Here is a 144,179-nt window from a genome sequence, read left to right on the forward strand (position 1 = left end):
TCAATTTTTACAATTTAAGACTTGGTGTATTGATGGGGCACAAGAACAGGTCTGAAGAAACAGGGCTGCCAATCCTCCAGTTAACATAGATGCAGATCAACTATTAGGAACAGGTCAAAATTGGAGCACTATTAATCAACAAGCAATAATGCAAGATGAGGTCATTGAGCAAGTTAGAGCTATCTGCCTTATGGCCTGGGAGAAAATCCAAGACCCAGGAACTACCTGCCCCTCATTCAATAAAATAAGACAAGGCTCTAAAGAGCCCTACCCTGATTTTGTGGCAAGGCTCCAAGATGCTGCTCAAAAGTCAATTATGGATGAGAATGCCTGTAAGGTCATAGTGGAGTTGATGGCATAAGAAAATGCCAATCCTGAGTGTCACTCAGCCATTAAGCCATTAAAAGAAAAGGTCCCAGCAGGATCAGATGTAATCTCAGAGTACATAAAAGCCTGTGATGGAATTGGAGGAGCTATGCATAAAGCTAAACTTATAGCTCAAGCAATAATGGGAGTTGTTTTAGGAGGACAAGTTAGAACATTTGGGGGGAAATGTTATAATTGTGGTCCAATTGGTCATCTAAAACAGAATTGCCCAGTCTCAAATGAACAAAATATAACAACTCAAGCTACTACAACAAAGAAAGAGCCACCTGGCCTATGCCCAAGATATAAAAAAGGAAAACACTGGCTAATCAACGTTGTAATAAATTTGATAAAAATGGGCAACTGTTGTTGGGAAAGGAGAAGAGGGGCCAACTTCAGGCCCCACAACAAACTGGGGCATTCCCAATTCAGCCCTTTGTTCCTCAGGGTTTTCAGGGACAACACACCCCACTGGGAAGCGACGGTTGTAGTGAGCTGAGATCGTGCCACTGCATTCCATCCTGGGCGACAGAGCAAGGCTCCATCTCAAAAAAAACACAAAAACAAAACAAAAGTTACCGAGTAACCCAGGATTTCTGTTGAATTCTGAGCTAGCCACAACAAGGCAAATTTTCATTTCTTTTCCTATGCGCAGCACTTACTGTAACTTGGACAGTGTATCCATATGGGATGAAGGTTAAAAAACCGGATAAAGAAGGCCAAGAGATCCACTCCCAGAAAAGGGAGAACGATGAAGATAAATCATGATCTCAAAAAAAAAAAAAAAAAAAAATCACATCTCAGTTCAGCAGGTCACAGAGAAGCCAGGATCTTTGAAACGGTAACTTTAGCAAGGGATAGGTCTTACGGACAAATAAAAGGGTCATCTCTAAGACATCCCAAAAGAAACCCACCTCCCCCCATCTGTTACAGTCTCATCCATTCTCAGAGACTAAGATTTTCCTCCTCCTTTGTGTTCTACTTATTCTAAGGGTCCTTTTCCTTTTCTGCTCTGCCCCTTTTATATTTGACTAAGTCTCTCTAATCACACAAAAGTTGTGGGTGACAATTCCATTCTTTACAACTGTCATTCCCTTCAATGACAAAATACTCTTCTCTTTCCAAATCATTCTCTCTCCAAATCAATATAGTTTTTGATTTTCTATGTGTTGGGAAATATTAAATCATGCAAAGCAGCCTCTTCAGCACAACTTTCTGGGATGCTGGAAATGATGACAGAGAGTCCCCATTGTCTCAAAGTTCTGTTCACTCTGCTGTCCAGTTTGGTAGCAGCTATTCACGTACAGCTCTTGAGCAGTGAGGGAACTGAATTTTTAAATTTTGTGTTCAGTTTCTTTAATTCTAAAATTTAAGTAGCCACAAAAATTAGCAGGGAATTTGTAATCTTTTGGAGAGATGAGACCTGGGCATAAAAAACAAAACCAAACCAAACCTGATTTTTGTACTCAGGTGCTTAAGTACCATTAACAGCAGATCCCTCTGCAAAATATAAAGTTCTGAAAGTTTATGGTCCTGGTTTTCAATTAATCCTTCACACTGGTCTAAGGAAACTGAACTGACACAAATGCGTCCCACATCCCACCATTCCAGTACTAGCCCTTTCCCACCAACCACCCCTTATGGGGTTTTTCAGTCACTGCAACACCCCCGATACCAATTCTTTCATCTCTTTTAAAAATTCACAGTACTTCATTTCTTCTACTTCAAAGTACTTGGGCTTCCTTTACTCATTTATTTGACACAATAGAGCAACTGCTGTGTATGTGTTTAGGCTAACATCAGATTTTGCCTGTGCATCACAGCATACATTTAAATAGGATGAGTTTATCAGGCTTTCTCTGCCTTATACATTTTCTCTCAGTGTATGCTTTTCAGCCACATAATGAACTACAAATTTTTGCTCCACCCTTTTTCCACATAGATCTGAGTTCTCTTCCTATGGGTTTTCTGTAACATAAAATAAGACATAATTGATCACGGAAGGCACAACCACATTCACCGCATTCACAAGGTTTCTGTCCTGTGCAAATCCTCTATCATCTCCTGAGGCTGCACATCTGACCACTGGCTGTCCCACAAGGACTATGTTCCTGTTTGCAAGGAGGCCGCTGATGTTTAGTGATGTCTGAGGGGTCACAGAAGACACTTGTGTAGTCACCCCGTTAGCGGAGTTTTTCTCCTGCATGACATCACTGGTGTGTAATATGCTGTGCCTCTCTGCAGGAGGATTTTCCACCTTGACTGCATCTTGTTTCTCCCTCGTGTGTATTCTCTTATGCTTAACCAGGCACGACATATAAGCAAATGCTTTCCCACACTCGTTGCAGCCATAGGGTCTCTCTCCTGTATGAGTCCTTTGATGGACAATGAGCTTTTGCTTTGTGCTAAAGGCTTTCCCACATTCACTACATTCAAAGGGTTTCTCTCCTGTGTGAATTCTTTGATGTTTAATGAGACCTGACTTCTGAGAACAGGATTTTCCACATTCACTGCACACAAAGGGCGTCTTTCCCGTGTGAAATCTCTGATGAGCTATGAGGCAAGTCTTCTGAATGAAGCCTTTTCCACATTCACTGCATATATAAGGTTTCTCACCTGTATGAATTCGCTGGTGTACAATGAGATTTCCTTTCTGGATGAAGCCTTTTCCACATTCACTGCATATATAGGGTTTCTCTCCGGTATGTGTTTTCTGATGTATGTTGAGCCGTGATTTCTTGAGAAAGGCTTTGCCACATTCAGGGCATTCATAAGGTTTTTCTCCCGTATGAGTTCGCTGATGTTCAGTGAGCATGAACTTTCTGGAGAAGGCTTTCTCACACAGACTACATCTGTGGGGTTTCTCTCCTGTATGCATTACCTGGTGATCAGTTAGCCAAGACTTCTTGATGAAGGCTTTCCCACATTCACTGCATACATGATGCTTCTCCAATTTTCGTGTTTTCTGATGCTTGGGATTGATGAATTGGGACTTAGTGCTGATGAGTTTTTGACTTGCAGGGAATTTAATTGCAGTATGAAGTCGTTCATGGTTAGCATGAAGAAAGGAGTCCCCATTTCCAGTAAACTCACAAGAGTTCTTTATTTCATAGCCTTTGCTCTTATTAACTAAAGTTAAATTTGATTTCAAACTTTTTCCATGTAAGTCAAATATATCATGATTTTGCCCTAACAGAAACTGACTTTTGCTGCAATGAACGGTATTTTCAAATGCATCATGTTCATGACATTGTTTCCTTCTGTTCACTAGGGTTTCACTATGCAAGCGCTTCAGCACATGATCATCAACTTTCCAGATTTCTAGAAAGAAAAGAACAAAGATTTCCATCATTTTGATTTGAGGTAAAAGTCTGTTCTGTTTTTTTTTTTTTTTGGTTTTCTTTTGTTTTTTTGTTTTAGATGGAGTTTCACTCTGTTGCCCAGACTGGAGTGCAATGCTGCAATCTCAGCTCACTGCAACTTCCACTTCCCGGGTTCAAGCGACTGTTCTGCCTTAGCCTCCCAAGTAGCTGGGATTACAGGTGCCTGCTACCACACCCAGCTAATTTTTGTAGTTTTAGTACAGACGGGGTTTCACCATGTTGGCCAGGCTGGTCTCAAACTCCTGACCTCACGTGAGCCATTGTACCCGGACAAAGTATTTTTTTTTTTTTTTTGAGTCGGGGAGATGGAGTCTCACTCTGTTGCCCATGCTGGAGTGCAGTGGCACAATTCCGGCTCATGACCAAACTTGTTTTGTTTTGTTTTTTTTGCGGGGGAGATGGAGTCTCACTCTGTCGCCCAGGCTGGAGTGCAGTGGCACAATCCCGGCTCACAGCCTAAGTAGTTTTTTTTTTTTTTGCGGGGGGCAGGGCGGAGATGGAGTCTCACTCTGTTGCCCAGGCTGGAGTGTAGTGCCACAATCCCAGCTCACCGTAACCTTGGAAGCGATTCTCTGCCTCAGCCTTCCATGTGGCTGGGATTATAGGCATGTGCCACCACGCCCAGCTAATTTTGTATATTTAGTAGAGACGGGGTTTCACCATGTTAGCCAAGTTGATCTCAAATTCCCGACCTCAGGTGATCTGCCCGCTTTGGTCTCCCAAAGTGCTGGGATTACAGGTATGAGCTGCTGCACCCGGCCCCAAAGTATTTTTTTTTAATGCCTTGATGTGAGGTGTCTCTTTAGTAATAACAGTATGACCTGAGTGTAAATAAAACTACATGTTTAATGTTCCTTGCACATTGGCAAAAAATAATAGTATAGACAAAGTAAAAGGTGAAAGCAGTTAGCATAAAAACAAGGTTAGATCACTAATAATGAATAAAGACAGATTTGGCTGCATTCTAAATGTGCCTTGCAAAACAAAGACCTTAAAAATACAAGCAATTCACTGTGACCAGCAGACCAGAGGTTGGAGGGCCATTTCATCCAAAAAACAGATCCATCCATTCCACATCCTCTTACTGAATGATCACCATGTACCAGGTATGGTGCTAGTGTTGGGGATAGGCATGAGAATCGTTTGAACCCAGGAGGCGGAGGTTGCTATGAGCCAAGATCACACCATTGCACTCCAGCCTGGGCACACAGTGAGACTCTGTCTCAAAAAATAAATAAATAAATAAATAATAAGTAATTTTTAAGGGAATGAGTCAGGGAAGTAATCATATGTGTGGAACACACCGGGGAGGGTTTAGGAAAGAAGATGGAAATCTCTTTGTGAGCAGGATGGTATTGTATCACAGAGATCACTGAAACGAGAACTTTGACGGGTAACATGGTTTACTGGGACTTAGTGGCATCAGAATATGACGGGGAAAAAAACAAAAGCAAATTATTAAACACAGAAAGGAATCAAATGGAAGTAGGGCAGGAGTTATGACCTGGTTTAAGCTGGCCTTGGGAATGTAGGATGTTTTAAAAAATGACTTTTTTACTTAGAGATTCATCATGACTAGCAGATACCTTTAAAGAAGAGAGCTCTTCGGACAGGTAATGCCTGGATGGCCAAGATTCAGGATGTACAGGAACAAACGAGAATACAAACTTAACAGGGGTTTTCTTGGAGGAAAGATGATTCTAGTTCTTTGCAGTTACTAGGAACTCAGGGGAGAATTGCCATCAAATAAACACAGAACTAAAATCTGTGTTAGGTAACAACCGGGAGATGTCAGTTTGGGACTCTCCTCCAGGGAATGGAAGGCGCTTAACTTACTAGAATGAAGGAAACTTTGAAGAGTGAAGGGCACAGATGAGAAAATGGAAAACGGGGCCTTTGGAGAACCTAAGAATAAGGAAAAAGAGAAGCCAAGGAAGCCAACGCACAGTGAAAGCCCAGTTTACCCTGAGGAAGCCACTGTCACATCCAACACAGCGGAGGTGTTAGGAGGGGAGGTCAGCATTAGTCAAGGGGCATGAAGGGGCGGGAGTTCTAGAAGTTTCCTCTTTGGAGAGAGGCCTGGAAGGTGGAATTTCATAACAAGAGAGGTGGAAGGACATGAAGAAGGGAAATACTTGAAACCCGAGGAAGAAGAAAATTATGCAGGCAAACAAAAAATATGTAGATAAAATAAAGAATCAGATCTCTGAAGAGATAAAGGGATTTTTTTTTAAACTCTAAATTCCTACAAAGAAAAACAGGTCTCACACTGGGAGAGAGATGAGTAGAGGAACTGTTTACATATCCTCAAACCCCCTTCACAGCTGTGTTGCCTTCTCTGACCGACTTAGAATGTGACTTCCACAGCCTTCTGCCTTGTAGGTTCTCTCACCTGAACAGGCTCCACTGTGGATTCCATCTTCTGTTGTCCACGGTGGTTCTCCTTGTTCCAACTTGAAGAATACATCCGGTTTGCTGGCTTGATACCCTGTTCATGGGAAAGGATAGAGGACTTAGACATATCAAATTGGGCTGGCAATGTCAAGAGGAAGAACGCTACACTTCAGGAAACTTGAGTTTCTTAAAATATGGAAAGTTTAGTTTTATATCTGAAACTATGAAAGTTCAGTTTCATATCTGTAACATCAAGGTTTTTCTCTCACAAGAGGGTAGATTACACCATCGTGTGTGGGAGCAAGAGAAGGATCTGAGAATCTAACACTTCAGAGTACTGCAGGCACTCCAAAGAGGTAAGCATCTGAGAAAGGAAGGCCACTGACTGGGCACCCTCTGAGTGACACAGGGCAGCTGTCCTTACCCACTGCCACCAGGTTGCTGTAGTTCTCCAACATCACGTCCCGGTACAGGTCCTTCTGAGCAGGGCCCAGAAGCTGCCACTCCTCCCAGGTGAAGTCCACAGCCACATCCTCCAGTGTTACGGATTCCTGTAATAACAGTCCTGTTTAATAAAGTGATGTCTTTTTGATGATATGGAAGAAATGCTAAAGTTTTTCTGCTCATTTCCACTCTACAGGCTGTGTGTTTATACCAAATAGTTGTTTTTTTAAAAAAAAAAATACATTGTGGAAGAAGTAAAGTCCTAATATAATATTATGTCATTGTATATTCAATTATCCTCCATTCACCCATGTGGGGAAAAGAAAGAGAGATTAGACTGTTACTGTGTCTATGTAGAAAGAAGTAGACATAAGGAACTCCATTTTGTTCTGTACTAAGAGAAATTCTTCTGCCTTGAGATGCTGTCAATCTATAACACTAGCCCCAACCCTGTGCTCGCAGAGACATGTGCTGTGTTGACTCAGAGTTTAATGGATTTAGGGCTGTGCAGGATGTGCTTTGTTAAAAAAGTGCTTGAAGGCAGTATGCTTGGTAAAAGTCATCGCCATTCTCTAATCTCAAGTACCCAGGGACACAATACACTGTGGAAGGCCGCAGGGACCTCTGTCCAGGAAAGCCAGGTATTGTCCAAGGTTTCTCCCCATGTGATAGCCTGAGATATGGTCTCCTGGGAAGGGAAAGACCTGACCGTCCCCCAGCCCAACATCCATAAAGGGTCTGGGCTGAGGAGGATGAGTGAAAGAGGAAGGCCTGTTTGCAATTGAGATAAGAGGAAGGCATCTGTCTTCTGCTCGTTGCTGGGCAATGGAATGTCTTGGTGTAAAACCCAATTGTGTGTTCTATTTACTGAGATAGGAGAAAACTGCCTTAGGGCTGGAGGTGAGACATGCTGGCGACAATGCTGCTCTTTGCTGCACTGAGATGTTTGTGTAAAGTCAAACATAAATCTGGACTACGTGCACATCAAGGCACAGCACCTTTCCTTAAACTTATAAATAAGTTTGACACAGAGATCTTTGCTCACATGTTTTCCTGCTGACCCTCTCCCCACTATTACCCTATTGTCCTGCCACATCCCCATCTCCGAGATGGTAGAGATAGTGATCAACAAATACTGATCAACAAATACTGAGGGAACTTAGAGACCAGGGCCAGGCGCGGGTCCTCTGTATGCTGAGCACCAGTCCCCTGGGCCCACTTTTCTTTCTCTATACTTTGTCTCTGTGTCTTATTTCTTTTCTCAGTCTCTCCTCCCACCTGATGAGAAATGCCCACAGGTGTGGAAGGGCAGGCCACCCCTTCATTCCAATTGGAAGTTTCTATAAAGTGTGGAAGTTAAATCTTGCTAACCTAAAAACAACATATTTACACATTTTATATATGTAAATATATATGAATACATGTACATATATTTGTTTACATAGATGCAGACAAAAGACATATATACAGTCGTCCTTTAGTGTCTGTAGGGTATGGGTTCCAGGACCTCCTGAGGATGCTCAAGTGTCTGATATAAAATGGCACAGTATTGGTCAGGCACAGTAGATCACACCTGTAATCCCAGCACTTTGGGAGGCCAAGGCAGGAGGGTCACCTGAGCCCAGGAGTTCAAGACCAGCCTGGGCAACATGAGACCCCGTCGGTACAAAAAATTTAAAAATTAGCTGGGTGCAGTGGTGAGTGCCTGTGGTCCCAGCTACTTGGGAGGCTGAGGCAGGAGGCTCATTTGAGCCCAGGAGTTAGAGACTACAGTGAGTATGATCATGCTACAGAACTTCAGCCTGAGCAACAGAAAAAGACTCTGTCTCTAATAAAATAAAATAAAATGAAAGAGTACTTGCAGATTTGCATGTGACCCACGCACATCCTCCTACGTACTTTTTTTTTTTTTCAAACAGAGACTCACTCTCTCTCCCAGGCTGGGGTGCAGTGGCATAATCTCAGCTCACTACAACCTCCGCCTCCCGGGAGCAGGCAATTCTTCTGCCTCAGTCTCCCAAGTAGCTGGGACTACAGGCTGTGCCACTACACCTGGCTACTTTTTGTTTTTTGTTTTGAGATGGAGTTTTGCTCCTGTTGCCCAGGTTGGAGTGCAATGGTATGATCTCAGCTCACTGCAACCTCTGCCTCCCAGGTTCAAGCGATTCTCCTGCCTCAGCCTCCCGAGTAGCTAGGATTACAGGCGCCCGCCACCACACCCAGCTAATTTTTTGTATTTTTAGTAGAGACGGGATTTCACTATGTTGGCAAGGCTGGTCTCAAACTCCTGACCTCAGACGATCCACCCACCTCAGCCTCCCAAAGTGCTGGAGTTACAGGAGTGAGCCACCACGCCCAACCCCATATACTTTAAATTATCTTTAGATTACTTATAATATCTAATACAATGTAAATGCTATGTTAACAGTTGTTATACTGTATTGTTTAGGGAATCATGACAAGAAAAAGTCTGTGTGTGCTCAGTTCAGATGCTTTAAAAAATATATATTTTCAATCCTCAGTTGGTTGAATCCATGGATGTGGAAGTCATGGATATGGAGGGCCAACAATATATCACAAATCCAGGCCTCCTATTTTTCTGATGGACTAATTATAAATTGAGGGTTCCCTATGACTTTCTCCTTGACTTTGATAATTTTTCAAGAAGGAGAAAATCAAGTAATGGAGAAACAATATCCAAAGATGTAACACCGAAAATTTTTCAGAACTGATTAAACACTCCAAACTTCAAACTCAAGAAATCCAACAACTAAGAAGTCTACATGTAGACACAACAGATTGAAACTAAATTACACCAGATACAAAGAGGAGACTATAAAAGCATCCAGAGACCAAAGACAAGTTACCTACAAAGGAGACAAAATTTTCTGACAGCTGACTGCTCCAGAGAAATTATTATAGCCAATAAATATCGGAACAATAAGTGTTAAGGTCCTAAGCTCTTGAACAACACAGCCCAACCCTGAAGACCATTTGGGACTCAAAGGCATGGCTGGCAAGGGACCTACAGCCCTGTAATAGTGACAATTAAGACTGCTTATCAATGAATTGTCAATCTCCTGTCTCAGGATGCCTTTAAAGAATACTGCTGGGTGGAAAATTGAGTCACTGAAGACCCAGGGAACAGCAGAAGGTATACTCTACACTCATTTTATTATAGAGGCCAGTGAACACACTTGATAGATGATATAAGTACTTAATCCTGGTTGGTTTACCCATTCTAAATTATTTATGTGAGATATCTATCTATTTGGTAAAAAGTAAAGTGACAGTCCTACCTCAATCCACACTCAAAAATAACTTACTATATGACAGATCTATGGCAGGCAGATGGCTCAATGAACTCCACCCTCCCAGTGTTCACACCTTTATGTAACTCCTACTTGCAGAGAGCCAAAGGCCTGTGGGACGTGACCAACTCAGCATTCCACTGGAGGCTACATGATCAAACAGCAAACTGTTTATCATGAATGCAGGATGTGAGCAAACTCATGATTGCTCCTACAGACAGAAGGTTTTCTGGAGGCAATCACACCCTGGCGCTGAGGTTATCTACTGCAACATCTAGAGAATGCAGTCTTGTGAGTCTACTCTGGACTGAGCAGCTGACCCCTTCTTCCACTGCACCCCACTCAACTATCTCTTTTGCCTAAAAATACGGAGGGCTGTGTAAAGCTCAGAGTCCTTGTCCACTAGAGGCAAGGTACCCCCGACCTCTTCTTCCAAATATACTCTTTTATCTCTTGTCTTTTATTCCTGTGTTTGCCACCCTTTGTTCCGTCCCCCTAGGTCCATGCAGGTTACCAGTGGCGCCCAAACAGGGACAGAATTGGGTGCTCTACACCCTCTCCTTAAGCATGGACTGGCCTAGTGACTTACCTCTATTCAGAAGAATATGGCAAAGGCGTTGGAATCTCACTTCCTTAATTAAGCTATACGTGTTTAAAACAATTATTCAATGATAATTGTTAAAGTACAGTAAGGAAGACTTTATTCAGGGCCATTATGATAGGCATATAGACAAATGTAATGGTATTTTGCAGTGGTAGAGGGTGACTGAACTCAACTCTAAATACAGCAAAAGCAAGTGGGAATTAACAGCCAAGAAGCAGAATGAGGGTCAGTAATAAAAAATTACCAAGAGGGCCAGGTGCAATGGCTTATGCCTGTAATCCCAGCACTTTGGGAGGCCAAGGCAGGAGGATTGCTTGAGCCCAGGAGTTCAAGAGCAGCCTGGGCAACACAATAAGACCCTATCTATATTAAAAAAAAAAAAAAAAAAGAAGAAGAAGAAGAAGAGGAGGAGGAGGAGGAGGAAAAGGAGGAGGAAGGAAGAAGGAAGATGGAGGAGGAAAAGAAGAAAGGAAGAAAGAAAAAAAGCAGAAAAGTAAAAAATAAAAAAAACATAGTCAACGCAACCCTGCCCGCCCCCCCACACACACACACACAAAACATGTTTATGATCTTTTATCATTTTTCAAATTAAATACTCGATTCTCTCCTAACCCCCAATGGTAACAAATGCATTTTTTTTTCAAGTATCACTATAAACTGATGGAATTTTATACAATGAATGTTCTTCCATCATTTGCAATCATTGGTCTTTGGATGCTCAAAGTATAGCATCTGAGGCCAAGGAAGAGTCCCTTCAAGTTGGCTGGTATGTTCTTTGAAATATGATTCTATCATGTAAAAAAAATATATATATCATAATAGATATATATGTTTATGTCTACAGGTAGATTCATATATACTCATGCTTTTGTTAATACATATATAGACATAGATCCACACACAGATACAGTGACAGGAAGTAAATATTACCAACCATTTACAGAAGGGGATTAGGAAGAAAATATACGAAAAGGTAACTTTTTCTTTCTTTCTTTTCTTCAATTTTATTGAACAGAGACAGGGTCTCACTAGATTGCTCAGGCTGGTCTCAAACTCCTGAGACAGCCTGAGATATGGCCTTGTGGGAAGGGAAAGACCTGACCGTCCTTCAGCCCGACACCCGTAAAGGGTCTGTGCTGAGGAGGATGAGTGAAAGAGGAAGGCCTGTTTGCAATTGGGATCAGAGGAAGGCATCTGTCTCCTGCTCGTCCCTGGGAATGGAATGTCTCAGTGTAAAACCCGATCGTACATTCTGTTTACTGAGATAGGAGAAAACCACCTTATGGCTGGCTGGAGATGAGACATGCTGGTGGCAATACTGCTCTTTACTGCACTGAGATGTTTGTATAAAGTCAAACATAAGTCTGGCCTATGTGCACATCAAGGCACAGCACCTTTCCTTAAACTTATTTATGACACAAAAACCTTTGCTCACATGTTTTCCTGCTGACCCTCTCCCCAGCATTACCCTGTAGTCTTGCCACATCCCCCTCATTGAGATAGTAGAGATAGTGATCAATAAATACTGAGGGATCTCAGAGACTATTGCCGGCGTGGGTCCTCCATATGCTGAGTACCGGTTCCCTGGGCCCACTTTTCTTTCTCTATACTTTGTCTCTGTGTCTTATTTCTTTTCTCAGTCTCTCGTCCCACCTGATGAGAAACACCCACAGGTGTGGAGGGGCTGGCCCCCTTCATATTCCATAGTAGTACATAAGGAATCCTTCAAGAAATAGCCACAGGAAACCTGCATCTGCATTTATGAGAAAGCTGCTATTCTGGACACCATCTGCCACATCATCTCTAGGAAGAACCACTGAAGAAATTTCCTGAGACCAAAGTGCCATGAAATAATGGCATCCCCCCGGGAAGTAATCTGTTTTATATTCAAAACCAGGACATACCATGTAAATCATGATTTTCTTGTGATATTGGCTGTCAGAGATATTAGATGCAAGCTGACAGCTAAAATAACCCACAGGATCTTCCAGCCATGCATGATGTCACAAAATTCATAATTCAGTGTTAATGCTATGAACATTATCTTCCTTATCCTACTATTTTGCATGATATTGAGTTTAAAACTAAGCTCATTTATCTCCAGATCCTGCTTTTTGAAATTTATGCTTTTTATATTAGTGAGATAGATGTGTATAGGCTTCTACAAATCTATTATGCAACAAAGGAAAGAATAAAATAAACCAGGCCAGGCGCGGTGGCTCAAGCCTGTAATCCCAGCACTTTGGGAGGCTGAGACAGGCGGATCACGAGGTCAGGAGATCGAGACCATCCTGGCTAACATGGTGAAACCCCGTCTCTACTAAAAATATACAAAAAAAAACTAGGCGGGCGCCTGTAGTCCCAGCTACTCCGGAGGCTGAGGCAGCGTAAACCCGGGAGGCAGAGCTTGCAGTGAGCTGAGATCCAGCCACTGCACTCCAGCCCAGGCGACAGAGCGAGTCTCCATCTCAAAAAAAAAAATAAATTAATTAAATAAAATAAACCATAAGTCAGTTACCTGGGCCTGGATCATTTTCTTCTGTTCTTGGAAAACAGCATTCATCTGGGATGGTCTGTCTTTGTATCTTCTGGACTTCTCTTCAGAAGTCTCAGTCTTCAATCAAGTGTGCCCCTAGAAATGGTGATACCCAAATCCACTTCCTCCCTCTTCGGGTGATGCTTTTTCTCCTGAGGAGTCAGAACCTGTGGGCTGAAGAACAAATTCAATGTAAGTGGTACATTTTCTCTGGGCCCAGATACTGTCACTGCTTCTCGGCACTCATCTTAAAACAATGCCCCCAATATAGTTAACTATACCTTTATTTGGAGCCCTAGAAGATTTTATCCCTCTGGCCAATAATGTCGAGGATGCTTATTGGGGTGGAAGTATGCCTTTCCTCTGTGATGTTTCTGTGAAAGGACTGTGAAGGCATGCAGGAAATGAGACCCACCATAGCAGCACGCCTCAGGAGCTGCTGAACTCTCAGGCAGATTAGTTTTAGAAAAGAGACAGTCAGCAAGGAGAGGAGCTGGTCTGTTTTCATTTAAATCATGTGTGTTCACACACCTCTTCAACAGTCTTTGTACATACACCCTGTGAGGACATGTACTTCAGTTTGAAAGCCAATGCACTGGACAAATCATAAGCATTGGCATAAAAACAGTAGTGACGATATTTTAGGTTTTAAATACATAAATAGCTAAAATACACAATAATTTACTGGATAAATTAGGTGATAAATGAAGTTGACGTGCTCTAAGGTTTCTGTAGAATGGAAAAGTCCTAATTAGCAGAAGAATATGACAAAGGTTGCACACTACATGTAATCTCTAGTGTTACAATTAAAACTAGTAAGTCCAGGCACAGTGGCTCAAGCCTGTAATCTCAGCACTTTGGGATGCCAAGGCGGGCGGATTACCTGACATCAGGAGTTTGAGACCAGCCTGGCCAACATGGTGAAACCCCATCTCTACTAAAAATACAGTCATTCCGGAAGCTGAGGCAGGAGAATCACTTGAACCCGGGAGACGGAGGTTGCATGAGACAAGACCGTGCCATTGCACTCCAGCCAGGGCAAAAAGAACGAAACTCTCTTTCACACACACACAAAAACAACAACAACAACAAAAAAGAAAAAAAACCTAGTAATTGTTTTAAAGTATATAATTTCCAAACCAACAAAAGGGGGAAAAATAATAGTAAGAAAATCATCCAAAAGAAAAGAATCAAAAACAGAGAGCAAAAAGAGCAAATACAATGCATTTAGATAGCTGTTTTAAAATAAAATGTACTAAGAAAATTACATTACATTAAGAATTTATGCTAAGTAAAAACAGAACATGGATTCCAGTTAATTACATTAAATATAAATGCCTCAAAACTGTTAGAATGGATTAAAAATTAAAATCGAATAACATCTGGGTTTTTTATTTTATTTTATTTATTTTTTTTTTTTTTTGAGATAGAGTCTTGCTCTGTTGCCCAGGCTGGAGTGCAATGGTGCGATTTTGGCTCACTGCAACCTCAGCCTCCCGCGTTCAAATGATCAAACAGCAAACTGTTTATCATGAATGCAGGATGTGAGCAATCTCACGACTGCTCCCGCCGACAGAAGGTTTGCTGGAGGCAATCACTCCCTGGCACCAAGGTTATCTACTGCAACATCTGGAGAATGCAGTCTTGCAAACCCTACTCTGGACTCAGCAGCTGACCCCTTCTTCCACCCCACCTTCTCACTATCTCTTCTGCCTAATAAATATGGAGGGCTGTGTAAAGCTCAGGGCCCTTGTCCACTAGAGGCAAGGTGCCCCCTGATCCCTTCTTACAAATATACTCTTTTGTCTTTTGTCTTTATTCCCGCGTTCGTCCCCCTTTGTTCAGTCCACCTACGTCGGAGCAGGTTACAAATGGCAACTCAGAACAGGCACTCCAAGGACACCCAACTAGTGGCATCCAAACATGGGACTTCAAGGATGTGAATGGTTGAAGTTGTCTGCTGGAGCAGGGGAACTGAAATTGACAAGGTGAACGGGGACCCCGGGATGAGTCTGCTGGCAGTGGATATAAGGTCAGTGCCCTAAAGAGGCACTGGGAGCAGTGCTTTAAAGAAGTACTGGAAAATTTTCTGAATCAGGGTAACCAGGGAAAGAATTTGTCTACTGAAGAAAAACATGATGTGCAGTTGCTTAAAGTTCTGTTGAGACAGTCTGGAGCTCAGGTTAATTCGCAGACACTTACTAACCTGCAGAAGCCACAAAAAGTTATTACGCATAACCCATGGTTTCCACAGGGAGGCACTCTTGATGTGGAAAACTGGGACAGAGCAGGAGAAGGATTAAAACAGGTTCAACAAAAAGGTTTTATTTTTTATTATTATTTTTTTTTTTGGAGACGGAGTCTCGCTCTGTCGCCCAGGCTGGAGTGCAGTGGCCGGATCTCAGCTCACTGCAAGCTCCGCCTCCGGGGTCTACGCCATTCTCCTGCCTCAGCCTTCCCGAGTAGCTGGGACTACAGGCGCCCGCCACCTCGCCCGGCTAGTTTTTTTTTTTGTATTTTTTAGTAGAGACGGGGTTTCACCGTGTTAGCCAGGATGGTCTCGATCTCCTGACCTCGTGATCCGCCCGTCTCGGCCTCCCAAAGTGCTGGGATTACAGGCTTGAGCCACCGCGCCCGGCCAACAAAAATGTTTTAAAATTGATTCTTCTGTTTTATCTACTTGGAGTTAGTTCGTACTGTATTTCTGCCATTATCTTATTATTATTCTGCGGGACAGCAGGCTGAATCTAAAAATCTGAAAGAATCTGTTACCCCACCCACAGTTCCAATTGCGCGGTGGCTCAATTGGAACTGTAATCCCATGCATATCTGACATGGAATTTAAATTGGCAAGAAATGTGTGCAGACCAGGCTAAACAGAACCGTGTTGCTGGATACGGAGACATTACAGAGGATATGCTGTTAGGTAATGGCCCTTATTCAGACCTAGAACATCAAATGGCACTCCCAGATGCTGCTTATCAGCAGTGTGCACAGGCTGCTAAACACGCCCGGGCCACAATCCTGAAGAGGGAGTCCCAGCACGATCCTTTTTATATATCATGCAAGGGTCACAGGAACCCTATGCACAATTTCTTGCAAGATTACAAAAGGCAGTGAAGCATTAGATTCCTCGTACTATGGCTGCAGAAATGCTAACCTTAACTTTAGCTTTTGAGAATGCAAACGTGGATTGTAAACGTGCACTGGCACTGGTGAGGGGTACAAAAATCTTGGTAAATTTTCTCAGAGCTTGTCAGGATATAGGAACTCAGTTTCATCGACCTGCAATGTTAGCATAAGCAATGACTAATTTAGCAGTTGACAAATCTAAAAGGAGCCAAGGGTCAAACCCTAAAATGGGAAAATATTATAACTGTGGAAAAACTGGACATTTAAAAAAGGAATGCTGCCAGATCTCAAGACAGAAAGGATATTACAATGCAGTTCACTCCCCAGCAGAAAAAAACACCAGGACTCTGTCCTCACTGTAACAAAGGAAATCACTGGGCTAACTAGTGCTGCTCAAAATTTCATCAGAATGGCACCCCCCCCACCCACCGTCAGCAAACGAGACAGGGGCCTGGACCCGGGCCCTTCAAACAATGAGGGTATTCCCAGTGCAGATCACAACCCCGTTTCAGGGATGCGTTCCTGGAGGCACATTGACTCCCTCAACCCAGGAACACCAGGAAGTGCAGGATTAGATCTACCCACCAGAGAAAGAATCACATTAGTTAGGGGAGACAAACCCATCAAAGTTCCCAATGGTATTTGGTGACCTTTACCAACAGGACACACGGGACTAATTTTAGACAAAAACCGCCTTAACTTGTAAGGCACCACTGTAGTCCCAGGAGCGATTGACTCCGATTACGAAGGAGAAATTCAAGTAGTTTTAATGTCACAAGATCTTTGGGTTTTTGAACCAGGAGAATATATTGCTCAATTATTGCTTATTCCCAGTGAAGTACACCCTTCCCCATGAAAAGAGAAATGAGGACATAAAGGGTTTGGGAGCACAACTACACGGGAAATCTATCTATGCCAACCCATAGCCTCTAATAGACCTACCCATGTAGTACAAATTAAAGGAAAGACATTTTATGGGCTTATGTATACAGGAGCTGATGTGTCAGTAAAATGTATAGGATGGGCACATCAAACATTACACTGCATGTTGAAAAGACAAAAAGGGTGTATAGGATGCCAACTACCACCTCAATCAAAACTATATTTAGCCTTATTTACTTTAAATTTTCTGACTCCTGGTATGGATGGTAAGACTCCAGCAGAAAGACATTGGCAAGTGTTGGAGGAAAACAGGAAAGTTTATCCGAAAGTGTTATGGAAATCCCCAGAAGAAGGACAATGGAAAGGCCCGGTGGATTTACTGACATGGGGAGGAGGGTATGCTTGTGTTTTACAGGAGATGGACAAGCCATGTGGTGCCCTCAAGGTTCGTGTGACCATGGAATGGGAGGCTGAAGGAACCCAGGGTGGCCAACCATGGGCCCGGTCCCTCCTATACGAGCCATGAGTCAGCTGAGCCTGAGTGCAAAGATGGAGAGAAGGCCAACCAGAGTCACAATGACATCAACCCCCATAACCTGGGGACAACTCAAGAAAACCACGCAGGAAGTTAAGAAACTACTGGAGCATCAGGGACAGGCAAAAACCCCTGACTCCACGTTCTTGGCCATGCTAGCCATAATGTCCTGTGCGGTATGTTTTCCCTGTGCACAGGCAAAAACATATTGGGCATATGTTCCCATCCCCCAGTAGTACAGCCTATACTTTGGAGCTCACTCCTCCTGAGATTTATCACGATCAGGGAGAGTCGGCTCCAGGACCCCTCACTCCCCCTGACATAGAACATTTAGACTCTCAGAACAATGTCATTAATTACACCGCTCCACTGGAAGGATTCCCTTTGTGTATCACCACAAAGACATTGCTCAGCCACAGCTGTCTTACAATTCAAGCTCAAACATGGTTGAGTCACTATGGAAAAATCATGTACTTATTAAGTCTTGGTTCTATTAATGTAACTGGTGTGTTAACTGACCATTCCCGGTCTAATCACCCTAACTGTGCTGATTATACAGAATGGATTCCATTCAATAGTTCCTACCCCACTCCGTGGACCCAGCGTCTTGGTCCACTGACTAGTAAACAATCTATGCTAACTGGAGACATTGTGGATTGGGGACCTAAAGGTCAATTAGATGGAAAAGGTGAAAGTCAGAAATCATGGCACAAACTTTGCTGCATTGGTGGCAAGCTTTTAATGCTGCTTCTTTATACAACACCAGGATCCAATCCCAGTCAGCCACTCAGATTGCTTGGCATGGAGCGGGCGTTAGCCCACCTCTTCCTTAGTGGCATTATCTGGGGAGGAAAGGACCAATTCAAGAAACGATATGGAAGGCAGCACTCCCATTTATGAATGGCAACATCTGGATTGGAACACTAATATTAGCAATAGTAAGCGACACAGTCTTAATGTTGCATTTGTAAGGAATATCACCAGTCAATTTACAGTTTGTGTTTTTAATCCTCATGTCTTTTTGGCAGCTAAGAAGCACCAGCTCCAGGTAAACAACACCCAATTTGTCCGGAGCTGCGTGGCCCGGCCATAGCGATTATAACTGACGACTGACGCCTGAGCTCTATACATTTCCACTTTATGCCTCCTCCCTAGATTTACTTTCTTCCCTGTTCTGCTGTCTCATTCGCCAGTACAAAATGGCGCTCTTCCTGGTTCTTCATCACCCATTTTCCCGCGCCCCGGAAAATGATCAACTTACAGCGCAGGCGCCATCGCGCGCCTGGGAAAATTACCAACCGACGGCGCAGGCGCAACATGACGTCCAACCGAAGAAACCGAGACCTACCTGGCCACGCCCACCGCAGGGCCACCATCATCGCCCTGGCCCAACCTCCGCCCCTGCCGGTCTATATAAGGCATTACACTGCCACCAATAAACGAGACTTGATCAGGATACTGTCTTGTCTCCATTTCTCGTGTCTCTTGTCCCCCCGAGTTCCCACTCCCTCTTCTAGGGCCTACATTGACGATCCCGCGGGACGGGACACCAATTGACCTGTAAAGCTTGTCAGTTATGTCACTGCATTAATCATAGCACATTGCAAACATATAGTATCTCTACATTGATGATTTTAGGTCGCATCCCTGGGCTATGGATTCCTGTTCATCTGTCGAAGCCGTGGGCTGCCACACCTGCTTTGCATTTTGTGAGACTTCTTCTAACTCAGCTTACTCATTGTGTCCATAGAGCCTTAGGCATGATAATTTTTGCTACTGTTTCCTTGGTCACACTAATAACTTCTGCTGTGATATCTTCTGTAGCTTTGCATAATTCTATTCAACCAGCTCAGTATGTGGAGAACTGGACATGCACAGCCAACCAAGCGTGGCTACTTCAGAATAAAGTTAACACTGAGTTACAAACTGAAGTGGCAATGTTGAAATCCACGGTTCTGTGGTTAGGGGAACAAGTACAAAGCTTGCAGTTGCAGCAGCAATTGCATCATCATTTTAATCACGCTCATATTTGTGTAACCAACTTAGAATACAACCAAAGTGAGTATCCATGGGACCTCGTGAAAGCCCATTTGCAGGGAGCTTTCACATCCGACCTCACCTTTGATATTGGTGAATTACAAAACAAAATTCTTGATTTAAATAGGCAAACTCAAGAATTTCAGCCTTCTTTAGAAGACTGGACCAAATTCCAGGAAGGCCTGGAGAGCCTCAACCCTCAGACCTATCTAAAGAACCACAGTAACATCTTACATGTAGTTCTTGGAATAATGTTGTTTTGTCTCTGTCTTCTGTTCATAGTCTGTAAAATCGGATGGACTGCCAATCGGAGAATGAGAGCTGCCCAGCCTGGCCTTACATTCTTTCAATTAATACATAAACAGAAAGGGGGCTATGCAGGGAGCCAAAGGCCCCTGGGACGTGACCAACTCAGCATTCCACTGGAGGCTATATGATCAAACAGCAAAGGGTTTTTCATGAATGCAGGATGTGAGCAAACTCACAACTGCTCCTGCAGACTGCTCCCACCGACAGAAGGTTTGCTAGAGGTAATCACTCCCTGGCACCGAGGTTATCTACTGTAACATCTAGAGAATGCAGTCTTGCAAGCCTACTCCGGACTGAGCAGCTGACCCCTTCTTTCACCCCCACCCCCGACCCTTCTCACTATGTCTTTTGCCTAATAAATACGGAGGGCTGTGTAAAGCTCAGGGCCCCTGTCCACTAGAGGCAAGGTGACCCCTGATCCCTTCTTCAAAATATACTCTTTTGTCTCTTGTCTTTATTCCCGCGTTTGCCCCCACTTTGTTCAGTCCCATAGGTCCATGTGGGTTACAGCTCGCCACCACACCTGGCTAATTTTTGTATTTTTAGTAGAGATTGGGTTTCACCATCTCAGTCAGGCTGGCCTTGAACTCCTGACCTCATGATACACCCGCCTTGGCCTCCCCACATGCGGTTATTATAGTTGATATGTCCGAAACAAAATGATATGGGAAGTTTGAGAATAAAAGGTTGGAGACAATATGTCACAGAGAGAGTAACAAAAGATAATCTGTTATAACTATATCTTAGACAAAACTGACCAGAAATCCTAAAAAATTATCAGAAAGAAAGAGAAACAATGCTCACTGAAAAGAGGTGCGATTTGGCTCTTCATTCATAGAAATACTCCACATATATAACAACGGTCTTGAAATGTATACAGCAAAAAATAGAACCAAAAACAAGAAATAGAAAATTCAGACTAAAAGAAGACTTTAACAGACCTCTCCTGACAGAACAAACACACCATCAACAAACAAAATAAAATGTAAAAATGAGAAAGAAATGAAACCTTTTATCTGAGGAATGTGACTCCTTTTAAATTATCAGGTCTAGAGAGGCATTAAAATGTGACAGCAGTCTTTCTGATACGGGTTCCCCTGAAAAAAAAAAAAAAGAAAAGAAAAGAAAAAATTAAAAACTAAAAAAAAAAATGTAATGTGACAACAGTCACATCTCATTTCCCCCTCAAGCTAAATAATTGTCTCTTAAAGCCACTTGTATGTAGGCTCTAGACGAACTCACACCAAGTAGCCATAAAATGCCATTCACTGGAAATGATAACTCATAAAACCCCATAGTTAACAATGTATAGCCAATCACTAATTGATGTTATTTCTGTAAACCAATGAGAATTCTTGCCAAACAACTTTATGTCAGCTCACGGTTTGTTCCCTTTTGCCTTTAAAACCTGCTTGTAACAAAATCCTAACAGAGCACTTACCAAGGCAACCTGAAAGTATTTTCCCAGGCAGCTGTCCTCATTTCAGCTCAAGTAAACCCTTTAAAATTTTATTTTGTGCAGTTTCCTCTTTTAGGTTGACATAAACAATATCATTTAGAAGAACTCGAATATATTTTTAAAATTAGAAATACTGAGATAAATTTTAACAGTTTTAAATAAATTCAAAGATGTACTATAAAGATGGGCTGGAAAACAAAGCATTTTTAAAATGTCAAGTCTCCCAAATCTACAGATTCAACGAAATCACAGTCAAAATCCCAAACTGATAATGAATAGTTTAAATAGCTATAAACTTTTTTTTAAGTTTGAAAAAAAAGTCAGAAGACTTTCCATATGAGTTATGAGGACTTATAAAGATACTTTAATTAGGACAGCACAATATTAGTACAATAATGGACAAATAGGACAAAGGAACAGAATAAAATCCTTATAAGTGGAATTAACCACATATAGAGACTCAATGACAACGACAGCACTACAGGGAAGTGATAAAGGCTGTCTTTTCAATAAATAGAACTGAGGGTGCTGTGGCTGGTGCCTGTAATCCTAGCACTTTGGGAGGCTGAGGTAGGTGTGGGGGAAAGAAACAGAGATCAGACTGTTACTGTGTCTATGTAGAAAGAGGAAGACATAAGAAACTCCATTTTAATCTGTACTAAGAAAAATTCTTCTGCCTTGAGATACTGTTAATCTGTAACCCTAGCCCGAACCCTGAGCTTGCAGAAACATGTGCTGTATTGACTTAAGGTTTAATGGATGTAGGGCTGTGTAGGATGTGCTTTGTTAAAAATGTGTTTGCAGGCAGTATGCTTGGTAAAAGTCATCGCCATTCTCCAGTGTTGAGTACTCAGGGACACAGTGCACTGCGGAAGGCCGCAGGGACCTCTGCCCAAAAAAGCCTGTGTATTGTCCAAGGATTCCCCCAACTGAGACAGCCTGACATATGGCCTTGTGGGAAGGGCAAGACCTGACCGTTCCCCAGCCCAACACCCGTAAAGGGCCTGTGCTGAGGAGGATTAGTAAAAGAGGAAGGCCTCTTTACAGTTAAAATAAGAGAAAGGCATCTGTCTCCTGCTCGTCCCTGGGAATGGGATGTCTCAGTGTAAAATCCTATCATACATTCTATTTACTAAGATAGGACAAAACCACCTTATGACTAAAAGTGAAATATACTGGCAGCACTACTACTCTTTACTACACTAAGATGTTTGTGTAAAGTCAAACATAAATCTGGGCTACGTACACAAGACACAACACCTTTCCTTAAACTTATTTATAACACAGAGTCCTTTACTCACATGTTTTCCTACTGACCCTCTCCCCACCATTACCCTATAGTCCGGCCACATCCCCCTCACAAAGATGGTAAAAATAGTAAGCAATAAATACTAAGAAAACTCAGAGACCAGTGCCAGTGCGGGTCCTCTGTATACTTACTGAACAGAGGACTGGGTCCACTCTTCTTCCTCTATACTTTGTCTGTGTGTCGTATTTCTTTTCTCAGTCTCCACAGGTGTGGAGGGGCAGGTTCCCTTCAGGCAGGTGGATCACTTGAGGCCAGAGTTCGAGACCAGCGTGGCCATCATGGTGAAACCCCAGCTCTACTAAAAATACAAAAAGTAGCCAGGCAAGGTGGCACATGCTGGTAATCCCAGCTACTCGGGAGGCTGTGGCACAAGAATCACTTGAGCCCGGAAGGTGGAGGTTGCAGCTGAGCCAAGATCCTGCCACTACACTCCAGCCTGGGCGACAAGAACAAGACTCTATCAAAAAAAAAAAAAAATCAATAAATGGTACTGGGGATGGGGACAGAAGGTTAAACTACCCCTCACAACATACACAAAAACCATTTAGGATCAACTGTCAATTTCAACAGTAGAAACATATCAATAAAGCTTTAAAGAAGATTAATTTAGGAGAATCTCTCAATGTTATTAAGGTATGGCCAGATATTTTAAACAGGTCACATAAAGCACCCTATAAAGCAAACTCTATTCTGCTAGGGGAACAACCACTTTAGAAAACAGTTTGACACTTATTTTGCCTAAGTTTATACACACCCTATAAAGCAGCAATTTTATTCCGAGGCGTGCATCTAGGTATATACCTCTGCCTCCCCCAAATGAGAGCACATATGAACCAAAGGACATTTACACAAATTTTCATAGATGCATTATTCATAATAATACAAGCTTTAGGCAATACAAATGTAATAAGAGAAAAAAACCTGCTATATTTTACATAATGGAATGTGATAGAAAACCTATTATACTTTTGGCCCAGCCTGCAAGAATGCTTTTTATATTCGAAGCAGACGCCGCATCAATCCTAAGCGCCACCTCCATCCTTTACAAGCAGAGTGATCCATAACTTGACAGTTAGGACACGGTCGTTGATCACCACAGACCCTTAGTCATTGTATTCACACCAAAGGGACGCGGCCCACAGACAGGGGGATCACAGACTCCCACCAGGTATCTCCCAAATGCCTGCACCCCGGCGCTCCCCGGTCTTCCTGCGAAACACTACGTGGTCCAGGATACAACACGTCCTCAGACCTCCCAAACCTTCCACTGAGACAAAACCTGAACTGGGACAAAAAACTTTCAGAAACAAAACCACACACTGACCTCTATCTTCTCCAGATTCACAAGGAGGGCCTCAACGTTACACTTCCGTAAACTGCTTCTACTTCTGGAGTCCTCGCACAGGTTTATGGTCCACCTACGGCGGCCGAGGAGAACCTAAAATGTTAAAAGAGCAAGGACAACCGCATTTACGGCGTTTCCTAGGCTGTAATATGGCCGCGCCCACAGCTGTGGCTCCATGACGGCAGCCATGTTTGAAAATCAGACGTACAGAGGCAATGGCAGGTTTTTGAGCCAGCAGCCAGGGAAGATGAGAAGTCACTGAAATCGCCTCGTTTCCTGGCACTTAAAGTCTTGAGAAAAGGGGCAGATTTTCAGAGACTCAAGCTTTATCAGGCAAATATGGGGCAAGCTAAATTTCCTTTAGCGCTTTGCCATCCACTTTGTTAAATTAATAAAAAAAAAAAAAAGGATTTTGAAAAAGACAAGTAACAGTGCAGCCAGGTGTAGGTATCCCAGAGAATGAATTGGAAATGGAAAAGGTAACACATCAGGTAGAAAGGGAAAAGGCAACACATCAGGTAGGCAGACACCCACGGGAAAGCGTCTGGCAAAAAACAGCTTGCAGGAAGCGGTTTTTGAGAACAGAAAAATAGCAAGTATTCGGGGTGGGGGATGAAGAAAGAAAAAATAATTGTAATTTTCTTGAGGCAGAGTCTTGCTCTGTCCTCAGGCTGGAGTTCAATGGCAAGATCTCGGCTCACTGCAACCTCTGCCTTCCCCGTTCACGCGATTCTCCTGCCTCAGCCTCCCGAGTAGCTGGGACTACAGGCACGCGCCACCACGCCCGCTAATTTTTGTATTTTTAGTAGAGACGGGGTTTCACCATGTTGGCCATGACGGTCTCGATCTCCTGACCTCGTGATCTTCGTGCCTCGGCCTCCCAAAGTGCTGGGATTACAGGCGTAAGCCACCACGCCTGGCCTCGAAAACATAATTATTATTTAAAGAAGAAGAGGAAGAGGAAGAGGAAGAGGAAGAGGAAGAGGAAGAAGAAGAAGAAGAAGAAGAAGAAGAAGAAGAAGAAGAAGAAGAAGAAGAAGAAGAAGAAGAAGAAGAAGAAGAAGAAAGAAGAGGAAGAAGAAAGAAAAGAAGAAAGGAAGAAGAAAGAAGAAAAGAAAGAAGAGATTTCAAGAAGGAGTTATGATGTGAGCCTGGCCATGACAGACTAAAGGAAAAGAGGAAGCACCTGAGTTAAGATTGGGGTTGGGCCTCCTAGGAAGGCCACTTTTAGTAAAGGTGCCAATGGGAAGAGCAGAACCAGAATTGAGAGTATAAAAATACTAAGAGCTTTTTGACAAAAGTGCCAAGACAATTCAATAAGGATAGTCTTTTCAACAAGCGGCACTGGGATAACTGGATATCCACATGCAGAAAAATTAGTTAAGACCCTTAAACCATACACAAAAGTTAACTTAAAATAGATCATTGATCTAAGTGTAAGAGGTAAAAGTATAAAACTTAGAGAAGAAAAAGGGAGATAATCTTCATGGACGTGGGTTAATTCTGAGAGGAGAGTAAAGGATGAGCCATAAAACGAAATAAAATTAATAAAGTGGACTTAATTTTTTTTTTTAAGTTTGTGCTTCTAAACACAACATTGAAGAAAGTGAGGTGGGGCACGGTGGCTCACACCTGTAATTCCAGCACTTTGGGAGGCCGAGGCAGGCGGATCATATGAGGTCAGGAGTTCAAGACCAGCCTGGCCAACATGGCGAAATCCGTCTCTACTGAAAATACAAAAATTACCCGGACGCGGTGGGACGCGCCTGTAATTCCAGCTACTCGGGAGCCTGAGGCAGGAGAATTGCTTGAACCCGGGAGGCGGAGGTTTCAGCGAGCCTAAATCGCGCCACTGCACCCCAGCCTGGGTGACAGAGCAAGTATCCTCGGTAAAGACACCACTTCGTCACCCTGAACCACTCTGATTTTTATGGGTGCAATGAGAAGAGTGGATGCAGGAAGACAAAGTTTTTTAATAGAAACCTTCAGGACAGGCCGGGCGCAGTGGCTCAAGCCTGTAATCCCAGCACTTTGGGAGGCCGAGACGGGCGGATCACGAGGTCAGGAGTTCGAGACCATCCTGGCTAACACAGTGAAACCCCGTCTCTACTAAAAAATACAAAAAAAAAAAAACTAGCCGGGCGAGGTGGCGGGCGCCTGTAGTCCCAGCTACTCGGGAGGCTGAGGCAGGAGAATGGCGTAAAAACCCGGGAGGCAGAGCTTGCAGTGAGCTGAGATCCGGCCACTGCACTCCAGCCTGGGCGACAGAGCGAGACTCCATCTCAAAAAAAAAAAAAAAAAAAAAAGAAAGAAACCTTCAGGACAGATTTGGACTTGAAAGACTGACAGGAAGTGTTTCCAGCATCCAGTTAGTCTCAAAGCAACCACTAACCTTCAACTGCACACCTCAAAGCCTCCAGCCTCATTACATTCTCAAACACAGAAAAGCCCCGTCTTCCCTGAAATAAAATTGCCTTCAAATTCAATTTAAAACTTACTGCAGAGGCACTCCTTTGACACTCCCCCCCAGACCTTTCATTCACGCACTCCTTTTCCTAGCTCGGGCTTCTCTGTGTCTGAGCCCCATATTAAATTGCAAACCTGAGCAAAAAACTGCATTCACTGAGAGACACTTTCCATCCAGTTTTCAATTACTGAGACCCATGAAGAGTGAATATGTAGACCCCAAGTTCTGTCCGTGGGACCCTCAGTCATTAAACTCTTAAAACTAAGCCTTAACCTTCGACCTCCCAAGGGTTCCTTTCTCACACCCATATTCCTCGGTGACTAAACTGAAATAAAACCCCTGAACATGGACATTCGCATGCATTTCCACTTCGTGGTCCCCACAAGCTCCCCATCCGGATTCACACGCTGCATCAGGCTCTCAAGGCTACAGTAGCAGCTACCAAAGGCCGAACACATATCAGAACCTACTTCCGATTCTGGAATTCTGGCGCTGCAACCCCATCCTTCGCCATCTCTAAGAACACCGAGAGGCTGGGAGGCGGGCTTCCGGAGAGGGATATGCGACGTTTCCCAAAGTCCAAGTTCTGGCTTTGAACATTTTATATGAGGTAACATAGGTGTTTTACCTCATAGAGCATATTATGTCATTTCTGATGGGAGTGACCGTAACGGTTGCCACGGCTCAGGGAGGTGGGAAGAAATGCAAATGTCTTTGGGGGACTCCAGTACCCTCCCTTCCTCCTTACAAGAGGCTGTCACGACACTGCGCTAACTGCCTAGGTTTTCAGAGGCCAGAAACTATCTAAGGAGCAAAATGGAAAGATGGCTGCATCCCTGAGCCGTTTGGCAGCAGCACCACGGGAACCACCATCTTACAGAAAGTCCAGGGTCCATAAAACAGAAGAAACTGCAGACAACTGGCTGGATGAGGTTTGTAGAAGCCAAGATGTCACTGGGGCGGCCACAACAAAAACACTGAAGGTTTCAGTCCTGTTCAGGTCTCACTGGATGTGCTGTGAATTTTAGTAGTAAAAGGAAAAAGGAGTTGAAGATGCAAAATGTTCAGGTTCCAACAGCAGCAAAAATAACATATTTGCAAATAAACAGCCAAGAGTCATTAATACTCAGAAAACAAAGCAGTCATTAAAACTAACTCTGAGTCCGCCCTAGTGAAGAATAGTGGACAATAGCTTCAAAGCCAGTATGATAAATATATTAAAAAACATAAATGAAAATATTTCAGACATATTTAAGTGTTTAAAGGAAAATATGGCAATAATTCCATAAAAGAAAATCTCAATAAAGACATTGAAAATAAAGAATCCAATATAAATGTTCGTGCTGAAAAATACAGTAACAATTAAAAATTCACATGACAATATCACCAGCAGATTGCAATGTCAGAAGAAACGTTGAGCAAATTTGAAGAGCAAAAGAAATTATCCACCAGAAAGAAAAGAAGAAAAGTTTTAAATACTTGTAAGACATCAGATGTACCATTTTTTTTAAATAGAGCTGGAGTTTCGCTATTTTGCTGAGGCTGCTCTCAGACTCCTGATTATCAAGCAATCCTCCTGTCTTAGCCTCCCAAAGTGTTAGGATTACAGGCATGAGCCACAACACCCAGGCCAGATAGGAATCAAAAGAAAAAAGTTAACAAAGAATATTTTAAAAGATAATAGCTAAAATTTTAGGATTACAAAGGAACTTCCTGAACCTGGTTAAGAAAAAAAAAGTAAGTAAAAAAGATTCTATAGCTAACATATTTTTAAAGACTGAATATTTCTCCCCTAAAATTGCAAACATGGCCAAAACGTCCACTCTTACTGTATCTATTTAACAGAGTGGAAGCCCTAGCCCGTGAAGAAACGTAAGAAAAGAAAAAGAAAACACTGGAACGCAGAAATATCACTGCCCGTCTTCACAGAAGACATGATTATACAAATATAATCCCAAGGAGTCTACAGAACTAGACAAGTGAGTTTAGCAGTCATAAGGTGAAAAGTCAACACACACTCAAATTTTATTTCTAAAGAATAACAATGAACAATTGGAAGCTAAATTATGAACACAAGAACATTTGTAATAGTTCCAAAAATATGGCCAGAAGCAGTGGCTCACACCTGTAATCTCAGCACTTTAGGAGGCTGAGGTGGGCAGATCACTTGAGCCCAGAGTTCGAGACCAGCCTAGGCAACATGGTGAAACCTCATCTCTAAAAAAAAATACAAAAATTAGCCAGGTGTGTTGGTGCATGCCTGTAGTCGCAGCTACTTGGGAAGATAAGCAGGAGGATCACTTGAACCTGGGAGGCGCAGGTTGCAGTGAACGCAGACTGCACCACTGCACTCCAGCCTGGGCAAGAGAATGAGGCTCTATCACAAAAAAAAAACCACAAAAATAATGGCAGGCCAGGCACGGTGGCTCACGCCTGTAATCCCAGTACTTTGGGAGGCCGAGGCGGGCAGATCACAAGGTCAGGAGATAGAGACCAGCCTGGCTAACACAGTGAAACCCCGTCTCTACCAAAAATACAAAAAAAATTAGCCGGGTGTGGTGGCGGGTGCCTGTAGTCCCAGCTACTTGGGAGACTGAGGCAGGATAATGGCGTGAACCCAGGACGCGGAGCTTGCAGTGAGCCGAGATCGTGCCACTGCACTCCAGCCTGGGCGTCAGAGTGAGACTCCATCTCCAAAAAAAATAAAAAAATTAAAAAATCACTGCAAAAATATGATCCACTTAAATATTTACCAAGACATAAATAATGTATATGCTATAAATTCAGAAACACTGACTTAAAAAAAAAAAAAAGCAAGGAAAGCCTAATTAAGTGGAGAGACATAGTTGAAGATTCAACACAGTAAAGATGGCAAATAAACCAACTTTGATTATACATTTAATGCAATCTCAATAAAACTCCCAAAGGACTTTTTGTGGATATAGACAAGCGTATACTTAAAATTTATACAGAAAAGCAAAGAAACTAGAATAGACAAAACTATTTTGAAAAAGAAAAATAAAGCTGGCAGACTCTACTCCATTTTATGACTAAAATCACAATATGACAATAATCGCTATATGGTATTATTAGTGGAGTGATAGACATGCACATCAACAGAATAGAGTCAAGAAATGGACACAAGAACAGGCAACTGATTTTTACAAATGTTCAAAATCAATTTAATGGAAAGAGGACAGTGTTTTCAATACTGTTGAATCAACTGGGCAACCATAGGCTGAACTTTAACCCTTACCCTGTATACAAAGATCAATTTAAATGGATCATATTGCTAAACATTAAAAGCAAAACTGGCTGGGTGTGGTGGCTCACACCTGTAATCCCAGCACTTTGGGAGGCCGAGGTGGCCAGATCACAAGGTCAGGAGATCGAGATCATCCTGGCCCACATGGTGAAACCCTGTCTCTACTAAAAATACAAAAATTAGCTGGACTTGGTGGCGTGTGCCTGTAATCCCAGCTACTTGGGAGGCTGAGGCAGCAGAATCACTTGAACCCGGAAGACGGAGGTTGCAGCGAGCCAAGATTGCACCACTGCACTCTAGAATGGGGGACAGAGCAAGACTCCATCTCAAAAACAAAAGAATACAAAACAAAAAAAATACAACAGCATCAAGTGGAAGAATGCGGAGCAACTGAACCTCTGTATATATTGCTGGTGTGCAATGAAACACCACTCTGGTTAGTATCTTACAAAGGTAAACATACACTTACCTTATAACACATGAATCACACTTTTCAGTAATTATCCTAGAGAAATGAAAAATTGTGTTCACGCAAAGCCTGTGTGCACAAATGTTCATAGGATTTTTATTTGTAAAAATAAGAAAAACTGGAAACAACCCTAAAGTCCTTCAGTGGGTGAATAAACAAATTGTAGTATATTCATATCATAGATTATTAGTGACCAATAAAAATAAAACAATGCTACACAAAACAATTTGGATGAATTTCAGGTTAATTTGCTTTAGGTCAAATAGCCAATACCAAAAGGGTACATGCTGTATGATTCCATTTTTATAACATGCTACTAATGACAAAACTAAAGATGAAAAGATTTCTGATTGCTAAGGGTTAGGGTTGAGGAGAGGTTGTGACTATAAAAAGGTAGCATGAGGGAGTTTGCACTGATGCAAAATGCTGAATCTCGATTGTGGAGGTGGTGACATGAATCAATATATTTGATAAGATTTCTTAAAGCTACATATAAAAACCAAACAAAAATGCACGCATGTTAAAACTGGTGATTTCCAAATAAATTCTGTAGTTAACAGTATTGTAACAATTTCACTTTCCTGTATTTGGTAATGAACTATGCTTATGTAAGGTGTTATCTTTGGAAGAAGCTGGGTTAAGCGCATTCAAGAATCCTGGGATATTTTGGTAAGATTTTGTGAATCTAAACTTATTTCAAAATAAAATCTTACACATCTTATTTATATTAATTTCATAACACCTGATGTTACTTATAAACTTAAACACATTCAAGTATGTTCAATTACACTTATGAATTGAATATACTGTATCCAGTTTCATTCTGAAGTACTTCAGTTATTCTGAAATAAGACAAACTTAGAACCAAAGAAATGAAGGAGTTAATCATATAACAAAATGAGGCAGGCAAAAAATATTCCTATATTGTATACAATATTACATTTTAATTCATGATTAGAGGAAGTCACAATTTAAAATGTATAAAATCAGTGACAAGGCAACTAGGAATATGGCTCAAGATATCCTGTTCCCAAATGCACATGAGGCTATTATCTTCTAAGGTTATAATTGTGACAGAAAGCTCTCATCCATCATTTTGTCAAGGCTTCTTTCTTGCATTAAGTTCTCTGACATTTTCCTGAAAGTCTTGTACATTGAATGTTTTCATAAGTTATTTTCTGCATTATTTCCTGGCACATGATGAGGCAAAACATTTTATTGAAAACCCTGCCATATTCACTGCCAGAGGAAAGTATTTCTCAAGTGTGAACTCTCTCAATCTATTGAGGTTTTATTTTGGGGCAAAGATTTCCCTATAATTATTACATTTCCACCAATTAGTAGTTTATTCATGATCTATGATCACTTCTGAGGGGGTTTATCCTCCCACCAAAGGCTTTCATAGTCTGCCACATTCATAGGGTTTTTCTCAGTATACAATTTTTAGACATAATGTCCTAAAATATTTTCTCAAATGTTTTGTACTGTTTTCTCTAACACAAAATATGAGGTAATTGATCACTAAACAAACAAACATAGTCTGCATTCACGAAATTACTCTTCTTTGCAGATATCTTGAGGGCCTACACTTGGCAAGAGGCTTTCCCAAAATGACTACCTGTGAATTCTCTTGTGTTTAACAAGGATAGACAAGTGGGCAAAAGCTTTCCCACAATCACTACATCCATAGGGCCTCTCTCCTGTATGTTTTCTTTGATGAACATTGAGCCCTGACTTTGTAGTGAAGGCTTTCTCGCAGTCACTGCATTTGTATGGTTTCTCTCCCGTGTGAATTCTCTGATGTGTAATAAGATCATTTTTGCGCAAAGAGAATTTTCCACATTCAGTGCATGCAAAGGAAGTCTTTCCTGTGTGAAATCGCTGATGTTGTATGAGGCATGTCTTCTTCCTGAAGGTTTTATCACATTCATTGCATTTGTATGGCTTCTCTCCAGTATGAGTTTGCTGATGTATACCAAGAGTACTCTTCATGGTGAAGCCCTTTCCACATTCATTGCATATATAAGGTTTCTCCCCAGTATGAGTTCGCTGATGTGCAATGAGCATGCTTTTGCCAGTTAAGCCTTTGCCACATTCACTGCATACATAGGGTTTCTCTCCTGTATGAGTGCGCCGATGTACATTGAGATGACTCTTCTCAGTGAAGCCTTTTCCACACTCATTGCAAATATAAGGTTTCTCTCCTGTATGAGTTCGTTGATGTCCCATTAGCCGGATCTTTGCTGGAAAGCCTTTTCCACACTCACCACATACATAGGGTTTTTCTCCAGTATGAGTTCGTTGATGCACAATAAGGCGGCTCTTCACAGTGAAACCTTTTCCACAATCATTGCATGTATATGGCTTCTCTGCAGTATGAGTTCGTTGATGTACAATGAGGTCACTCTTCATGGTGAAACCTTTTCGACATTCAGTGCATACATAGGGTTTCTCTCCAGTATGTGTTCGCTGATGTCTGATGAGTGGGCTCTTTAAGGCAAAGCCCTTTCCACACTCATTGCATTTATAAGGTTTCTCTCCAGTATGAGTTCGTTGATGTACCATGAGACAGTGCTTCATTGAAAAGCCTTTTCCACATTCACCACATGTATATAATTTCTTTTCTGTATGAGTTTGCTGATGTGTGATAAGACTGTTCTTCAAGGTGAAGCCTTTGCCACATTTATCGCATATAAAGGGTTTCTCACCAGTATGAGTTCGATGATGTGCAGTAAGACGCCTCTTCTCAATGAAGCCTTTTCCACATTCACTACATATATAAGGTTTTTCTCCTGTATGAGTTTTCTGATGTGTAGTGAGACTGAACTTTGTAGAGAAGGCCTTCCCACATACACTGCATCCATGGGGTTTCTCTCCTGTATGAGTTCGTTGATGATAAATGAGCCGACACTTCTTGATGAAGGCTTTCCCACATTCACTACATGTGTAAGGTTTCTCTCCCATATGAGTTTTCTGATGTATATTGAGCTGTGATTTCTTGAGGAACGTTTTGTCACATTCAGTGCATTCATAATGTTTCAGTCCTGTATGAGTTCTCTGATGGTCCATTAGCCTGGATTTTCTGGAGAAAGCTTTCCCACATATACTGCATACATGAGGTTTTTCTCCAGTGTGAACTCTCTGATGATCAATAAACTGAGACAACTTGAGGAAGGCTTTCCCACATTCACTGCATACATGGGCATTCTCTATGTCATGAGTTCTCTGTTGCTTAACGACCTGGGACTTATTAATAGGTTTTGCAATTGCAGGAAACTTCATTTCAGTATAAAATTGTTTATGGTTAGCATGAAAAAGGGATTTCCCATCTCCATTAAACTCAGCAGAGTTCTTTAGGCCAGAGCTCCTTTTCTGGTTTTCAAAACTTAAATTTGATTTTAAAGGTTTTTCATGTAAGTCAAAGGTATCAGGATCTTGCTTCAGCAGGAGATGACTTTTGTTCTGATTAACACTATTTCCAAACATATTCTGTTCATGGCATTGTTTCACACTCTTCTGGATACTTTGATTTTGCAAGTGATGCTGCAGAGGATCATCAATTTTCCTGATTTCTAGGAAAGAAGAGAACAGTCAATCACTCCATCTTCTTGTTTTGAAATAAACTATTTAAACTATTTTTAAAAACTGCCTTGGTGTGAGGTGACTCTTTAGTGAAAACCCTATTTTATTTATTTGTTTTTTGTGTGTGAGCAATAAAGCTTTTTAATAACCTGGGTGCAGGCATACTGAGTCTGAAACTAGGTGCAAGCTTTCAGGCTGAGGTGGGAGGATCGCTGGAGCCCAGGAGGTCAAGGCTGCAGTGAGCCTGGGTGACAGATGAGACCTTGTTTCCAAAAAAAAAAAAAAAGTATGGAGAAACTCAGTATTCAGTATAGGAGGAATAAGAGAACTTAAGAACCACATAGATGCCAAATAGATGCCAATCATGGGCACAGCATCCAGAGTGGAGAAAATGAGGGAATAATGATTCCCAGAGTGGGAATAATGAAGGAAAATTATTATTTTCCTACTAGGGCAGGAAAATGCAGTAGGCAGAAAAAAGTCATGAGTGCAAAGGTCTCTCTTTCTGGAGAGTCCTGGAAAGTGGAATTTCATAGCAAGAGAGGTAATACACAAGCAGAGACAGAGTGACAGTGGACGAGAAAAAGCAGATTTGAAAATCCTAAGAAGATAATTATGTAGACAAAAACAAGATGTGTATAAAATAAACAAAGATGAAATCTCAAGGAAAAAAAAGTGGAGGCCGGGCCTGGTGGCTCACGCCTCTAATCTCAGCACTTTGGGAGGCCAAGGCAGGCAGATCATGAGGTCAAGAGATCAAGACCAATATGGTGAAACTCCATTTCTACTAAAAATACAAAAATTAGCTGAGCATGGTGGCACGTGCCTGTAGTCCCAGTTACTCGGGAGGCTGAGGCAAGAGAATCCCTTGAACCCGGGAGGCAGAGGTTGCAGTGAGCCAAGATCGTGCCACTGCACTCTAGCCTGGTGACAGAGCGAGTCTCCATTTCAAAAAAAAAAAAAAAAAAGAAAGAAAGAAAGTGGGGCATATTTTCCATACTACAACAAAAAAGAGCTCTTCCTGGGAAGAAGGAGTCATGGAGGGGCTGTTGCTGTGTCTTCAGATGCCCTCACTGCTTTGACGTCTGCTCTGTGTGAGCAGAACATGATGTCTGTGGCTGTCCACCTGGCTGGTCCTCTCACTCACCACAACAGATTTGAGTGTAGATTTCATCTTCTGTTGTGCAAGGTTCTTCTCCTTGTTCCAACTTGGATAGTGCATCTGGTTTGCTGGCTTGATACCCTGGTCATGGGAAATGACAGAAGATTTAGACAAATCGAATGGGGCTGGCAATGTTGAAAAAGGAGAGTGTTACATTTTAAGAACTACACAGGTGTCAAGTCTGTAACATCAAGGCTTTTCTGTCACAAGAAGGTAGATTATACTCTCTTGTGTGGGGCGAGAGAATGATGTGAGAATCCACCACTTCAGAGTACTGCAGGTAAGCAGCTGAGAAAGGAAGGCCACTGACTGGGCACCATCTGAGTGACACAGGGCAGCTGTCCTCACCCACTGCTACCAGGTTGCTGTAGTTCTCCAACATCACGTCCCGGTACAGGTCCTTCTGAGCAGGGCTCAGGAACTGCCACTCCTCCCAGGTGAAGTCCAGAGCCACATCCTCCAGTGTTAGGGATTCCTATAATAACACACTCCTGTTTAATGAAGTGATATTCTTTTGCTGATAGGAAAAGAATGTCAAGGAAGTCATTCTGCTCATTTTCCCCATATAGGAAGCTGGTGGGGTTTTTTCCTCAGTACATTGTGACAGAATAAGAATCCTAGTAAAATATTCTGTAATTGTGCAGTCATCCATTCATTCAACAACACTGAAAGTCAAAGAAATGTCTGTAATACACAGCTATCCAATCCTCTTGCTAGTGAAAGAACATCTATAATATATAGCATCTATTTCCCAATACCAAACTAGTTATAAGTATATGCTAGTTACAAGTAGATGAATAATACAGATTCTTAAATTCACTATGAGCTTTCAGGCCAATATCAAACTCTGTAATGAAGACATGGCAGATGCCAGTATCACCAGATAATGCATACTAAATAACTATGGTTAATATAGTTAACCATATTATTATTTTATTCTGAATGAAATAAAAGAAACGATATAAAACACGTATAAAGCACAAAGATTATTAGATGATTAAGCAAATTTATTTTTTTGTTTGCTTGTTTTGTTTTTTTGAGATGGAGTCTCACTCTGTTGCCCAGGCTGGAGTGCAGTGGCACAATCTCAGCTCACTGCAACCTCTGCCTCCCAGGTTCAAGCAATTGTCCTGCCTCAGCCTCCCTAGTAGCTGGGATTACAGGCGCATGCCACCACATCTGGCTATTTTTTGTATTTTTAGTAGACATGAGGTTTTGCCATGTTGGCCAGGCTGGTCTCATACTCCTGACCTCAGGTGATCCACCCGCCTCGGCCTTCCAAAGTGCTAGGATTACAAGCGTGAGCCACAGCGCCCGGCCATGATTAAGCAAATTTGGGAAAAAAAAAAATCCTTAGAATATATATGTAGACACATGTATCCACACAAATTCATATGTATGTGTATGTTATTAGACAGCATTAATAACATTAAATACAATGAAGAAACAGCTACAAGAAATCTACTTTTGCATTTATGAGAAGGCTGCAGTTAAGAACACCAACTACCACAACACCTTTGTGAAGAACTATCAAAGATGTATGTGAGTCTCAGAATTATATGCCACGAAACATTAACATCCCTCAAGAAACTGGACTGCTTTCTCACAGCTGATGTAACTTACTATGATCCTCTTGTATAGCTGTCAGAGATACTAGAGGCAAATTTACAGCCAATGTAACCTATGGGGTCCCACACAGTCACAAATTTCAACATGAATCATGTACTACGAATCCTATATCCCTGATCCTTCTTTGCCCAGATTTCTCCAGGTCCCGATATTTCCAATTTATTTATTTATTTATTTATTTTATTTTATTTTATTTTATTTTATTTTATTTTTGAGACGGAGTCTCGCTCTGTCGCCCAGGCTGGAGTGCAGTGGCGCGATCTCGGCTCACTGCAAGCTCCGCCTCCCGGGTTCACGCCATTCTCCTGCCTCAGCCTCCCGAGTAGCTGGGACTACAGGCGCCCACAACCGCGCCCGGCTAATTTTTTTTGTATTTTTAGTAGAGACGGGGTTTCACCGTGGTCTCGATCTCCTGACCTTGTGATCCGCCCGCCTCGGCCTCCCAAAGTGCTGGGATTACAGGCGTGAGCCACCGCGCCCGGCGATATTTCCAATTTATACTTTTCTGATTAATTACCTTGATTTTTACAAGACTCTAAAAATACAATGGAGAATAAAGGAAGGAATAAAACAAACCAAAAGTCACCTGGGCCTGCATCATTGTCTCCTAAATTTGGGAAATGACTGCTAACTTGGATGTTCTGTATTTGTCTCTTCTGAATCAGCTCTAAATTTCTGTTCAGAAACTTCAATCGCCAATCAAGGATGTCCCCAGCAATGATGACACCCAAGTCTTGGAAACTCTGCCTCCTTCCTTCACTTGATTTCTCCTGTTCTCAGCACCTGTGGGCTGAAGAGCAAATTACTCTGAGTGGTACATTCTTTTTAGGCCCAGATGTTGTCACTGTTCCTATATGCTCACCTTAAATCAAGGCCCCCAAATATCTGTCTGTTCTTTTATTTAGTGCTCCAGAAGCTTTTATATCTGGGCTAGTAAAATATAATATTCTGAGTATAGGGGAGGTACAGCACCCTTCCATATAAAGTTGACATAGTATGATTACTGCTAGTAAGTGAAAGAGAATGTGGGAAAAAGAATCATCACACATGATGCCCAGCAGGAGGGCAATCTTCAGGCAGATCAGTTTTAGGAAAGAGGTCACACAAACAGCTAAGATGCATACATTTTGTCTTTAAAACCATGTATACCCATTTACCTTTTCCAGAGGTCTTTTTACATTCTAGGATGCATATACTATAATTTGAGAACATTGTCCTAAGCAATTGATAAGCACTATCTTATTTAAATTATTCATTACCATCCACATCTTTAACTTTTTTTTTTTTGAGACGGAATCTTGCTCACTCCATCGCCCAGGCTGGAGTGAGTAAGACTCCAGTGGTGTGATCTCTGTTCAATGCAACCTCCATCTTCTGGGTTCAAGCAATTCTCCTGCTTCAGCCGCCCAAGTAGCTGGGATTACAGGTGCATGCTACCATGCCCAGCTAATTTTTGTATTTTTAGTAGAAACAGGGTTTCACCAAGTTGGCTAGGCTGGTCTTGAACTCCTGACCTCAAGTGAGCCACCCATCTCGGCCTCCCAAAGTGCTGGGATTACAGGCGTGAGCCACTGCACCCGGCCGCCATGCACATCTTGATACTTGCAAAGTATTATAAATGTATAAAGGATACTCAGCAAAAATATCCTTGAGGAATTACATATTACAACAAATCCTAATGGATATTCTTCAAGCAAAAGAAAGATGACTCCAGTGCAAGCAGAGGAGCAAGGTCTGAAGAGCAACAAAATGGTAAGTAAGTAATAAAATCTAAATCAGCATTGACTGGAAAAACTTCCTGAAGTTTTAACATATATAGTGTTAAAATATTCCATAAGAACATATAAAGTAGGAAGATGGCAAACGAAAAAGTATTTTAAGATGTCTGCATAGCAGAAGAGTAAAAAATACTAATTACCATAACATTAACAAATAAGTTTATATGTTATTCGTAATCAATAGTGTCAGCAATAAAACTCATTTAAAAAAAATTATTTCCACATTAAAAGAGAGGTCTATGGTTTCCGTGGCAGCTACTCAACTCTAGCTCAAAAATGCCCATATACAAAAAAAACGGACTAATGATTGTGGCCAAGTCCCAACAAAACTTTATTAACAGAAACAGGCGCTGGGAGATTTAGTCCATGGGCTCTAGTTGCCCAACTGTGAATTAGTGCAGAAAAGCCATATCGTCACCTAAATCAACAGTCAGTAATATAGTATCCAGGACCTGAACCACCAATAAAGTCTTATGGGAACACAGCTAGATGCATTCCATGACATCTCGTCTCAGACTATTGTCACATTACAATGGCAGAGTTGAGAATTTGGGTCTAGAATGCTACTCAGTAGAATGCGGTATAAAAAATCATCAAAGATGACTTTTGAATATAAGGGGCAAATTATCAGTATTTGCTTAAAATGTCTGTATTCCGTTAGTCAGGTGGCTGGATACAAAATTTAAATAGAAAAATCTTATATCCTCCTAAAGCATATACAGATCAAGAGTCAGTATTAAGAGCAGAATAATTCTGGGAATAATTTAACATTCTATTGAAAATTGCCAGTAAAGGTACCCCTGGTAACCCAAAACCCCATTTCTAGAACTTTCTGAAAAGGTAATATTGGCAAAAGTGTGCTATCTGACAGGCCATTTTTACTTTCTTCACTGGATTTTTCATGGGGAAAACACAGGTTTACGTCCGAAAAATATTAGCATTCTACACTTAAAATAAAATTGCTGATGGTAGCTCAGTAATATAAGTTTATGGCTTTAAATGTTTTCATTAACAGAAAAAAGAGAGAAACAAGGCGGGAGAAAGGGAGAGAAAAAATGAATATATGTACAAATTTTACAAAAGACAAAACCATAAATAATCCTCAGAAATAATCGTGGAGAAAAGATGTTTAACTCCTCTTTTGGCCAACAAGGAAAGAGACACAAGTTATGCCAACCACACAATGAGCAAGAAGCAGAATCAGGACTGAAAATTCAGGTTTGTTTCACTTCAAAATCCACTTTTACTCCACTTTATACCTAACCAAAATTATCTGTAAATCAGATGCTTCCTTATTAAGTAAATAAAGAAAGCAATTAAAAGACTATTAGTGGCCAGGCATGGTGGCTCACGCCTGTAATCCCAGCATTTCGGGAGGCCGAGGCGGGCGGATCACAAGGTCAGGAGATCAAGACCATCCTGGCTAACACAGTGAAACTCTGTCTCTACTAAAATTACAAAAAAATTGGCCGGGCATTGTGGCGGGTGCCTGTAGTCCTAGCTACTTGGGAGGCTGAGGCAGGAGAATGGCATGAACCCAGGAGGCAGAGCTTGCAGTGAGCCGAGACAGCACCACTGCACTTCAGACTGGGCGACACAGTGAGACTCTATCTCAAAAGAAAAAAAAAAAAAGGCTATTAGTAGAATAATTCTAATTGATCATATACAGAATTATTTAGAGGAATGGTACTTATGTCTGTAACTTACTTTGAAATATACCAAAATCGACAACAAATAAGGAATGATTCACAAACAGAGGAATGGATGAATACTTAGAAAACCAGTAGAGCTGATCTAATACAATGTTAATGGTAAAAGCTAGGTGGTAGACATACTGGTAGTAACCTCAAACTTCTTTCAATATTTCCATAGGTTCAAAAATTTTCACATAAAAATATGTTAGGCAGAGAGAAAAATACTGTAATACTAAGAATTAAGTAAGATGACCAATTATAAAGTAAATATTTAAAATTAATTTATCTTTTGTTATAAATTATAAGGAAAGGGGAGTCAGAAAGCAATACACTGCAATAAAAGTAATAGTCTAGATTGAAGATTAAAGGCAGGAAAAACAAAATTCGTGGATAAATGGATAACCATAAAACGTTCCTAAAAATGATACCTAAACATTTTAAAACATTTCACTTCTATCCAATCATATGCATAAACTTAATGTGAATGCACTTATAGTACCACCAGCTCAAACAGTAAAAACAACTTGTAAATGTTTATTACATAACATAAAGCGAAAAAGAAAATAGTACCATTTATGTAATTTATCTGAATTATGAATATTAAGCACATAACATACACGTCTAAAACTGAAATATTCTAAAAATTTGACAAAGGTTGTCTTTGAGTAACCGAGCTTACCATGGCAGAGATGTTATATTACTTGTGTCAGAAAGAACCTGAAAAGAAATATCCAAGAGGAAGACACTGGTAACTTGCAGGACAAAGGGTAGAAGCCGCATCTTAAATATAAAACATACTACTTTTCGGTATGCTAGATGATTGATCTCGCCAAAAACTTCCATTTCCGAGGATTCATCACCAAGGGGTGATGGAGGGTGCCAAAGGGGATTTAAAAACCAGTCGTGGAGAAGGGTCTTGGGCAGAACGGGAATGCTAACGAGCATCAACTCTGTTCCAGCAGCCAGGACTGGGGCTCAACCCACCACCTGCCATGGATCCCAGGCCTCCAGAGTTGCAGCCCACATCGGAATCTGTAGCGCTACCACCACCGTCACTCGGATTAATTCCAAAACCTGGATCAGAAACTTCCATACCTTAACCCCCAAGACAGTTCCTCAATCATTTAGTCCCAAACAAACCTGAACCAGAAACCGATTCGCTGAGAAAACAAACCCTGCAGTTCGCAATCACTGAGCCCCGCCAAAGGACAACAGCAAAGACAACAGAATGTGACTTGGGCACTCAGTAGCTGATCTCTAGAGATCTTTAACCACAAACCACACGAGGACCCTGTGACTGGTCCCAGAGGCACCCGGATCTCTCTCTCTCTCTCTCTCACACACACACACACACACACCCCCTATCACGGACTCCTTATAGTTCCCCTGCGATAGGAATCGCACCCACGCTAAGCTCCTGAAAGAATTCCACTGGCGTCGCCAAACGCTGGCGCCGACAGACACCGGTCCATCACCACTGTCAACGAACACGCCCGGCCACGGACAGAATTTCCTCCCCCCGTCACCACAGCGACCGCCCAGTGACTGAACTTACTTCCCAGAACTTGGTCGGCTCTGGCCTCATCTCTCGGCCTCCTCACTGCCTACCGAAGGTAGGAGGCGTTCCCAGCGTTTGCGCAGATGCAACATGGCCGCGCCCTCGTCGCCGTGGCGGCCGCCATCTTTGAGTATCTGACGTACACAAGGCAAAGGGGCCGTTTTGGCGCTGGTGACCGGAGGTGACCGGGAAGATGAAAGGGCACTGAAACTGTTCCATATCCTGGCACCTCAACCCTTCATAAATACGGGTCCATATACAGAACCTCCAGTTTACACAAGACAAAAATGGCGTGGAGGTAAATCCCTTTCACCAGCTGACTAGAAGGCTAAGATGGCCGCGACGTTTACATTTTGTACAAAGGTTAGGAAACAGTTCCTTGTGAGGGAAAAGGAGAACCGACCAAGAAGGGACGCGTCCGCCCTTTGGCCGGATTTCTAGCAGAAAGTGGCCTGAAGCGCCTTTTGAACGCAGAAGAGGGCTGCTAGCTACGCTGACGGAACAGGGGTAGCAGTCACAGACTAGGTAATGAAAACGGTTGGAACGTGCCAAATTTATGTTGGGTGAAAGGCATGGGGAAAAGCCAGTAAAAGCCAGAAAGTATAGTTCCCAAGGCGGAGGGGAGAGCCTGGGACCCAGGTGGAGCCAAATATGAGGGCAGGACTCAGGAGAAGTGGCCAGAAATTAAGGGAACAGGACCACTTCAGGGAGAAAGAAAGGTTGGATAAGAGGCCGGGCACGGTGGCTCACGTCTGTAATCCCAGCACTTTGGGAGGCCAAGGTGGGCTGATCACCCGAGGTCGGGAGTTCGAGACGAGCCTGACCAACATGGAGAAACCCTGTCTACTAAAAGTACAAACTTAGCCAGGCATGGTGGTGCATGCATGTAATCCCAGCTACTCGGGAGGCTGAGGCAGGAGAATCGCTTGAACCCAGGAGGCGGAGGTTGCTGTGGGCCGAGATGACGTCATTGCACTCCAGCCTGGGCAACAGGAGGGAAACTCCTTCTGGGGGGGGGGGGCGGAGGGAAGGAAAAAAGAAAAGAAAGGTTAAGAAAGAGATCATATTATACTACGTGTGCCAACTGCGAATAGTATCCGCAAAGTCATGGTAATGCTGAACTGTAAATATAAATCCAACCAAACCTCGTGTATTAGAAGAATAAGGGAAAGGAAATGCCTGTGTGAATTTGTGTGTGTGATACAGATACCAGTATATGAATATACAGAGAAATTATCAAACTAAAGTCCATGTTCCATTTCCTATTCTCACCTTCTTCTCATCGTCGGTATATGAGATATATTTTTTCTTTTTTTTTTTTCTTTTTTCTTTTTGGTCTCTCTTTTGAGGCAAGGTCCACTCTGTTGCCCAGTCTAGAGTGCCTGGGGAGATCACAACTCACTGTAACTTGGAACTCCTAGGCTCCTGAGTAGCTGGGACTGCAGGTGGGCGCCACCACACCTGGCTAATTTTTAAATTTTCTGTAGAGACGGGGGTCTCACTGTGTTGCCCAGCTGGTCTTGAACTGGCATCAAGCAGTCTTCCCACTTCATCCTCCAAAAGTGCTGGGATTACAGGTGTGAGCCACTTCACCCTTCACATGACCTATAAAGAGATCTGAAAAGAAATAAGAAAAAAGATGGGCGCGGTGGCTTGCGCCTGTAATCCTAACACTTTTGGGAGGCCTAAGCGGGAGGATTGCCACATGGCGAAACCCCATATCTACTAAAAAAAAAAAAAAAAAAAAAAAATTAGCTGGGCGTGGTGTCCCAGGCCTGTAGTCCCATTTAGGAAGGCTGAGGCCCGAGAATCGCTTGAACCGGGAGGCGGAGGTTGCACGAGAATCGCTTGAACCCCCGAGGCAGAGGTTGCAGTGAGCCAAGATAACTGCCACTGCACTCCAGCCTGAGAGAACGAGACTCTTGTCTCAAAAAAATAAAAATAAGGAAAAGATGATCAACTTAAAAGCTCCCTAAAATTTCCTATAAATAGCTGAAGGAAATAAACAGGACACATTTTTTTAGTGTAAATGATCCTAAAGAATTTTTAAAATACCAGTTTTACTAATATTCAAACAAATGCAAAGTAAACGTGAAATATAAATGTTTTAACCCTTACTAAGATTCTTAAAGATTGAATGACAAATCATATTTAGATTATAAGGCCATGGAACAAAGGCATTCTGTTGTGCTAAGCCTCTTTAAGTCTTCCTTTTCTGCATGTTAGGTAATAATGTTGTCTATCGCATGCAACTTTAAATGAAGTATTATCATACTTGTCATAATTCAAAGTTCTTGGCCGGGCGCGGTGGCTCAAGCCTGTAATCCCAGCACTTTGGGAGGCCGAGACAGGCGGAACACGAGGTCAGGAGATCGAGACCATCCTGGCTAACACGGTGAAACCCCGTCTCTACTAAAAAAAATACAAAAAACTAGCCGGGCGAGGTGGCGGGCACCTGTAGTCCCAGCTACTCGGGAGGCTGAGGCAGGAGAATGGCGTAAACCCAGGAGGCGGAGCTTGCAGTGAGCTGAGATCCGGCCACTGCACTCCAGCCTGGGCCACAGAGCGAGACTCCGTCTCAAAAAAAAAAAAAAAAAACAAACAAAAAAATAATTCAAAGTTCTTAAGCATTACATTATTTCTAGGTATAGGATTGTGTTTCTATATAAATTAGTAAAATGTTTTTGTAGTACAGTCTGTTATTACCCAGTTTAAACTTTTCCTTCTCTCTGAGCCATGAATTTTAAGAATTGATTCAATAGAACTTTTCTTTGTGAGAACAAATATGTGCAAGGATATTTATGGTGTTGATCTAACATGTATAAGGAAATAATTTTGTGGTTATTGCATTAATTTATTTTTACATCTCTATATTCACATCTTTGGATAGTATTCCCCATAGTGATTGACCACTGTGTCCAATAGGACAGTAGCAAGCGTAACACAAACAGAGGTGAGAAATAAGCTTGCTCATCGAGGCTTGCTTGTCTCTTGGAGATCTTCTAACACATTGTGATAAAGCCCAGACTAGCCTCTTGTTGACTGTGTAAATAAAGCCCTCATCCATTCCAGCAGAAGCCCAAATATGTGAAAACAACTGTTTAGACCATGCAGCCCCAGTCAAAATCCAACCACTAGAGCCTCCAGGCCAGCAGTCCCAATTGTTACTAAACTTTGTGGACAGGCATAATGCCATGAGTGGGTGGGAGTCACCTAATCTGCCATCCAAGTGCGTATCCCTGCTCCTAGCCAAGCAGGACTTGCCAGCTTAGGCGATGTCCAAGTAGGGAGGGGCCCTCACTCTTGGATCACCATAAGAGGTGAGACAGTAGGGTCTGCAGGACATTGGAAAAGTCCGGCGTGCCTTACTCTCTAGGGCCACCTGGCAAGGCTACAGCTGTCTACAAACAGTGATCTCTGCCTGAGGGGGCCCCGTGAGCAGAGGATGCCCAAGGTCTTGGGAACCCACCGCTTGCGCTAGATTTAATGACTACCCTGCTGGGTTTTGAACTTGTATGGAGCCTGTAGTCCCTTTCTTGAGGCTTTCTCCCTTTTGGAAGGGGAATGTTTACCCAATGTCTGTACCCCCATTGTATCTTGGAAGCAAATAACTTTTGATTTTACAGGCTCATAGGTAGAAGAGATATGCCTTGTCTCAGATAAGATTTTGGACTTTTGAGTTAATGCTGGAATGAGTTAGACTTTGAGGGACTCTTAGGAAGGCATGATGGTATTTTGCAATGTGAGGACATGAGATTTGTGGGGGAGGGGGACCAGAGGCTGAATGATATAGTTTGGATATTTGTTCTTGCCCAAATCTCACATTGAAATGTAATCCCCAATGTCAGCTGGGCGTGGTGGCTCACGCCTGTAATCCCAGCACTTTGGGAGGCCAAGGTGGGCAGATCACAAGGCCAAGAGATCAAGACCATTCTGGCTAACATGGTGAAACCCCGTCTCTACTAAAAATACAAAAAAAAAAAAAAAAAAAAATTAGCTGGATGTGGTGGCACACACCTGTAGTCCCAGCTACTTGGGAGGCTGAGGCAGAATGGCATGAACCTGGGAGGTGGAGCTTCCAGTGAGCCAAGATCATGCCACTGCACTCCAGCCTGGGCAACAGAGGGAGACTGTCTCAAAAAAAAAAAAAAAAAAAGAAAGAAATGTAATCCCCAGTGTTCAAGGTGGGGCCTGGTGGGAGGTGTTTCAGTCATGGGGGCAGATCCCTCATGGCTTGATGCTGCCCTTGCAATAGTGAGTGAGTACTAGCAAAATCTAGCTATTTGAGTGTGCAGCACCTACGCCCTCCACTCTTACTCCTGCTCCCTCTTCACCTTCCACCATGATTGTAAGCTTCCTGAGGCCTCCGCAGGACAAGATGCCAGTGCTATGCTTCCTGTACAGCCTAGAATCATGAGCCAATTAAACCTCTTTTCTTATAAATTATCCAGCCTCAAGTATGTATTTATAGCAATGCAAGAATGGCCTAAAACATGCTGTCTCTACAAAAAAAAAAAAAAGCCAGGCATGATGGTGCACACACATAGTCCCACCTACTTGGGAGACTGAGGCAGGAGGAACACTTGAACCCAGGAGTTTGAGGCTGCAGTGAGCTATAATTTGCACCACTGCACTCCAGCCTAGGCAACAGAGACTCTTTTTTTTGGTTTTTGTTTTGAGACAGAGCCTTACTCCGTCACCCAGGCCTGGAGTGCAGTGGCAGGATCTCAGCTCACTGCAACCTCTGCCTCCCAGGTTCAAGTGATTCCTGCCTCAGCCTCCCAGGTAGTTGGGATTACAGGCACCAACTGTAGAGCATCCGATCCTGTCGCTGTTCGGGGCGCCACTGTGTAACCCACACAGACCTAGGGGGACTGAAAAAAGTGGGGGAAATGGGAATAAAAGAGACAAAAGAGTATATATGGAAGAAGGGATGAGGGGGCACCTTGCCTCTAGTGGACAAGTGCCCTGAGCTTTACACAGCCCTCTGTATTTATTAGGCAAAAGAGAGATAGTGAAAAGGGGGGTGGAAGAAGAGGTCAGCTGCTCGGTCCAGAGTAGGGTTTGCAAGACAGCATTCTCTAGATGGCCCAGTGGATAACCTCAAGGAGCTTGGCACTAGGAAGCAATTGCCCTCAGCAAACCTTCTGGCAGCGGAAACAGTCGAGAGTTTGCCCACATCCTGCATTTATGATAAACAGTTTGCTGTTTGATCACACAGCCTCCAGTGGAATGCTGAGTTGGTCACATCCCACGGGCCTTCAGCTCCCAACAGCCCACCTCCAGGCCCAGCTAATTTTTTGTGTGTGTTTTTAGTAGAGACAGGGTTTCACCATGTCGGCCAGGCTGGTCTTGAACTTCTGACCTCAAGTGATCCGCCTGCCTTGGCCTCTCAAGAGACCCTATCTCTTAAAAAAGAAAAAAAAAAAGAGGTTAAGATTGTAAATCCTAAAAAAAAAAATCAAAAGCAAAATCCTATATGTAGATTTCACAGCATCTTTATTTATAACACTTAAAACCAGGAAAACAGTGCAAATATCTCTCATAGGTGAATGGATAAACAAACTAGTACATCAAATATGTATACTACTCTCTAATATAAACAACTTTCATCTGGTTAGATACATGGTGGTAAAAAAAATAATAATAAAACAATTATTCATCAACTCATATAAACCTTAGGAGTAATTTGCTGAGTGACAAAAATGCCAAAAGCTTACATACTATCAACAAAAATTTATATAACTTATTTATATAAAATTTACAAAAACCATTTACAAAAACAACTTTATTTTTATCACATTCATGAAATGATGAAAATTATACTGACAGGAGAAAAGTGGTTGGCAGAGTTAGGTTTGGATGGAGTGTAAGCATAAAAAGGTAGCATGAGGAAGTTTGTGTTCATTAAATAGTTTTATGTGGTTGCAGTGGTTACACGAATCTATACATGTAATACAACTTACAAACTAAGAAATAATCATGTAAAACTTAGTCAAATCCCAAATAAGATTAGTTTACTTTATGGTATCCTACCAATGTTGTTTTTTCTGGTTTTGATAATTATGGTTATGTAGGATGTTTTTCCTAGAAGTTGGTTGAAGGATACTAGCAAAGCCTCTAGATTAGTTTGGCAATTTCTTTTGAGTTCAAATTTATTTAAGTTGAAGGTGGTTTTATAAACTGATCATCTGTATAATCTTAGTCAAGCAAGTCCAAATATGTTGTTAATATATTTAACATATTCAGTTTCTTTTTAAACTACTTCAGTTTGCTTAATGGACTATTAAGCTTAGAGCCAAAGACAGGAAAAGAGCTAATCATAATATGGGGTGGTTCTGGGGTATTTCCTGACACCAATAAATTATCTAATTCCCCCACACCAACTGGGTGTTCTACAAGTTAATTCTGACACCAACTTCTCCAGGTTAGTGCAGGCTCCACAAGTTAAGGGGCTGAGTCCAAACTGCCCCCACATCAGACGCCACTCACAAGGACAACCTGCAGTTCTGAATGGTGATAAATTCCGAGTTCCCACTACCCCTACTCAGGTTTGATAATTTGCTACAGGGCTCACAAAACTCAAGAAAACAGTGTACTTTGTTTTACTGGTTATAAAGGACGCAAATCAACACTCAAATGAAGAGGTACATAGAGTAAAGCCTAAAAAGGGTTCCCCTAATCTTAGGAGTCGCTATCCCTATGAAGTTGGGGGTACACCACCCTCCTGGGCTATTTGGAGTTCTCTTAATCTCATTGTCTAATCTCATCTCCAGCCCCCCTCCCCTTCCAGGAGGTGGGAGAAATGGGCACAAAGTTTCCATCCTCTAGTTAACTTGATCTTCCTAGGGAACAGCCCCATTCAGAGGCTGTCTAGGCACCAACCATAAGTCACCTCAGTAGTATAATCAGGTGTAATGAAAAGGGCAGTGCTATGAATAACAACAGCAGCAAAAACCAACCAACCAAACAAAAAAACCCCACTCCTATCACTCATGAAATTCTAAGGGTTTTAGGAGCTCTGTGCCAGGAACCAGGAACAAAGACCAAATGTATTTCTTATTATACCACAATTTTACAAAACAGTAAAAATAAACAGTAATGAGACACAGTATATTATGGAATCATTGGCAAGGCAACTAGAAATGAGGATTAAGGTATCCTGTCTGAAAATGCACACCAGGTGTATTAGCTGATGTTTAAGGTTAAGCACTCAAATATTCATCATTTTCACCACATTTCATGCCTTCATGAGCTCTTGATATTTTGCTAAAGGTGTTCCACATTTATTTGATAGCATGTTCGGAACAATTTTACTTTCTATGTGATCTCCTGACAAATGATGAAGCTGAGTGCGTCACTGAAATCCTACCATTAATACTGTCACCTTATTCTCCAGCGTAAACGTTGACACTCACCGAGGTCATATTTCTGAGTAAAGGCTTTGTCATGGTCATCATATTTCTATCAACAATAAGCTCACTTACATTGAAATCTATGATGACACTGATAATAAAGTCTATCTTTCCACAGACTTTTCCTAGTCTCTGCATTCACAGAATTTATCTCTGTATACTTTTCAGACATATGAGCAGAAATTATTGCTCAAAACATCTCCACATTAATATAGTTTATTCAACATGTTTTCATTGACAGAACATATGAGGTAAAAGACCACTGAAGGCACTACCTTATTTACTGTATTCATCAAGTTGATCTCTAGGGCAAATTATTTTAACTCCTGAGGACAGACACACATCTGTCAACAGGCCGCACCATGTTTATGTTCCAAATGGCTAGAAACACACTGATGTTTAATGAAGTTTGAGTTGCCACAAAAGGCATTTCCATAGTCACTGCACTAGTAGGGTTTTTTTTTTTTTTTTTTTTTTTTTGAGACTGAGTTTCGCTCTGTCACCCAGGCTGGAGTACAGTGGCGTGGTCTCGGCTCACTGCAAGCTCTGCCTCCTGGGTTCACACCATTCTCCTGCCTCAGCCTCCCTAGTAGCTGGGACTACAGGCACCCGCCACCATGCCTGGCTAATTTTTTGTATTTTTAGTGGAGATGGGGTTTCACTGTGTTAGCCAGGATGGTCTTGATCTCCTGACCTCGTGATCCACCTGCCTCGGCCTCCCAAAGTGCTGGGATTACAGGCGTGGGCCACCGTGCCTGGCCTCACTGCACTAGTAGGGTTTTCATTCTGTATGAGTTCACTTGTAAGGAAGGAGCTGTGACTCTTCATTACAGGAGTTTTCAACTTGACTGATTCTACCCATTTATCTTGTGTGCATTTTCTTATGTTTGACAAGGTTTGATAAGTGGGAGAAGGCTTTCTCACAATCACTGCATCCATACGGCCTCTCTCCTGTATGCGTTCTTTGATGTACATTGAGTACTGACTTTGTGGTGAAAGCTTTTCCACATTCATTGCACTCATAAGGTTTCTCTCCTGTGTGAATTCTCTGATGGGTAATGAGACCATATTTGTGTGAATAGGATTTTCCACACTCAGTACATACAAAGGGAGTCTTTCCTGTATGACATCTCTCATGTTGTATGAGGCATATTTTCTGGCTGAAGGCTTTACCACATTCATTGCATTCATAGGGTTTTTCTCCTGTATGAGTTCGCTGATGTATAATAAGAGTGCGCTTTGTGGTGAAGCCTTTACCACATTCATTGCATATGTAAGATTTCTCTCCTGTATGAGTTCGCTGATGTATAATGAGAGTGCGTTTGACAGTGAAGCCTTTTCCACATTCGCTGCATATGTAAGATTTTTCTCCTGTATGGGAGCGCTGATGTACAATGAGATTGCTCTTCACGGTAAAGCCTTTTCCACATTCACTGCATATATAGGGTTTCTCTCCAGTATGAGTTCGCTGATGTACAACAAGATAGCGTTTCATGGTGAAGCCTTTTCCACATTCACTGCATATATAGGGTTTCTCCCCTGTATGAGTTCGCTGATGTACAATGAGATTGCTCTTCACAGTGAAACCTTTTCCACATTCATTGCACACATAAGGTTTCTCTCCACTATGAGTTCGCTGATGAGCAATTAGATAGCGCTTCATTGTAAAGCCCTTTCCACACTCACTGCACATATAGGATTTCTCTTCTGTATGGGTTTGTTGATGTGCAATGAGACGATTATTCACAGTAGAGCCTTTTCTATATTCATTGGGTATACAGATTTTGTCTCTTGTATTAGTTTTCAGATGCTTAGTGAACAGGACACTTCTGGATAATTTCTCACATTGACCACTTCCAGGATTTTCTGGTATATGAATGTTCTCATGGTAAATGAGCTGAGACTTCCTAAGGAAGGTTTGCTCACATTCAATACATGCATGGGGTTTCTCAATTTTCTGAGTCCTCTGATGCTTAAAGACTTGGAATTTAGTATGGATGCATTTTGCATTTTCAGAAAATCTAGTTTTAGCATGCATACATTCGTGCTTAAGCGTTTTCTCACCTCCAATAAACTCAACAGGGTTATTTATTCCATGTCTTCTCTTCTGGTTTATTAAACTTAAACTTGATTTCAAATTTTTTCTGTACAAGTCAAATGTATCATGATTTTGCACTATAGGAAAATGTGTCTTGCTGAGATGTACAGTATTTCTAAGTGTATTCTGTCCATTGCATTGCTGCACACTCTTCAGAAGTCTTTGGTTTAGAGAGTGCTCTTGCAGAAGACTGTCAGCTTTCCCGATTCCTAAGAAAGAACAGAGTAACAAATTCTTCCATGAGAATTGTATGAGATAAAAATGCTTATGAGGCCGGGCATGGTGGCTCATGCCTGCAATCCCAGCACTTTGGGAGGCTGAGGCAGGCGGATCACGAGGTTAGGAGTTTGAGACCAGCCTGACCAATGTGGTGAAACCCCATCTCTACTAAAAATACAAAATTAGCTGGGCATGGTGGCAGCTACTCCCAGCTACTCAGGAAGCTGAGGCAAGAGAATCGCTTGATCCCACGAGGCCGAGGTTGCAGCGAGCCGAGATTGCCCCATTGCACTCCAGCCGGTGGGGGGACAGAGCGAGATTCAGTCTCAAAAAAAAAAAAAAAATGCTTATGAGATGATTTGCTGGGGGCTGGCTCTTTATTGTCAACTCCATGATCCCAGTATAAAAGGAAATTATGAAGATATAAGCTGAAATAAGTAAGAATTAGATCCAAGAAAACACAAAAAGTCTTTAAAGCCATAACAACATTAAAAAAGTTATCAGATGGGGAGATGAATATATGGTGGAGTTGCTTAGGTAGCCTCAGATACTTCACATCTGTGACACCTTTCCTTAATGACTACAATAAGACTCCTATAGCCACTGTCCTTGCTGGTTCTCACTTACCTGGACAATTTTTATTCTGGATTTTAGCAACTGTTATCCATGGTTCTTGTCCATGCGCCAACTTGGAGAGTACATCTGGTTTGCTAGTTTGATACCCTGTTCATGAGGAAAGACAAACACAAACATACTGAACTGGAGTCCAATATGTCAAGATGGGAAAATAATACATGAGATAAAGAAAACAATTTCAAAGTAAGCATTCTCTCTTAGAAGAGATTATACCACTTTGGGGTCAGAGAGGGGACTGAAAATGTAACTCTTCCAAACACCACAGTGACTGTAAAGCTTTGATTAGGTGAGCATAGGATGGTGTCTGGGCATTGTAGGCACCTCTAGGTGACACAGGGGAACTATTCTTACCCAGTGATACTAGGTGGTTATAGTTCTCCACCATCACATCCCGGTACAGGTTCTTCTGAGCAGTGTCCAGGAGCTGCCACTCCTCCCAGCTGAATTCCACAGCCACGTCCTCCAGGGTCAGTGATTCCTGTAATTACAAAGTCCTATTTAATATGATATAAACTCCTATTGTTAATATAGAAGGATATATATTTTTTTAATTTCACAATACAGCCTGCATCTATATTCCTTTCTCAAATATACTTTGGTAGGAGCAAAATCCTCTATCTATACATATTAGCACCTATTTCTAAATATTAAACATAGGCAAATGACATCAGGACAAATAAAACATCCCTACATTACTAATGACTTCACGGCCAATATAAGGATCTGTCATGAATAGACTCCACATCTTGAATTCAAAAAATAGTGCTTTTAAATAAATGTAAGAGAAAAGAGGAAACTATATAACTATAAAGCACAAAAGGCCCTTAAAGTTGATTAGATTTTATTTTTTAATTTTTAAAGAGACAGGGTCTTGCTCTGTAGCCCCAAATGCAGTGCAGTGTCACGGTAATAGCTCAATGAAACCTTGAACTCCTAGGCTCAAGCGACCTTCCGACCTCAGCCTCTCAAGCAATTAGGACTACAGGTGGATGCTACTACCAATTTTTGTAGACAGGGTCTTGTTATGTTGACCAGGCTGGTCTTGAAGTCCTGGCCTCAAGTGATCCTCCTGCCTCGGCCTTCCAAAGTGCTGGGATTACAGGTGTGCGCCACTGTGCCCAGCAAAAAAAAACTTCTAACAGAAAAACATATGTACATATGTGTAATAATTGACAGATTAACAGCATATTAGATACTCTGAAGATTATTGGTGAATTGGAATATATAACTGTGGAAATGGCAGAAAATGCAGTACAGAGAAAAAGAGATAAATCATAACAAAGAAGTTAATAAATATGAAATACAGAGTTGCAAGACCCAATGTATGCCCACTTAAGGTTTCTAAAAGGGAAAATAGTGTAATAGAGAAGCAATATCTATTAATAAATATCTAAAACCTAAAATATTTCAGGACTAAATACCTCAAATCTCAAATTCAGAAATCCCAACAAGTTCAGAGCAGGAAGTCACAACTGGTGTGACACATCAGACTGAAACCACCATACATCAAATGCAAAGGGAAAACTATAGAATCATCAAGAGACAAAAGACAGATTACCTACAAAGAAATAACAAAATATACTGATGGCTGACATTTCAATAATAGAATCCAGAAATGTATGGAATACAATCTTCAAAGTCCTGATTCTTGCAACAAAAAAGGCCAATTTTGGACGGCCATTTAGGATTAAAACACATGGCTAGCAGATGACTTGCTGTCTTACAACTGTGATATCAAGGACCTCTTTGTCAACTAAACTGTCATTCTCCTGCTTCACAATAACTTTTCAGAGAACTACAAAGTGTAAAGTAGAGGTAACTAAGATCCAAGGAAATACTGATAAGAGAATCTATCCTATATTACTGTGTGGGATACTACATAGTCAAGAAAGTAGACTCATGAGAGAGCACAACTGCTCAAGTCTGGTCAGCTTATCTCATTCCAAAATCTTTATGTGAGATGTCTATTGACTGGGTAAGTATAAAGTTAAATTTCTACCTCACTCCACTGTCCAAAAGAATTTATTACTGAGTGGAAATCTTGCAGGCCAACTCTTAAGGTGGCCTCTGATAATCTCATTCTCTAGCTGCAGTGACTTCTGACATCAATTACCTGGGTTAGGCCAAACTTCCCAGGTTAAAAGCACAATCCTCCACAAGACTGCCCTCACTTCAGACACAAGCTGCAAGCTTAAGGCTACACAGACCACCCTCAACTCCAATGAGCTGGCTACAAATGTGTGGAGCTACCATGACTCTCTCAGGTTTAATAATTTGATAGAACAACTCAGAGAACCCAAGAAAGTGCTATGTTTACAATTAGCACTTTACTATTGTAAAATGACACAAATCAGAATCAGCTAAAGGAAAATATGCACAGGGTGAGGTCTGGGAAGGTTCCAAACATAAAGCTGCTGACTGTCCTCTCCTCATGGAGTCCTGGGTGGCATTACATCTTCCTGACTACATCATGTAACAGTATTCAAGAGTACTTGCCAACCAGTGAGGCGCACCCAAACTTTGATGTCCAGAGATTTTATTGAGACTTCATTATGTAGGCACAGTTTATTGAAGCATTGCCCATGTAGCTGAGTTCCGTCTCCAGTTCCCTCCCCTTCCTGACTGGTATTACATGGCTCAAAGCCACAACTCTCTAATCACATAGTGCTCTTTTTGGCATGGGCAGCCCCTATCCAGAGTCATGTCACTGCCATAAATTATCTAGGGACCCACTATGAGTCACCACTGTACATATAAACTATTAAATATGAGTGGCCCACTATGAATGACACAGACACTAACTTGGGTAATTACAAGGGTTTAGAGGTTACCTCCCAGGAACGAAAACAAAGGCTAGCCAAATTCTTTATTACACTCTAGGTGATTCCTGCCCTTGTGCAGTACCATCCTCCTGAGTATCAAATGGCCTAAAAGCTTGTTTCTAAAGAAAAGAATACAGCAAAAGTGATGAGATGCCACTTTAAGATTACACTCTTTATGACTTGCATCTTGCTAGCAGAAGCTGTCATTTTCTAGCTTTGATTAAACAATTTGGCACATAGGAGAGGTGCATGTGGCAAAAAACTAAAGGTGGGCTTAGACAAACAGACAGGTAGAAACTGAGGACCCCAACAAAACTGCCTCATTTCTCATTCTGGAAATGAATCCTCCCAACAACCACATAAGTGAGCTTAGAAGCGTATCTTTTCCCATTTTAGCCTTCAGATCAGATTCCAACCCAGCTAACACCTTGATTATAACCGCATGAGAGACTGTGAACCAAAGTAGCCAGCTAAGCCTTGCTTTTATTCCTGAGCCACAAAAAAGTGTGAGTTTTTTTTTTAAGTGTTGTTTCAAGTCACTACATTTTGGAGTAATTTGTTAGCTACTAACAGGCAATGAATATAAGATATAAACTTAAGAAGAACTTATGAGGCCAGAAGTCGGGCACATATCTGTAATCCCAGTAATTCCAGAGGACAGTTTGAGCCCAGGAGTTTGAGACCAACCTGGGCAACATAGTGAGACCCTGTCTCTACTCTCAACAAAGAACAAAAAATTAGCTGGGTGTGGTAGTGGATGCCTGTGGTCCCAGCTATTCAGGAGGCTAAGGCAGGCAGATAGTACTTGAACCCAGGAGGTTGAGGCTGCAGTGAGCCATGATTGTGCTGCTGCACTCCATCCTGGGGAAGAGAGCGAGTCCCTGTCTCAAATAGAGAAAAAAAAAAGGAATAAAAACATGTTGATGATATAAGTAAAAAGCTTTAAAAAAAAATGGCTCCTGCATGGGAAAAAATATTTTGAACAAGCTAAAAGGGAAGACTCTAGAAAAATATTTGCAACATATAAAAGAATCAATATCCAGTCAAGATAAACAATTATAAATCAGTAAGACCACAAAAAAATTAAATGAGCAAAGACTAAAGACACTTTATCACAGAATAAATAATCCAAAGAAACAACAAAGAGATGAGAAGGATCTGAACCTCACTGGTGAAACAAGGCAAAATAATACTGGATCATCTAGATCATGGAAAATACACAATTTGATAACATAGTAAGTGTTGGCAAGATTTGCAGCACTGAATGTTCTTTTTGTGCAGTGTTTTCCAACACTAACAACCAATTCTCCAATTATCTAAACATCAACTAGATGTCCAACAATTCAATTCAATTCTGACACTATCTATGTCAGAATCCACAGATTTAAGGGTTCAATCCCACAAGACTGCCCCCTCTTAAGCTCCTCTGCCCGGCTGCCCCACTGTCTGGGAAGTGAGGAGTGCCTCTGCCCAGCCGCCCCATGCCCCCACCACCGCCGCCACCACCACCTTCTGGGAAGTGAGGAGCGACTCTGCCTGGCCCCCTGCACTGCCTGGGAAGTGAGGAGCGCCTTTGTCTGCCTGCTGTGCGACCCTCCAAGTGTGAAGTGACAGCCTGTGTGTTTTTTCTGCCCTCCCCAAGTTTGCATTTGACATTAAAGTTTACTTTTCAATTAAAAGTTTTAAATTGGAGAATATATATTTAAAAATAAATAAATAAATAAATAAACTGCCTCCTCTTAAGATGCCAGTCACCAGTCCTGGGCTACCAGTTTCTGACTAACTGGCTATAAATTTGGGGCTCCCACAAACCCCTCCTCAGGTCTGATAATTTACTAGAACAGCTCATAGAAGTCAAGAAACACTTTACTTATGGTACCTAGTTAATAATAAAGGATATAACTCAGGAACAGCCAGATTGAAGAAATGCATAGGGTGAGATATAGAAGAGGGCATCCAAGCTTCCATTCCCCTCTGGGTGTGGCATCCTCCCAGCACCCTGATATGTTCACCAACCTGAAGCTTGTTCAAGAGTTCAAAAAATTAGCTGGGCGTGGTGGCGGGTATCTATAGTCCCAGCTACTCGGGAGGTTGAGGCAGGAGAATGGCGCGAACCCAGGGGCGGAGCTTGCAGTGAGCCGAGATCGCACCACTGCACTCCAGCCTGGGTGACAGAGTCAGACGCGGTCTATTTAAAAAAAAAAAAAAAAACTCGCAGCCTGGGCGACAGAGCAAAACTCTGTCTCAAAAAAATAGTTATAACAAATAAAACTCTTTCTTTTTTTTTGAGACGGAGTCTGACTCTGTCACCCAGGCTGGAGTGCAGTGGCGCGATCTCAGCTCACTGCAACCTCCACCTCCCGGGTTCAAGGGATTCTCTTGCCTCAGCCTCCCGAGTAGCTGTGACTACAGGCGTATGCCACCACGCCCAGCTAATTTTTTGTATTTTTAGTAGCGACAGGGTTGTTGGCCAGGATGGTCTCGATCTCTTGACCTCATGATCCGCCCAGGATTACAGGCGCGAGCCACCAAGCCCGGCCTGTTCAAGAGTTTTTATAGAACTTACTCTCCAGTCCATTCTTCCTTTCAGTTCCAATCCTCTAATTGCTTAGTCTTTCTGGGGACCAGTCTCATCCTGACACTATCTAGCGGTCTCATAATTAGTCACCTTATGAGCAGAAACTCAGGTGTATCACAGGGGCTCCTTATGAATAACAAAAGACACACCTATTCCTCAGGAAGAAATTCCAAGGGTTTTAAGCATACTGTGCCATGAACTGGGAACAATGACCAAATATACTTCTTATCCATGTCACTTTCTATATACCAGACTGTGAAAAATAAATATACATTTGGTCTCTGCCCTCCAAATCTTTAGAATTGCTGAAGTGTCTTTTATATATGCTATTGAGATTACTGGTGCCTGGGGCTCTTCCATGGCCTCAGGAAGGGAGCTGGTTGCCAGGTGAACCAACCTTGTGATAGACAGTTGAAACTTTCAGTCCCACCTCTCCAACCAACCCCTGACCTCTGTGGAAGGGAGAGGTGATGGAAATTGAGCTTACCACCAATAGTTAATGAATTAATAAATTATGCCTATGTAATGAATCCACCATAACAATAAAAGGTTGAGGTTGAGAGCTTCCAGGCTGCTGAACATATGGCAGTCCTGGGAGGGTAGAACACCCAGAGAGGGCATGGAAGCTCTGTGGCCCTTCCCCATTATCTGGACCTATGCATCTTTTCCAACTGGCTGTTCCTGAGTTGTACCCTTTCATAATAAGCCAGTAATCTAGTAAATAAACTGTCTTCCTGCATTTTTTGAGCCTTCTGGCAGATGAATAGATCTGAGAAGGGGGTTGTGAGGACATCCAATTGGTAGCCAAGTCGAATAGAAGTTGTGAGTAACCTGGGGACCCAGCACTTTTCAGGGGGGCAGGCTTGTGGGACTGAGCCCTCAACCTGTGGGGTCTGTCCTAAGTCCAGGCAATTAGTGTCAGAATTGAGTAAATTTTAGAATATCTAATAGGCATGGAGAATTGAATTGATGTGTAGGAAAAACCCCACATATCTGTTGTCAGAAACACTGTCTGAGGATAGAGAGTAAAACTGTTGTTCCTGCACATAGATACTCTTCTAAATGCTTTATATAGATTAACTCATTTTATGTCCTAACTTACTACATAGGTGCCATATCATTATCCCTCTTACAGATGAGAAAACTGGGTACATATGCTAAATGAAGTATGCGAGGTCACACAGCTGGCAACTGGCTCCAGAGTCAACACTTTTGACCATATGCCACGCTAACCATAAAGTGGAATGTACATTTTGACAGCAACTGAAAGTATGCATTAAAATAAAAAATGACTACATCCTATAATTGATTTATCTGTAAATACTGATATAATTTCACAAAATTATCCTCAAGTAATACTGATATAATTTCATAAAAAAAGCCACTAACACGACCATGTAAAACCTTGTTCATAGTCATGTGGTTTATAATAACATGCCTAAAAAAAAAAAAAAAAAAGGTGGGCACAGTGGCTTATGCCTGTAATCCCAGCACTTTGGGAGGCCAAGGCGGGCAGATCATGAGGTCAGGAGATCAAGACCATCCTGGCTAACACAGTGAAACTCCATCTCTACTAAAAATACAAAAAATTAGCCAGGCGTGGTGGCGGGCACCCGTAGTTCCAACTACTTGGGAAGCTGAGGCAGGAGAATTGTGTGAACCTGGGAGGCGGAGCTTGCAGTGAACCAAGACTACGCCACTGCACTCCAGCCTGGGCAACAGAGCAAGACTCCATCTCAAAATAAATAAATTATTTAATTAATTAAAAAAAAAAAGTTGGTTGGCAGGCATCAGCATGCAAAAAATGCCAATATACCAAAAATGGTCTGGAGTATGTACATTAAAATGACACCCATAGTTCCTTCTTAAGAGGTGATTCATGTATCATTGTAATGGTCAAAAGTTGAACTACCAAGAAAGCATGCATTCTTTCATATTGAGTCTACTTTTTTTTCCTTCTTTTTGAGACAGGGTCTTACTTTGTCACCCAGGTTGGAGTGCAGTGGTACAAACATGGCTCACTGTAGCCTCATTCTCCTCAGCTCTAGCAGTTCTCCCACCTCAGCCTCCCGAGTAGCTGGGACTACAGGTGTGCACCACCACACCCAGCTAATTTTTGTATTTTTTGTAGAGACGGGGTTTTACCATGTTGCCCAGGCTGGTCTTGAACTCCTGAGCTCAGGCAATCCAGAATCTACTTCTTTTTTTTTTTTTTTTGAGACAGAGTCTCGCTCTGTCGCCCAGGCTGGAGTGCAGTGGCGCGATCTCAGCTCACTGCAAGCTCCGCCTCCCGGGTTCACGCCATTCTCCTGCCTCAGCCTCCCGAGTAGCTGGGACTACAGGCGCTGCCACCACGCCCGGCTAGTTTTTTGTATTTTTAGTAGAGACGGGGTTTCACCGTGTTAGCCAGGATGGTCTCGATCTCCTGACCTCGTGATCCGCCCACCTCGGCCTCCCAAAGTGCTGGGATTACAGGCGTAAGCCACCGCGCCCGGCCCAGAATCTACTTCTTAAGGCAGAATGAACCCCCACCTCTACTCCCAAAAGCAATCTAAGTTAATTTCTCCCTAGAACAAAATTATTCCAGTATATACTTCCTTAAATTCAACTGACATTTTCAGGCCACCATAAATCTATCAAAAAATCAAAGGGAAAATATAACAAACCAAAAATCACCTGGGTCTTGATCATTTTCTTCTGTGCTCAGAAAATAGTGGAAAACATGGACTATACGTCTTTGTCTCTTCTGCATTTGCCATGAAGTTTTCCTAGTCAGAAATATTAGTGTCCACTTAAAGTTGTCCCCGGAAATTATGATATCCAAGGCCAGCAACCTCCCTCTTCTTCCTTCATTGCTTCACTTGAGTTATCTTGCTTCTGGGAGCCAGGACCTAAGGACTGATAAACAAAATGGCTGTAAGTGTACATTCACCCTGGGTCCGGTCGTCGTCACTGCTGCTCTGCACTTACCTTAAATAAAAGACCCTAATATTCCTAACAGTTTCTTTATTTGGTGCCTCAGAGGTTTTCATGGTTCTAAATGTGTGAAAGCTATGCCTTTCTTTTGTGAAGCAGAAGTGGCATGACTATTATAGAGAAGGTGGGCAAGCAGAACTGGCACAGTACAATGCCTTAGAGGCAGGTGAATTCCCAGACAGATCAATTTTAGGAAAGAGAACACATGGAAGGCTCCAAGAATGTCTTTAAAAAGCATGTGTGTCCATGTACTGGTTCAAAAGTCTCTATAAGCTCTATGGGTATACATACCTCATGTCAAGACCAATGTACTAAGCAAATCGTAAGAACTGTCTCATTTTCACATTATGCGCTAAAGGATTAACTTTACCCAAGAGAGGTTTGTCCTTTGCCCACAGTTTCTATGAGGCAAACTCTAAGACTTTGGAATATGCTGCTTGATAAAACTGTCTTTGGTTATCAGGGCAATTTGAGTCATGCGAAATTGTCTATCCTAATAATGTGATTTACTATGGGAGGCCTTGGACCACGTGGTATTAGTTTGATATATGGAGGAGCTGGAGATTGAAGTCAGCCACATAGGCAGTCAATTGTGTGTATGTTAACTGATACCCAATAAAAATTCTGGACACCTGTAGGGAAAAGAAAGCGAGATCAGACTGTTACTGTGTCTGTGTAGAAAGAAGTAGACATAAGAGACTCCATTTCATTCTGTACTAAGAAAAATTCTTCTGCCTTGAGATGCTGTTAATCTGTAACCCTAGCCCCAACCCTGTGCTCACAGAGATATGTGCTGTGTTGACTCAAGGTTTAATGGATTTAGGGCTATGCAGGTTGTGCTTTGTTAAAAAAGTGCTTGAAGGCAGTATGCTTGGTAAAAGTCATCTCCATTCTCTAATCTCAAGTACCCAGGGACACAGTGCACTGTGGAAGGCCGCAGGGACCTCTGCCTAGGAAAGCCAGGTATTGTCCAAGGTTTCTCCCCACTGAGATAGCCTGAGATGTGGCCTCATGGGAAGGGAAAGACCTGACCATCCCCCATCCCGACACCCATAAAGGAACTGTGCTGAGGAGGATTAGTGAAAGAGGAAGTCCTCTTTGCAGTTGAGATAAGAGGAAGGCATCTGTCTCCTGCACGTCCCTCTGCAATGGAATGTCTCGGTGTAAAACCCGATTGTTATGTTCTATTTACTAAGATAGGAGAAAACCGCCTTAGGGCTGGAGGTGAGCCGAGCTAGTGGCAATGCTGCTGTTTTATGTATGTGCACATCAAAGTATAGCACCTTTTCTTAACCTTGTTTATGACACAGAGACATTTGTTCACATGTTTTCCTGCTGACCCTCTCCCCACCATTACCCTATTGTCGTGCCACTTGCCCCTCTCCGAGATGGTAGAGATAATCATCAATAAATACTGAGGGAACTCAGAGACCACTGCCGGTGCAGTGCGGTTCCTCCATATGCTGAGCGCGGGTCCCCCGGGCCCACTTTTCTTTCTCTATACTTTGTCTCTGTGTCTCTTTCTTTTCTCAGTCTCTCGTCCCACCTGACGAGAAACGCCCACAGGTGTGGAGGAGCAGGCCACCCCTTCAGACACCAAGGCCTAGGTGAGTGGCAACAATGGTTACAATGGCTGGCAATAATAATATAAGGGTGTATATATAAGGATATGATAATTTAAAAACATATGAAGCAAAACAGAATGAGAGAGGATTAGACAATTCAACAATAATAACTGAAGACTGCATTACCGTACTTGCAATAATAAAGAAAACAAATAGAAACTCGGCAAGGATACTGAAAACTTGAACAACATAATCAACCAACTATACTTAACTAACATTTAACACTACACTCAACAGCAGTAAAATAAACTTTTTTTTCAAGAGTACATGTTGTATTCTCCAGGATAAGACCATGTGCTGGAATATAAAACAAGTGTCAATATATTCTAAATATATTTTCCAACCACAACAATTTAATTAGAAATCAATGTCAGAATGAAATTTAGAAGATATCCAAATATTTGGAAATAAAATAGCACAGATCTGAATAACCATGGTTAAACAGAAAATCATGAGCCAGGCACGGTGGCTCACGCCTGTAACCCCAGCACTTTGGGAGGTTGAGATAGGTGGAACACTTGAGGCCAGGAGTCCCAGACCAGACTGGTCAACATGGTGAAACCCCAAGTCTACTAAAAATACAAAAAATTAGCCAGGCACGGTGGCGCGTGCCTGTAATCCCAGCTATTCAGGAGGCCGAGATGGAAGAATCACTTGAACCCTGGAGGTGGGAGCAGAGACGGCACTCCAGCAAGGGCAAGAGCAAGACCCTGTCTCAAAAAAAAAAAAAAAAAAAAAGAGAGAGGGGAAAAAGAAAATCACATGGGAAATTGGACATATTTTGAACTGATTGGAAACAGAAACACAACATAAACATTAATTAGCTGTCCCTAAAGGAGTTGTTTTAAAAAAATAACTTTAAATCAGAAAAGAAAGAAAACCTGTATCAGAAAACACCCTCAAATGATTACTCATTGTCCAAACTGAGAAACTAGAAAACGAGGAGCAATTAAAACACAAAACAATTTGACTGAAAAAATAAACAGGAAAGTGGAAATCAGTGAAAAAAAAAAAATTTTTTTTTGAAAAGTGTCCAACAAAGAATATGAAAAGTGACTGAAAAGATCAATAAAATTGATACTCATTAACTAGACTGATCAAGAAAAAAAGACACAAGTTACCTTGTGTCTAAAGAAAGACATAGCTTTCGGCTGAGCGCGGTGGCTCACGCCTGTAATCTCGGCACTTCGGGAGGCCAAGGCGGGCAGATCACGAGGTTGGGAGATGCAGACCATCCTGGCTAACACGCTGAAACCCCGAAACCCCGTCTCTACTAAAAATACCAAAAAAAAAAAAAAAAAAAAAAATTAGGCGTGGTGGCGGGTGCCTGTAGTGCCAGCTACTCGGGAGGCTGAGGCAGGAGAAGGGCGTGAACCCGGGAGGCGGAGCTTGCAGTGAGCCGAGATCGCGCCACTGCACACCAGCCTGGGCGACAGAGCGAGACTCGTCTCAAAAAAAAAAAATTAAAAAAAAAAAAAGGCAGAGCTTTCACACATTTAGAACCTTGTTTTATTGCCCCAGGGTGTAAAAGGCTCCGAGGCACCAAATAAAGGAAGTAGAAATATCAGGGTCCTTTATTTAAGATAAGTGCACAGCAGCAGTGACAATCAGGAATATAACATTATCACTGCTGGCTCTACAAAACTTAAACAGCTTACGAAGTGACGTCATGAATTTTACGTCACAGATCTGTCTCCATATGAGAAGAGTGGCAATGTGGGAAGACAAAAAAGTTTTTGGTGGCCGGGCGCGGTGGCTCAAGCCTGTAATCCCAGCACTTTGGGAGGCCGAGACGGGCGGATCACGAGGTCAGGAGATCGAGACCATCCTGGCTAATATGGTGAAACCCCGTCTCTACTAAAAATACAAAAAACTAGCCGGGCGAGGTGGTGGGCGCCTGTAGTCCCAGCTACTCGGGAGGCTGAGGCAGAATGGCGTAAACCCGCGAGGCGGAGCTTGCAGTGAGCTGAGATCCGGCCACTGCACTCCAGCCTGGGCGACAAAGCGAGACTCCGTCTCAAAAAAAAAAAAAAAAAAAAAGTTTTTGGTAAGGACTGCGGGGACGGACTTGAACTGGATGGAGGGAAGTCGATTTGAGCAGGGGAAAATGAAGCCTTCAAGTCTGTCCCCGCATTCAAGGTTTTAACCGATTATCAAAGGGCTCTGGACCTCCTCACACACTGACAGTCCCTACCAGGCTTCTCCGTGACTCAGCCCCATATTAAATCCAATATGAAACCCCAAACATCTAGGAAACCGAGAGGACATCTCCCCAACCCAGACATCTCTAAGGCTGAGCTCCACATTAAATTGTGACCCTGAACCAGGCCCCCGCGTTCACAGGTACAAACTTCTCACTCCAGTTCCCAATCACTGAGCCCCACAAACCAAGTGACTCACAAGGACCTCAAACCCAGACAGCGTCGGACTCGAAGCTGATTTCCTCAGACTCTTCACCCCTACAGCCAAAGGCCCAGTCATTAACGCCCCGCTTCCTCAGCGACTGCGTTCAAATACAGCCCCAACCTGGATGCTCCAGGCACCATCGGGTACACAGACCTACAGCCCCGAGTCCATGTCCAGAACACGACTCACCCGAGCCCGAACCTCTCCAGACACCACTAGCAGCGACAAAACGCCGCATCCACGTCCGAAACCGCTTCCAATTCACACACGCTCCTGCGCGGCTTCCCGGACGCTGAGCGGTGACGACGATGAAGTGAGGCGAGAACCATGGAGCCTGCCTGGCATCGCGAGTTCAGACTGCGGGCGCCGCTCTATGAGGTCACAGGGCTGCGCCCGTGGCAGCGTTTCTGACAGAAGCGGCCATAATGGCTGTGGAAATCACTCTTGGCCACCCCAGTGCCTTTCTCAATTCGTTGCGAGGGACACTCAAGAGTCGGGTGCCCAGCCAAGGCCAGCACGGCGCAGTGGCATTCTATTCAGCCGGCTGGGGAGAAAAAGATGGCGGCACCCTCTGTGCCCGTTATAGCTGAGAGTGGAGCCTTAGCTGGAGCACCATGGGCACGGCCATCTTAGAGGAAGGCAGCAGCCATACGGCAGAGAAAATGCTTAGATCCAGGACAATTGGAAAAATAAACAAGGTTTGAAGAAACCACGGTGCTGGCCAGGAAGCGGTCACAGAATTGCCAAAACCAGTGGTCACTGAAAGTGTTAGATTTGGGGATAGGACGGGGGTTGTGGACTGGGTAAGGCTTTTGTAGGTTAGATTAGACGCTGACTAGATGGACGAAGCCGAGAATAGGAGTGATGCTCCATTAAGTGCTAATACCCACATGGGGCTTGCTATAAAACAGTGGGGAAGGGGAAGAAGAGGTGAAGGTGCAACTGTGTTAGTATCTACATGTTTCCTTCCAGAAGTAAAGGAAGATGACAGTGGGGCACTTCAGAATATGAAATTATTAGAATGCGATCATCCTACTTTGCCATGTTTCCAGATTGTTTTAAAAGTAACACTTAAGAAATGTTAGTTCTATTTTTGCAAATGTTGGCGTTGTAACTGTAGAAGATTTAAGTAAATATTGCCTTGTTGGAAGGCAACCTAGAGCCAATTTAATTTTTTCGTTTTCTTTGACAGCAATTCTAAAAGTTATTTGGTGAAAAGCTATCTTAATATTAACCACAACTTTGTAATTTACAAAAAAAAGGGAATTACAATGAGAGATGAATACTTTGGTAAATTATGGAACATCTGCTCAACTGTAAGAGTATATATCAATTTAAAAGAATATACTACAATTGTTTATAAAAAAAGGAAGGAGGGCCGGGCGCGGTGGCTCAAGCCTGTAATCCCAGCACTTTGGGAGGCCGAGACGGGCGGATCACGAGGTCAGGAGATCGAGACCATCCTGGCTAACACAGTGAAACCCCATCTCTACTAAAAAATACAAAAAAACTAGCCGGGCGAGGTGGCGGGCGCCTGTAGTCCCAGCTACTCGGGGGGCTGAGGCAGGAGAATGGCGTAAACCCGGGAGGCGGAGCTTGCAGTGAGCTGAGATCCGGCCATAGCACTCCAGCCTGGGCGACAGAGCGAGACTCCGTCTCCAAAAAAAAAAAAAAAAAGGAAGGATAACTGTATTCGTCACAGGACAAAAAATGATCTGCAGGATAGTATATATTTTATGGTCTTGTAATTGGAAGAAATCATAAACATCTTTTGGAAAATTGTGATTGGTTAAACAAGACATTTAGTTTGAATTAATATTGTTTGTGTTTATAGGTAGAGAATGCCATGTTTTTGCTTGGAAAATATTCCCAATTTGTACTTCTTAATTTTAATATCTTCGTATCATAATCATGAATATCTATATTATAAAACAGATGTTGATCTTAGAAAAAAATTAGGTATGATGATGTATAAGTTCATGGCATGATAAATGCAAAATAGGCTGTTTTCTTTCAGAAAGTATACTCATGCATTTGAAAAATTCTGGAGAATATACTAACAATATTTGACTCTTCCATACAATTATGGTGACTTAAAATTTCTTCATTGTACTTATGTTTTGTAATTTCTAGAGTGAAGGGGGCCTGCCCCCCCACACCTGTGGGTATTTCTTGCAAGGTGGAGACTGAGAAAAGAAATAAGACACAGAGACAAAGTATAGAGGAAGAAAAGTGGGCCCAGGGAACCGGCGCTCAGCATACGGAGGACCCGCACGGGAGGACCCACACGGACACTGTTCTCTGAGTTCCCTCAGTATTTATTGATCATTATCTCTACCATCTCCGTGAGGAGGATGTGGCAGGACTATAGGGTAATGGTGGGAAGAGGGTCAACAGGAAAACATGTGAGCAAAGGACTCTGCGTCATAAATAAGTTTAAGGAAAGGTGCTGTGCCTCAGTATGTATGTAGGCCAGATTTATGTTTGACTTTACATAAACACCTCAGTGCAGTAAAGAGCAGTATTGCTGCCAGCATGTCTCACCTCCAGCCATAAGGCAGGTTTCTCCTATCTCAGTAAATAGAATGTACGATCGGGTTTTACACTGAGACATTTCCTTCCCAGGGAGGAGCAGGAAACAGATGCCTTCCTCTTATCTCAACTGCAAAGAGGCCTTCCTCTTTCACTAATCCTCCTCAGCACAGACCCTTTACGGGTGTCAGGCTGAGGGATGGTCAAGTCTTTCCCTTCCCACAAGACCATGTCTCAGGCTGTCTCAGTGGGGAGAAACCTTGGACAATACCCAGGCTTTCTTGGGCAGAGGTCCCTGCAGCCTTCCACAGTGCATTGTGTCCCTGGGTACTTGAGACTGGAGAATGGCGATGAGTTTTACCAAGCATACTGCCTGCAAACACATTTTTAACAAAGCACAACCTGCACAGCCCTACATCCATTAAACCTTCAGTCAACACAGTACCTTTCTGTGAGCACAGGGTTGGGGCTAGGTTTACAGACTAACAGCATCTCAAGGCAGAAGAATTTTTCTTAGTACAGAACAAAATGGAGTTTCTTATGTCTACTTTTTTCTACATAGACACAGTAACAGTCTGATCTTTCTTTTCCCCACAAGTGAGGATCCCATCATGGGCTGATCACAGTCCTGTGGACCAGGTGCTAAACTTACCTACCAGAGATTAACATTCCAGATGAACGGGACTGAAATTTAATCCTGGATGGAATATGTTATAACACTCAAGAAATTATACGAACATGCAATGCTTATTCTCTAGTGTGGGAGAAAGAGAGATCAGACTGTTACTGTGTCTATGTAGAAAGAGGAAGACATAAGAAATTCCATTTTGATTTGTATTAAGAAAAATTCTTCTGCCTTGAAATGCTGTTAATCTGTAACCCTAGCTCCAACTCTGTGCTCGCAGAAAGGTGCTGTGTTGACTCAAGGTTTAATGGATTTAGGGCTGTACAGGATGTGCTTTGTTAAAAATGTGTTTGCAGGCAGTATGCTTGTAAAAGTCATCGCCGTTCTCTAATCTCGAGTACCCAGGGACACAGTGCACAGCGGAAGGCCGCAGGGACCTCTGCCTAGGAAAGCCAGGTATTGTCCAAGGTTACTACCCATGTGATAGCCTGAGATATGGCCTTGTGGGAAGGGAAAGACCTGACCATCCCCCATCCCAACACCCAAAAAGGGTCTGTGCTGAGGATGAGTGAAAGAGGAAGGCCTCTTTGCAGTTAAGATAAGAGGAAGGCATTTGTTTCCTGCTCGTCCCTGGGAATGGAATGTCTCGGTGTAAAGCCTGATCATATGTTCTACTTACTGAGATAGGAGAAAACCGCCTTATGAGTGGAGGTGAGACATGCTGGCGGCAATACTGCTCTTTACTGCGCCAAGATGTTTGTGTAAAGTCAAACATAAATTGGCCTAGGTGCACATCAAGGCATAGCACCTTTCCTTAAACTTATTTATGACACAGAGTCCTTTGTTCACGTTTTCCTGCTGACCCTCTCCCCACCATTACCCTGTTGTCCTGCCACATCCCCCTTTCTGAGATGATAGATAGTGATCAGTAAATACTGAGGGAACTCAGAGACCAGTGCCGACGTGGGTCCTCTGTATGCTGAGCACCGGTCCCCTGGGACCGCTTTTCTTTCTCTATACTTTGTCTCTGTGTCTTATTTTTCTCAGTCTCTCATCCCACCTGACGAGAAACACCCACAGGTTGTGGAGGGGCTGGCCACCCCTTCACTCACTGATCATTTCCAGGAGTGGGCTGATACGACTTTGCTGTGGCAGGTTGTGCTGACTCACGGGACAAGGAAGGTAATTCAAGGGCCTGGTTGGTGGAGCACTTTTGCCTGACTCATTGCTGTAGACAATCTGCCCTGAATCCATCCTGTTATACAGTGTGGGAGTGGTGATGGGAGCACGAATCCACAATTTAGGGCAGAGATGTTCAAATTTAAGAAGGCTCTTTTTATAAATGTAGAGTCTGAACCCCATCCCCAGAAATTCTAGCTTGGAAAGCCGGGGAGTGACTCAAGAATTTGCCTTCTTTTACAAGCTTCTCAGAGAATGCCGAGGCTGGCACCCCAAAGAAAACACTTAGAAAATTCTATAGTGTTATGGACTTACAAATATGATGGCTGTCTCCCCACAGTACACTTAGGCTTTGGTTCAAATTACATCTGCACAGAAAAGCCTTCCCTGAAAACTCTTACTAAAATAACTCTTATTACAATCTATGAACTTGCTAGGCTTTATATTTCTTCCTAGCACTTATCTGAATTTGGTTTTGTATTTATCTTACTCAGTCTCCTTCACCAGACTGTATGTCATATCAAAGCCAGCACTTTGCCTGTTTTGTTCACTGATGTGTCTCCATTGTCTAAAACATGCCTGCCATGGTGTAGAAGCTCAAAAATTATTTTCAAAGGAGTGAATTACTCAATATGGAGTCAGGGATTAAATTCTGCCACAATACTATGTGGCAAATATCTATTACTTTTATAAAGAGAACTCACCGTTTATAAACTGGATTAAATCTCATTAGATCAAGGGAAGTAACTCTGGATAGAGAAAACAGGAACCGTTTCTAGGAAAAACTAATAATTTTTTGCCACCAGGCCTGCTCGAAATGATTAAGGAAGTTTGCATAAAAAGGAAATAACTAAAGGAAACATAACATCAGGAATGCAGAAAAAACAACAGAAAGGGTAAATATGTTATAAAATGTAATATTCTTTTAAGTTTAAAAATTGTGTTTGCTGGTTGGAAGCAAAAGTTACAATTTTACTTGATATGGTTCTCGGTGGATGTAGAGATGCTGAACGTCATTTTCTGTTAGGGATGTGTAAGTTGAGCCCATGATCATATACCACTGCATACCTAATAGGAAAGCTAAAGCACACTGGCAATGCCAAGAGCTAGAAAGAGCATGGAACAAACGGAATGCTCACACATTGGTGGTGGGATGTAAATTAGTACAGCCACTCTGGGAAAGAGTTTGGCCATTTCTCATAAAGTTAAACACAAACTTACCATATTCACCAGCAGTCATGCCCCCAGTGTCTATCCCAAATATATAAAAACTTATGTTCATACAATATCGGGTACACAGATAGTCACAGCATCTTTACTTATAACAGCAAAACACTGGAAACAACCCAAATGTCCATCAACAGTTAATGGATACACAAACCCTGGTGCATCCGTCTAAAAGAATACTAACTCAGTAACAAAAATTAAAACTATTTAGACACCCAACAATTTGGATAGATCTTAAGGGTAATCTGCTGAGTGAACGAAGCCCTATCTCAAAGGTTGCATACCTTACAATTCCATTTTAATAGCATTCTTGAAATGACAAAATTAGAGTGATGGGATCAGTGGTTACTATGGGTCATATTAGGAGGACAGTGTGAGTATAAAGAGGTAGCAAGAGGAGGCCGTGTGCAGTGGCTCATGCCTGTAATCCCAGCACTTTGGGAGGCTGAGGCAGATGGATCACCTGGGGTCAAGAGTTCAAGACCAGCCTGGCCAACATAGTGAAACCCCGTCTCTACTAAAAATACAAAAATTAGTCAGGTGTGGTGGTGAGTGCCTGTAATCCCAGCTACTCGGGAGGCTGAGGCAGGAGAATCGCTTGAACCTGGGAGGCAGAGGTTGCAGCAAGCCAAGATCATGCTATTGCACTCCAGCCTGGGCAACAAGAGCAGAACTCTGTCTCAAAAAAGAAAAAAAAAAAGAGGTAGCAAGAGGATGTTTCTTTCTGTTGGCACAACAGTTCCACATCCTGATTGTGGTGGGATTTACATAAATCTATACATCTTACAGAATTTCTTAGAACTGTACATAAAAATAAATAAAACAGCAATTACTGCACGCACAAAGTAGTGAAGTCCAAATAAAGGCTGTAGTTTAACAGCATTGCACTAATGTCATTTTATTGGTTTTGATTATTATGGTTATATAATATTGATGATGCTAAGCAAAGGATACTGAGGAAACACGTATATTTTGTAATCTCTTGTGAATCTAAAATTATTTCAAAACAAATTTTAGAAAAATAATATTTAAGGCATTTTTGTAAACTACATAATGGTACCTACTAACTTGGATAAACACATCCAAATATACTGAATTACATTTATCAATAAATTGAAAAAATAAATTTGGGGGCTATATGTAAGATCTAATAAATAATTACATCAGGTTGGCACAGAAAGCACCTGTTATATATGGCATTAAAATTTAATCAATGATAAGAACAGCCCACTTTACAATTATGGAATCATTGATAATATGCAAGGTATGCTGTCCCAGAATAGACATCAAGTGTATCATGAGTTTAGATTTGTGAAAGTCCTCAAATATGTATCATTTTCATGAGACTTTTTTACTTCATGAATTTCCTGATCCTTTTTTTTTTTTTTTTTTTTTGAGACGGAGTCTCGCTCTGTCACCCAGGCTGGAGTGCAGTGGCGGGATCTCAGCTCACTGCAAGCTCTGCCTCCCGGGTTCACGCCATTCTCCGGCCTCAGCCTCCCGAGTAGCTGGGACTACAGGCGCCCGCCACCTCGCCCGGCTAGTTTTTTGTATTTCTTAATAGAGACGGGGTTTCACCGTGTTAGCCAGGATGGTTTCGATCTCCTGACCTCGTGATCCGCCCGTCTCGGCCTCCCAAAGTGCTGGGATTACAGGCTTGAGCCACCGCGCCCGGCCTCCTGATCCTTTTTAAAGGTACTCTTCATTTCAGTTTTATTTCTGTATGAAGTAATGATGATGAGGCAGAATTTATCACTGAAATCCTACTGTATTCACTGCCATTTGAAACTTTTTCTCCAGTGTGAAATATATCTGCCAACTGTTAAGGTTTTATTTCTGGGCAAAGGCTTTCCCCATGATAATGCTGCTAGTATGTGTAAGTTCACTGATGATCTATTATGATCACTGATGAGACAGGGTCTTTCTTCCCATAGAAGGCTTTCCTAGCCTCCCCCTTTATAAGATTTATCTCAGTAAATACTTTTCAAGACATAGTTACTTAGAAAATTTTCAAGACTTTTCTGCATTGGATGTATCAAGTTTATTTCCTACATGTTTATTGTGACATACAATATGAGGTAATTAATCACTGAAGGCACTAGTGCATTCTCTGCATTTGTTAAAATTCACTCCTGCAAACTGCATAATCTTCCAAGTGTGAAAATCTAGCAACAGGCTGCTCTACACTGCCTATATGCATGTATGCTAGGAGCACACTGCTGTTTAATGAGTTCACATTACTTTTTTTCTTTTTTTTTTTTTGAGATGGAGTCTCGCTGTCGCCCAGGCTGGAGTGCAGTGGCACAATCTCCGCTTACTGCAAGCTCCGCCCCCTGGGTTCATGCCATTCTCCTGCCTCAGCCTCCTGAATAGCGGGGACTACAGGCACCCACCACCACACCCGGCTAATTTTTTTGTATTTTTAGTAGAGACAGGGTTTCACCGTGTTCAACAGGATAGTCTTGATCTCCTGACCTCATGATCCACCCGCCTTGGCCTCCCAAAGTGCTGGGATTACATGCATGAGCCACCACGCCTGGCTCAGTTCACATTACTAACATGGTTTTCTCTCTGCATGAGTTTGTTTGTATGTAATCAGTTCAAATTCTCTGCAAAAGGACTATGTACCTTACACATTTCACATATGGATGTTGTCATAGTTTTAATGAAGGTTGACAAATGAAAGGTTACCCCCAATCCACAGAATCTCTCTCAGATGAGTTATTTTCTATACATTGGTACATCAAAGATTTCAGAGCCTGAATTCATGTTGAAGCCTTTCTGACATTGATAGCATTTACCCTAGTGGATAACACTGGATTTTGAAATATGATTTTTCATACTCAATACACATAAAAACTATACTGTGAAATCACTGATGGTGTACAAGACATATTTTATTCCCAAAGGCATGACCACGTCCATTGCATTGTTAGGGTTTATTTCCATTATGAGTTCGCTGATGTACAATGAGATTTCTCTTTGAGGAGAAGGCTTTTCTACATTCACTGCATACAAAGGGTTTCTCTCCTGTGTGAGTTCGTTGATGAACAATTAGACGGCTCTTCACAGTGAAGCCTTTACCACATTCATTGCATCCATAAGGTTTTTCTCCAGTATGAACTTGCTTATGTAAAGCAAGCTCAGTTTCCATGGCAAAGCCTCTTCCACATTCACTACATATACAAGATTTCTCTTCTGTATGAATTTGCTGATGTACAATAAGATAGCGTTTCATGGTAAAGCCTTTTCCACATTCACTGCACATAAAGGGTTTCTCTCCAGTATGAGTTCGCTGGTGTACAACAAGATTGCTCTTAAAGGCAAAACCTTTTCCACATTCATTGCATATGTATGGTTTCTCTCCAGTATGAGTTCGCTGATGTAACATCAGTCCACTATTCACAATGAAACCTTTCCCACATTCACTGCACCTGTAAGGTTTCTCTCCAGTATGAGTTCGCTGATGTACAATCAGCCGACTCTTCAAGGGGAAGCCTTTCCCACATTCACTGCATATGTAGGGCTTCTCTCCAGTATGAGTTCGCTGATGTATGATGAGCATGCTTTTCACAGTAAAACCTTTTCCACATTCACTACATAGATATGACTTCTCTACTGTATGATTTCTCTGATGTACAATGAGATTGCTCTTCCTGGGAAAGCCTTTTCCACATTCATTGCATACATAGGGTTTCTCTCCTGTATGAGTTCGTTGATGTTCGATCATACGGCTCTTCATGGTGAAGCCTTTCCCACATTCATTGCATATATATGGTTTCTCTCCTGTATGATTTCGTTGATGTATGATAACATAGTGCTTTGTGGTGAAGCCTTTCCCACATTCACTACAGATGTAGGGCTTCTCTCCTGTATGAGTTCGCTGATGTATGATAAGCATGCTCTTCCCAGTGAAGCCTTTTCCACATTCACTACATACATAGGATTTCTCTCCAGTATGATTTCGCTGATGTACAATGAGATTACGCTTGCCTGGGAAGCCTTTTCCACATTCATTGCATATGTAGGGTTTCTCTCCAGTATGAGTTCGCTGATGTTCAATCAGACGGCTCTTCATGGTGAAGACTTTTCCACATTCACTGCATATAAAAGATTTCTCTCTTTTATGAATTCTTTGATGTTCATTTAGCCTGGACTTTCTGGAGAACACTTTTGCACAAAAAGTACATCCATAAGGTTTTTCTCCTGTATGAACTCTCTCATGATCAGTGAGCTGTGACTTCTTGACAAATGCTTTCCCACATTCACTGCATATGTGGGTTTTTTCTATTTCATGAGTTCTCTGATGCTTACTGACTTGGGATTTAGTGCTACTGGATTTTGTGCTTACAGAGAATTTAGCTGCAGAATAAAGTTCTTCATACTTACCATGAAGAAATGATTTTCCATCTCCATTAAATTTAGTAGAGTTCTTAATTTCACAGCTTTTGCTCTGGTTGACTAAACTTAAATTTGATTTCAAAGCTTTTATATATAACTCAAATGTGTCATGATTTTCCCTGAAAAGACAATGGCTTTTGGTTTGAGAGGCAGTATTTCCAAATGCATTACGTTCATGGTATTGTTCCACACTCTTCAGCATCCTTTGATTTTCCAAGTGATCCTGCAGATGATCATCAACTTTGTTGTTTTCTAGGAAAGAAGAGAACAATGAATCCTTTCATAATCTTGTTGGGGATAAAACTGTTTTCTTAAAAAAAAAATCCTTGTTTATTATTATTATTATTTGAGACAGAGTCTCACTCTGTTACCCAGGCTGGAGTGCAGTGGTATGATCTCAGCTCACTGCAACCTCTGCCTCCTGGGTTCAAGCAATTCTCCTGACTCAGCCTCCGAAGCAGCTGGGTTTACAGGCATGTGCCATCACGCCCAGCTAATTTTTGTATTTTTAGTAGAGACAGGGTTTCAATATGTTGGCCAGGCTGGTCTTGAACTCCTGACCTCAGGTGATCCGCCTACCTCGGCCTCTCAAAGTGCTGGGATTATAGATGTGAGCCACCACACCCAGCCAGGTGTTTTTAAATATGGCTATTTAATGACAATACGATGATAATAGTATAAAAGCAACTTCATGTATACACTTTGGTAAAAACATAATAATATAAACAAACCAAAAAGTAAAAGCAGTCTGTGTGCAAATAAGGTGAGGCAGTTGACAATCTGTATAGATTTGACTGCTTTCTAAACAGGACCTTGCAAAACATGTGGACACAGTAAAATACAAGCAAGTCATTATTACAAGCAAACAACAGGGCTTGGAGGAACACCATTCCACAAAATTTTGGGAGACACCAGACCACAAAGGTGAGAAAGGCAACTGATCCAAAATTCTGAGGGTTGTATTTATTCACTCCACTAGTATTTGTTGAATGACTCCTATGGATAAGGCACTCTGCTGGCATTTGGGATATACAAAATATGCCTTCTTTTCACTGATGCTGAATTCTAGTTAGGAAAAACAGAGGGAACAAAAAAAGAAGGGAGTTGGAGATGTTAAGTGTGGTTTGGTGGAGCAGTGTAGATGATGAGAGTTGGGGGAAGCAGGATATATTTGTACAAAGAAAATACAAGGTTAAATGATTAATTCAATGGGGAGAGTGAGGAAAGTGAGGACTCAAAGATTACTAAATATATGGCTTGAGACACTGGGTAGATGAAAGCATCTCATGAGATGGCAAATATTACTGCAGTCCAGAACATGTAAAGTATACACTGTGAAACATACACTTTGAAATGGTTATCAAATACATAACCCAGACATCAAGAATCTGGTTGGAGGTATAAATGGAGAAGGCAGCATGGAAATAATCAGCACATACATATTATTTAAGAAAAAAGGACTGAATGACTTTTTTTTCTTTTTTTTTTCTTTTGAGACAGGGTCTCACTGTTACCCAGGCTGGCGTGCAGTGGCACAATCTTGCATCACTGCAACCTCCACCTTCCAGGCTCAAGCAATTCTCCCACCTCAGTCTCCTGAGTAGCTGGGGCTATAGGCACATGCCACCACACCTGAGTGATTTTTGTATTGTTTGTAGAGACGGGGTCTTGCCATGTTGCCCAAGCTGGTCTTGAACTCTTGGGCTCAAGTGATCTGCCTGCCTCTACTTCCCAAAGTGCTGGGACTATAGGTGTGAGCCAAAGCACTGGGCCAGGATACCATGTTGAGAAGACATGTAGAATGAAAGAGGAAGGTACAGAGCCAAGGTTTTAGACATTCCAACATTTGGTTTTGGGATTATTTAAGCCCTCTTAGAGGAACCAAATTGTGAGTACAAAGATCAGGGAAATATGCTTACTGAGATATATAGAATAAATATATCCACATACTTGTTGCCTGGCAAGGATAAGAATTAGAAATCTCCATCTGTTGAAATTAAGTGAACTGAGATAAGACTCTTGTGTGGTAACTGTTATTAAATTTGCCCCTCTTCAATCTGTAGACTACCATCTAACTTTCCAAAAACATTCATCACATTTAATGAACAACTCCTATAGTCAACATTCCACCCTCTGGTTTAGCTGTGTTGTGTTATCATATGTTCCATTAATTATGAAACAGGAAAACAATGATAGGGAATTTTGCAACTGGCCAGTGTACCATGTAGTTGCCTTCAGAAGAAAATGTGCTGCTGCATGGGATATGAAAACTGTCACTTTCTTCTATCACATTTTGTATGCAGTAGAAAAGTCATATCAAGGCCAGGTACGGTGGCTCACGCCTGTAATCCCAGCACTTTTAGGAGGTCAAGGTGGGCAGATCACTTTAGCTCTGGAGTTCCAGACCAGCCTGGGCAACATGGTGAAATATCTTCTTTACAAAAAATACAAAAATTAGCCAGACATGGTGACATGCGCCTGTAGTTCCAGCAACTTGGGATGTTGAGGCATGAGGATCGCTTGAGGCCAGAGGTCGAGGCTGCAGTGAGCTGAAATCGTGCCACTGCACTCCAGCCTGAGCAACAAAGTGAGACCGTGCCTCAAAAAAAAAAAGTCGTATCAAATTTTTCCCATTTCAATGTCCCTGATACACTGTTTCCTCATCTGCTACCAATAGCATCTACTTCAGTAATGCTACATTTATGTCTCACCATTAGTTAAGTTGTACTAAAGGATAAACTTCCTCCTTCTAGACAAAGGTTGTGCCAGCTTCACCTTCAGTTTTTCTTAAGATATTTAGCTGTTTCTTATTATTGCTACACTGCTGTCATCCAGGTGAAAGGTCAGACTAGCAAGATATTTTGTGAAAAGGCCAAAATATAAAAGTAACCAATCCTCAACCATGCTACCTCAATTACTCATATATAAAATCAAAAGTCATCTTGATAAAAAAAGCTTACATTACCATGAATATTACCATGTTTCCGCTCCACGATTTCTCCGACAAGCAGCTTCTATCACTGACCTGTATTTGGCCAACTTGAGGCCAATCTTTTGATAGTCAAGCCCATGGCCTTGCACAATTCCTATTTCATGCCTTCATTCTTTTTTTTTTTGAGACAGAGTTGCGCTCTTGTTGCCCAGGCTGGAGTGCAATGGCGCAATCTCGGCGCCCCGCAACCTCCGCTTCCCAGGTTCAAGCAATTCTCCTGCCTCAGCCTTCCTGAGTAGCTTACAGGCATGTGCCACCATGCCCAGCTAATTCTGTATCTTTAGTAGAGATGGGGTTTCTCCATATTGGTGAGGCTGGTCTTGAACTCCTGACCTCAGGTGATCCGCTCACCTCAGGCTCCCAAAGTGCTGGGATTACAGGCATGAGCCACTGCACCTGGCCCATGCCTTCATTCTTAATTCATGTCACCATCTTCCTAATTCAAAATCTAGATATGCTTTGTGCACATCATACTCTTGCTGCAATTCTGACTATCCTGCCATATGCTCTATTTCCTCTGTATTCCTAAATTAACCCCTGTATCATTAATTTTTATGGTAATCCTCTGTGTAGTGAGGATCTAGATCTAACCTCATCCAAAGAGAGATCTAACATTTGTTCTTAGCTATTAGGAAACGAGCTCTAGGCCCTGGAATGTCCTGGCCTATAGGAGTGTCTTTGTTTGCCCACTGGCTTTAACTGCTGGACAATTTAACAATATGATTTATGATAGGGGCTTTGGCCCATGCCATATCAGTTCCACACTTTGGAAAAACTAGATACTCTAGGTATTAGCCCGACTTCTGGGAGAGGCAAAAGACTAAAAGTCAGCCATGTGGGCTGTATGTGACTGGAACCTAATCAAAACTCTGGCCACCAAAGGCTCAAGTGAACTTCCCTAGTTGTCAATACTCTGTATTGTCACACACTGTGGCTGGGAAGACACGTAATGTCCACAGTGAAAGAAGGACCAGAAGTACTGCACTTGGACCCCGTCCTGGACTACAAATGACCTGGGAATTCTACTCCTAGGTGAAGGCTCAAGAGAAATGAAAACATATGTTCCTGAAAAAGTTGTACACGAACTTTCATAGCAGCATGATTCATAAATGCCAACAAGTAGAAACAACCCAAATGTTAATTCAATAGATGAATGGATAAATAAAATGTGGTATATCCATACAATGGAATATTATTCAACAATAAAAAGAAATGAAGTACTAATACATGCTAAAGAATGGAAGAATTTCAAAAACACTATGCTAAATAAAAGAAGCGAAGCACAAAAGACCATATATTTTATGATTCTATTTATATAAAATGTCCAGAACAGGCAAATCTATAGAGATAAAAAGTAGAGGCCGAGCGTGGTGGCTCACACCTGTAATCCCAGCACTTTGGGAGGCTGAAGCGAGTGGGTCACGAGGTCAGGAGTATGAGACCAAACTGGCCAACATGGTGAAACCCCATCTCTACAAAAACACAAAAATTAGCTGGGCATGATGGTGCGCACCTGTAATCCCAGCTACTCAGGAGGCTGAGGCAGGAGAATCGCTTGAACCCAGGAGGTGGAGGTTGCAGTGAGCCAAGATCATACCATTGTACTCCAGCCTGGGTGACAAAGCGAGACTCCATCTCAAAAAACAAAAAAAAGAAAGAAAGAAAAAAAGTTGACTATGGTGATGGTTACATAACTGTTCATATACTATGAAGCACTGAAAAATAAACTTTAAATTGGAAAATTGTATGGTATGTAAATTAAGCTGTTAAAAAACAAATCTATAATGGGAAAAACACATTAGGGAAATGAATACAATGCTACTGTCTAAGATGAACTAAGGGAAAAGCAGAAATCAAATGTACAAAGGAAGTACTCTGAGATAGACATAAGTTATGACCTAGTTTGGACTACAACTGATGTAGGATGTAAAACTCCTTTCTAGGTAAACAGTCAACAAAAATAGTAGAGACTTTTAATAAGAGAACTCCATAGGTAGAGGACATTCAATACAATACCAGCACAGACAGGAAAGAAGATGGTACTAAAGGAGAATGCAACCTTAAAATAAGATGGGAAGGGTTTTTTGTGGAGGAAAAATGATCTGTATTCCTAATAGGCACTGCTTCTGTGTCCTGAGACACCCACACAGCATTCTTTTACTGACTATAATATGACTTACGCATCTTGCTGGTTCTCGCATACCTGGACAGATTTGACTGTGCCTTTCATCTTCCATTGTCCATGGTTCTTCTCCTCGTTCCAACCTGGAGAGTGCATCTGGTTTGCTGACTTGATAACCTGTTTATGGGAAATGACAGAAGACAGACACACTGGATTGGGCTGGTGTATGTAATGTGAGAGAATGTGACATTTAAGTAACTAGACAGTTTTCACATCTGCAAAGTAAGTAGAGGCTTTTCTCTCAGGAAAGGGCAGATTACAGTCAGACCTTAATATCTGAAAATTTCACATCCAGGGATTCAACCAACCATGGATTGAAAATATTTAAAAAAAAAATACAATAATAAAAAATACAAAGTGCAGTGGCTCTTGCCTATAATCCCAGCACTATGGGAGGCTGACATGAAACCAACACTTGAAGCCAGGAGTGGGAGACCAGCCTGGGCAACACAGATTCCATCTCTACAAAAAAAAAAAAAAAAAAAAAAAAAAAGCCAAGCATGGTGGTTTGCATCTGTAGGCATAGTTCCTCAGGAAGCTGAGGCAGGAGGATCACTTGAACCCAGTTCAAAGCTGCAGTGAGCCATGAAGCCACCACTACATTCTAGCCTGGGCAACAGAGCAAGACGCTGTCTCTAAAGAAAAAAAAAAACACAATAAAAAACAAATTAAAACATACAGTATAACAACTATTTACATAGCACTTACATTGTATTAAGTATCAGGCATAATCTAGAGATGATTTAAAGTATTTGGGGGGAGGTGTGTGTAGGTTATATGCAAATACAATGCCATTTTATATGAGATTTGAGCATCTGTGGATTTCATATCCATGGAAAGCTGTGAAACCAATCCCTCTCAGACACTGAGGGGTGACTGTATATCCTTTTACCAGAAGCCAGAGGATGTACCAAAAATCTGCTATTCAGAGCACTGCAGTTAATTCCAAGGGTAAGCAGCTGAGAAAGCAAAGGCCACAGACTGGGCACCCTCCAGGTGATACAGTGCAGCTGTCCTTACCCATTGATACCAGGTTGCTGTAGATCTCCAACATCACATCCCGGTACAAGCCCTTCTGAAAAGGGTCCAGGAGCTGCCACTCCTCCCAGGTGAACTCCACAGTAACATCCTCCAGTGTCAGCAATTCCTGTAAGAAAACAGAGCCTTGCTTAACAGGAAGTGTTTCTCTTTTACTGACATGAAAAGAATGTGAAGGGAAGTTGTCCTGCTCATATTAACCACATAGACTGCATCCATCTATAAATCTATTGTATTTTTTAATATCACCAGAGAATCTCCAAGTATTCTATAATTGTACAGTGCCCCATTTGCTCAACAAAAATTAAGGTTTTATATCAAAGCCGCTCAGTAAAAACAGGTTTTACGTATAAATTTTAATTTCAGTATCTATTGCCCAGTCAAGAAAGTATATGCTACCTACATCTAGGTATCTGATATAAATTGTTTCATTCACTGTAAGCCTTCCCAGCTAATACTAACATAAGACATGGGGAGACTCCAGATGCTAGAATCACAGGACACTATGTTCATGTTTAATTATTAAATGGATTAAAAAATAGAAATGCATAGAAAGCATGAGAAACTATTAAAGAGTAATCAAATTGGGAAAACTTATTTTTGGAAATATATATTAAATATATATGTACACACACAAACATATATACGTGTGTGTATATATATGTATACAGTCACAGGTATGTGTGTCTATTAACAGAAAGGTTATATTAGATACACTGAAGAGATAATTAGTGAGTTGGAATTCACAGTAAAAAAAAAAAAAATAACAGGGCCAGGTGGGGTGGCTCACACCTGTAATCCCAGCACTTTGGGAGCCTGAGGCAGGTGGATAGCTTGAGCTCAGGAGTTCAAGACCAGCCTGGGAAACATGGTGAAATCCTGTCTCTACCAAAAAGACAGAAATTAGCTAGGTACGGTGGCACACGCCTGTGGTCCCAGCTGCTTGGGAGGGTGAGGTGGGAGGATCGCTGGAGCCCAGGAAGTTGACGCTGCAGTGAGCTGTGATCATGCCACTGTACTCCAGCCTGGGTGACAGAGTGAGACCCTATCTCAAAAAATTAAAATAACTGAAAAATGAAGCAGAGACACAAAGTGACAGAAAGTATGAAGGAGAGTTTACTAAATATGGAAGATAGAATGAGGCCTAACATATGCCTATACATAGTTTTTGAAATATTATATTGAAATGAGAAGCAATTTCCAAATATCTGAGTGAGAAATTTTCAGAACTGATTAAATACCCTGTAACTCAAATTTAATAAATCAACAAAGCCAAGCAGAAAATCTGCATCTAGACACATCAGACAGAAACTATTGAACATCAGATGCAAATATAACATTATATAAACAACCATTAACAGAAGGAAAAGATGCATTACCATCAAAAGAAAGACAAAATGTTCTAACAACTGACTTCCATAGAAACAAAAGAAGCAAGAAAAGTGCAGAATAACGTCTTCAATGTCTTGATTCTGTGGTAATTGGCAAATTGTATGGTATGGCCTAGCCCCGAATGCCACTGGAAAATAAATTGAGACCCTCTTGTCAACTAAACTGCCACTCTCCTGTCTCAACATGACTTATAATCATATGGTAGTGGGAACTTGAGGCAGGAAAGAGCTAGGTGAAAATTGATGGGATAATCTATCCCCATGTAATTGCAGAGATTAATACACAGATAAAAGAACAGACTTAGTGGAGTCTGCAAATTCTTAATGCTGCTGATCTTATCACATTCGGAATTATTTCACACGAGAAATAAATCTGTTTGGAAAAAAAACCCTTAGGTTTCTACCTAATTTCATACTCAAAAATAAGTTTCTCCCGTTTAAAGTCCTAACCAGAAAGCAAAAGAACCTATGGAAGCAGAAGCAAATATGAAATATATTCATGTTCAAAGCCATAAAGGAAAAAACAGGGACAAATTTTATAAGAAAAAATTTTAATATCTACATTGAAAAACAGATCATAAACAAAGCTGAAAGAAAAATGATGGGCTAAAAAAATTTGCAATAAACAAAAGGTCACTATATAGTAGATATAACCAACTCATTAACCAGTAAGAAAAAAGTTTTTTAATATAAAAATTATAGTCAGGCATTTCACAAGAGAAAAAAATCCAGTTGGCCAAGAAATACACACGAAGGACTTCAACCTCACCTGTGATGAGGAAAATGCAAAATCAGACAAAAGAATATTGGATCACTGAAAATTGTGTAATTTGATAATGTCTTATTTTTAAGTATTGGCAAAGATTTAAGGCAAAAAGGACTCCATGTATCAGTCTCTATGTTGCAGGCACTCATTTAAATACTTTACATAGTTTAACAATGTTTCCATGTATGACTTTAGACAAATGGAATGTTATACAATTAATATTCTTCAATTAATTATAGTGATATTCCTTTATATTCTAAAACTATACCATCTAAGGCAGGGGTGTCCAATCTTTTGGCTTCCCCGGGCCACATTGGAAGAAGAAATGTGTTGGGCCATGCATAAGATACACTAATGATAGCTGGAAGAAAAGTGCAAAAAATTCTCATAATGTTTTAAGAAAATTTACAAATTTGTGTTGGGCCACATTCAAAGCCATCCTGGGCCACATGCAGCCCACAGGCCGCAGGTTGTACAAGTTTGATCTAAGGTGACCAACAGGTGAAATGTGATTCCACTGAAGCAAAAGAAGTCATAATAAATGTGTTTATATATACAGACACATACATAAAACACCTAGATTTATAAATACACATACATACAGAGATGCACACAGTTCAGTGACAGTAAGTACGTGCTACCAAACCTTTGTTGAAGCACTATAAGGGGATTAGGAAGAAAGTTATGATGAGCAAATTTACCTTTTTTTTTTAGAGAGACAGAGTTTTGCTCTTGTTGCCCAGGCTGGAATACAATGGCATGATCTCGGCTCACCACAACCTCCGCCTCCTGGGTTCAAGCGATTCTCCTGTTTCAGGCTCCCGAGTAGCTGGGATTACAGGCATGCACCACCATGCCACTCTAATTTTGTGTTTTTAGTAGAGACAGGGTTTTGGTCAGGCTGGTCTTGAACTCCTGACCTCAGGTGATCCGCCTGCCTCGGCCTCCCAAAGTGCTGGGATTACAGGCATGAGCCACCGTGCCCGGCCCGGGAATTTACTTTTTTAACCAGTGTGTACTTCATCATTAGAATTCATTTCCCTGTGGGGCCAGGCACAGTGGCTCACGCCTGTAATCCCAGCACTTTGGGAGGCAGAGGCGGGTGGATCACCTGAGGTCAGGAGTTCGAGACCAGCCTGACCAACGTGGTGAAACCCCATCTCTACTAAAAATACAAAAATTAGCCAGGCATGCTGGCGTGCACCTGTAATCCCAGCTACTCAGGAAGCTGCGGCACGAGAATCCCTTGAACCCAGGAGGCGGAGGTTATAGTGAGACGAGATCACACCACTGCACTCCAGCCTGGGAAACAGAGTGATACTCCATCTCAAAAAAACAAAACAAACGAACAAAAAACAGATTTTTTTCCCTTGGGAATCCATGAGTTATTTATGTAATTACAAAAAAATAAAAGCAATAAAAATATGTAAGAATTGGATGTGAAAATGCAGAAGGATTCTGTATATTCTGAGATGAGGTAAAGTTATCAAACATGGCACCCAACAACTCAAGACCTTATCAGACAACTCCCTAATGCCAAATCTGCAGTTAATGCCAGTTCAGCCATCTGTTCAGGACAAATGGAAGCTATGCACGCCTTCCATTTTCCTAGGCCACTTAGATTTTATTCCCAAATCAGCTCACAAAGACACAAAGACTTGAGTGTGTGGCCTTGCTTTCGTCCCTTGAAAAAACTGTGTCCACTGAGTTTTCCTGGTCTATTTCCATAGGAGTCTCTGAGGAACCCTGTTATAAACAGCAGTAAGAAATCTTCTGCCTTCATTAGAAAGCTAGTTCAAAACACTGTTCAAAAAACCATATCACCTCTGAGAAGAAGAGCAAATTTTTCTTGACATCTAAGTGCCATGAAATAATGATCTCCTGAGGAACGTGTCTGCTTTTTCCTCACAGTCACTGTATATTATATAACTTAGCATGACTTTCTTGTACTGGCTGTCGGAGACATCAGATGCAAACTGACAGCTAATGTAATAGAAAGGATCTTCTAGTCAGGCATTATGTTCCAACATCAGTCATTTTTTAGGAATCACATAAACACTATATTCCTGATCTTACTTTGCCATGATGTTGGAGTTAGATTTAAAGTTTATTTCTCTCTAGATTCTGAAATGATTTCTTACAGGTCTCTACAAATCCACCATGGAATAAAGGAGAGAGTAAAATAGAGAAAAAGTCACCTGGGCATTGATCATTTTCTTCAGTTGTGGGAAATGGCCAGCACCTGGGATACTCTGTCTTTGTCTCCTCTGGATCTGCCTTAAATTTCTAGTTAGAAAGCTCAGTCACCAGTGAAGAGTGCCCACAAAAATCATTATCTAGGTCCTGGAATCTTCCTCTTTCTTCATTCACTTCTTGTCTCTTCCCAGGGCAGCCAGGACCTGTAGACTGAGGAGCAAAACAACTTTCAGGGGTACATTCACCTTAACACATGACCCTGAATATTTGTCTCTTTATTTGGTTCTCTCAAACCAAAGAAATGCAAGACCCTCAATGAAGGCCAAATGCCTTTCTTCGGTGAAGTGTGGAAGTAACATGAAGAGGAAAGGGGAGGTCACAAAGGCCACACAGCATCATGCCTAAGCAGTAGGTAATTCTCGTATCAGCTTTTTAAATAATGCCATATGGACGGTGAGAAACTGTACATTTTTTCCTTTATACAATGTTACCCTCACACCTCTTTAAAAGTCTTTATATATATTTAAAAGTGTTTATATATGGCCCGGCATGATGGCTCACATCTGTAATCCCAGCACTTTGGGAGGCTGAGGTGGGCGGATCACCTGAGGTCAGGAGTTCAAGACCAGCCTGGTCAACATGGCGAAACACTGTCTCTACTAAAAATAAAAAAAAATTAGCCGGGTGTGATGGCGGGCACCTGTAATCCCAGCTACTCGGAGACTGAGGCAGGAGAATGGCTTGAACTTAGGAGGCGAAGGTTGCAGTGAGCCCAGCCATTGCACTCAAGCCTGGGCGAAAAGAGCAGGACTCCATCTCAAAAAAAAAAAGTGTTTATACACACACTTCAATATGAAGAACAAGAAACACATCAAAAAAAAGAGGGAGACAGAGAGAAGGAATACGAGGTATAAGTACAAATTTAGAAAACAATTCAAAAATATAAATACTGGGAAAATAGCCGCCTTTATATACGAACATACAAAACCTGAAACACCCATAAAAAATATGCAGTACATTTGCAAGAGGAAGGATAAAAATAGGCTCTTATTAATTTGTGCAGCAGTAATAAAAAAAAATACTGTAAATAGAAAGCTTATTCATCCGCACCCTCTCTGCCCCCCCAACAAAACTTTCATTTTCTGCAGGTTCAAGAGCATGGGTTGTCGTGGAAAGCCAGAGGATTAGAAAACTCATCGTGCAGGAGGTACTCGGACCTGAAACTTTTAGGAAATGTTAACGTTCATCAAGTCTGTTCCAGCAGCCAAAGTTTGAGCTCAACACACACACACAGACCCTGCCAGGGCTCTTGTGAAAATACTTCAGTTTTCACTTGTCTCTACACAAAAGGCCACCACCCCGCCAGATTAATACGAAAACCTGGAGTAGATACACATGTACACTGGCTTCCCTTAATGATTCCTCGATCACTGAACCTCAGATTAATCCAGAATGTGAAACAGAAGTCACATTAGTTGAAAAAGCCACCCCACCGATTCTCAATCACTGAGCCCCACAGGGGAGTGACCCGCGAGGACCACAATCCCTGATCTCAGGACTCTTGGTCGTAGATCTACTCAGGCCTTTAATCACTGACCACCAGAGCCTCCATGAGGGACCCCCAAAGATATCCCATCACAGACACCCACCAGGGACTCCTACCAGCTCCCCTCCAAAAGAAAACACCCGCCCCCGCCTCCCCCACGCTGCCGCGCTACCTACACCTTACAGCGCCGCCAACAACGCAGACGCCCTCAGAATGCTCCCTCCCACCGCGTTTCCACGTCCTGACCCACACACTGACCTTACTCTCCCTGGAATCGCTGCGACTTCTTAAAGACTGAACTTACTTCCCTAAAGTTCTTCCACTTCTGGGCCCCTCGCCCAGCTCCCTCCCCACTAAACCTCAAGGGAGGGTCACCCGCGTTTCCATGGAGAGCGGAATGCGGCCTTCCGGCTTTTCCTCAGAAGAAGCATCCGCGCCGGAGTCGCCTCGCCGCTCTGGGGGCGGCCATCTTTGAGTACGTGACGTACAGACGGCACAGGAGCCGCGAGACGCTGTGGACAGAGGCCTCTTAAAACTGTCCGATTTCCAGGCACGTCAGCCGTGGCAGAAAAATGGAGAGATTATCAGAGGCTTGAGTTCACACAGACAGATACGGCGTGTGGGTAAAGTCCTCTGAACAGACAGGGAACAGAATAAGTTGATCTTCTCCTTGCAGGGGCTAGTGAACGGCGCAAACTTCTCAAAGGCCGGAACCCATTATTACCACAAAGGCGCGGCATCAGTTCTTAACGGTCTTGATGGCTGTGGCGTCTCAACTCAATGGAAAATTAAAGTCACCTCTGGGCACCTCAATCACTATTCTAAATGCGAAGCGTTTTAGAGGCCGTATAAAAACTGAATCAAGCGGGATTAGAACAAAAAATAAGCGAGCGGTGCGTTGCAGGTAACCGCGCCGTCAGGCGGGAGTACTGTGGGGGCGGCCATCTTAGGGGAAGTTCGGTGTCCGTAGGGCAGAACGAATGCTCTCTGGGAAGCTTGCGGTGGAACTGGCCCGTGGAATTGTCTTTAGAAGAACAAAACCACCTGGCTTTGTTCTTGACTCTGGAAATGGATCGTTTTCTAGAATTATTTAGGTTGGCAGATTAATTTCCTTCACACAGTTTCCTTGCCCCCACTCCTTTAAAGATAGGAATCTTTAAAGCCAACAATAGTATTGTCAAATACCTTTCATGTTTGAAACCTCTGACTATCGCATCTCTCCGGTTTCTCCTATTATTAAGTGCTTGGGCAATCCAGAATAATCTCCCAATGCTGAAGGCAGCTGATTAATAATTACAGTGCAGAGTCCTTTTTGCCATGTAACATAATATAACCATGGGAATTATTCTGGAGTTGGAGATCTGCCTATGATATGACACTAATGAATATTTTGCAATGAAAAAATACTATTTTTTAAAATTGTCCATATATCTACAGAATTATTACCACAAGTTATGCCTTGTGACGTTTTTTTAGAAGACGCAAGGATGAAAATGTCAACATTTTCAATTGTGTGTTTTCTTTTTAATAATAAAGCATGTGTTCTAATTTACAAAAACCACAATAAAGGTATTTTCATCATGTCAGTCTTGAGGCTGAACAACACTTAACATTCTTTTTCCTTTTACCTGTCTGCCTTCTCCCTTCCCCTACACTCTCTATACCCCACACTCCAGGCTTTGTTCCATCATCTTATGCCTATGGCCCCTTTCCCCTGTACACTCTTATTACTTCCATCTGTCACACAGACACACACTGTCACTCCTCTAAACACTCTAGTGTTAAACAATTGCCACTGATTGTTTTTGACAAGTGCCCTATGGGTAGGAGTGTTCACATAGATAAAGCTGAGTCAAGTCAAATAGAGAAATACTATGAGAATAGACCTATTCAGGCTGCAACACATTTAGTAGTGAAAATTCTGTGGGGATGGAGGCTTTTGGGTGTTTCAGAGCCATTTCTGCCATTTTCAGAGCCATTTCTACCCCCTTAAGTGCAGATAATCTGCTAGGGTGCAGATATTCACTGTTACTGTTGTTAAAAGGTGGTTGCTTTTCAAGGCTACCTTGGAGCAGAGGATATGGGGATAGGATTAGGGCAAGGTAAATACCACAAGGTAAAGCTCACTTGTGGCCGGTGTTGTGAACTTAATTGGCCACTCTAGAAAAGGAACTAACTGGCCCCTAGCCAGGGCCTAAAAACTAGATCTAGATAGCACAAAAAAGTTACATTAAACTTCCTCTAGTGTCCAATCTATCAGATTCCGATCCTGAAGGACTAACTCAGTCTCTCTTCTACTTCATCTCCTTTCTCTCATCTTATAAAAGATATTCTTTGGGAAAACTCTGTTTATTTCACATATAACTCAGCTTTAGCTGGGTCTGGTTCTCTCTTCGAAGATCTTGCCTTTACCACATAACTTCTGCAGCCTCGAAATGCTGAAGATTTCCCAGAAATTTGTTCTAATTCCTAGGGGTTTAACCTACCAGTATCTCCTCTGTATTCATCTTGGCCTTCTCCATAAAATTAGATTTTGCCTAATGTAAGTACAGATATAAAGCTCAAATCCCCTCAGATATTTCCAAAAGAATTTACTTTTACAGAAAAACCTCAGTGACACATGTGGCCTTTTTTGAAGATACTGTAAGAGTGACAGGAACAGAGATAACAGGGCACTCAAGAGCAAAAAACTTCAGAACCTCTCATAATAATTACTTTTTCTATCGCTTCTCGGCCCTTTGGCTAAGATCAAGTGTAATAATTACTTTTTCTCCACATCCCCTCTAGGATGCCTCACCTGTGAGTCTTTTCATATCTTCCTCCTCTACCTATGCAGTGCCCCACCTGCTGGTCTTGTGCTGATCTCTCTCATGGCCCTACCTGCCCCAACAACTTACATTCTTCTCCATTTTAATACAGATCAATTAATTCTTCCAAGAATGTACCCTAAACACTTATATTTATTGTGATTTAGAGAGTATTAAATCCCCTTTTTAAAAAGAATAGTTAGGAATTGCCGGGCGTGGTGGCTCACGCTTGTAATTACGAGGTCAGGAGATTGAGACCATCCTAGCTAACATGGTGAAACCCCGTCTCTACTAAAAATACAAAAAAAAAAAAAAATTAGCCGGGTGTGGTGGCCGGCGCCTGTAGTCCCAGCTACTCAGGAGGCTGAGGCAGGAGAATGGCATGAATCCGGGAGGGGGAGCTTGCAGTAAGCCGAGATCGTGCCACTGTACTCCAGCCTGGGTGACTGAGCAAGACTCCGTCTCAACTTTTGTTTTTTGAGACAGAGTCTCAGTCTGTCGCCCAGGCTGGAGTGCAATGGCGAGATCTCAGCTCACTGCAACCTCCGCCTCCCGCATTCAAGTGATTCTTCTGCCTCAGCCTTCCCAGTAGCTGGGATTATAGGCACCTACCATCATGCCCAACTAATTCTTATATTTTTTGTAGAGACGGGGTTTCACCATGTTGGCCAGATTGGTCTTGAACTCCTGACCTCAGGTGATCCACTCGCTTCTGCCTCCCAAAATGCTGGGAGTACAGGTGTGAGCCACCACGCCCAGCCTATCTATCTATCAATCTTATTTTGAATCACACCTCTGGTCATTTTCAGGAACTATGGAAGTTTCTGTCACCCAGGATGGCATGCAGTGGCATGATCTCAGCTCACTGCAACCTCCGCCTCCTGGGTTGAAGAGATTCTCCTGCCTCAGCCTCCCTAGTTGCTGGGATTACAGGCGTGTGCCATCACGCCTAATTTTTGTATTTTTTGTAGAGACGGGGTTTCACCATGTTGGCCAGGCTGGTCTCAAACTCCTGACCTCAAGTGATCCACCCCCCCCCCAGCCTCCCTAATGAAGCAATATTTAATTAAGATTTCTATCAGTTGGATACTATGCATCAGGATGAGGATAACCTGATTTATTCACCGTTGCTATCCCCACGTAGGTACCACATTAACCAGCTGAAGAAAATCCTGAGACTACAATAGAAATGTGGCTCCTCCATAAGTTTCTGTATTGATGTTCCAAGGATGATGAATGTGTAAACAACTGAATGTGTGCAAAAACATGCAATTTACTTATTTATGATAAGATGAGGAGAATTTGTATTTCTGATCCAGACAAAGCAGAGCCTGGATACAGTGGAGTCACAGCTCATGACAACAAAGGGGCTGACACTTGGAAAACACACAGAAATGAGGGCAACAGTGTTCACCGGCCACCACCTGGGATTATGAAATCGAGCAATACAAGCATGAATGAAGGAGGAGAGGATGTGAAAAGACACAAAGGTGCTCACCAGGACAAGGATACTCTGGGTGACTCTGGACTCGGAGGATCTGGAGGAAACATTATTCCTGTGAATGTGTTGGACTTACTGCTTGTGCCTGTACAAAATGAAAATCCTGGAGCCACTGGACAAGATTATGAGCCCAGAAAATAAAACTTCAGGGAATACAAATAATGCTGCATACAATGGGTCTATAATTTTGTTAAAACCTAGAGAAAGGCCGGGCACGGTGGCTCAAGCCTGTGATCCCAGCACTTTGGGAGGCCGAGACGGGCGGATCACAAGGTCAGGAGATCGAGACCATCCTGGCTAACCCCGTGAAACCCCGTCTCTACTACAAAATACAAAAAACTAGCCGGGCGCGGTGGCAGGCGCCTGCAGTCCCAGCTACTCCGGAGGCTGAGGCAGGAGAGAATGGCATAAACCTGGGAGGCGGAGCTTGCAGTGAGCTGAGATCCAGCCACTGCACTCCAGCCTGGGTGACAGAGAGAGACTCCGTCTCAAAAAAAAAAAAAAAAAAACCTAGAGTAGAACAGTAACCAAAATCTCTTCTTTGTGATGTTTTTGTTGCTGTATGTGACAACCAGATACACGGGAAAAATTTACTACAATGTACAGGATCCAGCAGATGGGAATGGAGTATCCAATGTACTTTGCAGCTTTTACTTTAAGATCCTTCCACCTGGAGTTCATGGGGCTGATCGTTATGGTCTGGAAGACACTCAAGAGGCAGGTGGTGCCAATGGACGTAGTCCTAACCACTCTTTCTACATAGAAAGTATGTTCACATCCAAAACCATTGAAGAAATGTGTCAATCCAAAAGCTGACATTGTCTGGGGAACTCCTTTTGAGAGAAGAAACATGGGGTTTCCAATAATCAAGTGCTTGAGAATCACATCTGTGGACCTCAACCTGGATCCTTTGTAAGAAAGGAATAGATAATAGCAGATAAGAGAGAAGTTGCCTAGGATTTCAACTCTCTTCTGTGATAAGAAGATTATCCTTATTGCCACATCACTGGAATCTATTCTTTCATTCAGCACATGTTCCTTTAAGGATGGTAACAATCATTCTTATGAGAAAATAGCCTTATTGAAGATTCTTGTCATTAACAGTAACTTTCACTGTGTGCTCCGGTGAGGATAGCCAGGTGCACTTAGAAATGGAAAGAATTACCAGGATACTTCATGGAAGTCAGCACTAAGGATGAGGTGCTGTTAACCATGGGAGAAGCAATGACAAGTGATAGCAAACAGAAAAAAAGCATCATCTAACATTTTATGAATAAACTGATGAGGTAGTTATAATGGAAAAAAGACATAACCTCAACCGCTACCAACACTATAGAACAAATTACTTCTGAATGAATTGCTGATCTAAATTTTCATGGTAAGTAATACAATTTCTAGAAAAACAATAATAGTATTCTTGTGGTTTTAGAATAACAAAATGTTTCTCAAGCCACACAAAACACATTAATAATATAGGAAAGATGACAAATTAGGCCATAGTAAAATTAAGAGCTGGCACTGCTAAAAGACACACCACACACACACACACACACACACACACACACACACACACGAGGGGTTTGGAAGAGAGAGATGTATGTACCGTAAAAAAACACAGATTCACACAATAGAGTAAATTATAGTCAAAACATTCCAATAGAAGCTTCAAAAACATTATTCAATTAATAATTTAGAGAAAATGTTCAATGTCCTTATTAATTGTGAGAATTCAAATAACACTACTACCTAATATCATTGTACACCAACCAGAAATCTATAATAAAAATGGTAGGAAATATCAAGTTTTGGAAAAGATGTGGGTAAATCAGGCACTTCATACCAATGGGTGCTAAAAATGGCACAAATATTTTGGAAAACTCTTTGGTAGTACCTACATAACCTGAAGAGATACAAACCTAGGTCTCAACAATTACACTCTTTTTTTTTGTTTTTGTTTTTTGTTTTTTGTTTTTTGTTTTGTTGAGGCAGTCTCGCTCTGTCGCCCAGGCTGGAGTGCAGTGGCCAGATCTCAGCTCACTGCAAGCTCCGCCTCCCGGGTTCACGCCATTCTCCTGCCTCAGCCTCCGGAGTAGCTGGGACTACAGGCGCCTGCCACCTCGCCCGGCTAGTTTTTTGTATTTTTTTAGTAGAGACGGGGTTTCACCGTGTTAGCCAGGATGGTCTCGATCTCCTGACCTCGTGATCCGCCCGTCTCGGCCTCCCAAAGTGCTGGGATTACAGGCTTGAGCCACCGCGCCCGGCCTCAACAATTACACTCTTACAAATATACCCCAAATAAATTTCTATCTCTATCTATATCTATATATATACACCACCAAAAGATTAATTCAAGAATTTATATACCAGCACTAGTCATAATACCCCAAACTATAGACCATCCACATAGTAAAATGACTCAGTGATATCCACACAATGGAATCCTTTAAGGCAATGCTAATGTATGCCAACAATACATTCACAAAAATCATATAGAATAAAAACAAGGCAAGTATAAGATAAACTAAAAAAACAGGAAAAGTGATCTAATCTCTTAAATGTTAGAATAGATGTAAACCTATGTCCCAATGCCGCTTCTACAAAAACCCAACCGAACTGTAGCCTTGGGCCAGGCATGGTGGCTGACGCCTGTAATCTCAGCACTTTGGGGAGCCAAGGTGGTGGATCATGTGAAGTCAGGAATCAAGGTCAGCCTGGCCAACATGGTGAAACACCATCTCTACTGAAAATACAAAAATTAGCCGATGTGGTAGCGTGCGTCTTATAATTCTGGGTGCTTAGGAGGCTGAGGCAGGAGAAGCGCTTGAACTCCGGAGGCGGAGGTTGCAGTGAGCCTAGATCACAACACTACACTGCAGCCTGGGAGACAGAATAAGGCTCTGTCTCAAAAAAAAAAAAAAAAAAAAAAGAAAAAGTACTTGATCCCAATAATTCACATTAGATGTCACTGAACTCATTTGTACAATTAAATGCAAATTAATTTAGAAGTGATGATGAAGAAATAGGAAAATCTACTTTATCAATATTGACCCCAGCAATGATAGGAAGCCTGAACAGAAATCTATCCCTAGAAGAAAGAGATATATTTGTAACAGTCTTTCACAAATAAAAACAACAGCATCAAATGATTTAAATGGCAGATTCTACCATTTTTTTTAATATCACATAAGCCAACAATTGATACTTTCCCCCCCCCCAAGAAAAAGAACACTCACTGGCTATGTAATTAATGAAGAAATACAAAATTTAGCGGTCAAAATTGATTCTTTGGGTTTTCAAACAGACAAAGTTAGCAAATAAGTAGAAATTGCAGCTCAAGGTGCAGTGGGATGAAGCGGTTACCAGTGCACTATGTACCTACTTTGCAGTGTTTTAAGATACAGTATGGGCCAGGTGAAGTGGCTCATGACTGTAATCCCAGCACTTTGGGAGGCCAAGGCAGGCAGATCACCTGAGAGGCCAGGAGTTCGAGACCAGCCTGGACAACATGGTGAAACCCCGTCCTTATTAAAAATACAAAAATTAGCCAGGTGTGGTAGTAAGTACCTGTAATCCCAGCTACTTAGGGACTGAGGCAGGAGATTTGCTTGAACTCGGGAGGCAGAGGTTGCAGTGAGATCATGCCATTGCACTCCAGCCCGGGCAAAAAGAGCAAAACTCTATCTGAAGAAGAAAAAAAAAAAATTAGCTGGGCATGGTGATGCATGCCTGTAGTCCTAGGGAGGCTGGAGCGAGAAGATCGCTTGAGCCCAGGAGTTCAAGACCAGCCAGGGCAACATGACAAAACCCTGTCTCTACCAAAAACAAAACAAACAAAAAAAGATACAATATGGTATAAACTTGAGAGCATGGGAAGTAGCAGATAACACACATACAACTATTTTCCAAATTATCATGCCTCATGTCATCAGGGCACCTTCTCTTTTGTTGATATGGCAGAGAGTCTTTATTGATTAAAGGAAAGGATCACTCTGCAGGATGACCATGTTACATGAATAGCAGACCGGAACATTAAGAGAATGAGATTTTCATTGGAGTAGAATGATAGGTTACCTATCTGCATATATGGTAGACAAAAAATGCATGTATGGTAGACAAAAAAAAAATGTAAGGAGAATGATAGTCACCTTCTACTTTGAAAAGTAATAGTTGTGGCCAGGCACACTGGCGTATGCCTGTAATACCAGCACTTTGGGAGGCTGAGGCTGGTGGATCACCTGAGGTCAGGAGTTCGAGACCAAACTGACCAACATGGAGAAATTCCCGTCTCTACTAAAAATACAAAATTAGACGGACATGGTGGCACATGCCTGTAATCCCAGCTACTCGGGAGGCAAAGGCAGGAGAATCGCTTGAACCCAGGAGACGGAGGTTGCAGCGAGCCCAGATGGCACCATTGCACTCCAGCCTGGGCAATAAGAGGGAAACTCCGTCACACACACAAAGTAATAGTTGTATATCATATTAATGAAAATTAGTCTTATTCTTGGAAACTAAAAAGACAGCAGTTATTACAGAGGGCATTTTATTCGAAAGAAGCAGAAGAGTGTTCATGTGTAGGATTCATATTTGGCTACTGAAATTGCATTTTAGTATTGATTTATAATGGATGTATTAATCAGTAAAATGTAATTGCTTGTTTTGCAACCTGGAACAAATCATGTGCCTTACATCAACCAAAGCAAGTTCTGCCTCACTGGGGCACTTCATAATAAATATTAGTAATACATCACGAAGTGCTGAAGGTTGAATGCCACCTATAACAAGTTTTTTCATATTAGATGAATTCAACCAGGATACAATTTTGCGAATATATGCTTATAATTTGCACTTGAGCTATTCTCTCTGAGTGTGCCCCAGGACATTTTTGTGGAAATACCATGCAGTGCAATTTCAGACTCTGAGCATCTAAAACCTGCCTCAGTATTCATGAATATTCACTATATGATTATATTTCTACATGCCTTTGTATGTACTAAGATCAGTGGCTTGCATTTGCCTTGACTTTTATGTGTGGTAAAAATAAAAATATGGCAAGTATATACAAATATTAGGAAGTGGTCCAGGTGTGGGGACTCATACCTGTAATCCCAGCACTTTGGGAGGCCGAGGCAGGTGGATCACATGAGTTCAGAAGTTTGAGACCAGCCTGAACAACACGGTGAAACCGTGTCTCTACTAAAAATACAAAAATTAGCTGGGTGTGGTGGCGCATGCCTGTAATCCCAGCTATTTGGGAGGCTGAGGCAGAAGAATCACTTGAACCTGGGAGACAGAGTTTGCAGTGAGCTGAGATTGCACCACTGTGCTCCAGCCTGGGCGACAGAGTGAGACGCAGTCTTAAAAAAAAAAAAACATTAAAAAATGTAATATATATATATATTATATACATGAAAATAATTAGGGAATAAGAATTTCTTATTTGTGCTTAGAATACATAGTGAAGTAAACAGAAAAAAAAAAAAAATACATAGTGAATTTGAAAAGATTAAATGTTAGGACAGGCACGGTGGCTCATGGCTGTAATCCTAGCACTTTGGAAGGTTGAGGCAGGAGGATTGCTTGAGCCCAAAAGTCCAAGACCAGCCTGGGCAACATGATGAAACCACCATCTCCACAAAACATACTAATATCAGCTGGGCATGGTGGCGCACACCTGTAGTCCCAGCTACTTGGGAGGCTGAGCCAGGAGCATCGATTGAGCCCAGGAGGCAGAGGCTGCAGTGAGTTGAGATGACATCGTTGCACTCCAGCCTAGGAAACATAGCAAGACTCTGTGAAAAAAACAAAAAACAAAACAAAACAAAAACAGAAACAGTGCTAGACTCTGTCTTAAAAAATAATAATAAATTTTTTTAAAAAAGATTAATGGAGCCGGGCGCGGTGGCTCAAGCCTGTAATCCCAGCACTTTGGGAGGCCGAGACGGGCGGATCACGAGGTCAGGAGATCGAGACCATCCTGGCTAACACCGTGAAACCCCGTCTCTACTAAAAATACAAAAAACTAGCCGGGCGAGGTGGTGGGCGCCTGTAGTCCCAGCTACTCCGGAGGCTGAGGCAGGAGAATGGCATGGGCCCGGGAGGCGGAGCTTGCAGTGAGCTGAGATCCGGCCACTGCACTCCAGCCCGGGCTACAGAGCAAGACTCCGTCTCAAAAAAAAAAAAAAGATTAATGGGCCAGGGTTGTGGGTCATGTCTGTAGGTCATGTCTGTAATCCCAGCACTTTGGGAGGCTGAGGCGGGTGGATCACCATCCTGGTGGTCATCCATCCTGGCCAAGATGGCAAAACCCAGTCTTTACTAAAAATACAAAATTTAGCTGGTGTGGTGGTACACACCTGCAATCTCAACCAACTGAGGCTGGTGGATCACCTGAGGTCAGGAGTTCGAGACCAAACTGACCAACATGGAGAAATTCCCGTCTCTACTAAAAATACAAAATTAGACGGACATGGTTGAGGCTGAGGCACGAGAATTGCTTGAACCCGATAGGCAGAGGTTACAGTGAACAGAGATCGTGCCACTGCTCTCCAGCCCTGGGCCACAGAGTGAGACTTAGTCTCAAAAAAAAAAAAAAAAAAAAAAGTTAATGTTCCCTCTGAATAAACATACACAATGGGATATCTTGCGGGGTAGGTAAAGTAGAAACTTTATATATTCAACCCAAAACATATTTTGTTAATTTGCACTGGGGGCACTCCACTAGAACAGGATGGAACCCCACCCACGTTTGGATGCTGGGACTGATGATGTCACATAGTGAAGTATCATATTTGTTACATAATGAGACTCTGGAAAGAGCAGAAGACTTCCCAAGCTGGTTCAAAAGTGGCTTGTGAGAGCAGGAAAATGTGTTGTTGACTATGGTTAAGGAGTAGGGCTAGGGTAAAGGTACCCAGGCATGTCTTGAACTTCCAGCATATACCAAAGAAGGGAGCACTCAGGCTTTATTATCGACTTGCCCAAATGGGCAAAATAGAAAAAGTGGTGTGGCTTAAAAGATATCAGTAATCAATCAAAAAGTAGATTCAGATTCTTTAATCCAACACTGAATGTTTACTCTTGAAACTCTTGACTTCTAGGTTGAGAAAGCCTCAATTTCCTCATGCTAAAACCTTATACATGTCCTTTCTTCCAGCATAAATAGGACCCTTTACACAATATAATTGTTGAAAGTGCTTCCAAAATACTGCTTAGACAAATTGTCTACAATATTTTTACACTTGAATTGTGAAAATTAATGTTTATAAGACAATAAAAATTAACAAAAAAGTCATTTTTCAAAAAGCTATAAAAATTTCTACATGAGGTTATCATAATAAGCATGGTACTCTATAATAATTTCTCAACTATAGCAAAGCTCCATTTTATTTATTTACTTATTTATTTAGAGATGTAGTTTCACTCCTGTCGCCCAGGCTGGAGTGCAGTGGCGTGATCTTGGCTTACGGCAACCTCCACCTCATGGATTCAAGCGATTCTCCCGCCTCAGCCTCCTGAGTAGCTGGGATCACAGGCACCTGCCACCACCCCCAGCTAATCTGTATATTTCTAGTAGAGACGGGGTTTTGCCATATTGGCCAAGCTGGTTTCAAACTCCTGACCTCAAGTGATCCACCCGCCTCGGCCTCCCAAAGTGCTAGGATTACAGGCGTAAGCCACTGCTCCCGGTCTATTTATTTATTTTTAAATAGAGATGGGGTTTCACCATGTTCCCCAGGCTGGTCTCAAACTCCTGGGTTCAAGCAATGTTCCCACCGTGGTCTCCCAAAGTGCTGGGATTATAGGTGCGAGCCACTACACCTGCCCAAAACTTACTTTTTAAAATACTTTTTAAAAACAATTATACACTTTCCTAGAAATCACTTAACCCAATTTATAGATTTACATTTCTTCCCTTGTACTTAAATGAAAAACTTGAAGGATCCATAAATCAAGGTGGTATTTTTAGATTTGTGTGGCAAAAAATATGTACAGAGAACTGACAGATAAAAAGGATGTGCTCTATCAATATGTAGAGGGTCTCTTACATTTTAAGTTCCATGAAATAATTCGAATGATACAAGATAATGAACTGAAATTGTATAATGCAGAAGCAAGAGCTCTGTTGCTAATGTGCAAGTATATCACCGGGATTTTTAAAACATAACATGCTAATTATACCTTAAAATATATTTCTCCCAGTCTGGGCAACATGACGAAACCCCATCTCTACAAAAAATACAAAATTAACCAGGTGTGGTGGCGTGGGCCTGCGGTCCTGAGGCAGGAGAATAGGGTCTGGAGGCAGAAAACCTAAGGCTGTTTCGTGCTAACTTCCTTGAACTAAATTGAAGGGAAACCCCTAACTTTCCACACCTAAGTAACAAAAGAACCAGAGACTACTCCCTTTGCAAACCTCTACCTTGTCTGCGTGGCAGGTGGGAAATTAAAAGTACCTCTGATTGATTGCTTTTTGCTTTTACTTTTACAAAGTAAAGACCTTTGTAACTTTACTTCAGCCTCTGATTGGTTGACTGATTGCAGGCCATTTTATTTATATGAGGAGACCACCAAGCGGCCAATGGGAAAGCTGCAGTAGTCATTTGGACCCAAGAAGATTCTATATCCCGGCCACTGCTAGGGCTTGTTCCCACACTGTGGAGTGTACTTTCATTTTCAGTAAATTCCTGTTTTTGTTCTTTTGATGCTGCATTCTTTCCTTGCTTTGCTGGGTGTTTTTTCCAGTTCTTTGTTCAAAATGCCAAGAACCTGAACAACTTGCAATCAAGACCCTCTACTGGTAACATATTTTGGTGAGCTAGCCAGGAGAGAAAGTAGGTCCAAAGTTTGGGATTTCTTTTTCTCCTTTCCCCTTTTACATACAGGGAAGTCTTTGTCTAGGTTCTCTTTTCCTTTCCAACTCAGGACCCTCGGTGGACAGCGCCTGAGCACGAAGACAACTGCAAGTTTCTGGCCAGGGCCATTCTCCGGTGAAACTGAAAGGTTTCTGTGTGGAAGTGCCTGACTGCCACCGCTTGGTTCAGGTGAGAAACCTGAGTCCTATTCCTTTTTTTCTTTTTCTGAGTTCTTTTCCTTTTCTCCTTTTTCAGTCTTTCAGCAGCCGTTTTCTAGTAGCTCCTTGGTAATTGGGGGGAACTGACTGGGGCCACTCTCTGGTGGTCTCTGAAGGCCAAGGAGTGAACAGGGATGGCTGCCCCGCCCAGAAGGGGAAAAGACTCTTTTCTGTCCTTTTCAGTAATAGTCCCTGATCCCTATGTGTGATGCAGTTGGCAGCAGTAGCTCATCCAGGGCGAACTCACAGGTTTCAGGTGACTTAAGCTTCTTTTACTTATGCTAAATTCTTCCCTTCCCTCATTCAACTGGCCAAGGACAGAAAACCCACCTAACTATGGAAAAAAGGTTATACAAGTCAGAGGGTCTGGGCATATCGTAGGTGGTCTGTGTGGTGCATGGTGGTGGAGGGAATTCATGAAAGGGAATTTATTATTGCCCAAGTTGAGAGGGTTAAAGAGTTGCTTTAAGTGGGATAGAAAAACTTGTCAGGTCCTCAGTGGTGGAGAGAACCATTCCAAAGCGGTGCCAGCACCCATCTAAGGTCAGAGATGTCTGACAGACTAAGTTGGAGCCCTAAAGGGGGGATGCTCCCAGGGACCCCACTCTGGGCCCAGAATTTTTCCAGGGGGATGCCCCAGGTAAAATTTGGGTCACCTAATGAGCCCTCCACTTTTTAAAGTCCTCTTCTCTTTTCCAGACCACTATGGGCAACTTCTCTACCTCTTCCACCTGATTCCATGCTTGGCTATATCCTCAACCATTGAAATAAATTTGACCCTGACACTCTAAAGACAAAATGTGTAATTTTTTTTTGTGCAACATTGTCTGTCCCCATTATGAACTGCCCAGCCTGGAACAATGGGCAGTCACTGGCAGCCTTAATTATGACATCATCCTGCCATTAGACCTATTTTGCAAGAGGCAGGGCAAATGGTCAGAAATCCCATATGCACAGGCTTTTATGACCCTATACCAAAACCTAACAATCTGTGAAACTCCCAGAACCCACCTCCCCCTCCAACCAAAGGAAAGTTCTAAGGTAGAATTAGATATTATAGATGATATAGATGACCCCCCCTTTTTTTTTGAGATGGAGTTTCGCTCGTCGCCCAGGCTGGAGTGCAATGGCTTGATCTCAGCTCACTGCAACCTCCACCTCCCAGATTCAAGTAATTCTCCTGCCTCAGCCGCCCAAGTAGCTGGGATTACAGGCACACACCACCATGCCCAGCTAGTTTTGCCTTTTTAGTAGAGATGAGGTTTTTCCATGTTGGTCAGGCTTGTCTTGAACTCCCGACCTCAGGTGATCCGCCTGCCTCGGCCTCCCAAAGTGTTGGGATTACAGGCATGAGCCACCGTGCCCAGTCAGATGACCCCCTTTTACAAGAGCCACTTGTCTCTAAGGATGAACAGCGACCATCCCTATCGCCCCCTTACCAAGTGCTCCTGAGGCTAAAACCCTTAGGACGCTACTAAGTCCCCCTAACACTCGGAGGGGAACACCATATTCCTCTCCCTCCAGCCTTGCTACCCCTTAGGGAAGTAGCAGGAGCCGAACGGCCAGTCCTATTGCAGGTCCCCTTCTCTATAACTGATACACAGCAATTAAGGAAAAGCTAGGAAGCTACTCTAAGAATCCTAGGAAATTTGCAGATGGGTTCCAAAAGTTGACCTTATCACTATTGCACTCCAGCCTGAGTGACAGGGTGGTTACTTGATAAAAATGTCAATTTACAAAGATGATTTGAGAATCTTGTGTGTGTGCACTTAAAACCAGCTGCAAAACATGTGAAGCAACAAGTGACAGAAGTGAAAACAATGTACAAATCTAGGTGGAGCACAGATTTTTAGGGTAGTGAAAGTACACTGTATGTTTCCCATATCCCAAAGTAACTGTTTGTCAAAGGACACTGTGAACACAAGCTCAGTGACTTACGTTGTAAATTTACATTATTCTCCACCGTACTCCATGCTGCTTAACTCACACAGTACAGTGACCTTAATCTTCCAGAAAACATGGATATGAAGGAACCACACCTAATGAAGTAGCCCTCTCATCTGATTTATTCCCAGAGGCCACAATGAAGGATGTGTAGGAAAGACTTCATACTTTAGGATGAAGGTCACAAATAGTTAACTAGCCTTTTTAAGAAATGTCAAAGTGAATACAATTATTTTATATACTGAATTAGCCATTTGCACACATGCTTTTGCTCCTTTGATGTACATATTACCTGGGGTTTTGACAAATTTTGTCTTGTAGTTATTTTACAGCAGGTATCATTCCAGGTCAATCCTGGATGGAGAAGCAGACTTAGTTATCCATAGTATGGTTTACCTAATGTGGAATCTGTTGAGAAATGGTTTAAAACTTTACCTTGTTAATTACATTTGCAAGGTTTCTATCCAGCATGAATAATTTGGTGAAGCCTGAAGACACACTACTGATTAGAGGTCCTTCCATGTTAAGCACAATCATTTGGCTTTTCTCCTGTATAAATTCTCTCAAACTCCAAAAACATGAACATTTGATTTTTTATTTTTTTGAGATGGAGTCTTGCTCTTATCACCCAGGCTGGGGTACAATGGTGCAATCTTGGCTCACAGCAACCTCCACCTCCCGGGTTCAAGTGATTCTCCTGCCTCAGCCTCCCAAGTAGCTGGAATTACAGGCGCCCACCACCATGCCCAGCTAATTTTTGTATTTTTAATAGAGATGGGGTTTCACCATGCTGGCCAGGCTGGTCTTGAACTCCTGACATCAGGTGATCCACCCACCTCGGCCTCCCAAAGTGCTAGGATTACAGGTGTGAGCCACCACACCCGGCCCATTTGATTTTTTTTAAAAAAGGCTTACCACATTCGTTACATTTGTAAGGCTGTTCTCCAGTATGAATACTCTGATGTTTCCGTTTTGATGTTCGGGTAAAAAAAAAATGCACACAAGTTGCATTTGTGTGGTTCCTGTCCAAGATGTATATTCTGATGTCTAGCGAGTTCAGATACCTCGGGGAAGCCTCTAGCACATATATTTATATGATTTATTTCCAATATAAACTCTCATGTCAAGTAGTGACTGAACTCTGGTACAAAGTTTTTGCCACACTCATTTCATTTGTAAAGCATATCTGCACTTTGAGTTATTTATAGATCCACAAGTTTTGACCTTTAGTATTCTTGCCACACATATTACACTTCTGTGATTCCTCTCCAGGATGTATATTCTTATGCCTAGTGAACACTTGCTTGAAACTTAGCTATATTCTTCACTTCATGTGTAAATGTATTAGGCCATAATTGCATTGCTAGAAAGAAATACCTGAGGCTAATGTATAAAGAGGTTTAATTGGCTCACAATTTTGTAGGCTTTACAGGAAACATGGTGCTGCCATCTGCTCACCCTCTGGGGAAGCCTCGGGAAGGTTAAAATGATGGTGGAAGGTGAAGGGGGAGTGGGCATGTCACATAGCCAGAAGGGGAACAAACAAGAGGGAGGTGCTATTCACTTTCATGCGTGCGTGCGTGTGTGTGTGTGTGACGGAGTCTCACTCTGTTGCCCAGGCAGGAGTGCAGTGGCACGATCTTGGGTCACTGCAGCCTCCACCTCCAGGGTTCAAGCAATTCTCCTGACTCATCTTCTCGAGTAGCTGGTACTACAAGTACCCACCATGAAGCCCAGCTAATTTTTTGTATTTTAGGCAGAGACAGGGTTTCACCATGTTGGCCAGGCTGCTCTCGAATGCCTGACCTCAAGTGGTCCGTCCACAGTCTCCCAAAGTGCTGGGATTACAGGCATGAGACAGGCGCCTGGCCCTGCCATTCACTTTTAAACAGCCAGACCTCATGAGAACTCACTATCACAAGGACAGCAACAAGGGGATGGTACTAAACCTTTCTTGAGAAATCCACCCCCATGATCCAGTTGCCTCCCACTAGGCCCCACCTCCAATGCTGGAGATTACAATTCCACATGAGACTTCAAAGGGAAGGGACAAATAGACAAATTGTATCAGTTAAGTATAAATTATTTGGGGATCCCAGAAGTTAGGACAACGTCTAAAGGCCTTTCCACATTGAGTTTAGTTGTAAGGTTCTCTCCAGTATGTTTTATCTGATGTTTAGTAAGGCCTGAGCGACTAATGTAAGATTTGCCACACTCATTACATTTATAAGGTTTTTCACCAGAATGAATTCGTTGGTGTTTAGTGAGGCAAGACCGCCGCCCAAATGCCTTGCCACATTCAATACATTTGTATGGCTTCTCTCCAGTATGGTTTCTCTGATGGTAAACCAAGTTTGACCTTTCGATAAAAGCTTTACCACATTCATTACATTTATAAGGTTTCTCTCCAGTATGCATCATCTGATGATTAAGCAGAATTGAACGTACTCTAAAGGCTTTGCCACACTCATTACATTTGTAAGGTTTCTCTCCAGTATGAATACTCCAATGACGTGCAAGGCCTGAGCGGTAACGGAAGACCTTGCCACATTCATTACATTTGTAAGGTTTCTCTCCAGTATGAATTCTCCGATGCCTTGCAAGGGTTGTAGTGGAATTAAAGACTTTCCCACATTCAATACATTTGTATGGCATCTCTCCAGTATGTCTTCTCTGATGGTACACCAGACTTGTTTTATGACTAAAAGTTCTACCACATTCACTACATTTGTGTGGTTTCTCCCCAGTAGGATTTCTGTGATATTTTGCAAGTTTTGAATTTTGGATAAAAGCCTCGCCAAACTCATTACAGTGGTAAGGGTTCCCTCCAGTATGAATTACCAGATGTTTAGTGAGGCTTGAACGCTGAGTATAGGCTTTGCCACAATCATTACATTTGTAAGGTTTCTCTCCAGTATGAATTTTCCGATGACGCGCTAGGCATGAGTAGTAACTGAAGACCTTGCCACATTCGTTACACTGGAAAGGTTTCTCTCCAGTATGACTTCGCCTATGTATTGAAAGGTTTCCACTGTCAATGAAGACCTTGCCACACACATTACATTTGTAAGGTTTCTCTCCAGTATGCATTCTCTGATGACGTGCTAGGCATGAATAGTAAGTGAAGACCATGCCACATTTATTACAATGGAGCGGTTTCTCTCCAGTATGACATCTCATATGAACTGAAAGGTATCCACCATAATTAAAGACCTTGCCACACACATTACATTTGTAAGGTTTCTCTCCGGTATGAATTCTCTGATGTATAGTGAGTAATGAGCCCCAATTAAAGGCTTTGCCACATTCATTACATTTGTAAGGTTTCTCTCCAGTATGAACTCTCCGATGCACTGCAAGATGTGAATGTTGACTGAAGACCTTGCCACATTCATTACATTTGTAAGGTTTCTCTCCAGTATGAATTCTCCGATGCCCTGCAAGACGTGAACGTTGAAAGAAGACCTTGCCACATTCATTACATTTGTAAGGTGTCTCTCCAGTATGAATTATCTGGTGCCTTACAAGTTGTGAATTTTGATAAAAGACCTTGCCACATACCTCACATGTATATGGTTTCTTTCCTGCATGGATTATCTGATGTGCAGTGAGGCTTGAGTTCCGTTTAAAGGTTTTGCCACACTCATTACATTTGTAGGGTTTGTCTCCAGTATGAACTGTCTGATGAGTTGCAAGAGAGGAACTTTGACTAAAGCACTTCCCACATCGATTACATTTGTAAGGTTTCTCTCCAGTATGAATTCTCTGATGAACTGCAAGGTGAGAACTTTTACTAAAGGACTTGCCACATTCATTACATATGTAGGGCTTGTCTCCAGTGTGACTTCTCTGGTGATTTATAAGATCTGAATTTTGTCTGAAGATCTTGCCACATACATCACATTGATATGGTTTCCCTCTTCTATGGACTATCTGATGTATTGTTAGTAGTGAGCCCCGATTAAAGGCTTTGCCAGACTCATTGCATCTGTAAGGTTTCTCTGTTGTATGTATCATCTGATGATTAATAAGACTTGGAGACACTCTAAAGGCTTTGCCACACTCATTACCTATGTAAGGTTTTTCCCCAATGTATGTTTCCTCATCTTGTCTAGGTAACGAAAGTTGCAAAAAATCATTCCCATATTTCCTAGAAATGTTGGTTTGGACACTAGGAAAAATTCTTTGAAGTGGTGAAGCTAAAAAACCATTATTAACTGTCTTCTCAATTTGATTACATTCATAAATTTTCCCTGCAGTTTGAAATTTCTGCAATTCAGCCAGACCGGACTGAAAGCTTAATATAAGCTGATTTTCAATATGCTTGTTTTCTACGTCCCCTTGACTATGTCGAACTGTTGTACCAGTAAGATTGTTTTTATGGGTCATCGGTGCTTCTTTACAATTTATTTCACCATCTTTCCATTGAAAGTCAAGGTCCTGTAGATTTTTGTGGATTTCTCTGAAGTAAACATTTTCAATGTCATAGCTTTCATGTCCTTCCAACATCACTGTTTGGAATTTTTCTCCTGTGTTATTGTTCTGTATTGGTGGTAATTCCTTGATCACACGTTTAGGAGAGATACCTGCAAAATATAATGAACATGGAGTTTTAAAATAACTATTATTGGTAAATATTATTTTATACTGAAAACACACTACACTAAACATAATATGCTAGCAAGTTGTGAAACTTTTCTACCATGATCTTCTATTTGTAGAAATGCAAAATGAATAGAATTCTGTAGTAAAGATGATCACATGTAATTCAAATCAATTTTAGGAAAGCCTAGTTTCAAACATCCTTTGACCAAAAGACTTGTGTTGTGCAAACATAAATGAGCACCAAAACAAGTCTTTTGCAACCACTGACCCCAAATGACACACCAACTGGCAGTAAACATATGGCTCCCTCATAATAGAAGAGAAAAAAAGTTACATATATTTATTTCATACAAATAAATGCTAAAACCACAGCAAGATATACTGTAATGGTAAATATTAACTAATTAATAATCATAATATAAATTAATAAATAAAACATTCTAATAGCCTGTGATAAAACCAGCAGGTAAATAATAAACAACCACAAAATACAAATTTATAGTATGAAATTCTAAACAATTCTCCATTAATAATAAGCAAGAACTTCTAGAGGCAGCATATGATAACTAGAAAATACGTTGAGATCACTGGCTTTTAAAGATAAAAGAAAGGTAAATATGTCTATGGCCATACCACCGTGAATGCATCTGATCTATCTGATCTCAGAAGCTAAGCAGTGTCAGAACTGGTTAGTACTTGGATGAGAGAAAGGTAAATACATAACATAATAAAGATTGAAAATTGCGGACAGGTCAGCCAGGCGCAGTGGCTCATGCCTGTAATCCCAGCATTTTGGGAGGCTGAGGCAGGTGGATCACAAGGTCAGGAGTTCGAGACTAGCTTGGCCAACATGGTGAAATCCTGTCTATACTAAAAGTAACAATCAGCTGGGCATAGTGGCACATGCCTATAATCCCAGCTACTCGGGAGCCTGAGGCAGGAGAATCGTTGGAACCTAGGAGGCAGAGGTTGCAGTGAGCTGAGATTGCGCCACTGTACTCCAGTCTGGGCGACAGACCAAGACTCCATCTCAAAAAAAAAAAAAAAAAAGGGAACAGGTATGGTGACTCAGACCTATAATCCCAGCATTTTGAGAGGCCAAGGCGGGCAGATCACTTGAGGCCAAGAGTTCGAGACTAGCCAGGCCAACATGGTGAAACCTCGTCTCTACTAAAAATATAAAAAATTAGCCAACTGTGATGGTGCATGCCTGTAATCCCAAGTACTCAGGAGGCTGAAGCACGAGAGTCACATAAACCCGTAAGGGGGAGGATGCAGTCAGTCAAGATTGCGACACTGCACTTCAGCCTGGGCAACAGAGAGAGACTGCCTCAAAAAAAGAATAAAACTTGGGAAAGGAAATCAGAAATTCCAGTTATGATTTCGTGCCTACAACTATGTAACAAACAATAGAGCAACTCCCTATATATTCATTGTCTTTTTTTGCTTTTGGTTGAGATGGAGTCTCATTCTCTCACCCAGGCTGGAGTGCAGTGGCATGATCTTACCTCACTGCAACCTCCAGCTCATAGGCTCAAGCGATCCTCCCACCTCAGCCTCCTGAGAGCTGGGACCACAGATAGATGCACGCCATCATGCCCAGTTAATTTTTTTGTAGTTTTCATAGAAATGAGGTTTTGCCATGTTGCCCAGGCTGGTCTGGAACTCCTGAGCTCAAACAATCTGCCCACCTCTGCCTCCCAAAGTGCTGGGATTACAGGCATGAGCCACCGTACCCAGTCCTGTTCATTGTCTTTAATTATCCAGTTCATTGGCCACAAAACATGTATGATACAGAGATTGCACTTGGAAAATGTATGAACTAAGATAAAAGACAACACTGTTTGGAACAAACTGCAAAATGAAAATTTACAGATACAATGTAGACTGTTCTGATATAAAGACTTATGTCTGCCAAAATTCCTATGTTAAGGTCCCATCCTCAGTGTGATATAGTATTTGGAAGTGTGGTCTTTGGGTGGCAATTACGTCAGGATGGTGCATAGAACTTCAGGAATGCAATTAGAAGAGACGTGAAAAAGCTTCTGTTTTTTTGCATGACAATCTTTCTGCCACATGAGAACACAAAAACAGTCAGCCATGGCACACCAGAAAAAAGCCCACACCAAGAACCAAAGTGGCTGACTCTGACATGTTGAACTTTGTACCACCTAGATCTGTGAAAAGTCAATTTCTGCTGTTTAAACCATCCTATCTATGGTATCTGATATAGCTAGCCATGCTGATTAAGGTAAAGCCAATATGCTATCTCATTATAAACATGAAACAATGTTGATACACGTTATTAAACAAATTTGTGAGTCTTTACTATAAAACATGCAATATTCTAAGCTAGCTAACAGCATTAACTTGTTTAAAAAGGCTTTAGGTAAGTTATCATTATTTAACAAACAAGCACACTAAATATGCCCACAGCATTTATGTATCTATACCCAATTTACAAAGAAAGTAAGATATAAGAACCTGGGTTTGCAAGATCAAACATGTTTTTAAAAACAACTCCCAAACAAGCAGTGCAGATAACAGGTCAACCCAAATATCAAGAGTGTAGAAATAATTCAAGAGCCATTTTGTGTAGAGCACCTGATTCTGTCGCTGTTCAGGGTGCCACTATGTAACCCACATGGACCTAGGGGAACTGAACAAAGGGGGCGAATGCGGGAATAAAAGACAAGAGACAAAAGAGTGTATTTGGAAGAAGGGGTCGGGGGCACCTTGCCTCTAGTGGACAAGGGCCCTGAGCTTTACACAGCCCTCTGTATTTACTAAGCAAGAGAGATAGTGAGAAGGAGGGTGGAAGAAGGGGTCAGCTGCTCAGCCCAAAGTAGGTTTGCAAGACTGCATTCCTCAAACAACAGGCTCTAGATATTGCAGTAGATAACCTTGGCGCCAGGGAGTGATTGCCTCCAGCAAAACTTCTGTCAGCAGAAGCAGTCATGAGTTTGCCCACATCCTGCATTCATGATAAACAATTTGCTGTTTGATCATATAGCCTCCAGTGGAATGCTGAGTTGGTCACGTCCCATGGACCTTCGGCTCCCTGCAATGCTGTGTTGCCAAAAGCATTATTCAGCCATCCGTCATGAATAACGAACGGTTTCTGAGTCATCATATTGATTTAGGCAGTGTTATCAGACAATGGTCAAGTAAATGAGTAGGGGTGACCCCTTACAGAATGAGAGTAGCATAGGAGGTGAGGGAGTTCTGCAATAATGGAAGTATAAAATTAATACGCTAGGCAGTAACTGGGTAGTCCATCTGGACCAAAGTAATATGTTAGGAAAGGCCCAAGAGGAGAAAGGGCAAGCCGGGAGAGCAAGGAGTAATAAGCATGGGGCAGCAAGGTTTGTGTGCTTGCAGAGCTGTGGAATGTAACTGCACAAGAAACAGCTAAAATCCTGGCTTTGGAAGAAAAGAGAAACTAATGTAGAAGTAGCATTGTACTAATACTTAAATGTGAGAAATACACTATGGGTGCAGGACAACAAGGGAAGAAAATTAAAAAGGAGGTGGTATGATGATATGGGAAGAAAACAGATTATGTCTCTATAATATTTGCTATGAAATTTATCAAATTGAATGTCCCATGAGTTCTATTTCCAGGTATATGCTCAACAACCCTACCTATCAGGAGATATGTGAAAGACTGTTCTTATAATTCAGTCCTTAAGAAAAAACTTGAAAACTGCCATGAAGAGGAGATGGATGAATTCATTTCGTACACACACATAATGATACCATAAAACTTTATTGATAGTACAAGAATGTTAAGGAGACATGGGGTGCAGAATGAGGACCCTAGCACAACAGGCAAAGATTTGAGAAAACAAAGAAAGCAGGAGACTCTTGTCAAGGTTGAAATATATGTCAATGGAGACACAGTATATACAATGAAAGTAACTGGGATATCAAAACACAACATGGAAGCCGGGCGTGGTGGCTCACGCCTGTAATCCCAGCTCTCAGGGAGGCAGAGGCGGGAGGATAGCTTGAGCCCAGGAGTTCGAGACCTGTCTGGGTAATATAGCGAGACCCCGTTCTCCACAAAAAGGAAAAAAAAAAAAAGACAAAACATAACATGGAAGCAGATCTGTAAAAAAGTCATTTTTGTATGTAATTGAAGTTAAGCTGTTATTAGTTGAAAATAGGATGTTATAAATCAAAAGTGTTTTCTGTAATTGCAACGGTAACCACAAAGAATGTATAGAAGACACACACAATGGAAGTAGAACCATTTCAGGAAAAAAAAAATCAACTATACAAAAACGAAGGCAGTAAGAGAAACAGAACAAAAAAAATCTAAAAGAGACACAGAAAACACTTAACAAAATGGCAATATAAGTCCTTTTCTATCAGTAATTACATTAAATGTAAGTGGTTTATACTCCACAGTCTGAAGACAGAGACTGGCTGAATGAATTTCTAAAACTGGCTTCAGCTACACACTATCCAGAAAATACTCATTTTAATTCAAAGGATATAGGTAGGCTGAATTGAGCGATGAAAAAAGATATCCCCTATAAACGGTAACAGAAAGACATCAGCAGTGGCTAAACTGATGTCAGTCGAAATAGACTTTATGTCAAAACTGGAGACAAGGCCGGGCGCGGTGGCTCACGCCTGTAATCCCAGCACTTTGGGAGGCCGAGACGGGCGGATCACTAGGTCAGGAGATCGAGACCATCCTGGTTAACACGGTGAAACCCCGTCTCTACTAAAAAATACAAAAAAAAAAAAAAACTAGCCGGGCGAGGTGGCGGGCGCCTGTAGTCCCAGCTACTCAGGAGGCTGAGACAGGAGAATGGCCCGAACCCGGGAGGCGGAGCTTGCAGTGAGCTGAGATCCGGCCACTGCACTCCAGCCTGGGCGACAGAGCGAGACTCCGTCTCAAAAAAAAAAAAACAAAAAAAAAAAAACTGGAGACAAAGAAGGGCATTATATAATGATTAAAAGGTTAATTAACTAGGAAGATATAATAATATGTGCCTAATATAGCAATCCTCAATATGTGAAGCAAAATTAATACAACTAAAGGGAGAAGTAGTTTCACAGTAATAATAAGAGACTTCAATGGCCTATTTTTACTTATAAATAGGACAGACAGAAGAAAAATAAGGAACTAGAGAACCTAAACGATGCATCAAATTGAACCTAACCTATATATGCATAACACAACATCCAAAAATAGCACAATACAAATTTTTCAGAACTGCACATGAAACATTTTTCAAAAAAAAATATTGGAAAAGAAAAAATTTTTTAAACTTTTTAAAGACTAAAATCATAAAGCATAACTTATCCCATCATCATAAAGTAAAACTAGAGATCAAGAAAGAAAATTAGATTATCAACAAATATGTGGAAACAACATATTCTTAGGACAGTGTGGTGGCTCACACCTATAATCCCAGCAATTTGGGTGGCTGAGGCAGGTGGATCACTTGAGGTCAGGAGTTCAAGATCAGCCTGGCCAACATAGTGAAACCCAGGCGTGGTGGCAGATGCCTGTAATCCCAGCTACTCGGGAGGCTGAGGCAGGAGAATCGCTTGAACCCAGGAAGTGGAGTGTTACAGTGAGCTGAGATTGCACCACTACACTACAGCCTGGACAATAAGAGCGTAACTCCATGTCAAAAAACAAAAACAAAAACAAATAAAACCATACTCTTAAACAGCCAATATGTCAAATTAGAAATCACAAGGGAAATTTTAAAAAATCTCAAAACAAAGGAAAATGAAAATAGAACATACCAAGACTTGTGAATGCAGAAAAAAGTGCTAAGATAGAAAATCTATAGATATAAATGCTAACATTAAAATAGAAAGCTATCCGATGAAACAGAATAGGAAACCCAGAAATACAGCCACACACCTACAACCAACTGATCTTTTATAGTCAACAAAAACAATTGGGAAAAGCCATTCTATTCAACAAGGATGCTAGAAAAACTGGCTAGCCATAAACAGAAGAATGAAACTGGACTCCTATCTCTCATCATATACAAAAATTAATTCAAGATGAATAAAGACTTACATGTAAGACTTCAAGCTACAAAAATTCTAGAAGAAAATATAGGAAAAACTTTTCTGGACAAAATACAAGTTTGTTTTTTTTTTCTTATTTTTTTTAGGGACAGAGTCTTGCTCTGTCACCCAGGCTAAAGTACAGTGGCGCGATCTCAGCTCAATGCAACGTCTGTCTCCTGGGTTCAAGAAATTCTCTTGTCTCAGCCTCCCAACTAGCTGAGATTACATGCATGCACCACCATGCCTGGCTAATTTTTTTGTATTTTTAGTAGAAACGGATTCACCATGTTGGTCAGGCTGGTCTTGAACTCCTGACCTCAGATCTCAAAATGATCCACCCGCCTCGGCCTCCCAAAGTGCTGGGATTACAGGCATGAGCCACTGCTCCTGGCCCAATACAAGTTTTTTAAGAGAATTTATTCTTCATTGCTTGAGCATCATGAAACAAATATGTAGGTTTTATAAATAGTAGAGAAGTCCCTGAAGTGTAAGAAATGGGCTAAGTGTAAATAAAGTTAGATTTTTAAATAATGATTCACTATAACATGATGGACATGAATGTAGACAGAATAGTCATTATAATATAGCATTTGTTCCAATAAAGAAAAAAACAGTGCAATTTGAACACTCAGCAAGCTATATTTAGGAAACTGAAACTTATTACAGAAAAGCAATGTATGTCATATAACAAAGAATGATCAATCTATTAAATGGTATTTCCACAATTAAGACAGTAACTTAAAAAATTATGTTCAAGATATTAAAAATTTCCAACTTAAAAACTGTAATCAATTTAATTGACAAACATATACTTTCATAGTAGGAATGAAGTCAGGTGAAACAGAAGTAAAAGCAATAACTGAAACTGTCAACACAACACTATGGAGTTTGTGTAAGTTTTAGGAAACTGCTGCTGAGCTATACCATGTGTACTAGAGAAGGAAATCTTGTAAAATACATAAAACAATATGCATTCCCCAACGCAACACTACCACACATAGAAACATAAAACAAACAAAACTGAGTATCCTCAAAACTATGGAACTGATCGTTACATAAATAAAAACAAAGTTCATTTATAATACATGAAAATGCATCAGATGAAAGCAACGGCTGCTTAAAACGAACTTTCTGGACTTAAAAAAAATAAGCCTCATTCAACTTCATTAGCTTCCTCAAGATCAAAGTCGTACTCACTGTAAACAAAAATACTGGGGAAGAAAAGTGTGGCATAAGCAGTGGTTCAGGCAACCACCCTGCAGAGATGAAGCTGTGAACTTGGACAATGTTCTCCCTGAGAGAAATTCCTCTTTTTTTTTTTGAGATGAAGTCTTGTTCTTGTCCCCCAGCTTGTCCCCCAGGCTGGAGTGCGATGGTGCAATCTCGGCTCACAACTTCCGCCTCCCGGGTTCAAATGATTCTCCTGCCTCAGCCCCCCGAGTAGCTGGGATTACAGGCACCTGCCACTATGCCCGGCTAATTTTTGTATTTTTAGTAGAGACGGGGTTTCACCAAGTTGGCCAGCTGGTCTAGAACTCCTAACCTCAGGTGATCCACCCGCCTCAGCCTCCCAAAGTGCTGAGATTACAGGCATGAGCCACCGCGCCCGGCATGGGAGAAATTCCTACACCATTCACTGCTAGCTCAAAAAAGAGGACCATTAGTATATGAGATCAACATTACCACAGTACCCTTGAGAGATACTTTTGTGACATTTCTCAGAAACCAGGCTCTTGTGATGCTATCTGAATATCATGATAAATGCTGATCATTCTACTCTGACTTTAATAGTCACATCTGTATGTAGCAAGATGATGTTAAAACTCATTACTCAAAGTGCTCTCCTTCAAAAATTTTCTCTTACCCAGTAAACCCACTCCATAAGATAGTCCACGAGATATTCATAACCCCAAGATAGGTTATCACAGCAGGAAAAAAGGATAAAATGTCAGACCCTAGAAATGTGTTTATTCAAAGCAAGTCTCAGAGGCAAAAAAATCACACAAACATAAAAGAGAATGTAAGATCAGAAATAGCCAAGGCATAAACAAGACAGAGAAAAACACAGGAGTTGGATTGTGAGGGATCTTGAAATGAGACTCTGCTCTGTCCACAGATCCCAAACTAAGAGTGTGAAGACAAAGATATGCTCCCTGTGTAGGACTAAGAATAAAGAGCGGATCTTTATGTCAACTGTCTTTACAATTCTTCTATGTAACAATCTCAGGAGACCCAACTCATTCCCCTGTCACAAATCCGAGAAGAGTGTCCAAAGAAGAACTAAGAAAATGGCTGAGGGACCAGAACAGGCAGAGGGCTGAAGACAGTCGCGTGCAGTTCTAGGACCCCAGCTTCAAAGGAAGGGCAACCAATGTTTCCCCATCTCCTGACCAGCACTTTCAAGTATACGAAATGAGGTGGAACCAGAAAAGCTCCAGGCATCAGGACTATGGAGCTCTAATCTATATGGATCAGAGAACTGAGGATCAGATGGAATGAAGAACAGGAGGAGAGACCACACGGAAAAGAGACTTCTTTGAAAAGGCCCTTCCCACGCCACAGAGTCAAAGCATCAGAGTGCAGAGAATTCAGATGACACTGTGGTTCATCATAACAGTCTTGTCCTTTACTCTGTTTGAGCTGCAGCAACCCGTGGAGAGTGAAAGGGTAAACTTATACGTGTCTGGAGAGCAAAGTGATAAGCAGGAAAGAAGAAAAATTTCGGAGCTCACAGAAAATCAAATTTGTTTCCCCACAGAACTCTCCCACTTGCAGAGTTTTACACACACAATTTCATCATGCTGCTTCCATTGTGCCCATCTGAGCTCTTACCTGTGATCACGCCTTTCATGCATTCTCCCCAGTTTGGGTTCCTTGCTATTTTCACTTGGCTCACTACAGTCCAGGGCTCTTTCCCTTGCTCCAACATGGAGATAATATTCAGGTCAGGAAGACAGAGTCCTGCTTATAAAAAAAAGAAAGAAGATGTCCCATGGTTTTTCCAGAACCCAGCCTAATGTTTAGGTAGAAGAGAAAACACTACAGTTGAATCTATAAAATATTTCACAAACTCATCCATTGATTGCCTCCTTCTGAATGTTCAGGGAACACTGTAAGATGCAGATATCTAGCTCTCTCCCAAGAAATACTAAATCAAAAACACAGGGATAGGCCAAGCGTACTGGCTCAAGCCTGTAATCTCAGCACTTTCAGAGGACAAAACAGGAAGATGGCTTCAGCACAGGAGTTCAAGATCAGCCTGGGCAACAGAGTGAAACCCTGTCTCTACCTGGGCATGGTGTTGCATACCCATAGTCCCAGCTACTTGGGAGGCTAAGGTGGGAGGATGGCTTGATCCCAAGAAGATAAGGTTGCAGTGTGCCGAGATCACACCACTGCATTCCAGCCTGGGTGACAGACTGAGACTGTGTCCAAAAAAAAAAAAAAAACCACAGGGATAGAAAACAGGAACAGGGAATTGGATATATTAACTCTGCCATAAGGTTTTATATGTACCTCAGCTCTGGAACCACCACTAACGTACAAAGAAGGAAGCAGAACATCCATGAAGCTTTTTATTTGTGAATCAACAAGGCTTCAATCTCTGTCAAATAATGTAGGGCCTCCCAAGAAACACAATAAGGAAAGTACAAAAATGCACAAGGGAAGATCCTAACTTCTAGAGGAAAATTATCCTCACCCAGGAAGCCCAGGTTCCTGTAGTTCTCCAACATCACGTCCCTGTATAAAGCTTTCTGAATAGGGTCCAGGCATTTCCACTCCTCCTGAGAGAATTCTATGGCCACATCCCTGAATGTCAAAGATCCCTGAAATGAAAACACATTTCAGTATGAGCAATGGGTGAGCTCTTATCTTTACATAAAATGAGAAGAGGAAAGAACTGTCACATCAATTTGAAGTGTGTGTTTTGACATATCCATTAAAAGCATCTGTGAGATAATTATGTGTCCCTAATTTTGGGTTTTATAAAATTCAATAGGAGATTAGGATTTTATCTAAATCAGTGCACATTTCTCACTTCTGCGGACAAAATAAGAAATAAACACATGGTTATCCCTATGAAAGTTTTAGATATTATATTTGTTACACCAAGTGAGGTGTCCAGATGAGCTAGAATACAAGTGGTGTCTTCAGAGATGACAGTGTTCTTAGTGGCTTTAAAGAAAGGTCAGAAACTAAAAACTGATGACAAGAGCAACAGCAAGGACTAAAGTTTTGGAACACTCCCCATGTACCGGGCATTACTCCAAAGGCTTTACATGTTCTAACTCAAATGATGACATAATAACCTAGGACAGAAATATTTCTTCCCATCTTACTAGAAGACAACTGTGTCACAGACAGGCTAAGAAACTCGCCTAGGTCAACAACCTGCCAACAGCGCAACAAGCACCTGAACCCAGATGTCTAAAAATTAGAGTTGAATCAACAGAATCCAACAGTTATATAACAGAATATGTCCTAGTCTTTCTGTGCAGCTATAACAAAATAAAAGAGACTAATTTATGAACAATAGAAATGTATTTCTCATGATTCTGCTGGCTGGGAAATCTCATGATTCGCTCCTGGGCAACAAGAGCGAAATTCCATCTCAGAAAAAAAAAAAGGGAAAGATAACATGATTGCAACCCAGAAAAAGAATATTTAAGTATACAAACTAATAATATACTGAAATAATCTTCCTACTTTAGTACACTAATTTAAAAACAACAACAACAACAACACACACACTTCTAAATTTTCATTAGCATATATACCGTGGCACTTAAGTACAAAACATTTTCAGAATTCTGTGAACAAATTATAAAACTATACTGAGTGATGTCAGCAAGATAAAGGAACAAGAATCCCCAAACTCTCCAGTCACCACAGTGAAATGATTTTAACAACAATTCATAGACTAATTGCCTCGGGGATAAATCCACAAAACAGTTACGAGGTTTCTACACCTCAGGCCAACATAAAGCAAACAGTATAGAAGCTCTGAAGGAAAATCTGAAGCATCCACTTGACAGAGACGCAGACCCTGCCATGCAGGGGTAACAGAAAAGAAACCCACAACTCCCAAGATCATCTAGGGGATGGAAAGGAGCAGAATATCTGTCCAACATCCTGACTTTTCAGATGACCAACTGATGGGCTGGTTTCTCTCTTACTGAATATAAGCACTGACAAGAACAAGGTGAAAGGTTAGGGGCCACTGAGAAAAAGGATGATTTACATAAACCAGTGTGTGCAGTAACACAGACAAACACTAAGTGAAGATCTAGTACTACAGCTTACTGTAGCACCCAAGTCTGCAATACCAAAGAGAGACAACAGGGGAGCTTCTGGGTAGAAACCAGCAAACATTTTCAATGAAGAGATGACAAGCAAAGGCCCAGAGAGGACAAAATCCCCAGCCAGAAAAGGTGTGGAAGGTCTCCAGAATCTAGTTGAGTTGACTGCAGTGTCCTCCCTGAACAAAGCAACCACCGAAAACTGGGGAGGTAGATGATTTTTCAAATACTGAAGTGCCAAAAGAAGATAAGAAAGCTTACAAAGAAACAGGAAAATACGGTCTGTAAAAAGAAACCAATTAAGTCTCTATAAACTTACACTAAAGAAATGGTGATTTACATCATGGCTTTGAAGAACTAAAAAGAAATGGGGACCACCCTCAGTATATGCAGGGGATTGGTTCCAAGATTCCCTAAGGAGACCAAATCTATGGATACTGAAGTCCCTTATATAAAAAGGCATAATATTTGCATATAACCTACCTATATCTTCCCATATGATTTAAATCATCTCTATTCATAATAGCTAATACAACATAAATGCTACGTAGGTAGTTGTTATACTGCATTGTTTAGGAAATAATGACAAGAAAAAAAGGACTATACATGTTCCTTGAAACCATCCATTTTTTTCTGGCTATTTGTAGTTCATAGTTGGTTCCATCTGTGGCTACATGAGCCATGAATGCAGAGGGCTGACTGTATGTGAATTACCAAAGAATTTGAAATAATAGCCACAAGAATGCTCAATGAGTTAAAAGACAGCACACACAGACAAGCTCACGAAATCAGGAAAACTATAGAACTATGCATGCAAAGAAGAGTATCAACACAGATAGAAGCTATAAAAAAGAATCAAAAAGAAATTCTGAGGCTGGGCACCGTGGCTCATGCCTGTAATCCCAACACTCGGGGAGGTCAAGGTGGGAGAATTGCTTAAGCCCAGGAGTTCCGAGACCAGCCAGGGCAACATGGCAAAATCCGATCTCTACAAAGAGTACAAAAATTAGGCAGGTGTGATGGTGCACGCCTGTAGTCCCAGTTACTCAGGAGGCTGAAGTGGGAGGTTCATTTGAACTCGGGAGGCCGAGGATGCAGTGATCCAAGATTGTGCCACTGCAGTCCAGCCTGGGAAAGAGTAAAACCCTGCCTGAAAACAAAACAAAGAAAGAAAAAAAGTATACCTAAAAATACAATAACTGAGTTGAAAAATTCACTAGATGAGTTCAATAGCAGACTTAATCAGACAGAAGAAGGAATAAGTGAACTCAAAGGGGATTTTGACAGGGAGGAAAACAAAAACTATAAAAAATAAAGAAAAATAAAGAGAGCATAAGGGGAAACCATCAAGCACCAAGAACATATATATTCTGAAAGCCCAATAAATAATGTGAATATACCTAACATTACTGAACTGTAAGCAAACAAACAAGCTTTACTGAAAGACATAATAAAGATATAATCACTGACTGACAAACTCAATTCTTATTGGAAGATGTGGTGACAAGACCTGCAACTGTAAAAACTCCCAGTCATTCAAACACAAACGAAGTATGTGGGAATTTAATAAAATGTGACTGTTGTATAAAAAAAAAGAACCAACAAAATTTTGGAAAGAAATGGAGAGGTTTGCCAATCTTCATATGAACCTATTATGACATTTATAATCTGAAACTTTAAAAGTAATCAAATATAATCTACAAAAAGATATACACAAAAATTCAAATTAAAGATTCAATCAAAAAAAATTCATGCAAAGAAAATGTAAGCAAGAAACATTAGATTTTCAAGAAACTTCATATTTTATAATCACACCGTGAGCCAGGGCTTCCAAAAGATAAAACAAACATATAATTATTTTTGCTTTTGTGGTATACCGTCCTAAAAGCAGCAAACATTCTTTGAACTGCCAGTGAAGTAACCCTCACACACTTGTGGTGAAGACAGCATGCACAGAAGCAGCCACGGTGACATTTTTTGCAAAAGTGAAAAATTGTAGAAGATCCATGTCTTCATTAAGAAATTGCTCCAAAGAGGATGCAAAACAAGCTATTAATGTTTATTAACATAAAAAACATGTACATTTCCAAAACTTGGAAAATACAGCAGAACATTCACTGAAGAATCGTTTTCTAAAAACCCACAATGACGTGTAAATGCATCTCGACACCTCTCACTGATTCTTGCCACAGAGCTTACCACTGTAGCTCCTCAATGAAACATGACACATGGTGGAGGATGTGACAGGGAAAAGGAACCTGGGTTCCTCCAGGTGCGTAATTGAAAGAGTGATCGCCTCTTCTAGGATAGTACATTTCCTGTTTTGGTGAATCTGGCAAGATTCCCCACTATCCCAAGTTCAAAGATGCCCCCTCCCACCAATGACACATGACATTTCCCACTCTTTAAAGAAAAAAAAGTACTACTATGTAGTTTTTTCTCTTTGAGGATCTAGAAAAAATAAAAATTCTTTATATGTCCATTTTCCAATTCCTTGGACTGTGAGGACATTTCATTATTTTGTGGAAATCAAAATAAAATAATTTTCATTTTATGCTCAATTTTCTTTTACCGCATTCTGGAAGCTCTTTCACATTCTGTAAAGTTTTTAAATATATATGCCTTGATGTCCTTTTTTCAGGTTGTAAGTTGTTTTTACTATAAAACTAAAGTGTGTTCTTGATGCCCTGTTTTTTACTTGTTTGCTTACAAATTTTATTGTGTATATTTAAGGTATACAATATAGCAAGATATAGATAGTAAAAAACTCACTACAGTTTAACAAATTAACATATCCATATCTCAGTTACCTTTTTTTTTTTTTTGCTTTTGTGGCAAGAACACCTAAAATCTCATTTAGCATAAATTTCACATATAATAAAATGTTACTCCCTATCACGCTTATGTTGTATCCCCCCTTCTTAATGCCTAAATTGCACCTCTGTTTGGACTTTTACCACAAAACAAATATATATATCATGTGATGTTTAAAATAAAAGAAACGTAATATTTAATAATAATTGGTGGAATGACAGAATTTGGCTGCATCTTCTCTGACATCAAAAAAGTTTGGCTCTTACATCTGAGCAAAATTATAACCATTTTACAAAAAACAACTGCTGGTAAGAGTCCCTGCAGGAACACTGCATTCTCTGTGGGATGGATATGCTGAGAATGGCTAAATTAATCTGACATTCAGGTTGATTTCATATTTTAAAAGCAATGATGGAATAAAACACCCTCTATCACTGATGTCGGTACCTAGTTTTCCATTCCATTCCCAGTCATTAAGATTGTGGAGTTAGAAAGAGTGACTCATTCATTATAGCTTCAAATGTGGAATAAAACCAGGTAGAAAAGATCTCCCCTTAAAGGCATCTTTTCAAGAATTTATAAGGTATTTGTACACATTAACATGTGACTACCACATACAGCTTCTCTACTCCTGGTCTACTGAGAGCTGACAGTGCATTCAGATGTTGCCGGTAAACAATCTCTGCTGCCCAGAAGCTGACACTGCAGGACCCACACCCCATTTCCATCCATGTCTGGGTATGAGCCCTTCCCAGGACCATGCCCAGTGCAACCTCTTCCCAAGCTCATGTCACTGGGTCACCGTGAGATCTGGAATGTAAGTGCAGATGAGCGGGACTGAGGGAAGGCATGGGTTAGTGCGAGCAAATGTGTCAGGCAGAACACTTCAGACTCAAGAGATTTGCAACTCCAATGCCCTGCATTCCAAAAAGGAAGGAGACAAAACAATCCACTGAGCATATCACTTTACCTGAGGAAGAGCCATTCTTGACTCCTTTTCTTTCTTCATCCTCTTTTGGGCTTCTCTCTCAGTCAATACAATTAATTCTTTAAAAGTCAAATCTGAAAGTCAAAAATCTGTTGTTTAATGCTTGGAAACAACACATTCCTTTCTGTGCCACAACCATGCCCACAGGGAAGACCTCAGCATGTGGACAGACAACCCACTGCACCAGGAGGGTGCAAGAATAATAAATTCCTACACAATGACTAAGTGAGTTTCTCACCCTTTTTTTTTTTTTTTGAGACGGAGTCTGGCTCTGTCGCCCAAGCTGGAGTGCAGTGGCCAGATCTCGGCTCACTGCAAGCTCCGCCTCTCAGGTTTACGCCATTCTCCTGCCTCAGCCTCCCGAGTAGCTGGGACTACAGGCGCCCGCCACCTCGCCCGGCTAGTTTTTTCGTATTTTTTAGTAGAGACAGGGTTTCACCGTGTTAGCCAGGATGGTCTCGATCTCCTGACCTCGTGATCCGCCCGTCTCGGCCTCCCAAAGTGCTGGGATTACAGGCTTGAGCCACCGCGCCCAGCCATCTCACCCTTTTCTTCAGAACTTGTTCCCCTCCCGGACACCCTGCAGCAGTGGGGAGCTGGGCTGGACTATGCTTCCCTTCAGGACACAGACCCATCCCTGATCAAACCCCATACAGAGCACAGCCCCCTCACCTCCCTGTGGATCACAGGCTGAGCTCAGCTCTCAGAAACAGAAGACACAGAGGTTTGACGCTCAATGCTGGATACAAATTAGAATCAACTTGGGTACCTTAAACAATATGAAGGTTGAGTCCATGCTAACTATGGGAAGTGGAATCTGTGGTAAAGGGCACAAAACATGTATTCGCAAACTGCCTCAGCATGCTAATGTGAAGCCAGGGTTGAGTACATCTTAAAGGGGGCAAGACTAGCACAGCCCCATCCTCCCAGCTCTGCTCTCTCCTTGGGGCCTCATTGTTACCAGTTTGTAGACAGTAGAAGACAATGGACCAGAAAGAAACACAGAGACACATAATATGCACCAGGGGTAGGGGCAAGGGTGTGGCTGGAGTGTTAAATGGTGAGAGGAGGGTGAGTCACAAAAGTCCCAATGGAGAAGGTGATATCAGAACAAAGACCTCAAGAAAGAAGGATGTTTGCACCTGCAGCTGAGGGGCCAGACAGCCCAGGCAGAGGCCCTAAGGCAGAAGCGACCTCAGCCCAAGGAACAGGAAAGAGGCCTGTGTGGCTGGAGCAGCGGGAGCAGGGAGGACACAGGGAGGAGATGAGGTCAGAGAGGTTCTGGGGAGCAGACTAGGTAGAGACGAGGTATTCAAACACTCTTCTCCCACAGCTCACAGTAATTTAAGAAACTATGTATTTCCTCACCCTTTTTAAGTAAACACAACTTATCTTTATCACATGAATTAAAGCACTTCTTTTTAATGTCATGTTTTCTCTATTTCAAATATATGCTGACATCTAAAACTAAAGCCAGGAAGTATAGGGTCACCTTCACCTGAGAGGTTCAGGAGCACAGGGGAATGTACTTGAGGAGTTCAGGCAGTCGCTTTTGGTGGAGATACCTGTTAGCTGGCTGAGCACACAGCCAAGAGGACAAAAGGATACAGAATTCTAGAGGTCAGGGGACAGGTCTGCAGGGGACATGGAGACGGGTAGGTGGGTGATATGGATTGGCTCTGTGTCCCTGGCCCAAATCTCACACTGAATTGTAATCCCCAGTGTTACTGGTGGAGCCTGGTGGGAGGTGGTTGGATTATGGGGGTGGATTCGTGTTGAATGGTTTCTCACCACCTCTTGGTGCTGTTCTTATCACAGTGAGTTCTCACGAGATCTGGTTGTTTAAAAGCAAGTAGCGCCTCCCCCCTCACTCTCTCTTGCTCCTGCTCCCGCCATATGAGACACCTGCTCCTCCTTCACCTGCCATGACTGGAATCTTCTTGCAGCCTCCCCAGAAGCAGATGCTGCTATGCTTCCTGTGCAGCCTGCAGAACTGTGAGCCAATTAAACCTGTTTTCTTTATAAATTACCCAGTCTCCAGTATTTCATTATAGCAATTCAAGAATGGCCTAATACAGTGGTGTTTAAATTCATAAGATGAGATGATGAGGAAAGACAGTGGGTGTGGAGAGAAACAAGAAGAGGTTCAAGGACTAAGCCATGAGTCATTCCCACATTGAGAAACAATTTGGAGTCAGGACACAGCAGCAGAGAGAAGTGTGAAATGGTCAGGGAGGTGACAAGAAAATCAAATAGCTCCTGACAGGAAAAGAAAGAGTAAAGCAGGAAATGAAATACATTGGATTTAGAAATGGGGAGGTCACTGGTGACTCTGAAAAATAGTTATCAGTGGAATGGTGGATACGAAAGTTTCATCCGACACATTCAAGACACAGTTGGAGGCAAGAAGTGAAGACAGAGACTCTGAACAAGATTGTAGTGTATTATGCTCTTAAATGAAGCACAGAGAGGGGTACTCACTACAGGCAGAAACACAGTTAATGGTATGTTTTGTTTTAATTAGGGCACAGTGGAAGGAAACTAGAGGCTTTAGGGTCTGTGTGTGCGCATGCATTTAATGGTCAATACACCACCATCAGAAAACACTGTTTAAAGTAATTCTGTAGAAGGAAAAATGAATAACCAGTTAAACAAATTTTATGGAAGCCCAAAGTATTTTTTGAATTTATATTTTAAGTTCAGGGGTACATGTGCAGGATATGCAGGCTGGTTACATAGGTAAACGGGTCATGGGGGTTTGTTGTACACATTATTTCATCATCTGGGTATTAAGCCTAATATCTACACGTTACTTTTCCTGATCATCTCCCTCCTCCCACCCTCCACTCTCAGGTAGGTCCCAGTGTGTGTTGTTTCCCTCTATGTGTCCATGTGTTCTCATCATTTACCTCCCACTTGTAAGTGTGAACGTGCAGTGTTTGGTTTTCTGTTCTTGTGTTAGTTTGCTAAGGATAATGCCTCCAGCTCCATCCATGTCCTGGGAAAGGACATGATCTTGTTCTTTTTTGTGGGAAGGCCGTTGTTTCGGACCAGCCTCCCGAACTACCAGACCAAGCCAGAATGAAGTCTCTTGTGCTAAGTGCCACATTATCAAACTGAACCTTGAAATGGGCCAGGTTTAGGGGGAAGAAAAAAAACAACTCTAAAAAATAAACAGGAAAGGCCCAGCACGGTGGCTCATGCTTGTAATCCCAGCACTTTGGGAGGCCGATGTGGGTGGATCACCCGAGGTCTGGAGATCAAGACCAGCCTGGCCAACGTGGTGAAACCCCGTCTGTACTAAAAATACAAAAATTAGCCGGGCACGGTGGTGCACACCTGTAATGACCCCACCCCCAAATACTGGCACCACCATGTACTAAAACAGATGTCTTCAATGATGCACATGCCCCAGTGAGACCCTAACATCTTCCAAGGAAATTCATTACAAAAAAAACCAAGACTTTCAATGCTCCTTCGAAGACATACCTCGTAGGCCTGGTGTGGTGGCTTACATCTGTAATTCCAGCGCGCTGAGAGGCTGGGGTGGAAAGCCTGCTTGAGGCCAGGAGGTAGAAGCTGCAATGAGCCCAAGATCATGCTACTGCTCTCCAGCCTAGGAGACAGAGAGAGACCCTGTCCCCCCCCAAAAAACAAAACAGAACAAAGCCAGAAAAAACACCAAAGACATATCTTGTAGTAACAGTCAGTCATTTCTTGCCCCATTTCTCCCTTCCTTTATCCTCTACTCCATCCTTGAGAAGAACAGAGTTACCACAAATAACTAGATCAAATCACTGCCCTCTGGCTAAACAGGAATTCCAAATATCTTTTAATAAAAATAAACACAAAATGCACAAGCCTTATAGAAAAAACGTGACTTTCATCCTCATGAGTACAACTTAAAGAAACACATTTTAAATCAGGGTATAAAGCCACAAATCAACATATTACAACCACCATCCATATCCAATCAACTGTCACGCATCTGGATGGAGTCCTCTCCCACTCTCTTCACTGCTATGTGTTTCCCTCTCTCATGCTGCGCGTCTTTTTTTTCTCCTTTTCTGTTTTTTACCCCTTTCTTTATTCCCTCTTTTAGGTCTGTTCTGCCCAATGCGTCACAACTTACTTCACCTCTTGTAGCTCTTTCTCCTCAATCTTTCCAATTGTCCCCAATCTTCACGTATCTCTGCCTCTTTTCCCCCATCTAAGCTCCCTCTCTGCTCTCCTTGTTAAACTCCCTCTTCCCTGTTACAGCTCATTTGTTCCCACTCTAGCACCTCCAACTTCCTAGGCTTCCTCCCTGCTGTGGTACTCTCTCTACTCTGCTTGTCACCCACTGCCCTCTCTTTCAGTCCCAGCACCACGTAGCTCTGTCAGCCACGGCTCCAACTCTTTTACCTTCTCCCCACTGTCTGTCTGCAGTGCCTCCTCCTTTGCCGCCCCACTCTATTTTGCTGCCCTTCATCTCTCTGAAGGTCCCCCTTTTTTCCTAAATTTCTCTACCTGCTTTTCTCCCCCTGCTACTTTCTCCAACCGCTCTGTTTCACTGGTGCTCTTTGCAAAGCCCTAAATTATCATCCATTTTTGCCGCGTATTTACGGGTCTCCCTCATTCTCTTCTCAGTTTTTCCTTTTGCTCCGTCGTTCCCCGTCTTTTCCTCTCCTGATCCCTCTCACCCACACATTCGGGAGGAAAGGGGAGGAATAAGATGCCCACCTCCCGGAAGAGCACATTTTCCAGTAGAGTAAAATTTGGGAACGAAGAACACTAGGTGTCACAAGACAGACTCAGGTCACCTGCCCCAACAGAGAGTCAGGAAAAGCAGTTGCTGTGAAGGGGAAGCCTGCGGAACGGAAGGACCCGGCGTGAGGAGGACACAAGGTGGCGCGGGGGACGATGTCTCAGGACAGGGAGGTTCTGCAGAATCCCAGGAGCTGGGAGGAGAAGCGGCTCCTTCAGGAGCCGGACGGCGGGCGCTCCCCTCCAGAGGCCGACGAGGGAGAAGCTCGGGGGTCGCGAGGGCGCGAACCTCCCGAACGAGGACTAGACTTGGCGCGGGGCCCAAGCAAAGGGTTTTAAACAGGAAAACGACCTGAATGGGGTTGTCTACATGGTCTTAAGGAAGAAAGGCAGAGAGCAAGAAACAGCCTCAGAGAGATTTTAAACCGAAAAGGAAGCAATTCTCCGACTTACTTGGGACGAATGGGGCTGTTGCGGTATTTTAAGGTCCGTAGCGATCCCCAGGTCACGGGTATGGAGAACCGAGGACTGCGAAATGCACGTTTAATCCAGGTAGACAAAGCGAAGCAAATGTTTAATCCAGGTAGATCGAAACACACGCATAGCGATGTGGCCTTTCCCCAGCGCGAAGTGGCCTTTCCCCAGCGCGATCTGCTTCCGGGTGTGCAGGAAACTGGGCGCGGAAAAAAAAAACTGGGCGGCGTGGGGGCGGGGCCTGGGCGGGGCGCGACTGGGAAAGGGCTGGGCGGAGACGGGGCCTGACTTGGGGGAGGGCCCGAGAGGGTGGTGGGAGGCCGGGGCCGGTAGGGGGCGTGACCAGTTGGGGCTTGGCTGGACTGAAAACTGGGATGAAGCGGGACCTCCAGGGGTGGGCGGGGTCTGTTCTCCAGATTTGGGAGTATTTGTGACTATTTCTTGTCCTGTGAAGCAGCGTTGCTTCTTGCCCATTTTAAGTTAATGTTTCAGAATTTAAGGATGAATCTTAAAGTTGTGGTCCACTTACGTGGTCCACTTACATGGTCCACTTACATGTTGCATCTTTGTGGAAACTAAGATGATTTATTCTTAACAAGTTGAACTGAATTAAGTAAAAACCGATTTTTCTCAGCTTGGTGCACTCCATTCAGTCTCACCAGAGAAGCTAAAGCTACTCAGTAGTCAGGGAACTAGCATCTCTGTGGGGATTGGATGTGGAGAGGTGACTGGATCCAGGAACCCAGAAGACATTATGCCAATTGAAATGTGCTAGACACAGTGTAGAAAATGAAATAAGTAGAGGTTCCTCTTCAAAGGGACTTTCCTCCCAGTCTAATTGAGAATAGATAGTAACCTCTGTTAGAAGCAAAATTTACTCAAAGACCTGTGGTAATATTCTTAAGTATCTGCTAACCATAATAAATAAATCAATATACTCTGTGTTCTTAGCTCCCACATTTTAGCCTAGATATTTGCCCTGCAGAACTGTTCCAAGCAAGCATTAGGTCACAGCCTATTTCTCTTCCTTATTTGGAAGTGTTTTTGCCTCTCTCAGTCTTCCACAAGTTACTTTCTCTCTTCCTTTGTTCTCCTCTGCCTTTGCCTCTTTTGGGAAGTACTAAGGTGCTAGCCAATCGGGTCAAGTACAGAATGTGAGGTCCAGTTCCAACCAATGGAAACCAGACACAGCAGTAGGATGGACACGTCAGGTTATAAATGACCCTGTCTCCTTTGTTCATGTGTGCTCTCGTGACAAGACTGCTAGTGAGCGGCACCCTTTCTGCAGAAAGTAAACTAGCCTTGCTGAGAGCTCCCTTGTCTCAGTGTTGATTTTTGCAACACCGTTCCCAACACACAGAAAGACAAATGCTTCATGCACTTTCTTACATGTGCTAAGTACAAATGTCAAATTCACAGTAAAAAAGTAGAAGGGTGGTTTCCAGGGCTGAGGGTCTTTCCTATGCCTGTCCCACCATTGTATTTTGGAATCAGATAACTTCTCTGGCTTCACAGATTCACAGCTGGACAAAAATTTTGCCTTAAGATGAACCACACATTGTTTCTCACCCATATGTGATTCAGATAATATTTAGGTGATATTTGGGCCTTAGAGTTGATACTGAAATGGATTAAGACTTTTCAGATGGGCCAGGCAAGGTAGCTTAGGCCTGTAACCCCAGCAATTCAGGAGGCCAAGTCTGGCAGATTACTTGAGCTCAAGAGTTCAAGATCAGCCTGGGCACATAGCAAGACCCCCGTCTCTACAGAAGATATAAAAATTAGCCATGCTCAGTGGCACACTCCTGTAGCCCCAGCTACTTGGGCAGCTGAAGTGGCAGGATCACTTAAGGCCAAGGGTTTGAGACCAGCCTGGGCAACATAGTCAGATCCCATGTCTACAAAAAATTAAATTAGCCAGGCATGGTGGCCTGCATTTGTGGTCCCAGCTTTTGGGAGGCTGAGGCAGGAGGATCACTTGAGCCCAGGAGGTCGAGACCGCGATAAGTCATGATTACACCACTGCATTCCAGCCTGGGTGACAGAGAGAGACACGGTCTCAAAAAATAAATACATAAATAAAAGATTTTTGTTTGGATGGGAGTGAAGGGATCTTGCATGTAAGAAGGACATAAAGTTTAGGAGTCCAGAACACAGTGTGTTATGAGCGGAATAATTTCACAAAAAAAATCCTATCTTGAAGTCCTAATACCCAGTACCTCAGAATGTAACTGTATTTGGATATATGGCATCTACAGGATTGATTAAGTTAAAATAAGCTTGTTAAAGTGGGCTCTGATCCAATCTGGCTGATTTCGTTATAAGAAGAGGAGATTGGGCTGGGCAAAGTGGCTTGCCCCTGTAATCTCCACACTTTAGGAGGCTGAGGTGGGCAGTTCCAGCCCAGCCTGGGCAACATGGTGAGACCCCGTCTCTACTAAAAATACAAAAATTATCTGGCAATGGTGACCCGCACCTGTACTTCCAGCTACTGAGGAGGCTGAGGTGGGAGATTTGCAGAGGTTGCAGTGAGCCAAGATCACACCACTGCACTCCAGCCTGGGAGCCAGAGTGAGACTCTTGTCTCAATAAATAAACAAATAAATAAATAAAAGATAATGCCAAGGTAGCAGGGAGCTAACCTGCTTTCTTCTGTAAGGTGTCTGATGAAAAATTGAAGCAGAAAGTTTATGAGCTATGTATGTTATCTGTGCAGAAGGGTTATATGTCCTGAGCCATAAAGAAAAACAGACTTACAGCTTATCTGCTTCCTGTATTTTGTTTATATGTCCTGGACCATGAAGAAAGGCAGTTTTTTAAACTTTTGTTTTGTTTTGTTTTGTTTTGTTTGAGACAGAGTCTCACTGTTACCTAGGCTGGAGTGCAGTGGCATGATCTTAGCTCACTGCAACCTTTGCCTCCTGGTTCAAGCAATTCTCATGCCTCAGGCTCTAGAGTAGCTGGGACTTCAAGCACCCACCACCATGCCCAACTAATTTTTTTATTATTTTAGTAGAGACGGGGTTTCATCATGTTTCCCAGGGTGGTCTGGAGCTCCTGAGCTCAGGCAATTCGACTGCCTTGGCCTCCCAGAGTGCTAGGATTACAGGCGTGAGCCACCGCACCTGGCCTAGAAAGGCAGATTTATAGCTTATTTGCTTTATCTCTTTGCTCTCCCCTGGTCCTGCCAGCCTGACTCCTTTTCCCTAATTAGGTCTCCACAGACTCTACCATAAAAGTGCATTTTTCTCACCCTCCTATAAAATCCCTGGATTCCTAGTTTTACTACAAATAAACCAGGATTCTATTTCCCAGCATGAAAAGTTTGTCAGAAAAAACAAAAAGGGGTAGCATGGGACCTTCTTTCTTTTCTTCAAAACTAATTCACCTCCTCTTCTTCTCTTTCCTGTCTCTCTCTTCCCAGACTGGCCTGTGCAGTTCTAGGTCCCCAGTGAATCCTTGGGTTGACATACAAGGGACAAAGAACCTATAGAAAAGGGAAATCTGTAGCTCTCAGAAGTGGCTTTTTGGATGTCTGGATGCATTCATAACCATCCCCATGTTTCCAGAAAGGGGTCCTGATCCAGAACCTGAAACCGCCATTGCACAATTATAACTGAGAAAATTATTACAGTGAAAGAGATCTGACTTAACCAACTCCATCTTGCTTTTAGCCTCCAAGCTGCCTTTGTTCACTCCTGGGTGTAGGCCAAACTAGCTTTGGGAGGAACTTAGTTCATCTTTTGAAATAAAGACATTAACAGCCCTTTCCCAAAACAAATCCCCTATCTGCTTGGGGACTAGACTGCCTTTGTAGGACTAACAAGTTAGTCACAAGATTAGAAACTATAGTTTAGGAGTCATGCAGCTAGAGGCTACAAGATTGTCACCTTTCCCAAATTGTTCCTGGGAATTACATCAGTATTTTAAAACCTAAGATCAGTGCTTGAGATATTTTGCAGACCCTGCACTTGATGGATAACTTGGCACCCAGATCAATAAACTGACTCATCTGGTCTTGTGACACCACCCAGGAACAGACTCAGCGCAAAAGGACAGCGTCAACTCTCTATGATTTCATCTCCAACCAACCAATCATCGCTCCCGACTCACTGGCCCCTACCCATCAAATTATCCTTAAAAACCCTGATCCCCAAGATTTCAGGGGATCCCCAAGATTTCATTTGAGTAATAATAAAGCTTCACTCTCCTGTACAACCAGCTCCACGTGAATTAAACTCTTTCTCTATTGCAATTCCCCTGTCTTGATGAATTGGCTCTGTCTAGGCAGTAGGCCAGGAGAACCTATTAGGCAGTTAAACCCAAAAGAAGGGGTTCTTGGATCTTATGCAAGAAAGAATTAGGGGTGAGTCCAGACAGTAAAGTGACAGCAAGTTTATTAAGAAAGTAAAGGAATAGCCGGGTGCGGTGGCTCATGCCTGTAATCCCAACACTTTGGGAGGCTGAGGCGGGTGGATCATGAGGTCAGATCGAGACCATCCTGACTAATGTGGTGAAATCGCGTCTCTACTAAAAATCCAAAAAATTAGCCAGGCGTGGTGGCGGGTGCCTGTAGTCCCAGCTACTCGGGAGGCTGAGGCAGGAGAATGGAGTGAACCCGGGAGGCGGAGCTTGCAGTGAGCAGAGATCACACCACTCCAGCCTGGGCGACAGAATGAAACTCGGTCTCAAAAAAAAAAAAAAAAAAAAAAAAAAAGTAAAAAAATAAGGCAGGGTGCAGTGGCTCACATCTGTAATCCCAGCACTTTGGGAGGCTGAGGTGTGAAAATTGCTCGAGCCCAGGAGTTTGAGACAAGCCTGGACAACATGGCAAAACCCCATCTCTACAAAAAATACAAAATTAGCCAGGGGTGGTGGTGTGCACCTGTAGTATATGCTACTCGGGAGGCTGACGTGGGAAGATTGCTTAAGCCTGGGAGGTGGAGGTTGCAGTGACCTCAGATCACACCACTGCACTATTGCTTGGGCAACACAACACTCTCTCTCAAAAAAAAAAAATTAGATAGATAGATAGATAGATAGATAGATAGATAGATAGATAGATAGACAGATTCAGACTTTATTTCAACACTGAATGTTTACTCTTGAAACTGACGTTTAAGTTGATAAAAATTCAATTTTCCCTATGCTAAAGACTTTATACATGTCCTTTCTTAATGCATACATAGAACCCTTTACACAATATAATTGTTGGAAGTGTTTCTGAAATACTGTTTAGACAAATTGTCTATAATATTTTTATACATGTACTATAAAAATTAATATCTATCAGACAATAAATACTAAATTATTTAATAAAAGAACCATTTTTTCAAAGGCTAAAGCAATTTCTATTTGAGATTATCATAATAAGCATTGTATTCTATGATTTCACAACTGTAGCAAAACTTTTTTTTTGCGATAAGGTCTCACTCTGTTGCCCAGGCTGCCGTGCAGTGATGCAAGCTCTGCCTCGCGGGTTCATGCCATTCTCCTGCCTCAGCCTCCCGAGTAGCTGGGACTACAAGCACCTGCCACCACACTTGGCTAATTTTTTTTTTGTATTTTTAGTAAAGACGGGGTCTCACTGTGTTAGCCAGGATGGTCTCAATCTCCTGACCTCGTGATCCATCTGCCTCGGCCTCCCAAAGTGCTGGGATTACAGGTGTGAGCCACTGCCCCCAGTCTGGTGCTCAGATTTTGGTAACCAAGGAGGAATTCAGAGTCGAGGTGCCCTTGGCCTTTGACAAATCTATCAGTGCTTGGTACCAGCTTGAGCTGTCTCTATGGCTCAAACCAGTAGGATGATTTGCTGAGGCCTGGGGACATACTCTCCAGAGAATCACTGATCTCACCAAATTTGGTCAAGATCTAAAGTTTATTTTGCCGAACAACTCCTTTTTTGGCGGGGCGGGGGGAGTTTTACTTGCTTCCATCAAGAAAGGCAAGATTTCCTGCTTCCATGACAATGGAAGCCAGATAACTTCTTTTGGGAGTTTGAGCTCGCTTCCAACAAGTAAGGTAAGTTTGAGTTTTTTCCTGCTTCTAGGATGACAGAGAGCAGTCTTCAACATGAGACCCATAATAGGTAAGTAGCTGAATTGAGGTTCTGTCTTGGCTAAATATTAACAACCGGCTGGTTGTAATTTCTCCTTACCATTAGAGCGCTCAGTAACCATATATATAGGTTTAATGGAAATAACTAAATCTTGCATTATTTAGTAAAATAACCATATATTTAATCTTAAGTTTCTCATTAGGTAAACATCTAAAATTAATAGGCTATAAAATGATTGACAGGTAATAACTATAACTGTCCCATGGGTTCACCTTGCCCACTGCCTAGACAGAGCCAACTTATCAATACAGGATAACTGCAATAGAAAAGGAGTAATTAACACAGAGCTGGCTGTGCAGGAGACGTTTTATTATTACTCACATTAGTCTCCCTGGAAATTTGGAGATCAGAGTTTTTAAGAATAATCTGGTGGGTAGAGAGCCAGCAGTTGGGAGTTCTGATTGGTAGGGTCAGAGACGAAATAATAGGAAGTTGAAGCTGTTCTCTTACGCTAAGTCAGTTTTTGGGTGGGGGCTATGAGACAAAATGAGCTAGTTTATTGATCTCCTTCTTCCCAGCTGATCCATTGAGTGCAGTTTCTGCAAAATATCTCAAGCACTAATCTTATATTTCACAATAGTAATGTTATCACCAGGAGCAATTTGGGGAGATTGAGAATCTTACAGCCTCAAGCTGCATGACTCCTAAATCATAATTTCTAATCTTGTGGCTTTAGGAAGCCAAGTTCCCCAGCAGGAAGATTTTGGAAAAGGACTGTTGTCATCTTGGTTTCAAAGACAAACCATAAACTAGCTTCTCCCAAAGTTAGTTCCAGTCTATGAACAGGAATAAGTAAGGACAACTTGGAGGTTAGAAGCAAGATGAAGTCACGTCAAATGTCTTTGTCTCAGTTATAATTTTGCAATGGTGGTTTTATAAATGTAAATGATGACTATCACAGTTTTCATAAATAATCTGGCTAAACTATGATAATAATTAGGTAAACATAATGGGATAAATACTTGTAGACACTTATCATAATTTACAATCTAAAGTTATATTGAGTTAAATTATATTTTATTAATTGGGTATTTTCCAATGAAAAATATTATAGAAAAACATTATTTCATCAAAAAAGTGTGTCCTTTTTAAAAGGTGAATAATTTTTATCTAATTCAAAGCTTAACTAAAGGTTATGTATAAAACAAACCAGAAAGAACCAGGAAACAAGAAGGATGTAAAGAAAGTTATAGAAATAAAGATTCTGTCTCAAAAAAAAGTTATAGAAATAAAGAGGTATTTTTGGGACTGGCACAGTGGCTTATACCTGTAATCCCAGGACTTTGGGTGGCTAAGGTGGGAGGGTCATTTGAGGTCAGGAGTTCGAGGCCAGACTATCCAATACAGTGAAACCTTACCTCTACTAAAAATATAGAAATTAGCCAGGCATGGCAGTGTGCATCTGTAATCCTAGCTACTCTGGAGGCTGAGGCAGGAGAATCACTTGAGCCCAGGAGATGGAGGATGCAGTGAGCTAAGATCCAGCTATTGCATGCCAGCCTGGGCCAGAGAGAGACACTGTCTCAAAAATAAATAAATATTTTTGGTAGGAAAGCTTAAAGTAAAATAATTCTATATGAGAAAGAATCTTGTATGAGAAATTTTGTCCTGGAATAAAATAACTGATTGTATAAGAAAAATGGATGCTCAGGACAAACAAGAAATCCCAAGCATGTCATGAATGCTCTTTGTAAGTCATAATAAGATTTGTGAAAATAAGTTTTATGTGATCAAATTGTCTATAATTAAAGGGAAATTATAATAGTCTTTCTAGAAATTGGGTTTTGATTTTTAAAAACCCCACTTATACACTAAAGGATTGGTTCAAACTACAAAATTTTCTTAAAGTAGTGCTTTACTCTAAATAAATTATGAAACATTATAATTTATTCAATGTGAAGTTCAAGTTTTATGGAATCTCACTGTTTTCAGCTTTCTCTCCCCTTTTAAAAGGCCTGAAATCATAACTTTTTCAACTAATTTTCAGCTCCTGTAACCTTTTTACTTTGGGTTCTAACTGTTGTGGCCTGACACTATAAAATGTTTTATTTTTGAGGTCTAAAGGAAATGTTTCTTTCCAACATAATATCTCCCACAGGGAACAGCAGTCACACTGTAGAAGGCCTTTTCTTTTGCCTTTGGATAACTGGCCTACTAAACGGATCTTACACTGTATCAAAATAATTCCTATGTCAGTATTACTAAGTTTGGTTTGGTTAGAAAGAAATTTAAATTAAAATTTTAAAAATTAGTTTATTATATCCATATAACTTTCTGTATGTGCTTTTAAAGTCCTTGTTCCATTCAGTTACAGGGCTTTGACTCTTGGGTTTAAAAAGGACACTAAGTCTTGCTAAATCTTAAACACTGATAGAGCAGATCAAGCCTCATCTTCAGACCCAGTAGAAGTTCCTAATCAAAATAAACTGTATTTGTGAAACACAGGGCAAGAAGTTAAAATTATTCAACTCCTCAAGTCGCAATGGTTATAATGAAAGAGGTGGACATGTGAGATTGTCAGGGTCAATTTTTAGAGCTAAAATAAGTTTGGGTTCTCTAGAAATTAACTATCAATTTCAAAGGCAAATTGTTGCAAGACCAGCATGTGAGCCCCTGTGCCAGATTAACAAGGTTGTCTTGGAGCATTAGCCCACTTTTTTTTTTTTCTTGAGATGGAGTCTCACTCTGTTGCCCAGGCTGGAGTGCAATAGTGCAATCTGGGCCCACTGCAACCTCCGCCTCCTGGGTTCGAGTGATTCTCCTGCCTCAGCCTCCCAAGTAGCTGGGGTAACAGACATGTGCCACCATGCCTGGCTAATTTTGTATTTTTAGCAGAGATGGGGATTTACCATGTTGGTCAGGCTGGTCTCAAACTCCTGACCTCAGGTGATTCACCCACCTTGGCATCCCAAAGTGCTGGGATTACAGGCATGAGCCACCATGCCCAGCCTAGCCCACTATTTAATAAAGATTACATAGTTAAAAAAAAAAGCTCATGGAAATTATACAGTCAAGATGATTAAAATTTTAGTTTGTTTATAAAATGTCAAAAACCAATTTAATTGGCCTTGTGTCATTTTTATTAGGGAATATTGTTTGGGAAATTAAGTCTTCTCTCTCAAAAAATAAAGGTGGTCACCTTTTACTGAAATCTTTGATATACCACTTTGGTTAAATGAATAACTTATTTTATAATGACCTGTGATCCTATTTTATGATATCAAGTATTTTAAACTTTTTATATTTGACAAGCTTTCCAAAGTCACATTTTAACTTGGGTCCTCATTAAACTTTTGTTAATCCCCTGAAGCCCAGAAGAGACATATTTGGCTTATTTGGTATAAAAATCATACAGGAAGCATTGTCAAATATGAAATGGTGTTTGGCTTTCTTTGGGCTGTACTTGTATAAATATGAAATTGGCATGTATTCCAAAATTATGGAAAATCTTATCATTCTGATATGACTTACTATATGTTATTATTTTATTTTTTGAGATGGAATCTCACTCTGTCACCCAGGCTGGAGTGCAGTGGCGCCATCTTGGCTCACTGCAACCTCTGCATCCTGGGTTCAAGCAATTCCCCTGCATTAGCCTCTCAAGTATCTGGGACTATAGGTGTGCACCATCACACCTGGTTAATGTTTGTATTTTTAGTAGAGATGTGGTTTCACCATGTTGGTCAGGCTGGTCTTGAACTCCTGACCTCAACCCACCTTGGTCTCACAAAGTGCTGCAATTACAGATGTGAGCGACCGTGCCTGGCCACATATTATTAATAATTATAATTGTTGGCTGGGCATGGTGGCTCACACCTATAATCCCAACACTGGGAGGCTGAGGCAGGCAGATCACCTGAGGTCGGGAGTTCAAGACCAACCTGACCAACATGGAGAAATCCTGTCTCTACTAAAAATACAAAATTAGCTGGGCGTGGTGGTGCATGCCTGTAGTCCCAGCTACTCAGAAGGCTGAGGCAGGAGAATCGCTTGAACCCCAGAGGAGAGGTTGCGGTGAGCCAAGATCATGCCACTGCACTCCAGCCTGGGCAACAAGAGCAAAATGCCATCTCAAAAAATAATAATAATTATTATTATTACTATTGATTGTTAAGTAAAATTGTTGTATGTCAAAGAAGTTACCAAAATTTCCATTATAGTCAATTGTGGTTTTAATAACAGCTGTCCTGAGACATTTTGTTGTCCATAGGCAATTGTTGTCTTGGTCGGATCCTCTTCAAAAGTTGGTTTATAATCAGCTATAGGACTTTGATAGGTGCTCTGGAGTGCAAGTTTCTGATAACTTTGGAAATTGTGACATTAGAATAGAGGAATAGAGGAAAGAACTTTCAAAACTTTCATGGAGAAATAAAATGTTCATGAATATCAAACACAACACACATTAACTGCATGGACTGAACTAAAAGGAGATGAAAGTAATCTTTGATTTTTTTCTTTGGATCCTTTGTTTTGTTTTACAGAGTCAAGGAAACTTTTCTTTTGAGCTATTGACAACATTTTTTTTTTTTTTTTGAGACAGTCGCCCAGGCTGGAGTGCAATGGCATGATCTGGGTTCACTGTAACCCCTGCCTCCCGGTTTCAAGCAATTCTCCTGCCTCAGCCTCCTGAGTAGCTGGGAATACAGGCACCCACCATCATGCCCAGCTAATTTTTGTATTTTTGTAGAGACGGGGTTTCACCATGTGGACCAGGCTGATCTCGAACTCCTGACCTAAGGCAATCCACCTGCTTTGGTCTCCCAAAGTGCTGGGATTACAGGCATGAGCCACTGTGCCTGGCAGACAGCATTTAACAATTGAGGAAGGTATACTGCTGTGAACAAAATTTGGAAATATTTGTTCCTCTCTACCTGCTTTCTCCAGAATTTGGAAACTATTTCTGAGTATTCTTAACTTATGGCAATACAGTTATTTGCGTTAAGTGCAATGAGTTTGTTTTGGTTTTTTGTTTTTTGGCAACAGGGAGCCATCAGAGAAACTGGTCATTTTACCAAGGCTTTGACTGGAATGGCATGCTAATCTAACTTGACTTACACAGCCAATGAAACCCTCTCAGGAAAACTGGCTTCATACCTTGTGAACGCAGTCCCTATACAAGGTTCCTGACCTGTGGCAAGTAAAGAATGCCACGTTCTGACAGACCCAGGAGCCCCAGGTTATCCTGGGACCTCAAGAGAAGAATAATTTACCCAACTCATTGATATTTGGTGCTACAAAGCCATGCCTGGGCTCTGCTTTTTAAAAGTCTTATCTGAGATTCCTTCTATGGAACAAAGTTCCATCAAAGCCAATTTTTAAAGCCTGTAAGAAAAATAAGTATACTTGCTGCACTTTACACATATAATCTGGCCAAGTATAATAAAGTAAATCAGTCCTTCCATGATTTGACTTTAATAAAAATGGGAAACCGGAGAAAAATTATGTTTCAAAAACCATGGTATACCTGTTGTTAGATTCTAGTCTTGCCTAATGTTTTTCAATTTTTATGATTTTCTACAGTTTGGACTGAATTCTAATTTTTTCTAGCTACATGTCTCTGAAATAATGTTTTCAATTTTTTCTTCTTTCTTTTCTTTTTTCCCCCATATTTTCTAATATGAAATCACTGAAAACTAAACTGTATTTTCTTAAAGCCCTGATAACTGAAGCTAGACAATTTAAACTTCAAAAGAAAATAACAGCGACCTATTCACATACATAAGCCACTTTCACACCTACCTACTGATGTATGGACTTCAGAGTAATATGGCCTGTATATATTTTCCAGAATTGTTCTTCGTTTTGATCTGTTCCTCCTGTTATTTTCTCTTCATAGGACATGATACTTTACAATGTGCTAAAAATGAGCTTTCCAAATAACATGGAATTTGCCTGCCTAAAAATAAACTGTCCCAGCCACGAAAGCTCAGATGAAACCTGATTTTTTTTTCTTTATTTTGAGACGGAGTCTCCCTCTGTCGCCAGGCTGGAGTGCAATGGCGCAATCTGGGCTCACTGCAACCTCTGCCTCCTGGGTTCAAGTGATTCTGCTGCCTTAGCCTCCTGAGTAGCTGGGACTACAGGCGTGTGCCACCACGCCTGGCTAATTTTTGTATTTTTAGTAGAGATGGGGTTTCACCATGTTGGCCAGGATGGTCTCCATCTCTTGACCTCATGATCTGCCTGCCTTGGCCTCCCAAAGTGCTGCGATTACAGGTGTAAGCCACCACACCCAGCCTCTCCCAAAGATTTTTAAAGGAGAAAAGGGGAAATGTGAAAGGAAAATAAATCTTGGCACCCAAAACTCACTAAGCCAAAGGGAAAAGTCAAAATGGGAACTGCTTAGGGCAAACAGGCTTCCCATTCTATTCAAATCATCCCTCTGCTCACTGAGATAAATGCATGTCTGATTACTTCCTTTGAAAATGGTCACCAGAAACTCAAAAGAATGCAACCTTTGTCTTTCATCTACCTATGACCTGGAAGCACCCTCCCTGCTTGGACTTGTTCTGACTTTCCAAACCAAACCAATGTGCATCTTACATATTAACTGGTATCTCCTAAAAGTGTATAAAACCAAGCTGCACCCCGACCACCTTGGGTATATATGGCCAGAAACTCTTAAGGCTGTGTCACAGGCAAGCATCCTTAACTTTGGCAAAATAAACTTGCTAAACTGACTGGAACAAAAGAAGTAATCTTCAGAGAAAATAAAAATACCACGGAAAAACAGGGAGATTACATGATAAAAATGTTAACTTACAAAGATGATTTCAGAACCATCAGTGCGTATGCACTAAAAAACAGCTGCAAAACATGAAGCAACAAGTGACAGAAGTGAAAGAAATACACAAATTTAGATTGAGCAAAGAGGATTATTAGGGTAGTCAAAGTACTCTGTATGTTACCATAATGGTAAATATGTGCCATTTTACAGTTGTCCAAACCCACACAATGTAGAAGTGTGAGCCAAGTATAAACTAGGGATGTTGGGTGATAATCTACCACTTTGGTGGAGGATGTTGACAATGGGGAAGTCTATGCATATGTGGGGGAAGGAGCTATATGGGAAATCTCTGTACCTTCCACTAAATTTTGCTGGAAACCAAAAATTGCTCTACAAAGTAAAGTATATCATAGAAAAAAAACTGAATTAGAAAATAGGTTAAAAACATGAGAAGAAATTTCACCAGTGTAGATGCACAGATAAATAGGCAAAAGAAAAGATTTTCCATATTACCGTCCATCAAGTCTCAGAAATTAACAATGTTCTTTTTTTTTTTTTTTTTTTTTTTTGAGATGGAGTCTCGCTCTGTCGCCCAGGCTGGAGTGCAGTGGCCGGATCTCAGCTCACTGCAAGCTCCGCCTCCCGGGTTTACACCATTCTCCTGCCTCAGCCTCCGGGTAGCTGGGACTACAGGCGCCCACCACTGTGCCCGGCTAGTTTTTTGTATTTTTTTAGTAGAGACGGGGTTTCACCGTGTTAGCCAGGATGGTCTCGATCTCCTGACCTCGTGATCCACCCGTCTCGGCTTCCCAAAGTGCTGGGATTACAGGCTTGAGCCACCGCACCCGGCCTTATTTCTTTTTTTTTAATTGAAAACTGAACAGCAAATGAATTTTTATGGTTTGTTTTCTGCAACAAACAATATTAAAATGTATGAGAAATAATATGTATTGCAACAGGTTATAAGGGTGGAAACAAATAGTCTTACAATTTGCTGGAAGCATAACAGAGCTTACTGACATTTTCAAGGAAAGACAACAAAGAAAGGTGTCATCAAACAAGATGGTATCCTGACAGAGACACAGCGCTCCACAACTGCTTCATACTCTGCACACAATAAATTCTCTCAGAAAGAGGAGAGGAGTGATGCCAAATGGGCTTGCACTGGAGCTGTGGACACTATCACTGCTATTATTCATACAACCAAGGCTCTACAATACCCCTCTGGAGACAAAAGTGCAACACAAAATCTTTGTAACAAAGGAAAGCAAAAGTAGCAATAAAGGTCCAGAGAAATACACACAGTGCAAATACAGTACTGCAAACTCAGTAAAAGGAGTTTTTGACTAGAGTATGAACTTTCAAGTTGAAGATATATTTCGCAGGAACATTCACCCAAAGCTTGAGAGCTAGAGCGAAGAAAGACTTGCAGTCAGTAACTGAGTAGATGAAATGCCTAATTTTTCACTAGGTGATAATTTCCTTATCTTTAATTATTCCACTTTTTAAATTGCCTCAAACTTGCTTGCTATTGAATTGTATAACACCAGACAATGGCAGGTTGTCAAACGATAACCCCAGTGGATAATTTAAGCTGCTTTTATGAGAAGCATGGTGCTAAGCTGCCTTACACAGTGTTTTTACAATAACCATAAAAAAACTGAGTTTATTTGATCATGTAAAAGAGTATGACCTTCTCACATAAGGTCATGTTAGAGGAATTCTTTTTAAAAGAGGTTTTCAAACTCATCCTTTGGGCATTTAAAAAATCATTATATAAATGTACACTTCTTCCATACATAAGAACAAACATTTTCCCTTCACAAAAAAACCTCATATTTAGGCCAAAATAAATTACAACTTGCTGAAATACCTTTTATGGCTCAGTGCTCATTCCAGCTATATGAAGCTATACTTTTTGCGCATCTTCAGAAATTAGAGATACTGAGAGAGAGCAGTTACTTTTTTTTTTGAGACGGAGTTTCACTCTGTCACCCAGGCTAGAGTGCAGTGGTGCAATGTCAGCTCACTGCAACCTCTGCCCACAGGGTTCAAATGATTCTCCTGCCTCAGCCTCCCAAGTAGCTGGGATTACAGGCGCCCACCACCACACCTGGCTAATTTTTGTATTTTTAGTAAAGACACGGTCTTGCCGTATTGGCCAGGCTGGTCTCAAACTTGACCTCAGGTGATCCACCCACCTCGGCCTCCCAAAGTGTTGGGATTACAGGCGTGAGCCACTGCGTCTGGCCAGAGAGAGAGTGGTTACTTCTCAAATGACATGATGATATAACTCTGGCTCAGGATATAACTCTAAATCTCGGGAATAAAAAACAGATACTCATTATCCAATCCATATAATCTTGTATTATATAAGTATTAACAGTCTATGCGGTGAAAAATGAAGAACATAAATTTCATAAAACTTTAAAAACACACAACATAGGCCAGGCGTGGTGGCTCATGCCTGTAATCCCAGCACTTTGGGAGGCGGAGGCGAGCGGATCATCTGAGGCTGGGAGTTCGAGACCAGCCTGACGAACATGGAGAAACCCTGTCTCTACTAAAAATACAAAATTAGCTGGGTGTGGTGGTGCATGCCTGTAATCCCAGCTACTTGGAAGCTGAGGCAGGAGACTCACTTGAACCCAGGAGGCAGAGGTTGTGGTGAGCCAAGATCGTGCCATTGCACTCCAGTCTGGGCAATAAGAGCAAAACCCCATCTCAACAACAACAAAAAAAAACCAAAACAAAAAAAACACAACATAAAAATGTAAAGAAACAAAACATTTAATGTACAAGCTACTCCATTTGGCAATGTGTACCAAGATAAAAATTTACCTACAAACAGAATATAACACAAGGAAAATGTGATTTAAGAAGTGATCTCAGGGGGCCGGGCGCGGTGGCTCAAGCCTGTAATCCCAGCACTTTGGGAGGCCGAGACGGGCGGATCACGAGGTCAGGAGATCGAGACCATCCTGGCTAACATGGCGAAACCCCGTCTCCACTAAAAATAAAAAACTAGCCGGGCGAGGTGGCGGCGCCTGTAGTCCCAGCTACTCGGGAGGCTGAGGCAGGAGAATGGCGTAAACCCGGGAGGCGGAGCTTGCAGTGAGCTGAGATCCGGCCACTGCACTCCAGCCTGGGCGACAAAGCGAGACTCCGTCTCAAAAAAAAAAAAAAAAAAAAAAAAAAAAAAAAAAAAAAAGAGAAGTGATCTCAGGTCCATAGCTCTTCAGTTCTTCCAAATTTGTAGATCAGAGTGGTTGGGTAACATATGCACCAAAAAGAATCCACATGGAAGCAATAAGTACCCCAAACATCGACACAAAACCAATGAAAAGCCAAACCCAAGCACCTGTTCTTCCTCAACAGCCTCTTTCACAGCTATCATCTGTCACCTGTGCATTGGATACAGCATTTTTATTATGAAGAAAGCCAATGTGGGAAATACACCACATGTGTGAAAGGCATGGTTCAACTGTTCTGGCCTACGATACACCACAGCTGCGTCATTATCCACCAGCCTGTAAAAAACAATATACCTGTTACAACAGACGCCACAGCATTCCTTCTCTCACCCCAGTCAATACATTCATATTCTGGCCAATGAAAATTATCTAGGAAGCCTGCCATTTTTTACTTCTTAAGCATCCATTTTCCATTAAATGCTGTATCCCCACTTCCTCAAACACCCACACAGACTTCAGGCACGTGCACAAGGAGACTGCTGCTCCACAGTCTGGCCGGCGTCCTCCAGCTCCACCTCAGCCTTGGGAGCCCACAATGTTCTATTTTTATTTGATCCCGTCTGCCTCCAGCAATCATTGAAAAGAAACAGCCTTTACCAAACACTCCAAAGTGTCTTTGTGGTGATGTCATTAGGAACCCATAACTGTCCCCAGGAATTGGCAGTGGGAACAAAGGTTTTCAGGAACATTCTTAGCTCACCAAGCTTGCACCATTATTATCAATATTGGTGAACTGACGAATTGCAGTTTTTTGCAAAGCTGCTATCTCAGAATCACAAACTTACATCTCACAACCAGCTGGCTCCCTCCCCCTAACATATTGGTACAGTCATCCCACATTATCTGCAGTGTCACTTTCCACGATTTCAATTACCCATGGCAACTGTGATCCAAACACATTAAATGGAATATTCCCAAAAAAGGTAACTCAGAAATTTTAAACTGTGCACTGCTCTCACTAATGTGATGAAATCTCACATTGTTCTGCCCACGACATAAATCATCCCTTTATACAATGTAGCCACACAGAATAACCTACCCATCTCTCAGTCACTTAGTAGTTATCTCAGTTAGCATTGTTAAGAGTATTGTGGTGTTTGTGTTCAAGTATCTCCTATTTTACTTAATAAAGGCCCCAAAGCACAAAAGTAGTGAGGTTTGCAACTTGGATATCTCAGAGAAGCTGTAAGCTAGACACAATCGCATGTACCTGTAGTCTCAGGTAGTCTGGAGGCTGAGGTGGGAGGACCACTTTTTGAGGCTGCAGTGTGCTAAGATCT

At 41.9% G+C, this 144,179-nt stretch overlaps 5 protein-coding genes and 1 long non-coding RNA gene across 32 annotated transcripts; 1 reads left to right on the top strand and 5 right to left on the bottom strand.

The window, feature by feature from the left end:
• Positions 1-2,079: 2,079 nt before the first annotated feature.
• ZNF350 (zinc finger protein 350) lies at positions 2,080-41,701 on the bottom strand. Of its 4 annotated transcripts, none has more exons than XM_045379675.2 (7): positions 41,648-41,701; positions 24,026-24,139; positions 20,943-21,030; positions 13,021-13,212; positions 6,568-6,694; positions 6,142-6,237; positions 2,080-3,687 (listed from the first exon to the last, which is right to left on the bottom strand). In XM_045379675.2, the coding sequence occupies exons 4-7, from the start codon at positions 13,063-13,065 to the stop codon at positions 2,324-2,326; spliced, it is 1,632 nt and encodes a 543-aa protein (XP_045235610.2). In that variant the 5' UTR covers positions 13,066-13,212; positions 20,943-21,030; positions 24,026-24,139; positions 41,648-41,701; the 3' UTR covers positions 2,080-2,323. The 4 variants fall into 4 exon arrangements, with proteins under 4 accessions (XP_045235610.2, XP_073880568.1, XP_073880570.1 ...); XM_074024467.1 differs by lacking the exon at positions 41,648-41,701 and adding an exon at positions 22,833-23,158 and having other exon boundaries at positions 24,026-24,085; XM_074024469.1 differs by lacking the exons at positions 20,943-21,030; positions 41,648-41,701 and adding an exon at positions 22,833-23,158 and having other exon boundaries at positions 24,026-24,085.
• On the bottom strand, positions 31,172-41,701 carry ZNF615 (zinc finger protein 615). Of its 8 annotated transcripts, none has more exons than XM_005590164.5 (6): positions 41,648-41,701; positions 40,772-40,809; positions 37,207-37,410; positions 35,340-35,466; positions 34,977-35,072; positions 31,172-33,819 (listed from the first exon to the last, which is right to left on the bottom strand). In XM_005590164.5, exons 3-6 carry the CDS (start codon positions 37,219-37,221, stop codon positions 31,862-31,864), a joined length of 2,196 nt encoding a protein of 731 aa, XP_005590221.3. In that variant the 5' UTR covers positions 37,222-37,410; positions 40,772-40,809; positions 41,648-41,701; the 3' UTR covers positions 31,172-31,861. The 8 variants fall into 8 exon arrangements, with proteins under 8 accessions (XP_005590221.3, XP_065390885.1, XP_045235596.2 ...); XM_065534813.2 differs by having other exon boundaries at positions 41,501-41,701; XM_045379661.3 differs by having other exon boundaries at positions 41,497-41,701.
• A 5,431-nt stretch (positions 41,702-47,132) lies between these two features.
• ZNF614 (zinc finger protein 614) lies at positions 47,133-64,773 on the bottom strand. The gene is made up of 5 exons (XM_045380097.2): positions 64,615-64,773; positions 60,095-60,316; positions 52,370-52,496; positions 52,010-52,105; positions 47,133-51,372 (listed from the first exon to the last, which is right to left on the bottom strand). Exons 2-5 carry the CDS (start codon positions 60,107-60,109, stop codon positions 49,928-49,930), a joined length of 1,683 nt encoding a protein of 560 aa, XP_045236032.1. The 5' UTR covers positions 60,110-60,316; positions 64,615-64,773; the 3' UTR covers positions 47,133-49,927.
• A 7,860-nt stretch (positions 64,774-72,633) lies between these two features.
• On the bottom strand, positions 72,634-86,984 carry ZNF432 (zinc finger protein 432). Of its 3 annotated transcripts, none has more exons than XM_015440948.3 (5): positions 86,876-86,984; positions 84,957-85,164; positions 80,584-80,710; positions 79,585-79,680; positions 72,634-74,641 (listed from the first exon to the last, which is right to left on the bottom strand). In XM_015440948.3, exons 2-5 carry the CDS (start codon positions 84,969-84,971, stop codon positions 72,921-72,923), a joined length of 1,959 nt encoding a protein of 652 aa, XP_015296434.1. In that variant the 5' UTR covers positions 84,972-85,164; positions 86,876-86,984; the 3' UTR covers positions 72,634-72,920. The 3 variants fall into 3 exon arrangements, with proteins under 3 accessions (XP_015296434.1, XP_015296433.1, XP_015296435.1); XM_015440947.3 differs by lacking the exon at positions 86,876-86,984 and adding an exon at positions 86,759-86,855; XM_015440949.3 differs by lacking the exon at positions 86,876-86,984 and adding an exon at positions 86,677-86,855.
• On the top strand, positions 86,974-100,680 carry LOC107128251 (uncharacterized). Its single transcript, XR_012427925.1, has 5 exons — positions 86,974-87,404; positions 90,452-92,186; positions 99,734-99,852; positions 100,065-100,137; positions 100,581-100,680. It is a non-coding gene; the product is annotated as an uncharacterized lncRNA (long non-coding RNA).
• Positions 100,681-103,209: 2,529 nt separating this feature from the next.
• Positions 103,210-126,991, bottom strand: ZNF841 (zinc finger protein 841). 15 transcript variants are annotated; one of them, XM_074024424.1, is made up of 7 exons: positions 126,780-126,991; positions 126,303-126,429; positions 125,070-125,216; positions 121,563-121,654; positions 116,179-116,305; positions 115,311-115,439; positions 103,210-106,411 (listed from the first exon to the last, which is right to left on the bottom strand). In XM_074024424.1, exons 4-7 carry the CDS (start codon positions 121,599-121,601, stop codon positions 103,908-103,910), a joined length of 2,799 nt encoding a protein of 932 aa, XP_073880525.1. In that variant the 5' UTR covers positions 121,602-121,654; positions 125,070-125,216; positions 126,303-126,429; positions 126,780-126,991; the 3' UTR covers positions 103,210-103,907. The 15 variants fall into 15 exon arrangements, with proteins under 15 accessions (XP_073880525.1, XP_073880519.1, XP_073880521.1 ...); XM_074024418.1 differs by having other exon boundaries at positions 115,311-115,442; XM_074024420.1 differs by lacking the exon at positions 126,303-126,429 and having other exon boundaries at positions 125,070-125,159.
• Between the last annotated feature and the right edge of the window lie 17,188 nt (positions 126,992-144,179).

This window comes from Macaca fascicularis, chromosome 19, assembly GCF_037993035.2.
Source record: "Macaca fascicularis isolate 582-1 chromosome 19, T2T-MFA8v1.1".
In the NCBI taxonomy this organism is placed as follows: domain Eukaryota; kingdom Metazoa; phylum Chordata; class Mammalia; order Primates; family Cercopithecidae; genus Macaca; species Macaca fascicularis.

What these genes read in the sequence shown, in the direction of transcription:
- ZNF615 (XM_005590163.5), bottom strand. Translation starts at nt 41,677, where the DNA reads ATGAGGCCAGAGCCGACCAAGTTCTGGGAA. An exon ending in AGCCGACCAAGTTCTGGGAA is followed by an intron (nt 35,467 to 41,647) that starts GTAAGTTCAGTC and finishes GTGTTATTATAG; the next exon opens with GAATCCCTAACACTGGAGGA. An exon ending in CAGCAACCTGGTAGCAGTGG is followed by an intron (nt 35,073 to 35,339) that starts GTGAGGACAGCT and finishes TCCCATGACCAG; the next exon opens with GGTATCAAGCCAGCAAACCA.
- ZNF614 (XM_045380097.2), bottom strand. An exon ending in TAACCACCTAGTATCACTGG is followed by an intron (nt 52,106 to 52,369) that starts GTAAGAATAGTT and finishes CCTCATGAACAG; the next exon opens with GGTATCAAACTAGCAAACCA. An exon ending in CCAGAATAAAAATTGTCCAG is followed by an intron (nt 51,373 to 52,009) that starts GTAAGTGAGAAC and finishes GTTCTTTCTTAG; the next exon opens with GAATCGGGAAAGCTGACAGT.
- ZNF432 (XM_015440948.3), bottom strand. An exon ending in CAGCAACCTGGTATCAATGG is followed by an intron (nt 79,681 to 80,583) that starts GTAAGGACAGCT and finishes TCCCATAAACAG; the next exon opens with GTTATCAAGTCAGCAAACCA. An exon ending in GCACAGTCAAATCTGTCCAG is followed by an intron (nt 74,642 to 79,584) that starts GTATGCGAGAAC and finishes CTTCTTTCCTAG; the next exon opens with AAAACAACAAAGTTGATGAT.
- ZNF350 (XM_045379675.2), bottom strand. Translation starts at nt 13,065, where the DNA reads ATGAATGCTGTTTTCCAAGAACAGAAGAAAATGATCCAGGCCCAG. An exon ending in AGAAAATGATCCAGGCCCAG is followed by an intron (nt 6,695 to 13,020) that starts GTAACTGACTTA and finishes CTGTTATTACAG; the next exon opens with GAATCCGTAACACTGGAGGA. An exon ending in CCACAGTGGAGCCTGTTCAG is followed by an intron (nt 3,688 to 6,141) that starts GTGAGAGAACCT and finishes TTTTCTTTCTAG; the next exon opens with AAATCTGGAAAGTTGATGAT.
- ZNF841 (XM_005590175.4), bottom strand. Translation starts at nt 121,601, where the DNA reads ATGAAGAAAGAAAAGGAGTCAAGAATGGCTCTTCCTCAG. An exon ending in CAGGAACCTGGGCTTCCTGG is followed by an intron (nt 115,443 to 116,178) that starts GTGAGGATAATT and finishes TTTTTTTATAAG; the next exon opens with CAGGACTCTGTCTTCCTGAC. An exon ending in CATGAAAGGCGTGATCACAG is followed by an intron (nt 106,412 to 115,310) that starts GTAAGAGCTCAG and finishes TATATTTTGCAG; the next exon opens with GTATCTCTCCTAAACGTGTG.